The 139,002-nt window shown below is 36.6% G+C and overlaps 3 protein-coding genes across 9 annotated transcripts; 1 reads left to right on the top strand and 2 right to left on the bottom strand.

Moving 5' to 3' along the window:
* Positions 1-3,515: 3,515 nt before the first annotated feature.
* TGIF1 (TGFB induced factor homeobox 1) lies at positions 3,516-15,134 on the bottom strand. The gene is made up of 3 exons (XM_070942364.1): positions 14,823-15,134; positions 6,167-6,393; positions 3,516-4,539 (listed from the first exon to the last, which is right to left on the bottom strand). Exons 1-3 carry the CDS (start codon positions 14,836-14,838, stop codon positions 3,991-3,993), a joined length of 792 nt encoding a protein of 263 aa, XP_070798465.1. The 5' UTR covers positions 14,839-15,134; the 3' UTR covers positions 3,516-3,990.
* An 8,627-nt stretch (positions 15,135-23,761) lies between these two features.
* On the bottom strand, positions 23,762-34,011 carry MYL12B (myosin light chain 12B). 2 transcript variants are annotated; one of them, XM_070940606.1, is made up of 4 exons: positions 33,915-34,011; positions 25,348-25,546; positions 25,026-25,187; positions 23,762-24,264 (listed from the first exon to the last, which is right to left on the bottom strand). In XM_070940606.1, the coding sequence occupies exons 2-4, from the start codon at positions 25,529-25,531 to the stop codon at positions 24,092-24,094; spliced, it is 519 nt and encodes a 172-aa protein (XP_070796707.1). In that variant the 5' UTR covers positions 25,532-25,546; positions 33,915-34,011; the 3' UTR covers positions 23,762-24,091. The 2 variants fall into 2 exon arrangements, with proteins under 2 accessions (XP_070796707.1, XP_070796706.1); XM_070940605.1 differs by lacking the exon at positions 33,915-34,011 and adding an exon at positions 26,087-26,156.
* Positions 34,012-48,278: 14,267 nt separating this feature from the next.
* On the top strand, positions 48,279-128,727 carry MYOM1 (myomesin 1). Of its 6 annotated transcripts, none has more exons than XM_070940601.1 (39): positions 48,279-48,413; positions 49,524-49,597; positions 50,195-50,618; positions 55,981-56,100; positions 66,059-66,272; positions 68,151-68,308; positions 75,841-75,933; positions 82,198-82,286; positions 82,410-82,475; positions 84,091-84,261; positions 85,847-86,008; positions 89,882-90,023; positions 91,274-91,473; positions 93,056-93,112; positions 94,637-94,764; positions 96,423-96,606; positions 97,118-97,292; positions 98,659-98,780; positions 99,594-99,911; positions 103,526-103,722; positions 104,842-104,968; positions 105,353-105,537; positions 106,257-106,371; positions 109,691-109,847; positions 110,609-110,715; positions 111,000-111,044; positions 114,106-114,242; positions 116,082-116,226; positions 118,166-118,225; positions 118,331-118,398; positions 118,807-118,920; positions 119,542-119,629; positions 121,354-121,392; positions 121,479-121,584; positions 122,549-122,712; positions 124,185-124,221; positions 124,897-124,919; positions 125,520-125,575; positions 127,558-128,727. In XM_070940601.1, the coding sequence occupies exons 3-39, from the start codon at positions 50,233-50,235 to the stop codon at positions 127,852-127,854; spliced, it is 5,052 nt and encodes a 1,683-aa protein (XP_070796702.1). In that variant the 5' UTR covers positions 48,279-48,413; positions 49,524-49,597; positions 50,195-50,232; the 3' UTR covers positions 127,855-128,727. The 6 variants fall into 6 exon arrangements, with proteins under 6 accessions (XP_070796702.1, XP_070796701.1, XP_070796699.1 ...); XM_070940600.1 differs by having other exon boundaries at positions 55,978-56,100; positions 94,640-94,764; XM_070940598.1 differs by having other exon boundaries at positions 55,978-56,100.
* Positions 128,728-139,002: the final 10,275 nt, after the last annotated feature.

Genomic DNA, 139,002 nt, shown 5'->3' with positions numbered 1-139,002 from the left:
AATTTAAAATATGCAAGGACATTAGCTTAGAAAGTAAAAATTACAGCAGCTGAGAAATCTGAAAAATTCACAAAACCTTTAGCCTTATTGACAGCAAATCCACCTCAGATTTAAAACAATTTCAGCTAGTTATATCAGAGTTTGATGTAGGCTGCCTGGCATATCATCTTGAGTTCAGCTGCAAGATAAGCCAAACAATTGATTTCACAGTGTACTGAAATCAGGCCCACAAATACTGCTTATACAACAGAAACTTAAAATAGTCTAGGTATTCTTAATACTCTAGATATCATGAAGAATTTTGGTGAAACTTGGAAACTTGTGCTTTTCACTGCAATTGTATGTTTAGAATAAAGGTATTTCTGTCAGAAAAAAATGCATTTGAAATACCTGTAGAGGAATATTTTAGCGGAAAATATTTTTAGTGGGAGATTAGGAGAAAGTAATTTAGTATTGTCCTCTTCCTTCCAGCTATCTAAACTGCTGCCCGTTAAAAGGGGTGCTTAAATTAAAGTGCATGTACCCAAAGATATGACCCTAGCCTACATTGTAATATTGCTTTTAAACTCCATTTGAGTGGGAAATTCTCTTTAAAGAAATTAAATTATATAATTCTGTATAAATTATTCAGAATTTAATTCAATATAGTTGTGGATGATAACTTATTTGTAATTAGATCACAAATTCTTAATTTTCTGGGGAAGAAACAGCTTTTTAAGTACTGTAAATGAAGTTTGGTGATATTCATGTATCACTGAACATCTGTTTATATGCATATTAGCTGGCTATGTGGAGTTATCTACATGCTTCAACATCCGATTGCTACAAAGATGTTAGAATCCTATATTTAAGCTCCTAAATCAGGAATATAAATGCAAGTATGGCATTAGTGTCTATATATGAGAACATGCACAAAAGATTCCGACCATATTCATCCATAGGGGAGGAAAGGAAGCAAGAGATGCCGCAAATATAATGTCTTCATTCAAATGATGTAACATTTACATAGCTGAATCTTTTGTAGACTGCCTACTTACATAACAATTTGCAGCAGTTTATAAGTAACAGCCAATAAAAAAGTAATGAATCTAGATAATATAAGGCAGCCCTAAGACCATTGGTGCCCATGTGCTTTGTATAATAGGAAAATTTTCAAAGCTTCCTTAATAGGATGCATTCTTCACCTCTGCAAGAAGCAAAGATCTCTCCGAGAAGTGTTGTTGCTGAGTGCTCTTTTTCCTTATCTCCTGTAGGCTGAGTACTTTTATCATGTGCTGTCACAGCCTTACGTTATAATCAGAACTTTGCTTTTAACCTAAAGAAAACATAACCAACACCACCAGAGTAACACCACTGAAATTGCTACCCTTGTTTAGCTCATGGACTTCTGGTTATTAGATCAGTTGAAATTTCCAAGCCATCTTAAAGGTAGCCCCAAGACCTGCCTAAACTGTCTTACAGTGGAGTGTGCCAAAGGCATGATTAACTTTTGCCATTGAGTCCCAGTTCAAAAAGGTCTAAAATTAATGCAAAGACCTTCCTGGCCACAGCCTATATCTTATGTTCCAGCAAGTGTCTTGAATCCAGAAGGACATTCAAAATATGGATTTGCTCCGATAGAAGAGGATAACCCTATTAAGAATCAAAATTGGAATTTGGTTCAGGTCAATGAAACATCAACAGAATACCAGTCTTGAAGAGATGTAATTTAAGGTTGATTTGGCTCATCTAGATGCCAGAACGATGCCATAGTTGATGGTATCAAAAGCCACCAAGTCTAAAATGTCAGGAGGGATACATTGCACCCCAATCAAACAAAGGTCATTCATAAGAGCAACTAATGCAATTTCTATCCCATGCCCAGGCCTGAATTCCACCTGCAAGAAGTCAAGAAAATCTCTTTCTTTAGAATTCTTTTTAGATTCCAAATGCCTTTTTCAAAGTTTTCCTTAAAAAGGTAAGATGAGAAGTTAATTAATAGTTGTCCTAAGTGGCTAGGTTGAAAACGGCTTTAGAAGAAGGTATACCATTACTTCCCTCAAGATGACTAGAATTTCCCATTCTCTTAACAAAGCAATGATCACTTCCCGAATCCAACCACAAACATGGATCAATGTTACAAGTGGTTAAATTCATGTCACAAAGGGCCCAATACACATTAATTGAACTTGTTCAATCCAAGATTACACCAGATCTTGCAAGACCTTGCCTTGGACTTCTTGACAGATCCTGTTGAAATGGAACTAAGCTTGGAGAAAATGTGAAAATTTTATCTGTAAAAAAAGTTGTAAATGTGGCTTCATGACACCAACAGCATCTTCACTATTTTTTCCCAAAAGAGAATGGGTATCCTTAAACAGATGCAAGTCTGCAGATATGGTAAGGGCAGAGAAATTGCTGTCCTTTTTGCTATGATATACTCCTAAACACATAGATAACCACATGTGATTGGTTAGGTTCATACTTTTTTTCCACCATCACTTTAGGTGTCTACATTTGTTTAATCTTCTGCAGAACCCAGAACTTCCTAGGTCCTGCAAGAAAGGAGAGAAATTTGGAAAAAAACTCATTCAGCTACCTTACCATTTTCGTATTCCAGAGATTAGTGAGACATACAACAAAGCTGATTGGGGAATTCCTCAAGCAATACCCAGAAGTCCAAATAGACCTTGAGTGGATTATTTCAACATTTCTGCAGAGATTAAACATGATGGCGAGATGCATGAAAACCAGAAAGTACCCTGACCACAGCAAAAGAAAGTTGTCCATTTTCAGATCACATTGCTACATAAAAACTAGATTAACATGTGACCATCTGTGTGTATTTAGGGGTGAAAATCTCATCTCCTACCATCATCATGAAGGTCAAAAAATTCATGTTCCACTTGAGAATTGCTAATATATCTAAAGAATAAAAGTTTTTCTCTGTGTTGAATAATCCTTTGGGGCAGGGTCATTTTAAATTCAGTTTTCAGATAAATAAGGATTTGCTAGAAGACACTTTGGAAAAAAGAATCTTAACAAACCATACTAAAATAACCAGTGATTAATCAATAAGACAGTGCAACCACTTATTTTTGAAAATAAACAAGGAATTTGCATTTAAATGTTTACTTGTTTAAACAGAAATGTCTATAAGCAAGAATACACCATAAACCAGGGGTGTCACACTGGCGGCTTCCAGTCCGGATGAATCACATGCAGGCCACACCTACCCCAGCTCCACGAAGGTGGAAAACTTGGCAAAACGTCACGTGATGACAATGTGATGCGGCTAGTTTGACACCCATGCCATAAAATGTACTAAAGGAAATATATTAAGTTCATATAGATCTAACAGCACGTTTCATTGCCAGAAACTTATAATCAGTAGCAGTACAAATTTAAATCAAACTGTTTAAGAATTTCTTTTTAAAAAATATATAGTGTTAGAAGAACTGAATGTCTCCATGTGACAATGCAAATTTGCTACCTTTTGAAACACTAGTTCCACAAAATACTCAGGGTAAGTCAACTATTAAAGAAAATACTTTATTACATCATGAAAAAGTATAATCATTCAAATCCAAACTTGTATTAAAATCTGAATTTTTATAAGACAGTCTGTTGGTATATTTTGTTCCACATGGGAATGATATGAATACTAATCTTGTTACTAAATATTGCACAGTCTGAAAGAGACAAATAATGAAAACAAAACAAAATCACATGATCTTGGGAACCATCTCACATTATGAAAAAAAAAAAAACTACTAAGAAACTTTAAAAAAGGGGGGGGGGTTGCTTCTACAGTAGCTTTAAGTTTATAATTCTTGGAATGACTGGAATCCTCTGAAGACCATAACAGGGATAGGAAGCTTCATTTCAGCAATCCCTTGTGCAAATAAGATTAATTAGAACAAATAATGCAGTTAAATCCTTGATATTGAAACAATTGCCACATCTTTCTGTTACATCCCTGTTGGGGGAAGAGAAAATATGAAGAACAATTTATGCCATGAGTTTTGCCTGCAATTCCATCTCCGCTGCCTGTTTCAGTGCAACATCCACCAGGAGTTGAAATCCACTGAAGTCCTGATTGAGATCTGGGGGAGTTGGAGGAGGAGTGTTGAAAAGCCCACTTTGTGCATTTGAACTAGGTCCCAACTTATCCTCGTGGAATAGGAGAGAGTTGTCTGTAAAGTTGGTAGGTGAAGCCCACTGAAGGTCATCTGTAGTCTGACCTGTACCAGCGGGCTGATTGAAATGGAAAGGGACATCTTTCAGTGCAGTTACGGTGGTATGACAGATTACTGAGGGACGAGCCAAAAGAGATCCTGGAGAAGGAGCATTACAAGTCTTGTTTGGTCTTGGGCTACCAGAGAGAAAGGAGCTCTCAATCAGGGGAATGCAGTTTTTTGAGCTGGAAAATTCCACTGGGTGGCCATCAATTACTTTGGTCCCTCTTCGTGAGATAGTAAATTGATTTGGGTCCTTCCCATCCTTCCTCAACATGTCAGGCAAAAGCCTGCGTCGTGCATTGATGAACCAGTTGCAGACCTGAGAATACAATGACATTTTCATTCTTACCGTCATTCAATTCCAATTATGTATTGCATGAAAGCAGTTCAGCTAAATGCCTGAATCCCTTCAAGCTAGATTCCTAAACCTGACCCCCCCCCCCCAAAAAAAAAAAAAAAAAAAGGCTGGCAAACAAGTTTTGACACACCCTAAAAAGAGACTTTCCTGGTTTGGCCAGCCCCTCCTCTCAGCAGAAAATCCAGATTGTAATGGGTAAAGCCCTAAATTTGGTTTTAAATCTGAATATATGTAATGAACGAAGAGTAATCTTTGAGTAATGAACAAAGAGTAATCTAAATCATTACAGTTAGGTTAATTAACAACAGGAAAACATTTTCCTCTGAAACAGTAACTCCTCCCTAAAGGAGTTACTGATTTGCGTTGTTCAACTGACTATGTCAACAGGCGAAAGAGGGATTACCTCACCAAGTTTGCCCTTGTTTGAGTATCAAGCCAGTTTCCTGGGCAATAAAAGAAAGTCCAACAGTCCTTTTTTGTTTACTGTACAAGAACTGTTTCTCCTTACAAAGAAAATGTGTGGGATACCTACAAAGAAACAATTACTCTGAGCCAACATGGCAAAACCAGATTTACAATAAAGCCTATGAAATAGGCTGAACTGACACACTCCAAAAACACAAATATATTCATCACCTTCTACAAATGCTGCACACACAATGTATTATTTAAAAAAATAAGTAAGTCAATGGATTGGAAGAAAATTGTGGTAAAAATCCTACAAACAAAAGGAATATTTGAAAATTTTCCTTTTGTGTTTTCATACCCTCCCTCTTCCCTGTTTGGTTTAAGATTAATAAAAAAAGCAATTTTTATAAGCTTTCTATTTTGGAAAAGCTTCATGTGTTTAAATTAATACACTCAGGTTATTTCAAATACTGCTACAAACCTTTTTTCAAATGTAAGAAAATGCAACTACATATATATTCACAAAACAAGTAAAACATATTACACATTCACTTCTTTGATAGAAAGGAGAAAGGAATACTTAATTTACATACTCAGAATTGTAAACTTTTTTCAGAATTTGGAACAGAAACCAATCATTTGCATTCTTAGGTAAATCTGAGTGCTGACAATTAGACATGAATTGATTTCTAAATATGCAGAAAGAAGTATTTCAGTAAGAAAGGCCACTGAGTTTCAAGGGTACTGCATTTAGATTTGGAAAAACTGAAATTCACATTCTTTCCATCACTGTTACTGCATGAGCTTGCCTCTTGTAAATCAGGATTTCTCATCAGGCTGGAAGCTTAAATTGTCCTAATAAAAAGCACAGATGGGCACTGAACATTCATATTTATTTTAGGCACTGAGCAAAAGGTTAGTCCTGGGTAAGCAGGCATCCATCCCATTTAAGCTATGAACTTTGTGGGTCTACAGAAAAACCCAGGCTGAAATAGCATCTTTATCAATCAAATACCAAGACACTTTTTAAGTAAAGTGGAAGCTAATGGTCAATAGAACACTAGATATTAATACTGTGGTACGTCACCTAATGTCTACTAACTTAAAAGCAAAATACATAGTATTCAGCAGGTAAACAAACTTGTCACTATTGCTTTAAGCTTCATTAGGACACACATACCTGTAGTGTGGAAAGGTGCGTCTGTCTCGACAATAGTGCTTTCTCTTGTTCAGAAGGATAAGCATTGTAACGGTGCTCATACAGCCAGTCCCGAAGAATCTGCACTGATTCTTTGGGCAGGTTACCCCGTCTCCTCCTCTTGATTGAGCAGGCAGAAGAAGAGAGATCCAGGGGGACATCCATGCTGTCATCGTCTTCTGTCTCACTGCCTGATATTGCAGCAGCACCTATGATGCACATGAAAAGGTGTGATGCTACTATCTTTCCTAACCCTGCATTTCTCTACTCAAACACCTTATCACCATCCTATGCAATAAAAATGTAATAACATGCACCAATAAGGACTAGGTAGAAAATCCTAGTATCTTTCATTCTGAAAAACTGAGCAACTTGGCTATCTGTCTGCATATATGCAATGATTTGCTTTATTTGGAGAACCACACCATTTATTGGCCAATAATGTGTATATTCATCTGGCCAATTTTCTTCAAAATTAATTCTACCACTTTTTACTAACGTAGAACAGTTGTTCAGAGCTAATTCACTCAGAGCACTAAATTGTGATTTAATTCAGATTTGTTGAGAAATCAAATAGGCTGAACTAACTCAGAAAGCTAAGCAATAAGTAGGGGTTTAAGTTATGATAACTACACCCATCATTCAAAGCCAGAATGAGACACCCAAGATGTGCGATCCCAGCATATTTTTTGAGGCACACAAACCACTCTCATTATTAACGCTGTCTATAAGAATAATAAAAATAAACCCACAGATTGAAAAATTCATATTTTTTTCCTGGAGCATCAGCTGTTTCCCATTCACAATTGACCTTTTTAAATTGCTACCCATCATTATACTGATTTTATATCAACATTCTATCATTAAGTCATCTAAGAATAATAACTTGGTAATTAGAACACTTACTAAAATTAAGCCCAATAATAATTAGATATGACTTCATTCATATCTGCGCTCAGTTAACATTTTGCATGAAGTATCAATATCTTTTATGAATAGAAATATCAACCCTACTTCTACAACTGTACTTGCAAATTAGCATTTAGCACTAATACAGAGAAAAAAATCATGAGAAAATGAAGGTTTTTTTTTCCTCCAGCCTTTCTATAGGTACTACTTATAGGTACTCTATAGGTTCTCATTTAGTAACCACAATTGGGACCAGCAATCAAATCGCTAAGTGAGGCAGTTTCTAAGTGAGAACTTATATGACACAACTGTGCTATTCTTTCTCCCACTCTCCAGTCCTTTGAAATGCTCACCCCCACTGGTGCTGGTATAGCTGGCTTGAAACTGACAAGACAAACTTCTGTTTTTGTTTGCCTCCTAACCCCTTCCCAAGTTTTAGACTGTTCACCCCTGATATAATTAGCAAGAAGGAAAATAATGTTTCCACTGAATCTAATTTACATTTAATAGGGAGGAAGGCATTACAAGAGAGAAAGCAGGCACATAATGGGGAATGCACACAGAAAGCAACGTATTGGCCTTGGCAACCATGGGCACACTGCACAAACAGCCTGGTGTATTCCCCACTGTGTACCTTCTTTCTTTCTTATAACGCTTCCTCTCCAATCTTTCCATTCTGCATTATTGTGGAAGAACCACAGATCAGGCACAGGACAACACATAGTGATTTTAATAAATGACTTCACTGTGAAGTCATAAATGTGGACACAGGTGTAAAGTTATTTTTTCAGCACCATTGTTACTTTGGATGAATGCTGAATGAGTCAGTTGGTAAGCGAGGACTATCTGTAGTTCAATTACTCTGTTCTCTCATCTTTAACAGTGATAACAGGTTTTATTGCAACAAGAATTCAGTATATTTTAGCACTGGATAAAAAGGGGAAATGATTGTTACATCTTATCATAAGAAGTAACCACCACCATGAACAGAGATTTTTATCCTATATATTGAAACACATAAGGAAAATAGTTCAGTCTCTTGACAAAGGCAGCCACGCATCAAGACCTGTTCTTTCCAATAGAATAGCAGAAAAAAACAGCTCCTCTCTCTGAATACTGATCTAATGACGTTGTTTTCTCAAACTAGTAAATACAAGTATTAAAAGGATTTAATTAATTCAACCACCTCTTGTGAGAAGGGCTTAATTGTTCTTCTTTTATGCTGCCTTTTATTCTGTCTTGTTCCAATGTAACATTGAAAATAAATTATGTAATTTATCTCCCAGTATAATTTTGAAAACTACGCAAAGTTGATCAAATTTGTTATAGAGTTGGCAAAAGAAAGATTACATTTTAAAATAGACCACATCGGGCTGAGAGTTGCGGATTAAAATAAATCCAGAAAATGTGTTCCAATGCATCCCTAACGGAAGGAGGAGTTAGGCAATGAATTAGGTTGTTATCACCTCCTTCATTCTAAATCCTTTCCATCCCTCCATTCCAATCACATGACCTAGACTGGAGCTGCAATTAAAAGATTGGATGTTGTTCCAGAAGGCACATTCTGCGCGCTTTCTCTGCTTTGCTTGTTCTAGCAATGGTCCTGTATCTTTTCAGAATGTCTGATGGTGAGGGATAACAATTGTGGCTTTCTCAAGCATAAAATACATTGATGGGAAAACTGCGCTCATTGTTTATGAAGTTGTTCCCAGCAACTTCCAGGGTTATTTATGAACATAAACTCTGGTAACCCAATTTGTTATTATACATTCTAAGACAGGGCTCTCCAACCTTGGCAACTTTAAGACTTGTGGACTTCAACTCCCAGAGTTCCTCAGCAAATCTGGCTGAGGAACTCTGGAAGTTGAAATCCACAAGTCCTAAAGTTGCCAAGGTTGGAGAGCCCTGTTCTAAGAGATACTGTTCAATAAAAGTTGAAACTTTTCAAGGTAAATAAGAAATGCATTTGTATCTACCAGCGTAAACATAACAGATCATGTGCAGGGCTAAGAATGAGATTTCTGGTGTTCAATTGTATCAGGGCTCAAGATCTAATTGTGGTCATGCTGTGTCACTAGTGTGTCAGTAAACCAGGTGAATACAATACAATAGGTCAGTGTTCTCCAAATATAACGATAAAGCTGACTGTCGGACCATTTAGCCTGAAGAGAACAGTTTAACAAGGTGTCCTGTAACAATAATAAACCACCAGTTGAGGATGATGGTGGGGACAAGGTAGAAAGCAAAGTGAAAGGTCTCAGGCACTTATTGTAGATGGGTTTATTTGCATTTCCAGATGTTTATCTAACATATTCAGTAGCAGGCTCTAGTCACGTTTACAAAACTTTCTTAACCATTGTTAATTTAAACCTGGTTTAATCAACTAATCAAAATTTCTGAGGACACACAGTGAACTTAGACACAAAATCTGGGTTCATCCAACATGCTTGTGGTTAAATCAGTCTGTGATCCAATGCACCATGTGACCATAATATCTGAAATCGGAGTTCTCTTTTCATTGTGTTTGATATAATTTATAATACGTTACACATTCATATGGTATCTTTCAATAAAAATCAAAAATTTTGTGACAGAGGTCTTCCCATGAATGGAACAAATTAAAAAATAGGGGGGCACCATTATATCAGGGTTTGAACTACAGGTAGTCCTCCACTTACAACAGTTCATTTAGTGACCATTCAAAGTTACAACAGCACTGAAAAAAATGACTTATGACTGTTTTCCAGTTATGACTGTTGCAGCATCCCCATGATCATGCGATCAAAAATCAGATGCTTGGCAACTGGTTCATATTTATGACCATTGCTATGTTCCAAGGTCATATGATACACTTTTCCCCCAGCCTTCTGACAAGCAAAATCAACAGGGAAGCCAGATTCGCTTTACAACCATGTTACTAGCTAAACAACTGCAGTGATTCACTTAACATGTGGCAAGAAGGATCGTAAAATGGGACAAAACTCACTTAACAAATGTCTCATTTAGCAACAGAAATGTTGGGCTCCATTGTGGTTGTAAATCAAGTATTATCTTGTATACAAGGCCAGATTTTTTTTAAATCAGTGCTCTACCAGCAATGAGTAGCCTAGATTTCAGTCTGATAAGTGTCTTTCTATTTGCTAAAACTTTTGATAGCAGAACATAATCTAAAAAGGTACTTTATGCATTATAGAAGCCATAGAAATGTATCAATAGAATGGAATATTCCTTTTAAGAAGACTTTCATACTGTGATACCAGATAGTTTATAATATCTAGAGTTTATTGTTGTAGTAGTTCTCTCCGGATGCTTTGGAGACCCTCCTTTCCATATAATGGTCTGATTCATGGGCCTTTAGTCATTTGCTCTCTCTCTTAGTGCCCTTCATACACGGATAAAGAACAGGAATTCATTCAGAGATGTCATTAAAAAAAACAAGTCAATAGATCCTAGCATATTACACAAGGTTTACACCTAAATGCTGAGAAAAGCAAGCAAGCCAAACTATTTCAGGTAGCTAGAACAGAAGGTTGCTTTAAAAACTAAAGAAAAACAAACAAATTTGAAACTAAAAAGTATTCAAAGACTAGAAAATGTATTCTGGTCCCTTCAAAACAAAATGTAAATGCTGATCTCCTCCTCACCTGGTAAACATAAAAAAAAGAGAACCAGTAAAGCTCCTGACAGTATAAATAAAAATTAAAGCAAGAACAAACCTGCAGTACTGAGTGCCCTTTGATCTGCTTACTTATTGTGACATGTTCCCTCTGCTAAGAGGTTAATGATACAAAACAGGTTTGGGCTAAACAGGAGACAAATGCTATGCAACTCTTTTGGGGGGGTATAATGAGCAGATTTCAATAAAGGAGCATTAAGCTACTAGGAAAGAGCCCCTGTATTTGTGCAGAAGCTGCAGTTACAGGAAACTACAGGGAGCATTAGATGCAGACTAATCCAGTTGATTTTTTTTTTATTAGAGCAAAGGCCATATTGGTGCTGCCATGGCAGTGTTTACATTGGAGCGTTTGTGCTGATTACTAACAAGGAAAACCAAAGCTACCCTGTAATCAGTCTGTGCTCTGCATTTCCTGTTTTAACAAGGAACAGTTAAAAGGTGGCCTGACTAGGCTGCCTGTCTCAGTGGATCACTACTGCTTTGTTATTCGTTACTCTACAGAATTCTAGCAGGGAGAAATATTTGCACTCTTAATTTGGTGTTTTAACATAGCAGATTACAATTTTCACATGACTTACTTGGTCATAATGTAACCAACGCGCCAATTTCAATTTTAAAAATAGCTTATTTTTAGCTTATTTCATCTGAGGACTGAGAAATATTTAGCTAACAGCAATTTAACATTGTACTACATACTAACATACATATACAAGAGTTTGTGTTATTGAAATAACTTTTATGTTCAGTAGTTCTTTACTCTTCTAAAGACAATAGTTTTAACAATATTATTTGTCTAACAAAACAAACCCAAAACCAGAGTTATAATTTGCGGGTACATTAAAAGGTCACTTTATCCAAAGTTTATGGGCACAATTGATTTTCATCTCCTAGTGCAGGGCTCAATTTGAAAAACTCTTCTAAAGACATGTAGCGTTTGAAAGCTTGTCTTAATACATTTAAACAATGACAAATACCTTTTACATGTAAATTATTTACCTGTTTGCTTCTTTGTGGCCAAAAAGTTAAAATGAAATTATTCCTTAAACTATGACTACATCTGTAAGCCATGCATGATAAGAGTATTAATTCTTTAATTTTTGCATATTAAGGAAATGACAAACCTACTGAAAATTTAACCTTATAAAATAGTGGGAATGCTGTTCTGGGGGTGGGGGGAAGTATTACATAAAGCAGTGGTAGATACCAGCTGCTTTGATAAATTTACAAAATGCCTTATATCAAATAAGTTCGCTTTGCACCATGAGCAACGTACAAAACTGCTATCTCCACAAATCTCTTTGTGTGTGAAACTTTTAACAAGCTGTTTTGCAGGGCAGCTCAGTCATTTTCCAGAAAACACTTGCAGAATTTATAGATACAGGATTTAAATTCTTAATTTGAAAACCTTAAGATTCTACATATGTGGTATTGACTCTTTCAATATGCAAGAAAGACAAAATTACAAAGAAAAATAACAGACTTGAGACTGACACAAAATTAAAGACATGGATGCAGCCCTAAGTTATTAAGCAATAAATATTACTTGAAAAAATAAGAACTTTCCTAGAACTGACTTTCTAATAATTACAAGCATATAATCCTTCCAAGTTCATTTTGGCCAGAAAGAAACAAGTTATAGCACCCTACCTGTGAGCTTTACTGTAGAAAGGATGTATATCTGTAACTCTTTAAAAGTTAGAGATAGTTTAGATATTTGAATAGGAATATAGCTCTTCAAATGTGTAATGTAATGTTTTTCATTACAGAAAGAAATCTCATCAGATTTTAAAATAGAAAGCTTTTATCATAGGCAAAAAAATATACAAAAGTATTGTCCCAAGTTGTAGTGACAAAGGATAAATTTTTGGACATGAAGTAAGAGGAAATAAAATCCCAAAGATACACATAGCAATCATTATGCTAAAGCTTAGTCACATGTAACTCATTGTGTGCTTTCACAAAACAATGGTAATGCCAGATTTGTGTAAGGATACATAGGTATACTGTGCAGTTAATAGATGTTTTAAAAACACTTTCACTGACACGATCAGTGAAATTTGAAGTCTACTCATTTATCCCACCTTTAATATTTTTAATCTTATGCATACTTCTCAGACCACAGAAAGCTACACCACCAATAGAAAAATACATTCAATATAACATTGGCTTGGGTTATAGCACATCTTGGGTTATAGCACAAACAAAATTTCATATTTCCAGATCACATGTCATCAACCATCCAACTTTTCAAAATGTTTTTGTCCTGATCGCCTTTATATTCCATGTACCTGAAAACTTTTCTTCATGCTCAACTCCTCCACTCCTTCCACTTTCTCTCATGCACTTAACGTGTTAAAAAGTTTTATTAAACATTGTCCGGCCTGACAGAACAGGCAGCATGCTTATAGTTGACAAGTTAGGAACTCCAGATTTTAAGCACAAAACATAGCATCTCATATCCCACCCTCCCCCTTCCCCAAAAGCTTGGAACAATGGATCAGCAGGCAGGAAATCAGCTCACCACAACAGTTCACATAAAGCAGAGGTCTTCCAACTTGGCAGCTTTAAGACTGGGGGACTGCAACTCCCAGAATTCTCCAGCCAGCTCTTCTGGAAGTTGCAGTCCCTCAGTCTTAAAGCTGCCATGTTTGAAGACCTCTGACATAAAGAGAGCACAGCAGCAGTTACAAAAACACTATACAAATTAGCCAATGTGGAATTTTTTGCTCAATAATGTAACCAATATTTTTGTACAAAGTTCAAAAACAATTACATTTGTCTTTAACTGCAGAGGAAAGCCATGGTATTGCTGGAGCACATACTGTTACATACACAAGGTTGTACCTCTCACTTATTTTACTGTGTGCCTACATTACCATTTAATGGTTCTAATTAACTTGTTAGCTCCCTTCCCTTTTTATATTTCATAGTTACTTGTCACTCACTACACAAGATCAGCTGCCTGGAAAAAAAACGTTTTAGATACATTTCAAAAGTAAAAAAATAAGTTTCCCAATGACCCACAAAGCCTAACTCCTTGTTAAAACAGGAGTTGCACTGTGGCTTTCCCTTTAACTTCCTAACTCTAAGCCACTGACTTTTCATTGTTTTTCACAGTGTTCATGCAGCTACTTCTGTAACGTAAGCTACAGGTAGCATACACAGGTAAGAAACTCTAACTCAAGGGAGCAAATAATGAATAAACATGAACAAGACATTGACAAAAACAGCAGTGTCGACAAGATATTTCACCAGGTCCTGTTTTTTTTTTTTTAAAGTGGTTTTCAAGTTATCTTGCCTTTCATCTGACAGTAGCCTATAAACTTGCTTTTGCGTCTTCTTAAAAAATAAACGGCGTTTTTTTGTTTTTGTTTTTTACACGTCCAGAGTCTTAAGCGTGGGAGATCCGCTCTCCGGGCTTTCTTTAACCGATTTTTGCAGAGGCTCCACCCCCGTCTCTCTGCCCCCTCCCTCCCCGACAAGCGCAAACAAAGAAACTACTTCAAGCACGCTGTTGCTAGTCTAAAGAATTTGTTTTCAGATGCCGCCTTGCTCTCCATATCGCGTGTTCAGCAGCAGAACCAAACAGCAAAGGCGAAAGAAGCAGGCTTGGAAAGGAAGAGCCGGGGAGAGGAAAAAAAGAGTCGGAAAGAGAGGGGGGGACAAAAAGTTTTGTTTCGGACACAAAACGGGCGGGTTTGACAGGGCGCCAGCAGCTGAAGGGGCGGCAGCCTTCAAACCGACATCGCCGTCCTCATGTTGTTGGTTTTTTTAATGTCTGAACGGGGAACCCCCCCCCTCCTCAACTTCGAGTTAAACGCTATACAAAGAAGCCAAGGGGGGGGAGGCTTTAAAAAAAACGGAGGGGAAGAAGTCCCAATTTCTTCCACAGCCTGTACTCGAGAGTTGCGTACTCCAAGCCCCACACGCACGCACTCTTCCGCCTGACAATTGTTTAGCAAAGCCACGAGGTAGGCAGCGGGGGCTCCTTCCACTTGAAAGCCAGAGAGAAAGAGAGAGAGAGACGCTCGAAGCAGGACAAATTCTACTTACTTTTCTGAGCTTTCATTTCGGTGCCCTTCCCGCCTTCTCGTGGAAGATTCCCCCTCCTTTTATTGCCAGGAAGGGAGAAAGAAACTTTGGAAAAGAAAAGAAAAAAAAAAGAAGGGGAGGGGGAGAAAAGAGCGGAGGAGAAGAGAAGGCGGTTTCCAGCGCGGTCCTTTGCAAAGGCGGCGTCTGAAGCTGCGGGACGGTCGGGGGGCTGCCTGGTGCAGAAAGTAACTTGAGAGTGGCCCTCTCGCCGTTTCTTCCTTCTTTGTTCTTCAACTGGTGCTTGGCACAAGCTGCTGCTGCTGCCGCCTCCGCCACGAGGTGTGCCCTCCCCCACCTCCCGGCCCTGACTAAGCGGGAGAGGAGCCAGAACTGCCCCTCCCCTCCTCACTGGCCGGCTGGGTAACGGCTTTGGGGCGTGGGGGGTGGGGGGAAGGCCGAGTCTGTCAAAATACCGGCGCTAAACAGAACGGAGGGGGGAGAGCAGCTCTCCCCAAGACGCGGCGTAAACACATGGGCAGGCAAGGAAAGCCTCAGCGCTTCGCTTCCGAAGTTCTCCTTTTAAAGGATCTCTTTAATTTAAGAAAAAGTAGGCAAAGAGGAAGTCGCCGGAGGTGGAGGAGGGGGGAGAGAATTTAAATGCTCGAGGCGCCGGGAGCTCTGCCTTGAAACGGTGTAAACGCCGTTTATAAAGTTTGCGTCAACAGACCCGCGCGGCCCGCTTTGGGAATCTCAGACGGAGGCAACTCTCGCTCCCCAAGCCCTTCTTCGGCTTGGTCAGCGTTGGAAGGCCTCGGCCCAGGTCTTTCCGCCACTTCTTGGATTGTTAGTCAGGTTTCCGTCCCAGGAGTCCTCGCAACGAGCCTGGCCCACCAGAGAAAGCCCAAGTTTTCCCCCTGTGCACGTAGCAAGCCAGGTGGCTCAAATCTTGTTCCGCTTCCTCCTCCGAGATCGCTGCAGCTCCTGCTCCGAATACCGCGTTGCTGGCTTGAATAAAGCCCTCAAACCCTTTGCGCGAGTTTACCGGAGGGGGGGCGGGGCGGCGAATCCTATTTAAAAAAAAAAACAAACAAACCCTACCATCATCCCACTCTGGATCTTAACCCAAATCTGCTTTAAAAGCCTCCCCCCCCCCCGGAATCTACATCACCGTGTTTTGGGATAGATGCGATCTGCTAACTTACAAAGAGCCCAGCTACAAGATGAACCGTTGATTTGACTTAACTTGGGACAGGGGGTTGGGTGGGTTTAAGTAACGCGAGAATCAAGAGAGTTGCCTTGAACGGTGCGGTTTCTCCTGTCTGTTCAGACGGCGAGTTGGGAGGGAGGGGGAAAAAAAACACATTACGTCAGTTCCAATTTACACCGAGGAAAATTTGCCGATCCCGCAGTTACACTACTTTCCCGCCACTCCGCTTCTACTAATGAAATGCATTCCATATATTTTACACATGCTCATTTAAGGGTGTGGGATGGGGGAGGGGGGACTCCGGACTCAGTGACTTCTGTTTTTAGTCTCACGGCTTTGATTCATTTCCATGGAATAAACCTGTGGGCAACGTGTTTGTTTTCCTCCGCATTATCCTAGCAGCGTTACTGGGACGGATCCAACTGCGGCTGAATGAGACCCACCGGCCCCTTCCTGCAGATCACCGGAGCTGAAATTTAGGGACTTGTGCGTGGGCTGCTCTCCAACCCTCAGGGACAGAGGCGGCTTCTTTTCCTTCCCGTAAGAAGACGCTTCTCATCTGGGATGGAAAAGCACCCTCTTGCTCAAGCGTTACAGCCCGTCACCTGGTCTGAATTTTAACGAGCACATTCATCATGACTAAACGGGGCTGTCATGCAGTAATTATGGCAAGCGAAAAGCATACGCCGGCGTAATTCGGTCGAACAAGCCAGGTCTTCATAGAAAGGCGCCCTCCCCGCGTCGCCCCACCAGCTCTTCCAGCCACTGAACCACCAGCTGACTGAACTGCAGACAAGCGGGGCCTTCAGAGGCCACGTGGTTGACTTCCGGAAGGGGAGGGGGGAATAGGCGCTCCGGGAAGAGTCGTGTTTACACGCTCGATCTCGGGTCCTCGCTGTACGGTTTAACAGTAACAAGAGTTTGGAAGGGACCTTGGAGGTCATCTAGTCCAGCCCCCTGCTGACGCAGGAGACCTGTACTAGGGATTCGAACTGGCAACCTTTCTGATCGACAAGCTCAGTGTCTTGAGCCACCTAGCCAGGCTTACAAAGGTGAACAACCCAGTTGCCACCAAAGCCTCGTCGTTTTCTTTAAATAACTTAGCAGCGCGTCAGTTCGTGTAGTTAAAGATGCAGTATGGCAAACCGAGGCGGTTAGGAGGATCGCGCTAAAGCGCTAATTTTCTGCAGTTACACTCCTGGGTGATCTATTTCAACAACAACAAAAACTTCTCAAGTTCTTTTGCATGTGATCTGGACCGAAAGACACATCGGGCTCAAGGAATAAACACGCCCCCCCCCTTCAATGTTTCTGAGAGGCTTTTATGGATCTGCCGTGTCATCAATGACGGAATCACTCAGCTGATCCGCAACACTGAACTGAGTTCCGAGGAGGCATACTTATAGTAAGGATGACGATATATACATACATACATACATACATACATACATACATACATACATACATACATACATACATACATATATATATATATATATATATATATATATATATATATATATATATATATATATAGCGCCCCGGCCGCTTTCTGCGTTTCAGAAGAGACCCAAAACTATCGACATCCCTTCTTTCAACGATCGAGGCTTGGGTTTTATTCCCCTGAAATCAGACTGTAACAAGGCTCCAGCCTTTTCTCGCAAGTTGTGCGTCTCTTTTCTCTCTCCGTAAGGCTCTCTTGCGGGGCTGCGGGCTGGAGTTAGGCTTGCGAAAGGGCTGCCAGGTGGCTCGATCCTTACAGCCCAGAATAGGGCTCTCCAACCTTGGCAACTTTAAGACTTGTGGACTTCAACTCCCAGAGCTTTGCTGGCTGAGGAACTCTGGGAGTTGAAGTCCACAAGCCTTAAAGTTGCCAAGGTTGGAGAGCCCTGGTGCAGAAACTCCCGAAGCTTCTCGCCTGCAGCCCGAGCGTCGCTTTCGCCGATGAGCTGCAATTGGTGACCGAAGCTGAGTCAGGGACACCTCATATCCGGGCTGAGCGCACCAAAGCGTCGCCAAGCCATCCTGACAGCCTCGCTCGCAGCCAAATGCGGTGGCTGGCGATGCAAACGAGGCGCCTTTTGGAGGAAACTCCCGGCTCGTCTGACTTTTGCCATCTTCCTCCTTGTTCGGGAAGCAGAGGATCGCCTCTGAGCTACACCGATCCGTTGCCCTAAATGTTGGCATGACGCAGCTTGAGGCCCCGAAGGGAGTGTTGAGTATGGGTACATAGTCCTCGATTTACAACAGTTCACTTAATATTACAATGGCACTGGAAAAAAATGACTTATGACCGTTTTTCACACTTTACGATCATTGCAGCATCCTGGTGGTCACGTGATTTACATTCGGATGCTTGACAACTGACTCACATTGATGAAGGTTGCTGTGTCCTGGGGGGCCATGTGATCATCTTTTGCAACTGCCTGCCTAGCAAAGGCAATGGGGAAACCAGATTCACTTAACAACCGTGTTACTAATTTAACAACTGCAGTGATTCACTTGTGGCAAGAAAAGTTGCAAAATGGGGCAAAACTCAACAAATTTCTCACTCTGTGACATAAATTTGGGGCTCAATTGTGGTCGTAATTCAAGGACTACCTGTACTTCCCTTCGCTCGAGTTTGGCCCCTGTTGGATCCTATGTAGCGTCTCTCTCCCTTGATAATGTTATTGCATAGTAGTATATGCACACACGTTTCGAACTGTACCCTTCTGAAAACACTTCCATTTGGAAGTATGTCTGAAGACAAAAGGGCCAAACATTAGACACCACACAATAGCCAATCCCAAAAGACTGCTGTTGCGTGAACTTGCAGGATCTGCTTTCCTGGAAAGGGCTGAGAGGAGTGGAATCCAGGACTTGTTTGAGCTCATTCTTCCCTCTCAATCCTTTTAATAGATTTTATGCAGAGCATTGCTTAAGTAAATGACAGAGAATCAAAAAACTATATCCAGCACAACAAAACCCAACACCCTAGCAAGTGGAAACAGCCCTTTTAATGAAAAAGGTGCTCTATTTCTGAGATGTTTGCACATTAGTAAAACTCTGAACAGGGTTTATGTTTGTTTAATGGAAAGGCAATCTAGACCAGATATAAGGGCATAAGATGCCAGCCAAAAGTTTAAAAATAAAAGTGATGAGATTCAGGCCAGGTTGAAAGCTATCTATTCTGGAAGCCTCAGGCTGGTTCCATCACTGGATGCTTCCAGACTACGATATTAGTGTATCATTCATGGGATTTTACCAGGAATCCAAACTCAGTAAAGTAATAAATACATAGGATTATACTTTTAGCCTATTCAAAATTAAGTTCCATTGAATTTGACATTACAAATGGAGTCCTGATTCTCTTTCAAGATGACAGAAATCTGAATATATGTTTATTGTGGTATATTATGTAGGAAAATAGCTTAAAATCTAAATACTTCAAGAAACTCAACACTATTTTGGTGTACCTTTTATCCTCACAATGGATGATATGTTCCAGATAATATTCAAAAGTACTAAACTTGACTAAGAGCAGGAAATTCAATGATATTCTTACATAAATATGAAAAAGAATTGTTCCAAGACTTAAACTACAAGTTTAAGACCTAAATCCACAAGTCTAACATATCTAAAGGAGGGGCATTGGCAATGAGATTAAAAAACCAAGGTCAACAATACAATTAAAGCTCCGGACCTTTTTAACATATATCCTAAATTTGGTAGTTTACTTTTACTAATATTTATGATTTATTTTTTATAAATTACATTTATCGGTGTATCCTACAAGTATAAGAGAAGTGATAACACTGGATAATATTTACAGAAATAAATTATTATATTTGATATAATATGTGTAGTTTACTGAGATCATGAACTTTTTTTTTACATGTCTAGCAAAATATTCCTGGATAATAAGGAATCTTTAGACGTTTAGGTGTTATTTTCCCATAGCCCTGAAAGCAATGATATGGAGAAAAAAACATTTTTGTCTGGTGAAACTCAGTACATATTATAGGAAATCCTTCCCAACAAAGCACATATTTAGTCAAAGCTAAGGATAAGCTCCTCATAAAGCTTGAAGGACAGTTAGGATGTCTCATCTCCTAAGACTGAAGGATCCAAATTATTTTTCACAGCTGCGTAGGGAATGTATACATTAATACTGGATGTCATCAATATTCAGGTTAACAAGCTTTTCTTTTCTCTTTTCAAATACAAATAAAGCAGTGCTTTAGTTGATGTGAAAAACTATACAATGAGAAAAGTAATAATACAAGACCTGCTTTGATACTTCGATAATGGTACAGAAAGAACCTTAACCTTCTGACATCACTGTATTTATACAGTGCCACCTGGTGGAATGATTCTGAGTGAATAAACTCTACTTAGACTAACAGCCTTTAATCCAAAGACAGATTGTCATAACTTGTGCTGACAAGCATGCATTTTCTTTTCAAAAATAACTTCTCTTTATTCTGTCAGCCTATTCATATGTAATCCTTCATGCATGCCTACACAACTTGTCTGCCTGCACTGTTGTCAAGGCCTGACTTGCCTAACCAAATAGAATGGAAGCTGTAAGGGAATTACAAAGCAAATATGTGTTTTCTTTTGTCTGCTTGATGATGGCTAATGATTGCAGATTATCAACCTTGTGAAAGTTAGGCTTTGTTTGTGAACGTGCTAGGTTATCACTTACAATGACTGCCAGCTATGTTGAACAATACCTCCCAGAACTCTCACCTGACTGGCTGGGAATTATGGAAGGTATAGCACAATACTTTTGCAAGGAAACAGGCTGTTTAAAGAGTTATATATAACTCTTCCTATAGTTACTGTGTACTAAATTTCCTAAAATTTACTATGAAATTTTAGTTTTAAGGGAAATGAATAGAGCATTTCTGATCTGAGATTTCTGTCATTTGGGTCTTATTTTCACTCTCAAATTATGAGGAATAACTGTATGATATATTAACACATTGCAGACTCAGATTTGATCCATTTTGGAAGAAATAACAAGCAGAAATCTCTGCTTTTCAACAAAATAGCAGTGTTTTCCTGGAACTTCTCCTAAGCAAAGACAATTCACCAATTCAACTGCAGTGAAGCTTATCATTTTGAGGCAGTGTGTTTGTTTCCTGTCTCCCTTGAGTGGCAACAGCCCACTTCAAATTTTTGTGACTGTAAAGCTCCCCAAAGAGATATTTTTCAGCTGCAGTTTCTGTTCCCACTCTTCAAAATTATCTGCTGCATAACAATGAAGCATTAAAAGAGGCTTGTAATTGGAATCAAGTAATATCCATGGCATTAGGAAATAAGATTGGCTATAAAAGCTCCCCTGGGCACATATTTTATACATTTCATGCATTCAAATCTTCTCTTTCATACAGGAACCCAAAATTCTGGAGCTGATAACATTAGAAAGAAAAATGATTACTTTCCTTAATCCACATTGTTTGGATATGCAGAATCATACTGCCTCTGAAGAATTTCTTTAGGTATTATGTCTAACATGGCCCAACTCTAAGAATATCAGCTTCTCATCTGGATGGCCTGAAAGGTGCATTGCAAATTTTAAGAGCTTTGTAAATTTGTTTCATTTGTGCCTTGTGTGCTCAGGGATGCATCTGTCTATTGTTTAATGTCTGTTTTTACATAATGCAACTGTCAAATTAGAATCTTACAAGCAAAAATTTATGATCAAATACGTGTTAATCTTAAGTGTGCCATGATATGTATTGCTGCTCTTAAAACACAATGCAGGGCTTTGTATGAGGAATAACAGTATCATATATTAACACGTTTTAGATTCAGACTTGATCCATTTTGGAAGGAAACCATCTCTATACATGAGGAAGGGAAACAGTAACAATTTCAGAGCAAAAGTATAACTTGAACCTTGTTCTTCATTTCATATCTGGTAATCCTATAACTTCTAACCAAATAACCATGTAGTCGGATCTGATCTGAAGCTGAGCATACCTTATTTATCAAGTTTAAAAATATTGGTGTGAGAAATTCTTGAAATTCAGGAATTAACTGTGCTTCACGCTACTAACTTCTCAATATTTTAAACACTTTTAAGAGATTGACAATCATGTAGAAAAAGCAATAAAGGATCTGCCACCATCACATTACTGGGGGTGGCCAGAGGTAACATGGTTGACAGTATTGCTGTATTCCAATTTGAAGAGAGCACAACTCTGTACGTGATGCTTCCTTCTTATTTTTCTATTCAGTGATGATTCTGGGAGGTTGGCTGGGCTCAAAGAATGACTGGCTAAAAGTCACTAGTTTCCATGCCCAATGATAAACTAAAATTTAGGTCTCTTCATTCCTACCCCAATAGCTTAACTGCTAGTCTAAACACTTTAATTACCATATTTTTCGCACTATAAGACACACTCCCCCCCCAAAAAAAGTGGGTGGAAATGTCTGTGTCTTTATAGAGTGAACGTTGCCGAATCCCTGCCCACCCACCGGCCCCTACTTTTCAGCCTCCACGTGCCCCATTTTCGGCTTGTGGAGGCCAAAAATGGGGCGCTTGGAGGCCGGAAACGGGACACACGGAGGCAGTGATCACTGCAACCTGGAACAGCTGATTAGTGGTATTCCAGGAGAATGATTCAACCACCAATCACTCGCTTGTGCTAAATCGGATTGCGATAATGTGCTGAAACTGACCAGGCTGTTTGCTGTTAGGATGCTAGCCATATGAATACCGATGGATATGGGACGCAGAGGCAGATTTTTTTGGTCATTTTCCTCCCCAAAAGCTAGGTATGTCTTATGGTCCGGAGCATCTTATAGTGCAAAAAATACGGTAATCTTTTTTTTTTTTGAATTTATAGCTACAATATCTCCCAAATTCACACTACTTATTTTCCCAGCAAAAGGGCCCTGTAGTTATTCAAGATATATTTAGGTGGGGCAAGTATGAGGAATGATAACCAGTATATCACATATTTTCAATTGTACTTTCTTTCAATTTGTCAATAAACTTATAGTATTTGAGGTGTTGTGATTTCTAGCCAACTTATAGCCAACACTTAATGCCAAGCCTGATAACTAAAAGGTTGCACGAATATTAGAGTTCCAAGGTAGCACTGAAATGGATACTGGTCCCTAGAAAAAATGAAAATTATTTTTGTATACATTATTCTAGCTAATAGGAACAGCACTCTAAAGCAGGTTATAAAACAGGATAGATAGCAGTGCTTCTCCATTCCTGGCTGGATATCGGCACATACCAAAATTCTTAAAAGCAAAAGCTTAGAGAAACTATTGCTGATACTGGAAATGAGGGGAAAGATCAGTATAACAGAAGCAGTGATAATTAGCTAGGGAAGAAACTAAAGCATTATGCTTTCCTAAACTTCTAGTTCATTTTTTCTGACTCTATTCTCCGGTGACACACTGAGAAAAACTATATTATGTTCATGAATCCAAAATGGTATGATCTATAAATTCTCACCAATGTTAAAAAAAAAAAAAAAAAAAAAGCTTCGTAAGAATAATGAATTTAACAAGGGTAGATAAAAAAACTGGAGATGCCATGATTTTCTAGGCCAATCTACTCAGAAAATATATGTGCAAGATATGTTTACCCTGAAAAAAATTAAAATTATAATAGATACACAGTTGAATCTATATGAAGTAGTGACACGGTGATATTAGTGTTTCATAAGATCATTTTCCTATTCTTTATAGAAATAATGAGGTTTGGCTATCAACTCTTAATAAAATCTTATACTTCGCAATCTAGCATTTGAGGTATTTTATTGATATAGCAATCTTATTTCAAAATGGCATTATTACAAAATGTAAAAATCCAGCTAAACCAGAAAAACACATATTTTTCCTGGGCCTTCAAACTCATTGGTCTCATCCTCCAAATTCACCAAAATTACAATTTCCATTGCTGGCCTTATTAAACTGGTGCAAGATGTGCCAGAATGGCCTTGTATAGATAAATACATCGAGATAGGTAAAAGCTGTAAAGCTAGCTGCATGCAACAGGTTCTACCAGGAAAAATCCCCCTTGAAGATAACCATGAGATCTAAAGAGCAATGCAGAAGCAAGAGTTCTGTTTTAGTCATCTTTGTCTTTTGCTCCATGTTTCAGGATGCGTGTGAACTCAATGTAATTGAAATTGCCCTTTTTATCAATTGGTGCCTCTCTAAACAGCTCATCAACTTCTTCATCTGTAAACCTGTCTCCCATTGTTGTCAACAATTCTCTCAAGTAGTCTTCTTGAATGACACCTAGAAATGTGAAAAGATTTTGAGAGAGAATTTTAATACAAGAAGTTTTAGTATAACATATTATACACAAAAAAAAATCGAAATTAATCAAAAGACTTTATTGAAAGTGCTCTTAAGTGCTTTTAAAATTTTACTGTTTCAGCACTTATTTATACTTTAGGAAATAAGTATGAACAAATAAAATGTTTGTAATTATTTAACAAACAATTACTACTAAATTGTTAGCAATTTTTTCTACTCTAAATAAACTTTGTGGATTCAAAATCACGGTATGAGTAGAAGTATGAAGTCTTATAGAATTTGATTATGTCAGTTATGGCTGTCACCAAATTAAAGTTATGACTAAAATCTTAAATGAAACTATTTTAGTAAATGGCCCCGGTTACTGAAAACAAATAAAGTAAAATGTGAATAATGCTGTGGTATCATTATCAAGCAGCTGAACATGTCAGAGAAGGAAGGATCAGAAATTTCCAAATCTGACTACGAAACCAAATGATTTCTTCCCTAAACAAGAAGAGTTTCTATTTTTAAAATCATCCCTACCAAACCATTCCTTTGCAGAAAATATCCCTAATTTTTGCAGTTTTAAAAATTAAATGTCACAGCTTTGCTTTTTAAACACCTATTTTGCCATGGTGTCGGAACGTGTTTCATTCCTTTGCCTTGAACTTGTAGATCATTTTACACAGAACTAACCAAGATTATATAATCAAACTCAAAAGCTACGAAATTATTTATGATACTTTATAGCTTCTTACCTGTTGCTTCTTCATCAAAACATGCAAAAGCATTCCTGATTACATCTTCCGGATCAGTACCATTTAATTTTTCACCAAACATTGTGAGAAACATAGTGAAGTTTATTGGTCCTGGAGCCTCGTTCATCATGGCATCTAGATATTCATCAGTTGGATTTTTCCCTACAATCAATTAACATTTAAAATTGAGCCACATCAATAGTTGGAGGGTTATATTTCAAGGCGCAGCTCTAAAGTATTAAATAAAAATTCCTTACACTTTAACCGGGGAGGAAGTTAGCAAGAAGAAACATAACTGAAGTAAAATAGAAAAAGTAATTACCAAGTGAAGCAAGCATATCATGCAGATCTTCTTTGTCAATAAAACCATCTCTGTTTTGATCAATCATGTTGAATGCCTCTTTAAATTCTTGAATCTGTGACTGATCAAACATAGCAAATACATTGGATGTAGCACGCTGAGGGCGCTTCTTAGTGGTCTTTGTCTTTGCTCTTTTGCTTGACATGTTGGCTGCTAGACTCTAGGAGGCAAAAAAATCATTGACGTAAGGAACAGTAGAGAAAGGAAGCAACAATCTATCTTCAAGGCTGTTTAGCTTAATCTAACAAATCATCATCACCGCAGTTACAATTTGTTTTAAACATAGAAGTCTTCACTGTAAAGCATGTTAGGAAAAACAAAAATAGTGTGAAGAAAAAGCCAACATGCTGTATTGAAATATTAAAAAATGAAATTTAAATGACATGTTACTCCCTGAGCTTTAGACATTCATACCCTGTAACATTCTTGTTTTATTTACACTTTATGGGTAAAGTAGGAGAGTGTGTGCAATTTAACAGACCCGATAGCTCATAACGGTATAGATTTGGGAATGAAAACAAGTTCATAAATGAAGATCAATCTGTTTTCAGCTACCCACTAAAATATGTTTTGATTCCTTTGCTGTTAAATAAACAGTGCTGAATTTCTAACTGAATTAGAAAATAAGTATTAAAAGCTATTTAAAACTTAAAACACATATCTGGATTTTGTTAATTTATATACTAGAGAAAAACCTTACCATGATTCAAAATAGATTACAGTCCAATGGTTTAGTCAAACTTCAGACAGCAGGAAAAGATGCTACTGCTGGTTATATATTGAAAGGGAAGATCTATAAATAGGTAATCCTGATATCATCTACTGATTAACTTCACAATTTTAAACTTGTGTTCCATCTATTACAACAGTCCCCTGACATATAAGAACACATATTACTGTCTGACTAAAAATAAGTCCATGCACAAGTCACCCAGCAAACATTCATTACTCCATAGATAGAATAGCCAACAAGCATAATGTTTAGAATCTTCCATTCAAGTATCCTCAACTTTCTTTCAATGATGATTTAAATTGAAGTTACTAGAATTAAAAAGATTCATATTTTTAAATAAATAAATGCTTTATTTACGTTGTACGTTTGTGTTTAAAAATAATAATAATTTTAAAAAAAGAGATTCATATTTTTCTACATACAGTTATATAAAATCTCTCCAGGCATAATTGCATACACCTACTGCTCCAATTATCCTGGAAACTATTTTATTTCACTAAAATATTATTTATTCAGCACCATACAGTTACATATGCTGCATACAGGAAAAATTGATAATCTAAGTTTCCTAAATAGCTGAAGAAAAACTGATGTGAAAAAATAATTTAAAAAATTACTGCAATGGATTTTATTACAAGAACTGACATTAGAAATCCGATCACTTGCTAAACTCGTCTCTGGACAATCACCCTACCATCAAATTAAAAAAAAAATTGAGAGTTTAAAAAAATATTTAAAATTATGACGAATAATCAAACTATAGATCGTCATCAGCGTTCCAGAAAAACCCCAACCATTTGTTTAATAACTATTTGAAGTTACAATGGCACTGAAAAAAGTGACTTATGGCCGGTTCTCACATTTAGAACTGTTGCAATATCCCCATTGTCACATGATCAAAATTCAATTGTTTGGCAACTGGCATGTGTTTATGACAGTTACACTATTGCACTGTTCCAGGGCCATGTGATTACCATTTGTGACCTTCCCCAGCTGGCTTCCAACAAGAAAGTCAATGAGGAAAGCCAGAGTTGCTTAACATTCCCGCATGATTCAATTGTGGCAACAAATGAGATAAAATGGGGCAAAACTCAATAACTGCTTTGCTAAGTAACAGACATTTTGGGCTCAATTGTGGTAGCAAGTTGAGGACTAGTTGTATAAAGAACTAAAAATAGTACTCTGGAAAATTATTAAAATTCCTTTTCAACATAAATGTAAACATAAAATCTGGTTATTATAATGAAGGTAAATTTAATCTTAGAAATTTACAACTTCCAAATATCTTATTTTTATTTTTTATGTAAAATTTAAAAATACAAACTAGAACAGAACAAAACTAAACAGAACAAAAATCAATCAAACAAACAAAAAGGTGCATTAAAGAAAAAAGAAGAAAAAAGAAAAAAATCACATATATTGTTCCCCCCGGTTGAATTCTAATAAATATATTTCAACATTAATAGTTTTCCCCCCTTGTGAAATAGGTCTACAATATATAAGCTTCTAGAACTATATTTACCCAAGCAATTTGACCTATCATTTATCTACTATAAAAAAAAAGGTTAATAGGTAAGCCCAACACTAAAAACTAACTTCAAAATCCTGTTAACAATCTATTATTGTATTTAACTCACAAAAAGTCTGCAAAAGCGTCAATTTCAGCCTTATCCATTACAGTCATTGTTTCTGATCCGTCCAGGATCAAATATCCTTGATTGATTCTTGATAATAAAACTTTTCTTTAAATTTATAACTAGGGTATTTCCATATAATTTCATTTCATTCCTCAAGTCATAGATCTCTGTTGTATTTCCACAGCATGCATTTTTTAAAAAGTCCATGAATTTTCTTAAGAAAGTCCAATTCATCTACCATCACTGGATTCATGACCCTTTCAGACTTCTTCACCAAACGTGTAAGTTTCCTACGAAGTTCCTTCTCCCCCAACCCTGGCAGCAACAAATTTAATTTCCAATCCATCAGATTGGCTATATCTGAGTATCCTCTTTAAATTCATTTATAATTGTTGCTTCATTAAATAGCAACAAATAATTGTTGCTATAAAACCTATTATCTAAAAATTTTCAAAGAGACCTTATAGGCTAAAAAGTATTCTTATTTTGAAGACTTTCAAGAAGACTTTTGTTATTTTCGTTTTTAATGTATCTAAGAACATAGGCATTTCCTCTTAAGGACAGTCTGTTCCACCACTGGCTAACCGCAGGAAGGATTGAGATAATTTTTCCTGCCATAGAGAATGAATAAAACAAAGGGAAAAGTTCCTATCTCTTAAAAAAAAGGGACCAGAGAAATATTAAGAAATAAAGTACAATAAAACAGCAAAGTTCTCATAAAAACTGGTAAAATACAAATTCCTTACTGCAAGAGTCTAGAGTACATCAGATTGCATTCACTAGAAAAGAAGAAAACTTCCATGTGGCAAAAGCGAAAGTATTTGTTACTCCAAAAACAAAGTAAAAATACTTTTAAAAATCACGTTTATAATCCAGCAAGGCCTGGGTTCAGCATTCAGCCAGATGTTTAGCATTTAAAATGTAAGTCAGCAATCAAAAGAAAACAATTTCAAAAGGTGATGTTAAAGCAAAGATGCGCTTAAAATCTGAACAAGTGATAGGAAAAGATGGAGCCTCAATTCTCTGGCCATTCTGACCATGAATTGCAACCACTAAGATTTCTCATTACAGGTAAGTAATTGCATTACAGGTAAGTCATCCGAGAGTCATCTGGGGTTGTTCCTAGTTGCTCCCATTAAAATCTGGGCAGCATACTACCAAAAAACCAGTTTTGCCAGCAAAATCATCTGTTTGTCAGCAGGGAAAAAAACTTACAGTCACTCAGGGCACCATTTTCAGAGGATCCTGATCTCTAAATATCTTATAATGATTGAGACCAAATAATTTAATTAAAATTAGAAAGCTGACAGAAGACAAAAGTAAACATTCCTATTTTTTTTATATACACAATCTTAAGGAACATTTTTCTTTTAGGAAATTTAGGAACATTTTGTCTGTACTGCTTAAAGCAACTAAAACTCCAACATAAATATTTTAGAACTAAGAATGTAGTAAAACATCATCTTTATTTTTATTTATTTGTATCCCGTCTTTATTGTTTTATAAATAATTCAAGGCAGCAAATATATGTAACACACCATTCTCCTCCTATTTTCCCCACTTCAACAACTCTGTGTAGTGAGGTGGGCTGAAAAAGAGTGACTGGCCCAAAGTCACTCAGCTGGCTTTCATACCTAAGGTGGGACTCAAACTCCTGCTTTCTAGCGTGATGCCTTATGCACTAGATCAGGGTTGTCAAACTCAAGGAGTGACTCAAGGGGTGTTTAGATCTGGAAACAGCAAAGGACTGGCCTGCGGTGCCTCTGCCAGCAAAAACGGAGCTCAGGGAAGGCCTTTTTCACTGGCAAATGAGCATGCTCAGTCCTCACTGGCCTCTTTTACTGATATCCTTTCTCAATTTTTCCTTTTAAAATTATTTTTGTGTTTCTGAAAACCCCAAGATCCCAATGACAGTACTGATACCTTTCTCTTATGAATGAATAGCATCTTTTCAGCAACCTAGAGTCAAAAGCACTGAAATATGATTTATAAAAATGAGGCTTATAATCAAATGATACTATTTCTACCACATGGTTTTCTGATTTCTCCTCCTTGAAAACAACCAGCATTTTAACCCTATCTTAAGTGAGTTCTTAAAAAAAAACCAAAAGCTTTGGATTCTGGGACTCCCAGAATCTGCTAATACTGCTATATAGTATGTAGATGATGCATTTCAGTTACATTGGCCTTTCAATTAAACAGAAAAAATAGATTAATATTACTCTTATCAAAATCTAATAAAATGTGAACTGCACATGACTGTCAAAGTATAACATACTTTTTAACCTCATTGCCTTTTATTCCAAATTATAATGGACTTGGATTACAATTTGTTCTGTTTGGATCTTTATAAAAAGCATTTCTAAGCGATCATCAGAAAAGCTTCCTTTTTCAAAGTACCGATACAAGAGAGAAGCACTAATGACTTCGGACAAATATTCACAACATTTTATTTCACAAAAGTCCTGTTATACTTTGCATACTTAAAACATAAGAACTTCTGAGTGTAGGTAAATCTACAAACATCAAGTGATTTGCCATTAGATTTCATAGATGAGCATTCTCCTAAAATGTGCTGCACGATAGCACAAAACAAAACCCAATCAATCTGTACAGGTAATCCTCGACTTACGACCACAATTGAGCCGCAAATTTCTGTTGCTAAGTGAAACATTTGTTAAGTGAATTTTGCCCCATTTTATGACTTTTCTTGCAACAATTGTTAATTGAATCACTGCAGTTATTAAGTTAATAATATGGTTATTAAGTGAATCTGGCTTCCCTATTGACTTTGCTTGCAAGGACGCAAAAGGGGATCACATGACCCTGGGACACTGCAACCATCATAAATATGAGTCAGTTGCCAAGCATCTGAATTTTGATCACATGACTATGAGGATGCTGCATCGGTTATAAGTATGAAAAACGGTCATAAGTCACTTTTTTCAGTGTTGTTGTAACTTTGAAAGCTCACTAAATGAACTGTTTTAAGTCAAGGACTGCCTGTATTTCATTTCAAACTTTATTTTCCAGAGTGAGAGGAGCATGAAACTACCTACTGTCTTTCCAGATTGTGTTCACTATACAGAATTTGAGATTAGGGCTCGGAATACAGAAAAAGCCTATTTTGTTAGAAACTATTTTTAAAATTTTTGTTTTTAGAATTGGGTTTGCCATAGCAATCAATACTGTAACTGGAAACCAGCAGAGGGCAAATCGTCTTTAACCTGGCTTCCTTTGGAATGTGCTAAGCAAAATGAGCTAAAAGGGCTGGGAAAATATTTCAAATTCCTCACCACCATCAGCACATTTTTAGAGCCTAAGTTTTTCCAGACTTATTTTTTTTAGTTATTTTCACCCAGAAACAATAAACGTCTTGTGCTAAATTCTATGAATTCTAATACAGATCTGTTTTATAATTATTCTGAGCTTGTTTTCATGAAAATACTACGCATGTACGTTCACCATGAGTAAGAAAGATGTACCTATGCCCAATTTGAATACAAAAACCATATTTTAGGTCTTCATTTTGGAACAAATCAAATTCTCAAGTGTTATTGGTTATTCATTCCTTAAAAGAGTTGATCAGAGAAATGTCTGCCATAAAATAGCTGTGCAGGTAGTCCTCAACTCACAACAGTTTGTCTAGTGACCATTTGAAGTTACGACGACCTTGAAAAAAGTGATTTGACCATTCGTCACACTTATTACGGTTGTAGTACCCCCATGTTCATGTGATCAAAATTCAGACACTTGGCAACTGACTCATACTTACAACAGTTGCAGTGTCCCAAGGTCACGTTTTGCAACCTTCTGATAAGCAGAGTCAATGGGAAAGCCAGATTTCCTTTATAACCACGTTACTAGCTTAACAACTGCAATGATTCATTTAACTGTGACAAGAAATAAACTCAACAACTGTTTCATTTAGCAATAGAAATTTTGGGCTCAATTGTGGACGTTAGTCAAGGAACTACCTGTACGTGGTAGTGTAGTGTACACATGTGAGCTCTGCACACAGAGTAATTTATGTAGCAATTTATAGAATACTTTTTCTTCCACCTAATGCCCACTAAATGTATTGGGATGGCAAATTCCAGTGTTCCCAGCCTGCACAAATAGTAGCCAAACTGGAAGGAGAACCTGGGACTTGTAGTGTTATCTTCAACCCCAACCCCTGAGGCTGGAAGAGGACTATTAGGGGAATTATTTTTTAAATTCCAATTAACAAAATAAAGGCAGTATGCAAACTTCTTTTTTCTACTTTCATTCTTCTTTCAATATCTGTGAAAGATGCAACCAAAAACATCCAGAAAACTTTTATCGCTCAATGAATACAGATAGTTCTCATTTAACGACCACAATACAAGGAATGCAGTAATTGAGTAAAACATTACAATACGCCGCTCAACTTATGTTAGTCTTGCTGGGCTTATTAAGCAAAGTTCTATGACCACAACTTGCAACTTCCTGCAGTTTCCCCACTCACTCTGCTTGTCAGAAGCCAGCTGCCCAGGTTGCAAACAGGATGCTATGAGTATTAAATAAATTCACACTGTGGGTTGCTAAGCATCCCAAACTGTGATCACATGGATGTTCTGACCATCTTAAATCATAAACTTGCTGTTTCAGCACCATTGTAAGTTTGAATGTTAATAAGCAGGACAATCATTCACCAAAGATTACGTGCAACTGAATGTGGATCTCCTCTGGTATTGTAGGTTCTCCCCTGCATTGATGGCTTTTTGAAGTTTTCTGGAATGCAATCCTTTGGTTGGATCCACCTACTACGACCCTGTTTCCCCCAAAATAAGACATCCCCTGATAATAAGCCCAATCAGGCTTTTGAGCGCATGGCAATAAAGCTAAGCGCTTATTTCAGGGTTCAAAACAAATATAAGACGTGGACTTATTTTGGGGGGGAAAACACGGCACCCTACACTATGGATTTCTGTAACTAGAGTTTGAGTAAATGAAACTAAAACGCGCATCCGAATCGGGCCTTTCGGATGCATTTGACGGGTCTACTACCCAAAGCAGAGATGTGGCTTTTCGATAGGAAAAGAAAAATCTGCCCCATCTCATAGCAAGAGGTTTGAGGAAACCACCAACTAACTACACAATGCCGTTTTGTTGGGAAATACGGCCAAGCAGAAGAGCAGCAGCACCGAGTCTGCTCTCTCTCTCTCTCTCTCTCTCTCTCTCTGTGTGTGTGTGTGTGTGTGTCAGTCAAAGCGCTCCAAAAAGTTGTTTGGTTCAGGAAATTATCCCATAAACTTCTATCCTCCAGCCAGATTGACCAGCACCAACCGTTTCCTTACCACAGGGGTCTCCAACCTTGGCAACGTTAAGACTTGTGGACTTCAACTCCCAGAATTCCTCAGCCAGCAAAGCTGGACAAGCAAAGCTGGCTGAGGAATTCTGGGAGTTGAAGTCCACAAGTCTTAACGTTGCCATGGTTGGAGACCCCTGCCTTACAACACCAAATTACAAAAGGCAGAGCCGCCTTTTGTGGGCATTTTAAGACGGTAAAGTGTTCCTTCCCCCCTTTCCTTTGTTTCCAGGCTTCTCGTTTCACCCGATCCAGTTTTACCATCGCTCCCATCCCACTCAACAAGCTCCGGTCTTGCTGCGAATGATGGATGTGGGGGGGGGGGGGCGGCGTCCCAATCCATCCAGCGAAGACCAAGCAGGCTCTTCCAAGCGTTCAGAAACCGCTTCAACTTGCCTTCCCACCCCACCCCATCCCTTCGGCCCAAGGCCAGGTAAAACTAACGGCTCAGCCTCTGCCGGACAAGGCCCGCCAAGACCGGAGATCGGCCGAGGTTCGCAGGGCCAGGAGATCGGCCGTGGCCGGTGACCGTCCAACCCTCTTTTCCTCTTCGTCTCAACGCCCTTTTCCAGCCCCGGGACTCGCCGGCGAGAAAAAGCGACCTCCGAACTCCCGGCTACCGAGATCTGCCCAGCCGTTCAAAAGTAACCGAAGCCGAACTTCACAACCAGCAGCGGGGAAACGGGAGGGGCGGGAAGGCGGGGGGAGGAAGGGAAGGGAAGAGAACCACAGAGGGAACCTGCAGCCCTCCGCATCCACTTATTCCAGCTCCCTCTCGCAAACGAATCTGCCCACCAGCCCAACCGTCCCCTCCGGTTTCTCTCACCTCGATTCTAACGGAAAGAAATTCGGCGCCGATGGATCGCGGCAAAGGACAAACGGCCGTTCGAAGCAAGGAAACCAACAGCCCCGGCACTTCCGGAGAGCGCGACGGCGGGAGAAACTACTGTCGTGCTAGAGGAGGAGGAAGGGGAGCAAAATAGAATGAGACGGTGCAGTCGGTGGAAAAAAAAAACATAGCCTGCTACTGATAAGGCACACAGCAACTACAGGTTATGTTTTCTTCTAAAGTTTAGATACGTGCTGGAGGCCAAAAATCCAATAGGAAAGGAGCTGGCTGGTCCAACACTTCCCTCCGGTTTTTTCACTATTGATTTGGTACAGTCCGATCTGCTCGCCGCATTCCAAGGGACGGGGTGTGGCTAAAATGGGAAGGAGAACTCGGGGGCGCATGCGCGAATGCGCCTGATGACCTTGTAAGGGAATTGAAACTCTTTTCCTGTTCAGCCGTAGTGGGTAGGGTGCTGGTGACGTCAGGAGGTTCGCGCGAGCCAAACTGACGTGTTTCAAGTCGCATTCCGGGGCAGGGAGGGGGAGGGGAGCTTTATCTGAACGGAGCGAGAAGCTCCTCTTGCGGGGCTTTGAGATTTCTCGCTCTTGAGAGATCTTCCTTCGGTCCTAGGAGGTTCCCTCGGCTCTTCTCAGTTATTTTTTTGAGTACGGGACGCTTGATCCAAGGGCTGCCCCATAAAATGACTATAAGCAGGATTTGGCTAGTGACTAGTCTAAAGAAAAGAAGAATTAGGGGTGACATGATAGCATTGGCACTTAGACTTATATACCGCTTTGCAATGCTTTACAGCCCTCTCTAAGCGGTTTACAGAGTCAGCCTATTGTCCCCAACCATCTGGGTCCTCATTTTACCCGCCTCAGAAGGATGGAAGGCTGAGTCAATCTTGAGCCTGGTGAGATCTGAACTGCCAAATGAAGGCAGTCGGCAGAAGTAGCCTGCAGTACTGCACTCTAACCACTGTGGCACCACCCCTCATGATAGCAGTATTCCAGTACTTGAGCAGCTGCCACAAAGAAGAGAGTGCTGCCACAAAGAAGCCCTGGAGGGCCAGACAAGAAACAATGGTTGGAAACTAATCAAAGAGAGAAGCAACCTGGAATTAAGGAGAAACTTCCTAAAAGTGAAGACAATTAATCAGTGGAACAGCTGGCCTTCAGAAATTGTGGGTGCTCCATCACTCCATCACTCCATCCACTGGAGGTTTTTAAGAAGAGACTAGTCAATCACTTGTCTGAAATAGTATAGGTCAGTGTTGGCGAACCTTTTCGGCACTGAGTGTCACCTGATCTTCGGTTTATGGAGCACATGCGCACGCGAAGACCAGTTAGCCGGCTTGCATGTGCACGCCAGAACTCAAAAGAGCAATGGGCGACAGCTGGCGTGCCTGGAGAGATGGCTCTGCATGCCACTTCCAGCATGCGTGCCATAGGTTTGCCATCGTGGATATAGGTTCTCCTGCTTGAGCAGGGGGCTGGACTAGAAGACCTCCAAGGTCCCTTCTAGCTCATTCATTCTATTCTAACTATCTGTGGCTCCTGATATATGAGGAGTTGTTCTTTTAAAACTAAGGTATAAGACCTCCAGGTATATAATAAAAGCATGCTCATCAAACTGTTCTGTTTTTTTGCATCACAAGGTGTTTTTTTTTAGCTGCTATATTTAGGGTCAACTCAAGGTGGTGAATGCATCTAATACTCCCTTTTCCTTCTCCCTTCTCCAGAACAACAACGCTGCAAGGTTGGCAAGGCTGAGAGAGAGTAACTGGCTCAAAGTCACCCATGCACTCATGCATGTCTAAAAGAGGTTTCTACCATAGGTTCCTAGGCCAACCACATAACCTTAACCACTACAGTACACTGACTGTCTTCTATATTTTTGGACATAGAGCTGTTAACACTTTAATGGCTTCTTTCTCCCCCAGCAATTCAGTTACTATTTTATCTGTTCTTGGATATTTCCTATTAAACAGCCTGTCATACCTCAGTTTCTATGGAGTCAGTTCTTCAATATGTTTTCTTTCCAAATGTTTCTGTCATTTTATAGTCCCTTTAGAGTTAAAGTATAATCTTTCCATCTTCCTCTCACCTCATTTCCATTTTAGATCCTTTGCCAACTCTTCTTTAGCTATAAAATGTCCTGATTTTGATAATGATTGTTTTTGCTAATCATTCATTTTCTGGTTATTTTTTATCTTTTCACATTGAGGTTAATATATCATTCATGTATTTTCTATATTAGAAATGTGCATTCACCTGTCAGATAATGCCCTATGGCAGGGGTGTCAAACTCGCATCATCACAGCTGCGTCACATGACATATTGCGACTTTTCCCCCCTTCACTAATCTGTGCATGGGTGTGGCCCGTGTGTAACGCATCCGGCCCGTGGGCCGTGAGTTTGACAGTCCTGCCCTATAGTTTCATCTGTCTTTGCCTATCATGATAGCATTTTCTGGAAATGGCACTATAATTTGCACTATACTGTGCATGTATGTAATATACAACTACATTACATACTATATTTTCAGCCATATAGTCCGTTTATCCTGGTGTCTGTATGACTACGACCAATATCCATAGAAAAGGACTTAATTTTTTTCTATAATGAATTTTGATTGTTTTGTTTGTTTTTAAATTCTATTCTGTGTAGAGAATAATATTGCAAAAAAAACAAAAAACAAAAAACCAACCCTGTCAGGGTAAAAAGGGAAAACATTTGTCATGTGTGGCAGTCTTTATCTGGATTATGACTAAAGTTTATGTATATGCATACATTAAACAAAAGAAACCGGTTGCATATTTAACCTATTGAATAATTCACACTGCATTGCAAATGAGCTGAAAATCTGTATCCATGAAAAGCAAATTTGTATATTTTATCTATTCCTCCAGCAGATGGCAGGGGAATGAAGATGCAAGAAAGTAAAAATGATTTAAATCTCATAATGAGTAAAAAAAAATAAAACTAATTTTGAACAAGAAGTACCAGTAAATCTGATAATTAAAACATTAATGTCTGACTTCATGCCTTTGATGCCCTTATCTTCATCTATATAATTTAATGTACCTACGAGACCGTCTTTTGCCACCAATAGCCTCCCACCAACCAGTTCGTTCTCACAGGGAGGGACTACTCAGGGTACCATCAGTCAAATTATGGTCGACTGGCGACTCCCAGGAGGAGGGCCTTCTCTGTGGGGGCTCCAACCCTTTGGAATGAACTGCCCCTGGAGATACAGAATATCCCTGATCTCCGTGCTTTCCGCCGTGCCCTCAAGACCCTGATGTTCCAACAGGCAGGGCTAAACATACGAACATGTGAATGATTTTTTAAATGTTATCTAATTCTGGGTTTTATTTAATTGACCAAACTAAGTAATAATTTTAATTAGCAATTTTATGATGTTTGTGTGTCTATATTTTTCTTGACTGTACACCGCCTTGAGTCCTACGGGAGAAAGGCGGTATAGAAATTAAATAAATAAATAAATAAATAAATAAATAAATAAATAAATAAATAAATAAATAAATAAATAGTTTCATTTATATCTCCACAATTTTTCCCCTTAGGATTTCATTCTTACACTAGGCTCTGAATTTCCTCTTTCCATTTCTTATTATACTGGCAAGACTGAGCTTGTAGGATGAAAAACATCTCAAACCAAAATAGGAGGAAAGATGTGTTCACTGTCTTGTTTGTAAAAAATGATAAAGGTGGGAAATCAATCAATCAATCTGCCTATATTCTTGGAGAATTCTGTTACCCCCTAGTCAAAGTGTCTGACATCAATATGATCCCCACAATCAATGGCCTGACTTGCCAGTACAAAGGGGGAAAGATGCTGCAAATGGAATAAATTATATAGTGATAATTTCTCAGCCTTTCAACCTTGAAGTTCACTAGCTAAGGAAAACAAGTCTCTCCTTTGGGTGTTGAAACAAAGGAATATTTTATAATTTAAATGCAATTTAATGAAAAATCAGAAAAAGAAAAAAACTTTTTAAACTGAGGCATTCACATGAAAGAAAACAGCAATGAGAAAATAGTGTTAAAATAATAGACATGGTCTTAAAAGAATCTCTCATAAAAGCTATGAGGCCTGTAAACATGGGACAGATCCAAGTTTTGTCTATCTTGCTAATCAAAGCACCCATATTAATTGAATTTCCACAATGACAGTTAACTTTAGATACAATAGTTATTATAAACAAAGATCTTAACCAGACCACATTTTTGCTGGCCACATGACTAAGGAAGTGTCTTCAGACAGTGCTGACTCCTTGTCTAAGAAACCGAGATGAGTATCACCCCTTAGAGGCAAACATGACTAGGCAAGGGGAAACCTTTACCTTTATAACCATTAAGTGGTTTTCCCCTCAACTACTTTTCCTAGCTTAAATATATCGTTATAATATTGTATTCCTTTCCCTTGAAGATCTGCTTCCCATTTCACATGATAAAGGGGAATCTTTTCCTAAGCGTTTCCACCATTTCTCAGTCAAGTTCCTCCACATTCATTTGAGGAATCGTCTCTACCCAGTTAGATCTCCCATTAGTTCTGGCAGGAGAGACATTTCAGGTCCATCCACAAGGGAATGCCATCTGTCATGGACTAGGAAGAGAGCCCTTTTTGTCTTGCCCTTTGGAGCATCATCCTGGGGAGATCAGGGTGGCCTTGACCCTACTAGTCTTTTATAAGGCTTTAAATATGTGACTTTATTCAATTATTCAATGTTGATGCAACAAAGCCCTCCTCTTCCATAGTAGTTATTTTGTAAGAATACTCATAGTCTGCTCTCAAAATTCTAGCACACCAAACTAACCCATCAAATCAGCAGTAACTCTAAATCCAGAGATAGTGTGGCTATTTCAATTGTTTTCTTTGACTATGAAATCATTACCTAATTTGATATGAGCATTTTTCTGAAGTGTATGATTAACATAATTTTACTGTGTAGATAAATTACATGTTGGCAAGCGTATTGACTTAATGATTCCATTGGATAGTCTGTCATCCAAGTACTATGATTTTAAAAGAAAGGCAATAAGAAGCAGTTGACAATCATTTTAGGTAATTTTGGGGAACAAAAGACCATTTTAAAAAATATATTTGAAGTTATTTTGTTTGCTATTTGAAAGAAAATTAGGGGATTTTTAAAAATTAATTTTAAAAATAAGACCAGTTCCCTACTATTTTACATACATTAACCTAGAAGGCAAATTCCTCATGTCTTTACATAAAATTATTTTCAAGTTAAATGTAGATAGGATTCTGCCCTTTGAAAATAAAAAACATACTGGAACATGTAAAACTCTTGTAGTTAATGGCAGCATTAACAAGTACCAGTAATATTCCCCAAATACAATTCTTAGTCAGAGAGAAGGTTGATTGAAAACCACACATGTAAATATTTAACTAATGATGTATCATTTTTTTGTTAATGAATCTCAACAGTCTCCTTCCTGGATCAAAATGTTTGTCTTTACTAAATATAAAAAATATGTATTCAATAGTTTAAAATGCTATATTTTAGAAACGTTCCTACTGCAAGTTAGTACAAATTTTTAAGGCCTTCCCAAATATTTCATACTGAGGTTATTAGTATGTATTCTACCATTACAGAGGAAGTACTAAATATGTAGCTATTTAATTAAATTTCAAGGATGCTTGATTCCAGTTTTAAATATTCATTTGTAGATTACAATAGACATTACAGTATTTATCAAAGAGAAACTTCATTAAACTGAAGTCAGCTATATAAATAGAAACACAAAGAGATGGAAAGTATACCGTATGGAAATAAAGATGACATGAGAGGTTAACTACAAGTAATCCTTGGATTACAATGACATTTGGGACAGGAATTTTCATTGTCACTAAGTGATGTCATAAAAGTGTAATATCACGTGATTGCATCACTTAGTGATAGCAAACTCAGCACTCCTGGTTGCCATCATAATCCCAGGACGGTGTGGATCATTAAGTGAGAACCTCATGTGACTGCAAAGTGGGTAGAGGTGAAATCCCAGGCAACCAGACCAGTAAAACATGTGTACATGTGCACAGGTGCTATGGAGAGGTAAGCAGGAGCTGTGGGGAGCTGCTCTGTAGTATGGGTGCTGCAGCTGGGAGCTACTGAGTATGGTTGGGTGTTTTGGGCAGTGAGTGCTATGGAAAATGGATGGATGCGGTATGGAAAGAATCTTGTCCTTTCCATCTTTTCTATCCATACAGGAAAGGCAAGCAATGATCTCCCAGTGGTTCCTTTTTAGGAATGTTTATTTCTTCATTGGTCCCTGTGCTTTTCTTTGCTTTCTCATCTCTTTCCCATATTAATATTAAGGCAAACTTTTTCTCTTTTTCCCTCAATGTAGCATTGTTGATCTTATGCTACAATAATCAAAGCAATAGCAGAACAAACTGTTCTTTGTTTTCTCAAATTCCTCTGTAGATCCATGGAAACTGATAGTTCAGCTTCCCATAAATAAAGTAGCAATGTTAAAATATAAAGGGGCCTAAAAAAAAAAAAAAATGGAAGCTTTGCAGTTATCGGGGCAGGAGGTGGGAAAGGAAGAAGTTTATGCTTTGCCAAGTGAGCAGAAACTGAAAGAACGCCTACTTGGAGATGTAAGGGTTGAATGAAACATGATCTAGGATTAGGGCAGTTCTTTGATTTAATGAGACAGTGTTGGATCAACCGCAAAATCATGGAGAAAAAAATCATGGAGAAAAAAGCAGGACACACTAGCTAGACCAGCCACTGAACTAAGGCAGTCCTCAACTTACAACAATTTATTTGTGACCACCCAAAGTTGCAACGGCACTGAAAAAAGCAACTTATAACATTTTTTCACACTTATGTCTGTTGCAGCATCCCCACGGTCATGTGACCAAAATTCATGCTTGATAACTGACTCATATTTATGACACTCGCAGTGTCCCGGTGTCATGTGATCCCCTTTTGCGACCTTCTGACAAGCAAAGTTCATGGGAAAGCCAGATTCATTTAACAACCATGTTTCTAACTTGACAACTGCAGTGGTTCACTTAACAAATGTGACAAGAAAGGTCACAGAATAGGGGCAAAACTCACTTAACAAATTTCTCAGCAACCTAAGTTTTGGACTCAGTTGTGGTCATAAATTGAGGACCACCTGTAGTTATCACTGCAGCATAGTGCCCTGACATATTTAATCAGATAGTTAAACTCAGTAATGATGATGATGATCACAATTACAATACTACTTCAATGTATCTGTCTTTCAGAGGATGTGTCAGAGCTGAAATTTGCTTAATTACAAATAAACTGGCCAACCTTTGATTTAAGGCTCCTAATTTGTTGAAGGAAGGACTCATTGGAGAAGAACCTAATGCTGGGAAAGATTGAGGGCAAAAGAAGAAGGGGATGACAGAGAACGAGGTGGCTGGATGGAGTCATTGAAACAGTAGGCGTGAGCTTAAATGAATTCCAGAGGATGGTAGAGGACAGGAAGGCTTGGAGGAACGTTGTGCATGGGGTCATGATGGGTTGGATACGACATCGCAACTAACAACAACAATTTGTTTTTATTCCTAAATAAGCTTGACCCTATGTTCTTAATTTGGAACCTTATCTTAATAGATACTGTGAATCTCAGCTTTCAAACTGAAAAAAAAAAAATTAAAATGCTAGGAAGGGCTTTGTTTTAGCCCTGTTCTGTAAGCCACTGCCTTTGCCCCTGTTGCAATATTTTCAGGATCAGACTCAATAAAGATAATAGAAGTTATAGGTTTAAATATAATTCTCTTTAATCATAATAGGCATTCTATATTCGCTGAATATTCAAGATAGAAGCAAGGAAAATGGGGAGGATGGCTCCTTTTATATACAAGGGGCGGAGCCAGGAATGGGAGTGGTAAAATATGAATACATTAAAGCTCAAGTAATAAGTTAACCCCTGATGTTCCATATATACATTATTTACACATTAGAGAATAAGGCATTTACATCTGACAAATCCCCCTCTAAATGCCGGTTCGTTATACAACACCAGTTACATTCAGATTCAGGACAATATAATACATATAATTTAGAAGTTAAATATTTGTGTTGTTTAGAAGGTAAGGGTTTTGTTAATATGTCAGCTAATTGTTCAGAAGTATCACAATGTATTGCTTTGATGAATCCGTCTTGAGATAGTTGTCTCACGTGCTTAAATTTTATATCAATATGCCTGGACCTTTGTCCAATTGCATCGGATCTAGAAATTTCAATGGCCGCTCTATTATCTTCATGCATAATAAATGGTAAAGTAGGTTTCTTCCAAACATCTGTGATCAAATCATTGAACCATACAAGGTTATTTGCAGCTTTAGACAAGCAAACATATTCTGCTTCTGTGGTAGAGGTGGCTACCAGTTCTTGTTTACCAGTATACCAGTAAACTGGACAATCGTTCAATAGAAAAACATAACCAGAGGTACTCTTTCTGCATGATGTATCACCAGCCCAATCTGCATCAGCATAACAAGTAATTTTTGGTTCTTTGTCATTATTGGGTTCCAATATTAAACAAAAATCTAATGTACTTTTCAGATATCTTAAAATTCTTTTGACAGCTTCCCAATGATACAAGGTTGGTTTGCTAACATATCTTGACAATAAATTGAGAGGTAATGCAATATCTGGCCTAGTCCAATTAGATATATAAAGGAGTGAACCTATAACTGATCTGTAAAATGTGTTGTCTTTAAACTCAGGGGAAGATTCATCATTGTTTCTAAGAAAATCAGTTTGCATAGGTGTGTCACATGTTTTGGCATTATTTAAGTTACATTTGTTTAGGAGTTCAATGATTTTATCTTTTTGAGTAAGTTTGAATCCCCTTTTTGTTTTGTTAATTTGTACACCAAGGTATTTATTCACTCTACCTAGTGATTTCAATGAGAAGTGTTCGTTTAACTTATTTACAAAGATTTCCCTGCTCTCTTTATGCTTTCCAATATATAAAATATCATCCACATAAATTAATACAAATTCAATATGATCATTACTCTTTTTTACAAAGAAACAGTTATCAGCAGTGGTGGCGTTGAAATCCATGGTCTTTAGTACTTTTACCAAACAATCGTACCATCTTTTGCCAGATTGCTTCAATCCGTACAGACTCTTATTTAGTAACCAAATTTCGTTCTTATTAGTGTATTGACTGTGTGGTGCTCTTACATATATTTCCTTATCTAATTTTGCATGTAAGTATGCAGTCTGTATGTCATATTGAAACACGTCTAGATTGAGTGCAGATGCTACTACAAGAGCTGTTTTGACACTCTCTGTTCTCACTGTGGGTGAATATGTGTCAGTATAGTCTTCTGGATATTTTTGTGCATAACCTTGTGCAACTAGTCTGGCCTTGTATAAGGTATTACCTCCTTCTAAATTCTTAATTTTATAAATCCACCTGGTACCTATAATTGTTTTATCCTTAGGTGCGATCGCAGGTGTGAATACATTTAATCCTTGTAAACTTTTCATTTCTTTTTCCATAGCTAGTTCCCATTTTTCTCTTTCTTCACGGGGAAGTTTCAATACTTCCTCATATGTATTAGGTGTTATTTGTTCTCCATCCATATGCATAATATAATCTTTGTATTTATTTGGTATTTGGTTTCTATTATTTCTAATATTTCTTTCAGGTTTGCTATGGTTGTCATGCAAATATCTGGCTTCCTTTTTTGTTAATGTGTCTGTCTTTATTTTATGCTGACTATTTGTCCAAGTTTTGGTTTTGTTCTTACTTTTGTTAATATTTTGATTTTCTGTTGTTCCTTCCTCGCAAGATATATTATCTTTGCTTTTATTAGGAAAAATTTCATTAAGGTGCAACTTAGACCAATTGGCCTGCTCATGAAACACAGCTGTTCTGGATACTATAAATTTGCTATTATTATCGATGAATCTGTACTCTTTGGTTCCAGTTTCGTATCCCATGAATCTTAATCTCCTGGATACGTTTTCTCCCTTTCTCCTCAATTGTTTAGGTATGTGCACGTCTGCAGTAACTCCAAATATGTGCATGTGTGCTAATTTAGGTTTTCTATTGTACATCACCTCATATGGTGTCTTATTCACAATACTGGACCATGTTCTATTTTGAGTGTAATTTGAATAATGTAAGGCTTCTGACCAAAATTGTTTGCCTAAACCAGCATCCTCTAATGTGCATCTAATCATGGTTTGTAGTGTGGAGTTCTTTCTCTCTGCAATCCCATTTTGAAAGGCAGAAAATGGATTGGACGTGAAATGTAGCATCCCTCTATCCTTTAACCATTGGGAGAATTCTTTAGACATGAATTCACATCCCCTATCTGTCATAATTTGTTTTATTCTGATATTATGTTGTGTTTCTATGCGTTTGTAGAATTCCTTAAATTTCTGAAAGGTTTCATCCTTGTGCTTTAATGTGTAAACAAAACCATAGCGACTGTAATCATCCACTATTGTTAGGAAGTAACGTTTTCTATAGGTAATTGATGGAGTTAATGGACCAACTAAGTCCATATGTACCAAATCAAAAATATTGTTAGTTGATCTGTTAGATTTTTTTGGTCTAGGACTGGTTTTTATTTTGGTGGATTTACATACTGAGCATTCTAAATAATTTTCACAATTTTTTATTTTTACACCTTCTGCGTGTTCAGTCATTTTTTGTACTACAGGAAAGCTTGCATGTCCTAACTTCCTATGTAAGATATGAGCACACTCATCATGAATTGGTCTACCTATTTTTGGTTTCTTCTCATTGTGTGTATTTTTGTTATCATGAGTTATTTTACATTCATCATTGTCACTGTTACTGACATTTTCATCATCTGCTTCAATACAATCTTCCATATTTGAATCAATGTTATGTAACCATCTTTCTTTGGTTATCAGATAGGGTAGACCCCCTTTTATCATCACAGTACCTACATTTGTTTTGTTCTTTTCTATAGTTGCTTTCCCCTTTGAGAAAACTATATTGATGTCAGATTCTCTGCTTAGTTTTATAGCACTTAGTATGTTGTGAGGTATTTCTGGGATTAATAATACCCCCTCTATTTTCCCTAAACCAGGCAAGGTCACATTTCCTCTGCCTAATACTTGAACCTTTTCTTGATTAGCTACCTTTATCACAAACTTATCTTCTGTAAATGAAGATAATATACTTTTGTTATTAGTGGTGTGATTTGTTGCACCAGAATCAATAAGCCAATTATTGTTCTCATCTTGTTGTGTTTTGGTGCTGTCTTGTTTATTTAGCCCATTTAGTGACCCAGATTTTCTCTCTTTTGAATTTTCTCTACCCCCTCTACTTTCTCTGTAGTTTGGTGGACTTCTATATTTGTGTCTATCTGTGGAAGATTGTCTGTAATTGTATTTGCTCCTATATTCTGGCCTATGTCTCTCCCTTGGGACTTTGGGACAGTCTCTTCTACTGTGTTCCCTGGATCCACAATTGTGGCATCTGAAGGCTTCATTATATTTATCTTGAAAGACTACTTTCCTAAAAGATTTGTGTTCTGTTTGGTTACTGGAACGATTTTTTCTTGAATTGTCTTCTGCTATCAATTTGTTAGATAGACTTTCTATTGATAAATATCCCAAATTAATGGTATCTAAGTGTGACATAAAGCTATCCCATGATGGATCAAGTGAATTGATAATAACACTTTTCATAGTTTGATCTGAAATCACTTCCCCCCTCAATTGCAGCTCAGCTCTTATTTTGTTTAGATTTATCAAATGTTCACTTATAGAAACCCCTGGTTTCACTCTAGAAGAAAAGAAATCCTTAGACATTCTTGTGGTTGTGGCTACGCTATCGCTGTGAAATAGATTAAACATGCATTGAATTATTTCTGATACAGTTAGGTTTGGTTTGATGCTATGATACATTGCAGGAGACACGCTAGAAATTATTATGAAAAATGCTCTATGATGTAAACAGTCTATTTTTAAAGTCCAAGGTCTTCTTGGAGGACTAGTTATAAAGAATAGTAAATTTTCTTTCATAAAAATAACCTGAAGCTGTTGGTACCACTCTTGTAAATTAATGCCATCAACTCTAAGTTTTGGGAAGTCACTGGGTAAGTTCCCCACATTATTTTGTCCATTACTTACAACCTGAGGCAGTCCGTGGTCTCTCAAGTGCAGGAAATTACAGAACGGCATTGGGATGCTTGTAACGAGTCTGCGCGGTTCTCTGGCCAGTTCAAGTCTTTCGGGGCCGTCTACGTAGTTTTGCACATGCGCGTTGCTCATTTCTTCTTTGGCGCCGTTGTGGAAGGTTCTCTCCATTTCAGCTCTCTCGATCCGCTCCTCTTCAGATGAGTCGGTCTCTGGCTCGGTTTTTGGGGCTTTGGTGATGGCGGCGGTTCTTCTCTTTCTCTTGTGTGTGCTGGCACTCGATTCTGTCTGCGGTGTAGGACGGAATCGGCATGGCTCTCTGGGCTCGGGTGTCGTCGTTTTCGAAGTCAGGATGGGAGCGTGCAGGTCTTGAGTTGTCGGTTTGATTGCTTGCTTCTTCGTTGATGTCTTAGAAATTTTCAATCTTGGCCCAAAAGCAGCAAAAAGTGTTTTCATTGCTGACTCTACTTGAGACTTTGTTAAATCGTCTTCACTTTCTGATTTTGGTTCATCTGAAGAGTTTGAGACTTCTTTTTCACTTTCTTCGTCTGATAGCGTTTTTCGCGCCAGAAATTTTGAACTGAGCGTTTTGATTGGCTCTGCTTCACTCTCTTTTGAAGTTCGTTGAAACCAAGATGGCTGCCGTTCAAAATTTCGCGCGGGGTCACATTTTTTCTTTTTTACAACTATTTTCTCAGTAGTCATTTCACTCACAGTTTTTTGATCTTTGGGTTTTTCTTTAATGATGTTTTTCTCTCTCGCTGCTCCGCTGTTCCTCAGCATCTCCTGGAGGTCCGCGATGAGGCTTTCATCATTCTTTTGGCTTTTTAGTATTTTTAATATTTCTGACCTGAGTTCGTTATTTTCTATCTCGATTTCTTCCTGGTCGTTATTTTCACTCATCAGTTCTTCTTCTTCAGTGGTGTATTCTTCGGATTCTCTCGAAATCGCATTAGTGGATTCGTTGATCATCTCTTGATCAGTTTCTATTTCTTTGCTGTAGGCCCTGGTGTTGGGCCTATCTTTCTTGGACATTTTTAATTACTTATTGAGTCAATTAACCATCCTCTGCTACCATCTTGTTGCAATATTTTCAGGATCAGACTCAATAAAGATAATAGAAGTTATAGGTTTAAATATAATTCTCTTTAATCATAATAGGCATTCTATATTCGCTGAATATTCAAGATAGAAGCAAGGAAAATGGGGAGGATGGCTCCTTTTATATACAAGGGGCGGAGCCAGGAATGGGAGTGGTAAAATATGAATACATTAAAGCTCAAGTAATAAGTTAACCCCTGATGTTCCATATATACATTATTTACACATTAGAGAATAAGGCATTTACATCTGACAGCCCCATCACTGAAGTTACCATTTCTGCCCTACTGCATAATACCAAGCAGTGGTCCTTTTGTTCTCCTTCTTGTGCTGACCAACTTTTCCTCCAACCAACTAATAGTAGAATGCCAAAACCAGGAGGCAGCCAATTCTCCACTTCCATCCCTGCTCTTCTCTGTGCAGGCTTAGCTGTATACAGTAAGGGATGGAGAAAGAAAAAGTGATGGGAAAAGGAAAAAAAAAAAAAAACCAAGATGACTGTTAGAGCTGCTCATCTGTTTGGCTGGCAGGAATTGGGGAAACCAAAGCACATCTTGGTTTCGGCAAGGAAGGGAGGAGGGAACCCACTCTGTCAACTTGAGGAAGCACTGCAAAAACAATGATCACAGTAGCTTCCCTTGTGCACATGTCAAATCGATTTAACTTCAGAGTTAATTGGTTTTGCTCTCTGAGACAACTAGGAACCCCGCAACTTTGTGAAAACACAGTTTCCCAACATTGCATGGGAAAGGCGATGGAGATATTTGTAACCAATTGATTTAGCTTAAATCGAATTCTATTCTCAAGGGATGGTATTAGTGCCACCACATTTCTAAATCAGATTTATTCATTTATTTTTAAAAAGTAGCACAACCATATTTACATCATTTCTAAGCTGTCAGAAAGGATTTAGTTATGATTTGGAGACAGAAAAGTTGTAGCTTAAAGCTGCTGTCATCATATATTTGCAGAAAGATTGTGAGCGTCCTAGCTCTCTCTTTGCTATTGCTATTTTTAACAGCCTTCGCAGCCTTAAAAGGTTGCGAGTGTTGCTTTCACATTCCAGTGACTGCTGGCATTATTTTTGTTCTGGACTTAGGAGTCCATCCTCAACACAGGTCCTGTCTTCCACTTTGCTAGACTGATATTTAATTGGATTTCTCTCTTCCTCTCATTCATCCACATACAAAATTGAAATACTGTAATACTGAACCTGGCTTCTGGTAAGTTTACATAAATATTGCTGAAAAGTATTTGCTTTGTATGTTAAATTGTGGACAAAATGCCACTTTTTCCTTCATTTCTCATTCTTGCATAGATAATTGTTACCTTTGCGCAATTATTATGAGTTCAGCAGTAGCCTGGGAAATTTCTGGTAATTGTGGTAACTGACCAAAGGAATCTTAAAGCTAAATAATAGAAAATCTTAGTATTTTACTAACTTATCTATTAAAATCTTTCAAATATTTTTCATATTTGATGCAATGGCTAAAATAAAAAGATTAGCTGAGCAACAAGTATCCTCTACGCTTGGATTTGTGTGATGAGAACCTATTTCGTGTGTTTTTTTTCAGATTATCGAAGTGCTAATATTCTTTTGCACAGAGATTTCAGTGTACTTTTCAAATGCATTTTACTTTCATCCATTCAAATATAAGATGTTTTATAATATCTTGTTAGGACTGATATTTTCTACCTATGTTCTGGTGAATGTAACTATGTCAACCAGTAGTTGTTTCTTTATTGAAAAAAATCACTCTTTTTTTAAAAAAAAATAATTTTACTAAACTAAAGTTAACAACATAGATAATAAATTCATCTAATACATAAAAGACTGGTGAAAGAGATATCTCACCATTTTCCCTAAAAAATTAAAGACAGTAGGGTAAAGAAACTCCCAAAAATGTATGTTTCACAAACCAGGATTAATGTAAGAAAAGGACCCATATTGCCACCCCAGAAAGAACAGCAGAGCATCTTCATAAGGCCTTCTTCCAACTGGATAGGTTTATAATCAGAGAAGCTGTTCCTTGGATAGTTTCTATTGTTTAAAGAATTAGTTTATCAGTATTTGGGGTTATTGTTGTTTTTTTGCCATATATGCAAAATTAACTTAATGTCTATTAAATTGCACAAAGATATTTTGAAATTCTTTCTCACAAGCCTGTTATATATCGTAAAACTGATGGCAATGTGTAGAGTGAATAGTGTTTTTAAGCAATGGCCCACAAGCAGGAAAGACTGAGAAAAGGAAGGTCAAGAGGTTTAAAAATGTATGGGATGATATTTTATACGTGACTCTTGAACAAAATTATAATTGTGTAACTCTTTAGCTCCAGACGCCAATGAATAAGAAGAGACTATTAGTTTCCATTCTGGATTAATACTCATAAAAGAGAACCAACAGGTACAAAAATAATAAATAAAATCATACTTAGAATGGTGAATATTTTAAAATGTAAACTCTCCCTATATTAGGATTTAGAACAATTACAAATTCCCATCCTCTGCTTCTTTGTTTTGCAAGAGCTATTAACTGAAAAACTTATTTTTATGAGAGCTGCTTTTTTATGTTATGCTTTAATTTGGTAGAATTTAATAGGATTTAACATTACATTAAATGGATATTTGGTTTTATTTTTAACCAATATCCATTCAGTTTTTTTCACAGAAACACATTCAGATTTCAGAATCTGCATTTTAAAAAAATATGCCAGTAGTCATAAATATGATGTAGAAAGTATTTTTCTTATAACTGGAATTCTTAAGACATTATTTGTGCGCATTCTAAGTTTGATTTATATCCCTGTGAATATTTTGTTCCTAAAATTTGATATTGTATAATATTGTTAGTGTTTTTTATGTTATATCTTGGTGGCAGATTTATTTATTTTTTTGATAAATTCATGGAGAAATATTCATTTGATGGTTTTTCTATTTTTACTAAAACATAAAACATATTGTATGAGTTGAGTATAATGACTAACTAGTTATCTTTTTTCAGTTTATCCACAGTGTGAATTGGATTAAGAGAAATCCAAAATGTCTTTACCATTCTATCAGAGGCACCATCAGCATTTCGACCGAGCTTATCGTCACAAAGAACTAGAATCCACACTAAGTCAATATCAGAAAGAAGAAAAGCGCAAATCTGCCATTTATACACATGGCTCTACTGCCTACAGTCACAGAGGTGCATCAGCCTACCGTCAGGAATCAGCTTTTTCTGACCAAAAGTCTACAGAAGCCAGCCAAGAATTAATAGGAGCTCATGCCCACAAATCTGCAGCTCACAGTAAACGATCTTCAGCTTACAGTCTAGGATCTGAGTTGGTCAGTAAGAAAGCTGAAGCATATCATCATGGATCTGAATTGTTGAATAAGAAAGCTGAAGCATATCGTCTTGGATACGACACATACAGTCTCGGGTAGAGTAAAATACAATTTTATGTAGTATGGTAACTTCCCATCCATTTTCATTTCCTGGGTATCAAATTTTGTGATCATAAATATTTTTTTGAGACAACCAGCTTTCTCAGATTACCTTTTTACAAAATGTTTTTGTATATTTGGCTTGTAAACCGATTTATGTGCTAGGTTGTACACTACAACGGATGTCATATTATCAGAATCAGAAACCAATCTGTTGATACCGTGTTTCCCTGAAAATAGGACATGTCCCGAAAATAAGGCCAAGCCTGATTTTTAGGGTGGGCCTAAATATTTGGTGTCCCCCCAAAATAAGCCCCCCTCTCTCTCTCACACACACACACACACACAGGTCCCTCACCCCCCCAACCCTCCCAAGGCAGCCACATCCCTGCAAACTCCTGCAGCCCCTCCCCTTTCACCGCCCGCGGTACCGACCATAGAACTCAAGTGCCTGCTCCTGCACCATGGTGGCAGCCTGCCTGCTCTCGCTCCCACGTCCAGGCACCATGTCTGCACTACCAAGTGCTCACTACAGTAGCCCCAGCGCAAGCATCGCCGCCCTGGGGCTTCCTTCGCAGGGCGGTCACCGGCGGCCAAGCTTAGCCACGGGCAAGGAATAATAAGATCCCCAATAATAAGGCCAAGCCCTTATTTCGGGGTTCAAAAGAAAATAAGACTCTCTTATTTTCGGGGAAACACAGTAGCACTTTAACCAGTTATGTAGTTTGTGGGTTTGACTGAGGAAATGGAAAAACATTACTCAAAATCTTCTTAGCCATTTCCCCCTCATTCAGAGCATTCAGCACAGCTGCTTTTCTGTCTATGGAAAGAAAGGTTATACATCTTCCTCTGGGTGGAAAAGTAATTTAATCAATTATTTGATTATAAATAAAATAGCTGGAGGGGAAATTTTCTACTTAGTGCTTCTGCTATGTTCTAGCTCCTAATCCCACTGCTGTTTTTCTGGAGGAGAAAAGTATTACAGGAATGTTGCATATACTTGTTGTGTAATGCATATTTTGCTTTGAATTCATAAGATTTAACATGATATTTATTCTATAATGCTATAGTCAAAGAATTAAAGATAATTCATCTATTGGTGTTGCCAAATAAACATAAATAAAAAGAACCCATTTAACTTAATTACTGTTTGAATTATAGTGTTTGAATTATATCAGCTGTCAGTGACTACAGTAGTCTTATTCGAAGATAAAGAAAGACAAATTATTTTTTACCATTACTTAAGTTCATACTTTATTCTGATAATTTTGTGTTGGCAGTTGAAATCCAATACAGTAAGGAAATACAGTGCAATTTCTCAGCAGATTCAAAAGAAAATGATGTTTTTTTCTGAAGTGATTAATTTATCAGATGGATTTAGGCTTATGAGCCCAGTATCGACCTGTATAATAGATTATTGGTACTGCTAAACATATTATCACATTCATTATTTTACTGGCTGTATTATTTCAGCTTCAGGAAACAGTTTTAATGGTAGATGTCCAAACATCAACTGGATTATTTAATAGCAAGATTATGTAGTGAGTATCAGGATTCCCTTTCAACCCTGAGCATCTTCAGGGCTGCCAATGAGAAGGATAAGAAGATAAATTCCTTACTTTAAGTCCAACAATTATAGTTCGGTCTTACTGTCTTTTATTTCTAAACTTTTTTACCGTCTTTTAGAACTGTTTCTTTTCTTCTGTAATATAAAAATTAATTTAAAAAGTGTTAGTTTTTGGTTGTTAGTAATTTCTTGATCATATGGCCAAATATTACAATATTTCTGTACTTTGGCCAGAGGGGAAAGCCCAGTTTAGCAGACTGAATGTAACTTGAAGAAGTTCCTTTTGGCACATCTTGAACTATGTCTTAGTCATCAGCTGAGATGTAGAGAAAGAGGCGTGGGGGGAATTTAGACATTTGATTCCTAATTAGTTTGTCCTGAAGGCTTAGAAGCAGTTTACATTCTTCAGCTGCCTCACGGTGAATGTTTTAAATTGCTTGACTTGATAGATTTTATAATGTGGTGAGTAGCTGATGAGTAAAGCAGTGGTTTTTAACATTTAGAGGCCTGTGGCCCCATTTGAAGGCTTATCTTGTAGGAGTAAGTCATCTGTTAGTATTACAAGTGTGCTGCCATTGCTTTCTGGCTTGTCCAAAAGTAGCTGTCATGGAAAAGGGTCCCAAAAGATGATCTCCAAGAAGTTTAGTGCAAGACAGAGGTTGGCGTTAAGCAGTGGTGGGTTTCAACATTTTTTACTACTGGTTTTGTGGGTGTGGCTTGGTGGGCGTGGCATGGCATGGCTGTTAGGAATCTCAATTAAAATATAATACATAATTACATGTAAAAATCCCCTCCCCCAAATCACAGTGGATCCATAATTTTTGAAAAATTATGTTATAAACTAATGAAAAACATAAACATTTGTTATATTGTGATAAATTGAATAGGGCTTAAGGACCTATAAATTTGTCTCCTGTTTTTATTTATTTATTTATTTATTAAATTTGTATACCGCCCTTCTCCTTTCGGACTCAGGGCGGTGAACAGCCAAAATAAAAACATTTGTACACAAAAGTTAAAATAATTATTAAAACTAATTAAATGAAATTTGGCCCATAATTTAAAACATATCAATTAAAATCAATATCAAACGTTAAAACCAACATGGTTTTACTGCTGAAGATAGATAGGGCTACTTATCAGGAAATTTATGAAAATAATAATACCTTATATCTCAATTATTACGGATGAAAAACTGATTGTTTCTCAATTTTCAAAAACAGATTTCAAACACTTATTCATCAGCTAAGGATGTGCAACTAAGATTCTTTAAAATAATATTTCCCCATGGAAGTATGTTTCATTGTTCTCTCATTTCAAGGAGAACTGTTTTATAACCTTTGTATAGCTTTCACAGATGTATTTTTCCAGCCCAAACAAAGTTGTTTCAAGTAAATACCCGATTTTCAGGGATTGACAAGAGTGGTACCATTTTTTTCTTTGTCTGGAAAAAACATTTTTTAAACAGCTTTAAAATAGTTTCACTTTCATGCTTCTCCTCTGGAGAAATGTTGGTTAGACTGCGTACAGTGATGAAGATGTAACATTACATTTAACTAGGGCATCCTTGAAAAATTAGGATTTCTTGGTAAATATATTTCAGTAATTTTCTCAATTTACCTGTGGAAAGCATAATTTCCTTTATAATTAGAACTATAAAAATTATTACAGTGATTGTAATTACCCAACAGAAGCTTGGGTAGAGACAGATTGGAAACTAAAATATAAATATGAACAATATATGGTTTTCACTACAAACAAATGCAAGCTTGAGTCAGTGGTATACTTTAATTTTTTGTCTTCAGAAACAGTGGAAATTAAAGAACATTATAAATAACTTGGTTACATCCAATTTATCAGTATACTGTGCATTTATGATTTTACCTCTGTAGTGCAAAATAATTAATTCATTAAAAAATTAGCTTTGTATTTTTAAGACTCTATACTTGTTTTAGCACTGGCACTAGCACTTAGTGCTTTACAGCCCTCTCTGAGCAGTTACAGAGTCTGCATATTGCCTCCAACAATCTAGGTCCTCATTTTACAGATCTCAGAAGAATGGAAGGCTGAGTCAATCTTTAGCACCTCAGAATTGAACTCCTGGAGTGAGCAGTGAGTTAGCCTGCAGTACTGCATTCTAACTGCCCCACCACAGCTCTGCTTTGAGTATTTCCCATCAGTATTGCAAATTAAACTATGTAGATTATCTGTAGAGTGGGCATTCCATCTGTGATGCTTGACTGAAAGGGAAGTATGGCAATATAATATAAAGAATTGGAATCATGTCCCTAGATACTTTAATATGAATATATTATAAGCATTGCTTATTACAGTGTATACCAAGTATCTATCAAACCATTAATAAACTTTTAAAAAGAGGGCAGAAGATCTATGCTTGGCCCTCATTTCTCCCCTGTAAGTTTTACTCTCTGCCCAAACTGTGCTTTGGTACAGAAATGGCACCTAGAATTTACTCATGCAAATTATTCGTGTTTTATATATTTTTACATATTTTTTTCTTGTAAGAGAAATCTTGTAGTTTTGAGTGTCTCTTAAGAAATAATTCAAGACACATCTATGCTCAGACCTGGCTTTATGCTGAGAAAACACTGGTGCAGGGCACCAAAATTAGGAGGTACAATGCTACCCCTTCTTCTGAATCATTATAAAAATAAAAAAAAATTGTATTGGCAGAAGATGTCCTGGGGCCCATATACCCTGAAGCTGATCCTGTCTACAATATCACTGTTTTATTTTAAGAACAGTATAATCTATGATAGTCTTCACTTCTACTGATCCTAAAATGCTGAGAATAGGTTGCAAGGAATATCATTTAACCATTACCTTCCTCCAAGTCTTCACACAAGTCCTGCACTAGAAACAACACTTCCCTGCCCAACTCCATGGAAAACAAATAGAATAAACTGCTTGCACACTCCCTTTTCTGTTTTACTATATGCCTCCCAAATTAGGTATTTATGTAGTTTGCTTCTCATTTATTAGTATCAGCTTGAGGCAAGAATTCACATTTTATTGCTACAAGAAATGTCTAAGAAGCAGTGTGCTTGTGAATACATCAATAAATTATGTGTCAGAGAAAGGCACAAAAAATAGGTGGCATATAGAAATGTGGGTAAAAAATGAATAACAGTGAATTCAGTAAGTAGAAAGGACAGAACACTCCATACAGTGTTAATATAGTAGTTGCATAAAATCCAGAGGTGAAATCTAAAATTTTTCCCTACCGTTTCTGTGGGCGTGGCTTGGGAAGGCTATTGCAAAATCTCCATTCCCACCCCACTCCAGGGGAAGGATACTGCAAAATTCCCATTCCCTCCCTACTCTGGAGCCAGCCAGAGGTGGTATTTGCCGGTTCTCCGAATTACTCAAAATTTCCGTTACTGGTTCTCCAGAACCTGTCAGAACCTGCTGCATTTCACCCCTGATAAAATCTGAGCTACAAAAGTCCAGACTTGTAAATGACAGCAAAAACAAAGCAAAATTGTAATCTAGTTATCAGGAATTTTGACGCTCATATACTATAAAAGAAATATTAAAAAAAATAAAGAACACTGAATTCCATGAGATATTTCTGAGCTCAAGATTATTTTCATGTTTTATAGCTACCTGGAAAAAACAACCTGGACATAGGACTGAAATATATATTGCTGAATTAAAGACTATCAATACCTTCTGACATCCTACTTCCATTATGTTCAACTTGCATTACAGTAGATAATATTAAGAAAGATGTCTTTAAAAATCTAATAATATGACATTTCTTTCAGAAGTCTGGCAGAAGATCATACTCTTAAATTGAGTCCTAAAGCAAAGAGAGCCAAACAAAGTTTATTGTCAGATGAAAAAGAAAACACCATTATTGAGTATGTTGTCCCTGTGTTCAGTGGAAGGTATGTGTCTTTACTGCTGTTTTGTGAATGGGACAAAAAATGATTGAGATAAAGAGTAATTTTTTTTACAGTTTTATAATGGCTTCAATGCTAATTTTAATCATATAAATACATTCCTAATGAGTCTTTCTATTGCACATAAAAGTGCACAAATGGTGAGGTTGATTAAAAATATATTTTGCCTGACATTAGCCATCAATAGTGCAGTCCTATCTATGTTTCCTCTAAAGTTTTGAGTACTTATCCTTAAAAAATCTGCTTACTCATATGTGGTATTTCAATTATGAATGAATAATTGAAAAGCAAGAGAATCAATAACGGAGAGAAAACAGAAAGATAAACTGAACTAAATACTTAATGCTGTCTTTTAAGGATCTCACTGTTTTGCATTTTCTGTGACATTTTTAATAGAAAAATTGAGTCCTCTGTCATTATAAACATATTAGAACAGGGGTGTCAAATTCAATTTCATTGAGGGCTGCATCAGGGTTGTGTTTGGCCTTGGGGGCTGGGGGGCGTGGCCAGGAGGCATGGGGGTGGTGGGCAGAACTCATGTGGTGGCCAAGTGCTAAGGCAGAACTTCCCTGAGACCCTCCTCACTCTCATTATTATTATTTTTAAAAAAATTTGATTTATATGCCGCTCTTCTCCAGAGACTCATGGCGGCCTACAATGCGTTAAGCAATAGCCTTCATACTTTTGTATATTTATACAAAGTCAGTTTATTGCCCCCACAAACTGGGTCCTCATTTTATCTACCTTAGAAAGGATGGAAGGCTGAGTCAACCTTGAGCCTGGTGAGATTCGAACTTACAGTAATTGCAGACAGCTGGTGTTAATCACAATGCTTTTAGTCTGCTGAACCACCAGGCCCAGCATATAACCTTCCTTCCTTCCTTCCTTCCTTCCTTCCTTCCTTCCTTCCTTCCTTCCTTCCTTTTTCTCTTTTTCTCCTTTTTCCTTCCCTCTTCATTATCCTTTCTTCTTCCTTCCCCTCTTTCCTTATTTTCTTTCCTTGGTCTCTGTTGCAATATTTTCAGGATCAGACTCAATAAAGATAATAGAAGTTATAGGTTTAAATATAATTCTCTTTAATCATAATAGGCATTCTATATTCGCTGAATATTCAAGATAGAAGCAAGGAAAATGGGGAGGATGGCTCCTTTTATATACAAGGGGCGGAGCCAGGAATGGGAGTGGTAAAATATGAATACATTAAAGCTCAAGTAATAAGTTAACCCCTGATGTTCCATATATACATTATTTACACATTAGAGAATAAGGCATTTACATCTGACAAATCCCCCTCTAAATGCCGGTTCGTTATACAACACCAGTTACATTCAGATTCAGGACAATATAATACATATAATTTAGAAGTTAAATATTTGTGTTGTTTAGAAGGTAAGGGTTTTGTTAATATGTCAGCTAATTGTTCAGAAGTATCACAATGTATTGCTTTGATGAATCCGTCTTGAGATAGTTGTCTCACGTGCTTAAATTTTATATCAATATGCCTGGACCTTTGTCCAATTGCATCGGATCTAGAAATTTCAATGGCCGCTTTATTATCTTCATGCATAATAAATGGTAAAGTAGGTTTCTTCCAAACATCTGTGATCAAATCATTGAACCATACAAGGTTATTTGCAGCTTTAGACAAGCAAACATATTCTGCTTCTGTGGTAGAGGTGGCTACCAGTTCTTGTTTACCAGTATACCAGTAAACTGGACAATCGTTCAATAGAAAAACATAACCAGAGGTACTCTTTCTGCATGATGTATCACCAGCCCAATCTGCATCAGCATAACAAGTAATTTTTGGTTCTTTGTCATTATTGGGTTCCAATATTAAACAAAAATCTAATGTACTTTTCAGATATCTTAAAATTCTTTTGACAGCTTCCCAATGATACAAGGTTGGTTTGCTAACATATCTTGACAATAAATTGAGAGGTAATGCAATATCTGGCCTAGTCCAATTAGATATATAAAGGAGTGAACCTATAACTGATCTGTAAAATGTGTTGTCTTTAAACTCAGGGGAAGATTCATCATTGTTTCTAAGAAAATCAGTTTGCATAGGTGTGTCACATGTTTTGGCATTATTTAAGTTACATTTGTTTAGGAGTTCAATGATTTTATCTTTTTGAGTAAGTTTGAATCCCCTTTTTGTTTTGTTAATTTGTACACCAAGGTATTTATTCACTCTACCTAGTGATTTCAATGAGAAGTGTTCGTTTAACTTATTTACAAAGATTTCCCTGCTCTCTTTATGCTTTCCAATATATAAAATATCATCCACATAAATTAATACAAATTCAATATGATCATTACTCTTTTTTACAAAGAAACAGTTATCAGCAGTGGTGGCGTTGAAATCCATGGTCTTTAGTACTTTTACCAAACAATCGTACCATCTTTTGCCAGATTGCTTCAATCCGTACAGACTCTTATTTAGTAACCAAATTTCGTTCTTATTAGTGTATTGACTGTGTGGTGCTCTTACATATATTTCCTTATCTAATTTTGCATGTAAGTATGCAGTCTGTATGTCATATTGAAACACGTCTAGATTGAGTGCAGATGCTACTACTAGAGCTGTTTTGACACTCTCTGTTCTCACTGTGGGTGAATATGTGTCAGTATAGTCTTCTGGATATTTTTGTGCATAACCTTGTGCAACTAGTCTGGCCTTGTATAAGGTATTTCCTCCTTCTAAATTCTTAATTTTATAAATCCACCTGGTACCTATAATTGTTTTATCCTTAGGTGCGATCGCAGGTGTGAATACATTTAATCCTTGTAAACTTTTCATTTCTTTTTCCATAGCTAGTTCCCATTTTTCTCTTTCTTCACGGGGAAGTTTCAATACTTCCTCATATGTATTAGGTGTTATTTGTTCTCCATCCATATGCATAATATAATCTTTGTATTTATTTGGTATTTGGTTTCTATTATTTCTAATATTTCTTTCAGGTTTGCTATGGTTGTCATGCAAATATCTGGCTTCCTTTTTTGTTAATGTGTCTGTCTTTATTTTATGCTGACTATTTGTCCAAGTTTTGGTTTTGTTCTTACTTTTGTTAATATTTTGATTTTCTGTTGTTCCTTCCTCGCAAGATATATTATCTTTGCTTTTATTAGGAAAAATTTCATTAAGGTGCAACTTAGACCAATTGGCCTGCTCATGAAACACAGCTGTTCTGGATACTATAAATTTGTTATTATTATCGATGAATCTGTACCCTTTGGTTCCAGTTTCGTATCCCATGAATCTTAATCTCCTGGATACGTTTTCTCCCTTTCTCCTCAATTGTTTAGGTATGTGCACGTCTGCAGTAACTCCAAATATGTGCATGTGTGCTAATTTAGGTTTTCTATTGTACATCACCTCATATGGTGTCTTATTCACAATACTGGACCATGTTCTATTTTGAGTGTAATTTGAATAATGTAAGGCTTCTGACCAAAATTGTTTGCCTAAACCAGCATCTTCTAATGTGCATCTAATCATGGTTTGTAGTGTGGAGTTCTTTCTCTCTGCAATCCCATTTTGAAAGGCAGAAAATGGATTGGACGTGAAATGTAGCATCCCTCTATCCTTTAACCATTGGGAGAATTCTTTAGACATGAATTCACATCCCCTATCTGTCATAATTTGTTTTATTCTGATATTATGTTGTGTTTCTATGCGTTTGTAGAATTCCTTAAATTTCTGAAAGGTTTCATCCTTGTGCTTTAATGTGTAAACAAAACCATAGCGACTGTAATCATCCACTATTGTTAGGAAGTAACGTTTTCTATAGGTAATTGATGGAGTTAATGGACCAACTAAGTCCATATGTACCAAATCAAAAATATTGTTAGTTGATCTGTTAGATTTTTTTGGTCTAGGACTGGTTTTTAGTTTGGTGGATTTACATACTGAGCATTCTAAATAATTTTCACAATTTTTTATTTTTACACCTTCTGCGTGTTCAGTCATTTTTTGTACTACAGGAAAGCTTGCATGTCCTAACTTCCTATGTAAGATATGAGCACACTCATCATGAATTGGTTTACCTATTTTTGGTTTCTTCTCATTGTGTGTATTTTTGTTATCATGAGTTATTTTACATTCATCATTGTCACTGTTACTGACATTTTCATCATCTGCTTCAATACAATCTTCCATATTTGAATCAATGTTATGTAACCATCTTTCTTTGGTTATCAGATAGGGTAGACCCCCTTTTATCATCACAGTGCCTACATTTGTTTTGTTCTTTTCTATAGTTGCTTTCCCCTTTGAGAAAACTATATTGATGTCAGATTCTCTGCTTAGTTTTATAGCACTTAGTATGTTGTGAGGTATTTCTGGGATTAATAATACCCCCTCTATTTTCCCTAAACCAGGCAAGGTCACATTTCCTCTGCCTAATACTTGAACCTTTTCTTGATTAGCTACCTTTATCACAAACTTATCTTCTGTAAATGAAGATAATATACTTTTGTTATTAGTGGTGTGATTTGTTGCACCAGAATCAATAAGCCAATTATTGTTCTCATCTTGTTGTGTTTTGGTGCTGTCTTGTTTATTTAGCCCATTTAGTGACCCAGATTTTCTCTCTTTTGAATTTTCTCTACCCCCTCTACTTTCTCTGTAGTTTGGTGGGCTTCTATATTTGTGTCTATCTGTGGAAGATTGTCTGTAATTGTATTTGCTCCTATATTCTGGCCTATGTCTCTCCCTTGGGACTTTGGGACAGTCTCTTCTACTGTGTTCCCTGGATCCACAATTGTGGCATCTAAAGACCTCATTATATTTATCTTGAAAGACTACTTTCCTAAAAGATTTGTGTTCTGTTTGGTTACTGGAACGATTTTTTCTTGAATTGTCTTCTGCTATCAATTTGTTAGATAGACTTTCTATTGATAAATATCCCAAATTAATGGTATCTAAGTGTGACATAAAGCTATCCCATGATGGATCAAGTGAATTGATAATAACACTTTTCATAGTTTGATCTGAAATCACTTCCCCCCTCAATTGCAGCTCAGCTCTTATTTTGTTTAGATTTATCAAATGTTCACTTATAGAAACCCCTGGTTTCACTCTAGAAGAAAAGAAATCCTTAGACATTCTTGTGGTTGTGGCTACGCTATCGCTGTGAAATAGATTAAACATGCATTGAATTATTTCTGATACAGTTAGGTTTGGTTTGATGCTATGATACATTGCAGGAGACACGCTAGAAATTATTATGAAAAATGCTCTATGATGTAAACAGTCTATTTTTAAAGTCCAAGGTCTTCTTGGAGGACTAGTTATAAAGAATAGTAAATTTTCTTTCATAAAAATAACCTGAAGCTGTTGGTACCACTCTTGTAAATTAATGCCATCAACTCTAAGTTTTGGGAAGTCACTGGGTAAGTTCCCCACATTATTTTGTCCATTACTTACAACCTGAGGCAGTCCGTGGTCTCTCAAGTGCAGGAAATTACAGAACGGCATTGGGATGCTTGTAACGAGTCTGCGCGGTTCTCTGGCCAGTTCAAGTCTTTCGGGGCCGTCTACGTAGTTTTGCACATGCGCGTTGCTCATTTCTTCTTTGGCGCCGTTGTGGAAGGTTCTCTCCATTTCAGCTCTCTCGATCCGCTCCTCTTCAGATGAGTCGGTCTCTGGCTCGGTTTTTGGGGCTTTGGTGATGGCGGCGGTTCTTCTCTTTCTCTTGTGTGTGCTGGCACTCGATTCTGTCTGCGGTGTAGGACGGAATCGGCATGGCTCTCTGGGCTCGGGTGTCGTCGTTTTCGAAGTCAGGATGGGAGCGTGCAGGTCTTGAGTTGTCGGTTTGATTGCTTGCTTCTTCGTTGATGTCTTAGAAATTTTCAATCTTGGCCCAAAAGCAGCAAAAAGTGTTTTCATTGCTGACTCTACTTGAGACTTTGTTAAATCGTCTTCACTTTCTGATTTTGGTTCATCTGAAGAGTTTGAGACTTCTTTTTCACTTTCTTCGTCTGATAGCGTTTTTCGCGCCAGAAATTTTGAACTGAGCGTTTTGATTGGCTCTGCTTCACTCTCTTTTGAAGTTCGTTGAAACCAAGATGGCTGCCGTTCAAAATTTCGCGCGGGGTCACATCTTTTCTTTTTTACAACTATTTTCTCAGTAGTCATTTCACTCACAGTTTTTTGATCTTTGGGTTTTTCTTTAATGATGTTTTTCTCTCTCGCTGCTCCGCTGTTCCTCAGCATCTCCTGGAGGTCCGCGATGAGGCTTTCATCATTCTTTTGGCTTTTTAGTATTTTTAATATTTCTGACCTGAGTTCGTTATTTTCTATCTCGATTTCTTCCTGGTCGTTATTTTCACTCATCAGTTCTTCTTCTTCAGTGGTGTATTCTTCGGATTCTCTCGAAATCGCATTAGTGGATTCGTTGATCATCTCTTGATCAGTTTCTATTTCTTTGCTGTAGGCCCTGGTGTTGGGCCTATCTTTCTTGGACATTTTTAATTACTTATTGAGTCAATTAACCATCCTCTGCTACCAGCTTGTTGCAATATTTTCAGGATCAGACTCAATAAAGATAATAGAAGTTATAGGTTTAAATATAATTCTCTTTAATCATAATAGGCATTCTATATTCGCTGAATATTCAAGATAGAAGCAAGGAAAATGGGGAGGATGGCTCCTTTTATATACAAGGGGCGGAGCCAGGAATGGGAGTGGTAAAATATGAATACATTAAAGCTCAAGTAATAAGTTAACCCCTGATGTTCCATATATACATTATTTACACATTAGAGAATAAGGCATTTACATCTGACAGTCTCTTCCCATCTTTCTTTCTTTTTCTTTTTCTTTTTCTTTCCCTCTCTCCTTTCCTGTCCCTTCTTGCATGCTCAAATGCAAAAGGGGAAACATTTCTCCTTTTTTTTCTTTTTAGTTTGTTTTGATAGGCCTCCCGCAGCCCTCTGCCAATGAAAACGGAGCTTGGGGGGCTGCATGTGGCCCCCCCTGTACCCTGTTTTTGGCTGCAATGGCCTCCTGCAGCCCTCTGCCAGCGAAAATGGAGCTCAGGAGGCAGTTGTGCCCAAAAACGGGGTGCAAAGGGGGCCGAGCTCCATTTTAATTGGCAGAGGCACCATGGGCCGGTCCTTTGCTGTTTCTAGGCCAGCCCCATGGACCATTGAGCATGGGGTTGGACTCGATGACCTCCAAGGTCCCTTCCAACTCTGTTACTGTTAAATACCCCGCGGCCAAATCCGGCCCGCAGGCCTTGAGTTTGACATCCTTGTATTAGAAGATATATTTGAGTTCTAATGTATTTGAATTTGAATTTAAGACTTTTTACACAGAATATTGATGGGTCTGAAATTTACAGAAGAGGCTATGTTTTCGACAGAAATTGATACTGAAATCTTGAATTCTTTAATAAGCAATATGATCAGATTTTCATTGTTTTATAATGACATTTTCAAGAAAAAGGTTATTCTTAAAATGATGCAGATAGCCAAGAATTCTAATTTAGGTCAGAAAAGAGTAGTCTTCTGTTTATTCAGTTATGTTAAATCAGTATATTCATTATAATACAAGAAAAGCTGTCTTTCACTTTTTCATACATGCCACACACATATACTCTATTCCTGTCTCATTTGTTCTAATTTTTTATTGTATATAATTGAATAAGAATCTATTACAATAGTATCCAAGACTGTTGGAACAAAAAACAATTATTTAATGTTAAGAGCTACCAGAACAACTAACAGGTTTTTCAAAATTATTTAAATTTATTCAGTACATATTGTTGGAAATAGGGAAATAGTTTTTAAAACTTTCAATGTTTGTTTTCTGTATAATGTCAGCATAATTTTTTCAACAATTATCTGACAATGTGATTTCAGTCTGGATATATTTGTTGCTGTTTCTAAAGTATTTTTAAATTTAGATAATTTACTTTAAAACTTAGCATATAAAACAAATAGGAAGAGCCTGTAGTACAGTGGTCTAAAGCACTGTTATTAACATCTGCTGCTTGCAATTACTGCAAGTTCAAATCTCACCAGGCTCAAGATTGACTCAGCCTTCCATCCTTTCAAAGGTAGGTGAAATGAGGACCCAGATTGTGGGGGCAATAAGCTGATTTTGTATAAATATACAAAAGTATGAAGGCTATTGCTTAATGCATTGTAAGCCGCCCTGAGTCTCCGGAGAAGGGCGGCATATAAATTAAAGCAAAAAAATATATATATGGTAATATATAACTTTGTTGTCTTGTCAATTTAGTCTCTGCCAGTCTTTCGTAAAGGGATAAAAGGTTAATTTTATTCAGAATAAGTCTAACCATTCTTTGTGCCAGAAAGTATTGGACTAGTGATACCACTTCCACCTATTAATTATCTGAAATACACAACTCAGATTCATGTTATACTTGTAAACCATATCCAAATTATTAATTAGATCAGTCTGCATCTTTCCATCTATGAGATAATTGTTAGAGACAAGCCATGTAATTAAAAAAAAATCAAATTCCTTTTAGGGAGCTGATAGTTTGTATTGGTTGCTGACCAACTGGTAAAGATAGATTTGGATGTAAAATAATTGGATTCCAAAACTAATTTAGGAATATTCTAATAGAATGCTCTGATGCAAGACCTCCACTTTGGACTGCTGACTTGTACATCCTTGGCTTGCATTTAGTGCCACAAAACATGTTTTAGAAAGTTTTGCATTTTGGACATGATTTAAAAATAATCCTTAGCATAAATTAGTCAAATTTATGAATTCTGATTTCTACTTATTTTCACTGCAATTATTTTCCCACTCTTATGGCTAGATTATTAACATTTCAAAATTAATAATATTTGACATGTATTTTGATTTGTTGGTGTTCTGAAGGAAACTTTTTCCAAACTAATGAGCTTCAGAGATATTTTGGATTTAAGTGTACATAATCCCGAGCTAAGCCAAGAGTTACTGAATGTCATCATCTAAAATATAACTATTATTATGTTAATATTCCAAAGTCATCTGATTAGTCATCTGATTTTATATGTAAATCTGCCATTCTACACTCTGGCTAAAGTTTAAAATCTTTAAGAATTGCATTCAGGATCAGCCTAAACATTTGGCACTTCATCTCAAGAATGCTTTCTGTACCTCTTCTAATTGCTCAATGTTTGAATTAATGTTTAGAATGATATGGATAGCCATTTCATACCTTTTATATTCAGATTTATATTCAGAGTGAGTATATGTGTTAACTATATAGCGATAAATTATGTGGATTTGACCATAATACTCACATGCACATTTCAATGAACTGGCATTTATGTTAAATATATTGATAAAGTATGAAAAGAATACAACATTGGATATACAGATGACTATGTAATTTTGCTTTATAGTCAATAACTGCTTTATAGTCAATAACTGCAGCACTGAAAAGTTAAATAAATAGCCCATTATTGTTGCCTTTTCCAATGCCAGGTGCTAGCTTTCTAAACAACTGTTTGCTGCATTCAAAATGTAGTCTTCATTACGATTTATATTGTGGAAGTATACTACTTTGATACTGAAATATGTGTATACCAGGTGTAATGTTTTTAAAAAGAATTAAGCTAGTTTGATATACAGTAGATTTCCATAACATTGGCATCTTGTAAAAGTATTAGTATCTTTTCATATTTACCTTTATTTTCTTAAGCTAAAGAGACAATAAGATGATAACTAATATTTTTCAAGAAAATCATGAAAAACTGCTTCTCCACCCCACAGCGTATTATGCAGAAAATTGGGCTAAAATTTGTGTCATCTACAATTTTCATTCCTAAATCTTATATCTACAGCACAAATTAGGAAAAACTGATATATTCAGTTTTGATATATTCAGTGGACTATATTTAACTTATTATGTTAAGATTAACATAAAATGGCTTGTTTTCTAATATGCAATGGGTTTTTTTTTAATTATTGCAGAGAAAACTATATTAGTGGAATTACAGATAGAGAAGAAGAAAGAATTAAGGAAAGCGCTGCTTATATTGCCAGAAGGAATCTTTTTGCTACTGGGGAAGGAATCACTGCAACCAAAAAGAAAATTTCCTCTTCTATAGAAGAAGAACACCATGAGAAAAAATCAAGAAAAGTAGCAATACGGGAGACTGCTGAAAAATTGGCTTTAAAGAAAACGGTATTAAATTACTCATTCATTAATGATGTGAGGCTTTGTTGTTATTTACTGCTGTTAAAAATATCAAAATATAGGACATGGTTACAAAGGTAAGCCATTATTAATTATTATGTTTCTGTTTGATTTCAAGTGGGGGAAAAAAAAAACATAATTTCTGAACCATTAAGACTTAAACATTTGGTAGGATTCAATATCTAAATATGAAATGTTATAAAATAGATTTTTCAAGTATTGTTCCTGTATCTCTACAGATAAAAATGATAGAATTATAGGTCTATAAGGATTGGGCAGAGTATGAATCCTATCTGTTCCCTCTGAGAAAAACTCCAGCATCTTTCTTGGCGCCTGTTGAAGGGCAAGAATGTAGAAGGATCAGTTTCCCATCCCCAGTACTCTCTTTGTTTAAATAAAAGGAATTCCCTCCTGTTGAAGCCAATAAATAAATCAATGCCATCTCCAGAACTGTTGTAGACTGTTTTTTTGGCTGGGAATAAGAGTGAGCATACCAAAAGGATTTTGCAACCAGCAGATCTATTGTCCCAACTGGCACGTGCTGTGGCCAATTTCTGACCCTTCTATATTTCACTTCATGTAAGGAAATGCTATGTTGGGAGAAACAAAATTCCAAATTAGATACTAATGTTTCCATAATTTCACATGGAAAAAGTCACATTCTTCTTTTACTTGGCCTCATTGCTTCCTTTAACAGCATGTTTTGCGTGTTGTTCTCATCTTTTTCTTAAGCCAAATTCAAAAATACCTAACCCAAATGCAGAGAGTGAGCAGTGGAGCTATGACTTCAGTCCAGATCATGGCTGAATGGTCATTTCTCTGCTTCTTTCCCTTCCAACCCCTGCAGAGAAAGGGCCTCATTGGCTGATTTGGTGCCACTTCTTCCTTTCAGAGATTGTTTCCTTTTCACTAGTTGCAATTCCATGTGCCTTTTCTTAGGTTTCCCAGTTGTTTGCGTACATGGATGCCTTCTCTTCTCACATTATCTCCTTTTGCCCTAATCCAGACTTTTCTCTCCCCCCCCCATCCTAACTTTGTCACACAAGATGAAAGCAGCAGGAAACAGGTTTCTTTTTCATTCCTACATCTTCCTGCAGATGCACAGAAGCTTTGTAATAAGGAGGAATTGATGATAGCTTAGCTTCAAAAAGCAAAGCAGCAACTACAGAAGCAGCTTTAATATTCTTTGAAAAATAGAAAAGGAAGCTTTGCTTTCCCTAGACTAGGGAGGAAGGAAAGGATAGAAAATGGATCATGAGCTTCCAGAGTTAAGAATGGTTCATTGTAAACTGTAAACATTGCATTTTAAATGGTAAGATTTTTTTAAGGGAGATACCAATCAGGAGAGAACATAGCAACCCAATGGCTGCACAGTATAATGATTAGCCACTGGAGGTTGCCAGGCAGCACAGCCATTGGGAGACAAGTCTTCATCTAGATTAGAAAGAAAATACCAAAGACCATCAATTCTGAAGGTCTTAAAACAATAGAAAACATTCATTTGAATCGAAGCTGGAAAACACGGATATGGGAAACATTTGCAATTTCCTGAGACTGGGAGTGGGATGGGGAAGTGGGAGGAAGAGGATGGGGAGAGGGTACCATCTGCTTCTGCACTGAGGAAGTGATGAGCAGTCGATTCTAGGTCTATCTAGAATCTGGAGAAAGCAATAATGTTTTCATTTATCCTGTGGTCAACTTCTTTAAGAAAAAATTACTTAAATGGCACTTTGAAAATTATTGATAATATTTTATTATATTTATGAGATGTTCGAAAAAAATATTTTATATAGTAGTCTACATCAAAGCTAAGGCTAGTGCATGTCTACAGGATGATTTTTAAGGGTGAAATGTTTGTCCTTACAGTTAACAGAGACACAGGAATTCCACAGAAAGTTAAATGAAGATAGCCTGCTACATGCTCCTGAATTTGTTATCAAACCTCGTTCACACACTGTCTGGGAAAAACAGAATGCCAGGTTGCACTGCACTGTGAGAGGCTGGCCAGAACCTCGTGTTACATGGTATGCTTGTCTGTTTATCAGCATTATAAGTTGATGAAGTAATGCATTTAGAACAGGTTAATTTAAAAAGAATGTTTGCTATAAATACTGTATTGAGAAGTAATCAAATTCAACGCTTAACGTTGTCTAATGAATTTTTGCATACTTAAAGTAATTCACACATTATTATATAAATTAAAATATGTTTCATGTTTTTACTTTAATTCAGTACTTTAATTCATTGTGGGCTACCTTACTCCTGCTATATTATACCTGCTACATAATATCTTATTCCTGCAGAGGGCTTGAGAATAATGGCTATCATTAAGTGTAGCACAAGTGTAACACAACAAGTAACTTTTGCCTCAACACAACAATTAATTCTAAGTGAGAATGTTTCAAACCACACTTGGAATAATATTTGCATAATTGATCAATTCATGTTTCTATATTGTATGTTTCATTGGTTAAAAGCCATTTAATGGTGACTTACAATTTAAATCTAAAACGAATAATAGGATACATATCTACTCATTTCAAGGGAGGAATCTATATCTATTTATTTTGTATGTACATACCGGTATTGGCAATCTCATTGAAAAGAGCCAGAGCTTTCAAGTGAGAAAAAAATTACCAAGTATTAGTGGTTTGAATGAGGAAATTCATGTTTGATATAAATTTATCTGACTGCACTTCTTGAATCAATATGCATACTGAATACATTAACAATTTGATTTTGGCACTACTTGATTTCGTGGCACAATTTGCCAATTAAAAAGCATTTATTTCAGAAAAAGGTGTGTTCCAAATACATTTATATAAAGAAAAGTTTGCAAATCTGACAGTAAAAGGCATTACATTTATATATTTAAAAAGGAATGTGTACAAAAAGGTGATATATTTTTAAAATGAATGCAACTTGATTAAGAAATAGGAAAAAAATCTTTCAAGGTCAGAAAGAGCCTTGATAGTACAAGGGTTTAGTGCACCCTGTTATTAACACAGCTGCCTGCAATTTCTGCTGGTTCGAATCTCTCCAAGGCTCAAGGTTGACTCAGCCTTCCATCCTTTCTAAGGTAGGTGAAATGAGGACCCAGTTTGTGGGGGCAATAAGCTGTATAAAAATATACAAAAGAATGAAGGCTATTGCTTAAAGCGTTGTAAGCCGCCCTGAGTCTCCGGAGAAGGGCGGCATATAAATCAAATTTAAAAAATAAAAATAAAAAAAAATGTGATAATATGATTACTTTGGCATAATGATACCTAACCCAAATAAATATATTGGTCCCATTACTCTTCTGAGTTGTTTTTGACTTGATAGCATGCCTGGAATATAATTTTAGAATGTGAGTGATTTAAAACTGCCTCACTCCAATATTGTTACAGAAGCTACATCCAAGAATTGAATTTACTTTAAATTAAATTAGCAATAAATATATCCATTTAGATGTATTTATGGAATGTGATGCAGTACTTTCCTTTAAATTGTGGTAACACTGAATATTTAAGTTTTGGTCCTATATATCTAGGAATTCAGTGTGATTTGCTATTGAGTGAAACATGCAGAGAATTGCATTTTAAGTACTTAGCTATCAGTGGAAAGAATGAGCATCAGACAGGTGTTTGCTTTGGGATATGAAATGAAACCTGATAACTCTCGCTTATCATTTGTTAAGTAGATGTCATTCACATGCTTGAAACAAACAGCACTTATATACCATGGAGATGTGATAAAAAGTTGTGAATCCTTAGTGTTCTCAGCTGAATAAATGCTTATACTGCATAGTGAATTATGTTACATTCAATCACGTTCTTTTATTAGCTTTACTAGGAAAAATAAGGAAAACCCATATCATTCGGGAGTTCAGCAGTATATTTGAACTGCTAACCCATAAAAAGAATAAATGTGTTGCAGTTCCAAATTAGCAAATGACTTCCCTCTTCTGGAATGAATCATCAGATGCTAAAAGTGTGTGACTTTTATTTCATGTCATAAATAAAATTGTATTCCTTAAAATAAGCTAAAGATGAAGAAGAAACATGTTGAATGCAGTACATGTCAGATGCAGTAGCTTCTAAAGTGCCAGAAAAGAAGGGTCCTGGGTTTCCAGAATTGTTCATGATGTAAAATGATTCAGGGAGAAAGAAATCCAAAATTTAAGTCAGATATTGTGTTGTTGGCTTTAATTTAATATGTAAGTTCATAATTGCAAGTTGCTTCTAGAATTGGTACTTTGAACATTGACAAAAAGTGTCAATTATTACAACTTGGACAATACTGATCCAAATATCTGCTAAATATGACAGAAGATTTGGTCTTTCAGATAATTTACATTTACATCCATATACCTTAGACCTAAAGGAACATGGTGGCTCAGTGGCTAAGATGCGGAGCTTGTCAATAGAAAGGTCAGCAGTTCAGCAGTTCGAATCCCTAGTGCTGTGTAACGGGGTGAGCTCCCACTTGTCCCAGTTTCTGCCAACCTAGCAGTACAAAAGCAGATAAAAAATGCAAGTAGAAAAATAGGGTCCACCTTTGGTGGGAAGGTAACAGCGTTCCGTGCGCCTTTGGCATTTAGTCATACTGACCACATGACCACAAAGATGTCTTCGGACAGCGCTGGCTCTTTGGCTTTGAAATGGAGATGAGCACCGCCCCCTAGAGTCGGGAACAACTAACATATATGTGTGAGGGGAACCTTTACCTTTACCTTAGACCTGAGCAATGATTAGAAATAATGGGAGCTACATCCCCAAAATGTTTGAAGGGCAGTAGAGGGCCTATTTTTCCTGGTATGGGGATGATTTGAAGATCAGGGAAGACCCAGAGTGCTCTGTGAAGGGACTTATTTTTTTAATCATTCACCCCATTTCTGTTCCCCACTCTTGAAATAGCTTTAATGAAATAGAATAATTTACGTTAGAAAAAGAGACAGGAAAAGATTACCTTCCTAATATATTCCCAGTTTCCAGAGATTATCCTGCTGTTGCTGATTTTCAAAACAAGAAACGATATGAACTTGTAACCACTGATTTCTGAACCATATTCTGCTTGACTAATATTGTGGGAATGTGGTAAACCAGCCTTATTTAAAGAGATAAATTGGACAGAAATGGGGAAAGAGTAGGGAAATATGTATACTATTCTCAATTTCTAAAAAAATGCCAAAGATCTCGAATTACTATAATGTGATTTCATGACATTGGTGATTTGAAACTTCTACAATCATAAAAGAATTAACTATAATAGTTGCTTCTTAGAAAACTAATTTAATTTTGAGGTTCTGGGTGCATTTTTGGGGTTTTCATCTTGTGCATCCTATACAAGTATAATTCTTTTCTTTATTAAAATTATGTGCTCTGGTACATATATAGAAACCTGACATAACTCTTGCATTGTTTTTTAACGGATTGATTTTGATTGTTTGATTATGTAAGTCATTTCTGATTTATCCCTAACCTTTCTTTCAAGTCTCCCAATGATGCCCACATAGCCCGCATAGATCTTTCAAGTCTCCCAATGGTGCCCGCATAGCCACCATAACTTTTCTTTTTCTGTATGGCAATATCAGCAAGTAGACAGACGCCCCAAAGGCTTTAACCCAGTAGCACCATAAAGACCATTAATACTGCAGAATCCAATCTGACTTGGTCACTGGGACCAAAAGTTTAATCTTCCGAGCTTTTGGACTCATGCTGGAGTCCAACCCCAGCATGAAACTCGGAAGTTTCATCTTCTGAGTTTTCGGACTCATGCTGGAGCCCAGCGAACTTCTCGCTAGTGGAGTATTTGCTTTGGACTATTCTGTGTCTGGTATTTATATGGTGTCTGGTTGTGTGTGGCAAGAACTAGAAAGGATGGGCTCCAGCACAAGTCCGAAAGCTCAGAAGACTAAACCTCTGGTCCCAGTGACCGACCCAGACTGGATTCTGCAACATTATCCTAGTATATTCACCTTCATCATTAGTACTCTGAAAGATCCTCAGCTCTTCCTCAGTAGCATGTTGAATGCTATCCGACTTTGGGGGGGGGTGTCATCATTTGGCACTTTATTGTCCATCATTCTATATTGTCCATCCAGTGGTTTTCTTAATAAAAATACAGCAAAGTTTACCGTTGCCTTCTTGCATGCAGTACAAATTGATGTCTTTGCCATTGTCTCTAAAGTGATCATCTGCCTCTTCATGTTTCTATATAACTGATTCCCAATATAGGTGCCCGCTTGCTTTAATTGGGCAGCTGGGATGACCTTCATACTTTGGGTGACCCTGCTGGAATGTATAATCTTGGCCTACACTCCTGACATTCTTTGCCTATGTCACCCAGGAACACCCTCCCATTTCATGATAAAGCCACACAGTAGAGCTTGGGTAGTTTTGAATAAAAATATTGATTCTTCTGAAAATTAGTACTCTGTCTTTAAGAACAGCCTGAAGTAAAACATTCTCAAAGTTTCTTATATATGTGAAAGTTGCCAGATCTTGTCTATATAAATGAACAATTCCAGGTCATTTTGTTTATGATCTATGCAGTCTATTCTGGGACATTCCCCTGCTTGTTGACCTCTCCAATCCAGTGGTGGGATTCAGCCAGTTCGCACCACTTCCGGTTCGAACCGGTTGTTAACTTTCTGAGCAGTTTGGCAAACTGGTTGTTGGAAAAAATCATTAGGACAGAGAACCGGTGGTTAAATTACTTGAATCCCACCACTGCTCCAACCCCCACCCCCATATCTCCTTCTTTGGAGAAGGAGATATATTCACATATTTAGAGATGAAAAAACAAGACATATAGCTACACTATATTTATACCACAGTGCAGTATCAGGGTAGTTTTTAATTAGGGCTAAAGTAGTTATTGTATAATCATGCTTTCATAAAAGCATCCTGAAAAGCTATAGGTAGCTGAATATTATATAAATCAGTTTATTAAAAAGATTATTTTTGCATTTCAAACATTTCAAATGTACACATATTAATACACACACACAAATGCATATGTAGAGATAGAAAGAAACAGGGGAGGGACAGAGAGGAGTCATTTTCAAGTCTCTATTTGTTGTGAATATTATCTGACCTCACAGTTCCTGAATCTAGTCCAGCCAGTTACTCTGTTCTCTGTCAGTCACATATATTTGTTTAAATTATTAAGGTAATTGTAATTAAGAATGTAATTAAGAACAGATTAAGAACATCTGTTCTGATATTTGTATGCACTGGGTAAATTTCTGTTAATGTAAAAAAAATCACATGTTCATTCAGTTTAGTATTTTACTATTTAGAATATTCAGAATATTGGACTATTCAGAGTATTCAAAATAACTTTATATCTTTAGTCCAAGTAATTTAGTTCAAGGTCATCTTCAACTTAACTTCCTTTTTATTATTTAATATAAGCAATAATATAGATATACAAGATTAACAAAGTATTATTATATTGCAAAATAATATGCAGTTGAAAAGTGAGGAAATTAAGTTTTGTTGCTGGAAATTGGAGGAAAATGTAGCAGTTTTTTAAAAAATCCGTTAAGCATAGGCTCATTCTTGATTTCAATCACACTTGGCCAATAAAAAATTCTATTCTATTCTATTCTATTTTTTTTCCTGTGCATGTGTACTAATTGTTAATATGTTAAGCTAAATAATCCTTAAGAGTCCACTGCTTTAGTTCAGTTGTTAACTGAGGTAAAATTTGGTTCCATTTAAAGTTAATATAACAAGTGTGTACTGATCTACATTTTCCATGACACAAGCTGTTGAAAGGCAGCACCTTTGAATGTGAAGAGGCATAGAAGAAATATTTTTTTTGTTGTGCCTTTCATTAGATGAGCTAAATATAATAATTTGGAGTCTGATCCAGCTAGATGTCACAGCTGTTTATCAAAAGGAACAATGCTGATCATAGAATAGTACTGCAAATTACATTTTTTGTCATAAACTAAAATTATGGGTTAGAGTATAATCACGTAATAATACTGTACAAGTAAATTGTAAGTTAAAGTTTAAGAATTTGGGTCATAAAAATTAATTATTGATCTAAAATATATTGGTCCATTTTAATGCTAAACTCCATGGAAAAAATGTAATTATTATTATTATATCTAGAGAAAATGTAGTGATGTAATGAATAAAGAAGAAGAATAGATAAAGAGGGATTTTGTTTTCAAAATTAAAAGTCCATTCCAGCCTTGATCCCTCCCAGATCTGAGCCTCAATTCTTCCAAGGTGTAAGGGATTGCCTCCCCTCCAACTCTGTCCAACTCCCTATTCCCTCTCATCTCTTTTGGCCACCTTGAACCTTCCATTGGCCCCAGAACAGTAGTGGGTTTCAAAATCCATCGCTCCAGTTTGTTCATGGGTGCGTGTGCATGCGCAACACTTCTACGCATGCACAGAAGTGTCTGGGCAGGTGGGCGGAGCCTCCCACGGCTGCCCCTACCGGTTCACCCGATCCGGGGCGAACTGGTAGCAACCCACCACTGCCCCAGATGTGGTCTTGGGGCTGCTTGCCATGCTGAGACTTAGGGGCTTCTTGGTGCCAGCCTCATTGGCCCCAGTCGAGTAGCAACCACAGTAGTCCTCTCTACCCTATATCTTGAGACCCCTGCCATCCTGGGCTCCACCACCTCAGCTGACTTCTTGCTCCTAGTGCTGATGAGGTGTGCATGCCCTGGCTGTTCATTAGACAGATTCTGGCTAGCTGAAGCCATCTTTCCCTGGTCTCACAATGAAACTGCTGGGCACAACCTTGGCAAGAATGTGTCATGCTGCCCACAGCTGCCTTACCAAGGGCCAGACTGGGCATGCTTGGTCAGCAGCAGGAGCAATAAGAAAGCAAAGATCAGCTAGGGCAGCAGGGGCCATGGAGTGCAAGGGACCAAAAGGGCATAGATGGGAATGGAGATAGGCAGGTGGAGGAGCTGAAGCACCCCTTGTGTCATACGCGTGGATGAGTTGCCAAGCTCTCAAATTTTGATCACATGACCACTGCACAGCAGTGGTCATAACTTCAAGAACCAGTCATAATGGTCCCTGTACAAATAATACAGAAACACAAACCAAGATCAGATTTTTTGAAAGAGTTTTACAAAAGAGAATGCAGTAAGGTACATAATTGAATACTCGTTAATTAAGACTTTAAAGTTCAGTAGTACTACCAACAAATGCTTCTTATTCCATGCTGATGGAAATATTTGCTGCCATCTTCTGGATATTTTTTTTCCTCAAATGCTTTTCAAAGCTAAAGAAAAACTCAGCAGTCTTACTGAAGTTTGCCATGCCTATTTTATTATTACTACATATTCCTTTCCATAAATATATACAAATGATATGTAATATGAAATCAGATGCGTAAAAGTGTTGCACTTTATGAGTCATTTTTTCTACCCTGCAATATTCCAGTTAGATATTATCAATCGTTTTATATGTGAACAAGTAATTCAATTTAGTCTCATTTTTCAGTTTTTGCTAAATCTATTTTTTATGAAATTTATATTTTTTCATTTCTTCTTCATGTTTGATGTGTTTATCATAAATCCATTTTTATTTCATAGGTATAAAAACAATGTTCCCATCAATATCCATACTCATCCTGGTAAATATGCAATCGAAAGTCGGTATGGGATGCACTCTTTGGAAATTAACAAGTAAGGGATATAGTATATAGTATATAGTTTTTGTAATCTTTTTCTTTTTTCTTTAGAATTATAGTATATGATAAATCCCTATAGTATATGAGTATGTCTTTTGAAGATGATGCTAGTAATATCATACTGGAAGAATCTGTTGAAATAGGAACTAGTGGTTTTTATTTTATTGGGCACCAAAACATCTTATGAAAAGTTATACATATTCTGAAATTGCTTGTAAAAATATAAGACATCCTAAGGCTGATTTGATGTTTTGTATGCCCTTGATCAATTTCTACCAGTGCTGTATTAAGATTATTTATCTAGCATAATTAACATTAATTAATTAATATGTTAGTGTTTATATTGATATATACTTATATAACTTACTGAATTCTAGGCATATAAGAAATTCTAGATAATTTATAATGGTTTAAATTCATAATTAAAATAAAGGTCTCTTTTTTCAAATCTTATCCTTACAAGGAACCTTTAAATCTCTCAATATAATCTGGGTCTTGAACACCATCAAAATATTTTTATATCTTTTCCACCTATGACCATCTGTCATAAATGGCTCCAACTTGATTTAAGTAGAATTCTGCAATTTCTTATTGAACCAAGTACAAAAACTCATGGTTAACGAGCAAGAGGTCCTGTTGAGCTTTCACAAATTTTAATTTCCCATGACTGCAGGGCACACAAGGAAATCTGCTGGCCCTGCTCAAGCTTCATATTTTGGGATGCTGTTGCTAGAAGAACAAAACGTGTATATGTTTATGGGATGTGTAACCCTGGAAAATATGGGAGGAAGAACTGGATGATTGAAAGCTATCTTGGCCTACTGGGACAATAACAATTTATGAAAGCTACCTGTGCTTTGAATCCCCTAAAAAAGATTTTGTGATTATTTTATTATATTGCATGTAATTGTTTTTTTTAAAAACAAAAACAAAAACATGTTAGCATAAGGAGAATGGTGTAGTAATGAGAAACTTGACAACTGGACATATTTATTTTATTTATTTTATTTCCAATTTATATACCGCCCTTCTCCCTGAGGACTCAGGGCGGTGTACAGCCAGAATTAAGAACATGAAATACAAATATTAAAAAACAATTAAAATATATATAAATTTGGCCCCAAAATTAAAAATCACAAACCAATTAAAACATTTAAAATTTCTTCTTAAGCCAGCCCGGCTTGCTGGAAAAAATGGGTTATAGCAAACTATGGCAGACAACCTTAAAACCAGTTTAATGTAACTTTATTTAGAAATTAGATTAAATTATTGCAGGAAAGAATGTATAATAACTCAATCATTTGCTGATTTAACCTTATATAGAATAAAAATTACTAATTAAATTACAAATCATTTAATCTTTTTTATTGACTAAGTATGCCAACAAAGCAGAAAGTTTATAAAATTAACTTTCAAGTCTAATAGTTTGTGGAAAATACAAAATGTATCCAAACAGATTTTGTTGTACTAGTTATGTTCCTTAGAACATTTTACTACCTAGTATGTGTTTTGGTAGCAGGAGTAATAAATTATATAATATAGCATTTTTATTATTCTATATTCTTAAATACCTTTTAGAGTAGGAAATACCTCTTGTTATTAATACAGATTTTACATTTTTGCATGTGTCCAGTTCTCAAATGCTGATATAAACTTATATTATTGTAAAAATAAGTAGTGAAAGCATTTTATGTTTTTGGGGATGAGATTTTCAGAGATTTTGTTGTCTTTTTCTCTATATTTATCTTTCCCGGTGCTCCATAAATAAGAATATATGGAATATCAATTATTTTAATATAGAAAAGATTTAAACTAAAATTTCTGCATTTAGGTAATATAATAAATGAAAATGTGTGCATTACTGATGGAGTAGACAACACAGTGTAGAAAGATAAGTTATATAGCCTATGAATCTAAATCTATTTCCTAAAAGGGGATACATGACATTTCATTTTAGGAAATTAATGTATACTTATAGGGCATTTTACTGTGGAAGTAACCCTTTTCATAATTTTGGGCAGTATGAATTAAGGGCAAAGCAGACCAGGTTAATATAATGCCTTCTTTTCCTTACTCCCCTTCCTTTTATTCTACCTTGTATATTAAGCATAATCAGCTATTTCCTGTTTTCAGCAAACAGTTAACATATTAGGCTTTGATCTGATGCCCCTAGGCTGGTGCTTACTCAGGCTTTAGCCTAGATCTGGCCCTGCTTGTCAATGCAGATATTATCTCCCAGAGAATGGAAGATGATAGGATTTAGCATGGGAATCAACTAACATGTCTTCATTCTCTGTTATGGTAATTTCAAGGGAAGATTGAATGCCTGAACAAGCTATTGTCTGTCAATAGAAAAAAAATGGAAATGGGAAAGCATTTCTTGAAGGATGTGAGTGTCAGAATTAAAGATTGAAAAATAGCTATCAGTGGAAGAAGCTAGAGAGAAAATGATAGTGTTGTTGAAATGGAAATCTAACTAGATTCTAGATATGTATTGGTAGATTGCCCATCCAGCAAGCAGAATCTGTGTAATTTAAGTCGCTGTCCCAAAGCTTGAAAGATTTGTCATTAAATACCAGGTAGTCAATAAGAGAAACATGTAATCCAGGATCTGATTATTTTATCAATGTAACATTGTCTGATCAAGGGAGGTAACATAGGATAATGAATCTAGTTGAATTTGTCCTGTTCAGTAACAGGCCTGACTTTGGTGATATGAAGGTGGGCTGGTGTGGGATCACTGGTTAATGCTCCCTGCCAGTTGCTTCATTTAGCCTACACCAGGTTCTGAGTTATGTTTCTAAAGCTTGTGTTTTCAGAAGAGTACAACAGTAAACTTGCTGTCCTGGTGCTCAACAGTCTTTTCACCTTGTCAAGGTGTTCTTAAATGTAATGTTAGAGTACACCAGCCTTGTTCTTCTAGAAATGTTGATGTCTATACTGAAATCTTGTCAGAAGTAATCATGGCCCTCACGATTACCCTATATAAGGTATTTTATAACTGCAGTTAAACTCAAAACTCATTAGCAAAGTATTTTTGGTGCCCCAAGTAATGTCCGGATATATCACAATGTAGATTTTTAACAGGGTACAACTTTATGAATGAACATCAGGTTTTGATTGATATGTTCCATTAGCTCCTGTACAATGTTATTACAGTATAAGAAATGTGATCAAAAATCATTAAGAAGTAATGTTTCCTTGCTGAGATATTGTTTTAACTGAAGCTATTATTTACAGATTAACTGTTTTCCAGATAATTGTGTTAGCATATGATACATAGTTTCCCTTCTATATCTAAAATTTCAACTAAATATCCACACATAATGCTAGAATGTATTCAAGCAATAAAATAATATTTTGAAAACACATCACCATTATCTGTTAGCAATTTCTATAACAACATTATTAGCAAATGAGTCTGTTAAGTTACATTTCTTTTTGCTGTTATCTTCATGATGGATTCTAATCCTACTCTGAAAGCCATTAGAAAATAATAATTTTCTAATAATTTTAATAATAATAAATGAATAATTTTCTTATTCTATTCTATTCTAATTCTATTCTATTCTATTAACTAGAATATAGTTTTAAGCACTTAATAAATACTAACAGTAAGGCTAAAGATGACTTTCAGACAAAACATGCCTCTGTTTACATTCTTAAAATAAATAGTTCTTTATCAGACCCTGAGCTTTACCTGATTCATATTTTTTTCATTCAAACACTCTTCCGTTAATTTAATTCTATGTACAACTGGAATTCATTGCCCATAACTTTTTTCTTTTGGTGGAAAGATGAAGATTTTACTTTTTAGAAAAACTGTGCAATGCAAACTGCCTATTCTTTTTTTAAAAATGGCCCTAGTGGAATAATCTGTAATACACTGATGTGTACAAAATGAAATTTAACTTCTTCTGTATTATTTCTACAAGTATTAACTTGAACCTAAAGTACTGCAGCTTCTCTCAATTACAGAAATCCAGGAGACCCACACAGAATGATGTGCTACGTAGTAGAAGGGCTAAAAGTCATGGAAGATGGAAAGTAATAAACAATTATGACCACACCCATCATTCATTGTGTGGATGGAAGCAACTTCCACTTGTGTGTGTCAGTCTGTTTTAAGATATTTTTCTGCATGTGATGCCGGATAATATCTTGTATAATATCAGCATTCAGACAAGTTATTTTGGCACATGAAACAAAACATATCACAATTCCTTCACCTAATATCTAGCAATAAAATATATATTAGAAACAAATTAAATGACTAACGGTTTGCTGTCTTTTGATGATGCTTAGAATTTGCTGCTGGGTTATCACTTTATTCAGCAAATGGTTCGGCTGATGTTATCCTGACTAGAATTCAAGCCACTTTGATGATTGATACCTTGGCTCATTGCTTGCCCATAAAGTGTGAGAAAACCACACAGCCTGTCATAAAGATTCACTTCCTACACATCATCTCAAGTGATGTACAAAATATCAGCTGAAGTGAATTAACATTCATCTTCCATGAACTCTAGCTTAGTCCTATGACCATGCTTAGGCTGATATCCTAAATAGAGCTAATCAGATTTAGGGTCTTAATACAATCAAAATGTTATTAAGAATTAAGATTACAGTTTAACTGCATAGGATATAAGATCCTGGTGCTATGTAGCACATTATCCTATTTCTTCATTGGCAAAAGACAATAAATTGTATTGTATAAATTGAGTCAAATTGTTCCATGAAGAAAAAGGAGTCCACAAGAAACTGGTTTTGTGGAGAGATTTGTCCCCAAGAGGAAATATTGAAAACCTGAGGTAAGGTTGAAAGAACAAAACAAAAACCAAACCAAACTCCCAAACCCTTTAACAGTTGCTTCTTTCATTTTTTCCTTTTTGTTGAACCCTTCAATAATGTGTAATATTTCCCTTTTTCCCCGTCTAACCACATTGCATATTCCTATCCCCATCCTGCTCCTCATTCATTCAAACGATTCTATCTGACATCTATCCTTTACTAAACAGAGTTTTGAAAATACTGTGCAAGAATTAAATTCAACAGAGAAATTAAATTATTGTCTAGTGGTAAAACATCATACTGGTAAAATATGGGTGACTTTGGTAGAATAAAAGCTACTTGTTTTCATGCTTTAAGAATCAGAATGCTCTTGAGATGTAGGAAAATGTTCATATATAGTGTAACATTTTATGATTGTTTGCCTCTCAAAGTCACTTGTTTAAAAAGGGTGGCTATAGAGATTCCGTCAATAAATAAACATTAAGTAAAAGTGAATAGTCAAATTAGCTACTGGCATTAACATATTAGATAAATCTTAGAAAATAGTGCAATGAAGGTGAAATGATATTGGAAAATGGGGTAAATGTGAAAACTGGAGATATTGGACAATGGGGTAAAAGAACAACAAGCTCCTTTAATTTATTTTTTAAAAAAATGCCCCTGCTATATCACATCTGCTTTTAAAATCATCATGAAACTTACTCATACTCACCCACTCTGAATCCTACCATGCAATGTAACCTTTTTCTCTTATGCTAACATTTCATCTAGTTGAATGAGCAATTTTGGAGGGCAGGGTACATGATAAATAAATCTGAATAAAATTTGCCTAAGTAAGATAGAGGAAAGGCCTCTTCCACACAGTGACTGGCTTTGCTCTTACCATTCTATGTTGACTCTCACTTTCCTTTCCTTTGGACAGCTGGTAGTCCTGGGTGACCAGTTGGGATGCCTAAATGATAGCTGGCTGGTGCCTTATTCCTTTGTTTTTCTTGTTTCCTATTTGCTTTTCATGGCAAGGAAAACAAGTAAACACACGCACAAAAAAAGGGTGACTTTGTAGGGTCATACTAAAATAAGCCCTCTAGGTTCATAAACTAATGCAGAATAAGTGCCATGCAACCATGGCAGCTTCATTTCAGGAGACAAGAAACCAAAAGGAAGAACAAGACAGTAATTTCCACTAATGGGAAACTGCCCATCCAGCTTTTATGAAGAAAGACTATCTTCTGTCTTCACAGTATTGAAGACAGGAACAGGAGTTGATCAATTAATTTCTGAAGCTGCAAAGCCCATTGGCAAACTCATGTACATGGGGAACATGCCAAAATGATAACTTTCTAAAATCAGCACAGCCATCATGTGTGGAAGGGACCAGAGGATCAATTTTAAAAATTATTGCAAAATATAAGAGCACCATTCTTTTTTATGACATTAACATTATTCCTAAATCTTTCATTCCTCACAGATGTGATTTTGATGACACAGCTCAGTATCGTGCTTCTGCCATGAATGTCAAAGGAGAACTTTCAGCTTATGCTTCTGTAGTAGTAAAAAGTAGGTTTGTTCAAATATTCAACCCTTAGCAATTTTTTTTGTACCACTTGCTAAAATTTTGTCTTGCGGCCTACAGATCAATGACAATAGAAATGTTGTTTTGCTTTTTTTTTTTAACTATAGGATATGTGAAAGGAGAGTTTGATGAAAGTTTTTTCCATGCTGGAACTGTCACACTGCCCCTAAGCTGTAAGTTGTTGATAAACTTCATAATGAGTCATTCAGAAATGTATTAGTATAATTTTTAATGTTCCGTATAGTGTTTTGAGAAGATTATTTAAAGAAATATACTCATTTTGGAAGTATTAATATTTTATAATGATTTATCTTATACTGCAACATCAGATGCAGTTGAAGGCAGAGAATATTGCTTAGTTCTGCCTATTGCCTTTGATAATATATGTGATAGAATTTTATTTTAAGATTCTAAGCACTTTATCTCATTTAGATAAGTATCATATATATTAACATATAAGAAAGTATCTGGTGAAAAGCCACATCATCTTGATACTATGCAATTCTAGTGTTTAGTTTTTTTCTATCATCCATGGTCTATAATTAGATCATTATTTTAGGAGATCACAGCATCACCAAGTTTGAGATATCCCCCTCCCCATTTAAAGGATTAGACTTCTAAAAGTTGGAGGCTGCAAATTCCAGTTGACCACTAGATGTTAGTAAAGATGTACAAAACTCTCTAATATCCATACAGTATTCTTTGCTGCCCAGATCTGGCAGTCCTGCTGAATTCACTGCTTTATCTTGTTTTCATTAGTCCATGACTTTAAATGCCCTTTATAAGAAAAAATTTGTTATTTGGTGAACAAAATATAGATTGACACAAGGGGTGAAATCCAGCAGATTCTGACAGGTTCTGGAGAACTGGTAGCATAAATTTTGAGCAGTTCGGAGAACCGGCAAATGCCACCTCTGGCTGGCCCCAGGAGTGGGGAGGGAATGGGGATTTTGCAGAATCCTTCCCCTGCCATGCCCACCAAGCCACACCACACCCACCAAGCCACGCCCACAGAACCGGTAGTAAAAAAAATTGATTTCACCATTGTTCTAGAGTATATTTGTTAATGTGGAAATTAGAGTTCCCCATTTAGCTTAATAGAAAGAAAAAATTCATAATAGAAAGCATAATGGAAAGAAAAATGCCCAAGGCAGAAAGTAACAAATGCAGCCTTTTGAAGTCATAGAACCTATTTTGCCAGTATTGCTTTCAAAAAGATTATCTGGTTCCCTAAAGTTATTGTTCAGGTGATTTCAGAATAAAGACAACAACAGAAGCAACAGTATAATCTCTCACTGGTTAATGTTCTAACCAGAGGGCCATTGTTTGAATTTGTCATAACTATTCTTAAACTAATAATATGCAGCTTGAATGAACTGAGTGCCAAACCCATTTTTAGCATAGTTATATAACTCAGATTTGTAATATCCAGCCTACAGAAAACAATATCCACTTTTATGTTAAATCATGATCAAAAACTAAAAAAAAATCAACTTAATTTATAGAACAATGAAATATCACTTAAGCATCACTTAAATAATACAATGGAAAGAAAGGTGAATTTGAGGCATATCTTTTTAACTGGGAACTTTGATCTTATAGTAGAGAAAACTGACCAACTTTGACTTCTATTATATACTTCCCAGATTGGTATGCATCTTTTTAAAATTGCTTCCACTGTTGGGAATCTGAAAAGTTATCTTTTCAGAAGAAGATAAGATGGCTTAGAAATCAACTTTAAATAACCCAGCTTTAACAAAGGAATAAGCATAGTTTTTCTTCTTACAGTTGGCCTTGGTGTTAGTCCTTATGGCTATGCTTCCAGGTTTGAAATACATTTTGTGGATGCATTTGATGTTTCTTTTGGAAGAGAAGGTGAGACAATGAGTCTGGGCTGCACAGTTGTCATCCATCCTGATATTAAGCGTTTTCACCCAGAAATCCAGTGGTACAGGAATGGTAAGCATGCACTAAAAGATAAACTTCTTCTTTGTTTCAGTTAGATGATGTCTGTCTAGGATATTTCTATACAATTGAAGTTGTAGGAGGAAAAGTGGATCATGCAATAGAAAGCAAGCTGTGCAAGAGGTAGTCCTTAGGTTATGATGCCAATTGGGATTGGGATTGCTGTCGCTAAGTGATGCAGTTGTGACCACACCCCTTAGCAATACCAATCCTGGCAGCTCCTTTTGCCTTCATAGCTCCAGAACCTGTAGGTTGTTAAGTGAGATGAGGCAGGAGTCCCGCATAAGGAGCATGGGGGTACCATGGAGGGAAGGCCTGGGATGGCTGGGACAGGCCACATGTGAGTCAGAGGAGGCCGTGAGAGGGCTGGTGCAGGCAGCATGCAGCAGGGTAGGTGTGCTGCAGGTAGGAGAAAAAACTGGAGCAAAAACTATTGACATTCTCTACTGGCTTCCTCATTGACTTTTTTTATGGGAAACTGGCAGAGAAGGTTACAAATGGCAATCATGTGACCATAACTTCCTGCAACATCAAAATCACGAACCATGCATCTGAGCACCCAGATTGTAATCACATGACTACAGGGGTATTGTGATGGCCAGAATTTCAAGGACCGGTTGTCCATTTATTTATTTTTCAGCACCTCTGTAATTTTGAATGGTCACTGAACAAATGGACATAAACTTAAAGCTACCTATACTAATGTTACTTTTATTCCCAGACTGTGGCTGAATTACATACTACAATAAGCCAGGATATTTAACTATTATTTGCTTATAAGCTATCATTGCACAATAAACTGTAAAACTGTTGATTATTCAGATTAAGACATATTTTTCTTCATTAAAGACTGTAATAAATAATTTGCACTGTATAATATCTTGTTAACTAGTTAGTGAAAGCCTCTTCTGTCTTCTTGTTGTAACTGAGGACTGGCCATATTGTTAGACAGAGTGGGAGAGTAGCGTCTCAATTGGCAAATACTTAAAATACAGAATGGTTAGCGTTATATACACCTTAAAATTTCTCCTGACTCTTTGAGCTTCACTGTGTTCATGGGTGCACTTGAAGATATTTTTCTGACTTGAAATAATTTTAACAGCTAATCCATTTTAATAAGTTGAGTGAAACTGGAAATAGCTTTTTTTTTGCCTTGAGGATGAAAACATTTTGGGATGGTCCTGAAATCAATATGAATACTTGGGAGTGAGACTAATTTCCTAAGGCCAACGCACAATTATTAAACCAGTTGACACTCATATATGATGATGATGTGCATTTTTAATATCACATGTGAGGAAATGGTAGATTATTTTCATTCTCCTAAGCAAACACATTGTTGATTGAACTTTTCCATATACAGTATGTAAGGTTGGAAAGAAAAAAGTTTTGAAAAAGGTCACTTCGATGAATTAAACTCAGTCAAATGTATCATTGTGAAAGGACTATAAGATATTTCCTTAGTAAAGGAAGTTTATTTAAACATGAACAATTCCATTTGTGAGTGGTATCCATTTGTGAGTGGTATATGTTCAGGGTATATATATATTTATTTATTTAATATATATTTAATTTTTAGGAGTTTTGATTTCTCCATCAAAATGGGTTCAGATGCATTGGAGTGGAGAAAGAGCCTCATTGACCTTGACTCATGCTAATAAAGAAGATGAAGGCCTTTATACCATTCGTGTGATAATGGGAGACTATTATGAGGAGTACAGTGCTTATGTTTTTGTTCGAGGTAAGACATATCATAGTAATTATAAAGTAAAGACAGTGATGAAGGTGGCACCAATGACAGTAAGATTTCAGTGTTATACTCTCTTCTCTAATATAGACACATTTTATATGATTATTATTACCATTAATTATAATTATACTTTTAATTATCATTAAGTATCATTTAATATAGGAATTTCCTTCCTTACAATAAATACTTGCGCCAATTAAAATGTTGCCAGAAGATCTTCTTAAAGATATATTATGCCAAAGGTGGACAACCTGATTCTTGCGTCCCTTGTAAATATAGTCCTCGATCCCAAATTTCTGAAGGGAACCAAATTGTTTTCCTTTGCCGTGTGTCATATCCAGTTTAATCCTGTACATCATTCTTTTAGGCTTTATTGCAGCCAAAATTCAGCCAATGTGATATAGAATTTAAGGTGTTAGATTACGATTGTAAAGTCCCATATTCATGTTCCTCCTCAGTTACAGAAGCCTAATTTATGTGACTCATTGAACCCTCCCTATCTCATTGACAGAGACAAAATTGAATAGTATCAAATGCTTGCAGTCCACATTTTCCTTCTAGAGGAAAGACAGAATACATTTCTAACTAATAAATAAATATAAATAAAATAATTAGAATCCTCAATAGAGAATAAAAAATGAAGGAATTTATATAGGTAAAGGTAAAAGTTTTCCTCGGACATATGTGCTAGTGGTTCCCGACTCTAGGGGGCGGTACTCATCTCTGTTTCAAAGCCGAAGAGCTAGCGATGTCCGAAGACATCTCCGTGGTCATGTGGCTGGCATGACTAAATGCCAAAGGTGCATGGAACGCTGTTACCTTCCCACCAAAGGTGGTCCCTATTTTTCTACTTGTGTTTTTTATGTGCTTTTGAACTGCTAGGTTGGCAGAAGCTGGGACAAGTATCAGGAGCTCACCTCATTATGCAGCACTAGGGATTCGAACTACTGGACTGCCAACCTTTTGATCGACAAACTCAGCATCTTACCTACTGAGCCACCGGATCCCTGAAATTTATATATTTAATCTATAATACCTAAACAGCAGGGGTGAAATGCTCCTGGTTCGGACCAGATCGCCCGATCCGGTAGCAATGGAGGCAGGTGGTTCGGAGAACCAGAAGCAAAAATCTCTGCCCCCCCATGTCCAGCTGAGCCACGCGATCATCAGAGGCTTTTTAAAAAATATTTTTAACAGTATTTTTTCTACAATCTCTTTGGCAGAAAAAAATGTTTTTAAAAGAAAAAAAAAGCCTTTGTCAATCAGGCAACTCAGCTGGGATCGTCAGAGGCTTTTAAAAGAAAAAAAGCCTCTGCTGATCAGGCAACTCAGCTGGGATTGTCAGAGGCTTTTAAAACCATTTTTTTACAACCTCTTTGCCGAAGAGGTGATAGAAAAAATGGTTTTAAAAGTAAAAAAAAAAAAAGTTGGCCACGCCCACCCAGTCACATTACCTCCCCACCAAGCCACACCCACAGAACCGGTAGTAACAAATTTTAGATTTCACCACTGCTAAATAGGCATTATTAACAAGTCCCTCCATTACTTTAAAATATCTAATTACACACACACACACACACACACACACATACACATAAGGTTAAAGAAGAAAGAGAATGAGTAGTATTATTAAGACTAAAACAGAATAGGGAAAGCATGCAAAGAATGCATTTAGAATTATTTACAGCCCTTTAATAATAGTTCCAGTCTGCCTCACAAGGAGGAATCAGAGAGGAGGCGAAGAACCGAGGAGGTGGCACATTCCTAACCACTGCACAACTGTCTATCAATTGGGCTGACTTGGGGATTTATTTATTATTTTTTTTGCCAACATTCATCTTGATCCAGCTCATTTTCAAATTCAGTCTTTATTAGTAAATGGTCACATTTTTTTAGTTTTATTCCAATTTTCTATTGGGTAGGAAAGCCACCCAGGATCACCTTGTAAGGGAGATGGGCGGCATACAAATTTAATCAATTAAATAAACCAAGAATCAAAAATAGGTTAGGATGGAGCAGATGTTTCAGACTTTTACCATACCTGTTTGATCTCTGAACTAAAGCAGAGATTGTGCATGAGAGTGAAAGTCTATTGCATATGCTGAAAGGAAGAAATGTAACTGATTTATTTTCCCAAATTCTGCCCCTACTCAAAACAAGTACTGTACCTTGGGAGCATCCTGACACCATCCCAAAATGCAAAAATTAGAAATATCAAAAAATATAATAACAAATATTCACATCTGATGTAAGGAGACCAAAAAGGGAAATCTCTTTTCCTTTCAATCTTACACATACACAAATTCAAATCAAAAAATGACTTCATGATTTAGAAAGGCCCTATTTGTTTGAACCTGGTAAAAGAATAGCTATGTGTGTAGTTGCAACCTGATCTTCGTAGGCTGTAGTGTTTTCCCAACATTGATTCATTCAAACAAATAAGCCCTGTCACCTTTTTTGTGTTATCACACAAACACATGCTTGAGACCTATGGTTTCTAAACTAATAACCACACTATGCTCAGAATCAGAATTTTTATGGAATGCATTCTTATGAAAGCCAATCACAGACTTGTAATTCTATAAGCATCACTTTATCTAGTTCTAAATTTTTATACATACATAGTTTTGTACTTCGTTAACTATAGATATTCATGTTGTTCTTTTCAATCAGGTTGTTTTTAGATTTAAATGCATACAGATGATGCATTTCACTAGGGAATTCATACTTTTAACAAGTTCTGGAATTTCTGTTGCACAAGTGTTAGATGATCACATTTCACTAGTCCATGCAGTGCCTCAATATCATAGTGACAGCTGTTGAAAGCAGCTGAAGAGAGTAATGCCAACTCTGATACTCTTCAAATTCTTGACTCTCTGATCAAGCCCAGAATGGCGCCAGGTCATCAGGTCCTGGGAAATAACACTCCTCTTGTTGAACATGATCAAAATATATATATATCATCACAAATATAGAACATTCCCAAGAGATAGTTATTTGTAATTTCACAAATAACGTGAGCCAGTAGAAGAGTTAAAATTCCAACAATATCTGATTGGCAACAGACATGGAGAAATGGAATTCTATTCCATGCAGCAATGAAAAACTAACAGTATGTGTGTATGTATTTGTGCATGTGTGTGTGTGTGTGTGTGTGTGTGTGTGTGTGTGTGTGTGTGTGTGTGACAAAAGACTAACCAATTTAAGCAAGAATGATTCCCATACATACAATACATCATGTATTGTACTGCCTGCAAATATAATCACAGTCTGTCTTCTAAGGAGGCTTAAAGTTCTATAGTACAGCAAATTAGCAGACATACATAAAGGAGGGAACTTAAAAACTACCAGTAAATATATCTTTTTCTTCTTTTTCTTTCTTTTTAATTTTTTGGGGTACTTTAACTTTTGTAAAATATAATCTACTTATCTGTTTTTCTTCATTTTATTAGCATGTTTTTGTGCGTTGTGTATGACTTCGCTATTAAACAATCAGCTTAAGACCAAAACCTACATTGTATAACAAACATTTTGATCTAAATGGCAAAGGTTTCTTCTTTCTAATCTTATAATAAAGTTTGTATGAAAGTCAAATAATTATGCTTGCAATTTTGATATTCTAAATTTTAATAATAGGTGTTACCAGTCAGCAATCTATTGTATTTGCATGGATATTGTGTGATTGGTTGGATGCACTGAGGGAGGAAACGTGTAATCAAAAATAGCTTCTTATTATTCTTAATGAGATTGTGTTTTTATTATGACATAAATTATAGATAAATTAGTGAAAAATTAAAACTGTACTAATAAGGTAAAAGAACTTTTTTTGCTAATATTCTTAAATGCATATCTCCTTCCATTTAGATGCTGATGCTGATATAGCAGGAGTTCCTGGTTCTCCCTTAGATGTGAAGTGTTTGGATGCTAACAAAGATTATGTTATCATCTCTTGGAAACAACCAGCTGTTGATGGTGGACATTCTATTTTAGGATATTTCATTGATAAGTTAGTATTTATGATAGACCAGGATAAGTAATCTCTTTGACATTATGACTGTAAGGAAAATGTGGATTAAGAAGTTTCAGTTATCTGATTCTTACAATATTGGATTTGTTATTTTCTCAAATTAACACATATTCCAGAATATGATTTACTACACTGGTAATACATGTAATCATAATGATACATGTATACATTTAAGTATTTTAATATCTTTTTTCTCTCTGTTTCACTGATTATATTGTGGAATTTCACTATTTCAACTAATACTACATCAGTTGATACCCCAGTAACTCTAACCTTCAAACTTTGTTGTATTGTGTCCACATAAAATGATAAATGAATTTACGTGACACCTCTTACCTATGAACAAAACTAATAACTTAATTGAGATTAAAGCAAAAAAAAATAAATTCATCATATAGTTTCAATACAGTAATTAAATTTTAATCTATGTATCATGAGAATTTTCAAACTTTGTAATGTCACAGCTGCCCTTTGTAGGTTTGCGAAGACAAAATAGAAACAAAATCTGGAGTTAGTTTTGACAATGCTTTCGCTTCGTCTCATCAAATTTTAAAAACAGTTGTGACCATCCTCAGGGGTCCTAGATTGCAATTTGAGAAACCCTATTTTAAGCTATAAACTTTCACACATTGAACATAATGTCTGAAACAAAGCATTGTTTTTATGTACATAAAATTAAACATGCTGAGAAGAAGCTGTGGTGATATACAAGGATCAGGTCAAGTCCTTCATATTTAGATTGAGCATGAAAAGAAGCCCAAGTAATATGAGCAGACTAAGCTCATCTAAATAACTCTGATTAAAAGTGCATGAGGATTCAGTAGAATCCTGTAACTAATATCATTATGGTCAATAAGTCTTAGTATATTAAAATAAGAAAGACTTTGCTCATTCAGATCTTTACAATCCAACATCCTAGATGGCATAGATGTTTATAGGCCTGTAGAATGCGCAGAAGGATGTATAAGGACTGTATCTTTTCCAATGTATTCAATTTACAAAGATGTTCAAAATGTATTTATTTCATTTTACTTTATGAAGGGACAATAAATCTACACTCAGTGGCTATAAAAATAATTTCTGAATTCCTACGCCTTTAGGCAGTTTTTGAGGAAGAGGAAGCAGACAGGTGCATTAAAGCAAACATAAGCAAATATTGGAAAGAATTGAGATGTATTTATTATTTCCATGTCATTTTGCCTTTCTTGCTTTTTTTTTCCCACCTCCAGATGTGAAGTTGGTACCACTCACTGGTCCCAATGCAATGAAACACCAGTGAAGTTTGCTCGCTTCCCTGTCACAGGATTAATTGAAGGGCGCTCATATATATTCCGTGTTCGTGCTGTGAATAATGTTGGTATCAGCATTCCATCCCGCATCTCAGAACCTGTGGCAGCATTAGATCCTGCTGATAGAGCCAGACTTAAAAGTAAGAGACTTTCTAATGTATGTCAACAAGATGTTTACAATTTTAATTTTTAGAAGATATGAATGAAGACTAAGAGCATTCCCCTAGAGGAAACAATAGTAAACAAAAACTTCACTATTCAAAATAAGATTTGCTGAACAAAACCCCTTTCTAACCAAGAGTCGTGGTGGCGCAGTGGTTAGAATGCAGCAAGTTGGCAGTTCGACTCTCACTGGCTCAAGGTTGACTCAGCCTTCCATCCTCCCAAGGTCGGTAAAATGAGGACCCAGATTGTTGGGGGCAGTATGCTGACTCTATTAAACTGCTTAGACAAGGCTATAAAGCACTGTGAAGCGGTATATAAGTCTAAGTGCTATGGCTATTGCTATAACATTTCTTTCAACCATGTTTATATATCATTATCTGAAATATTCAGTACAGGAACCAGAACCATAATCTTATCCATAAAGAAATGCTGTGATATAGTTTTCTCTTAAGAATTATCTTCCCTTTAGTCCTTTGTCCCTCTTTTCTTACTTTTTTCATCCAACCTGGAAAGGAGCTCACCAAAGTAGAGGTGTTCTGTGAGGTTGATGCTCCCCTGATGAAACAGAAACAAACATAACAAGAAAATAGTCACCAGTCAAAGATTTGTACCCTCCAGCAGTGAAAGCAAAGGTACAGAGTCCCAGTTGGATGGGAGGACTTGATCCCACAACAAGCCATTTGGATTCCAGTCAGCCTTCCAAAGACTCCCTGCCTTATGATATGAAATGTTCATAAAGCAGTTATGGTTCTATTTACTGATGCATGACACTTCTTTCTGCTGGATCACCTTGGACCATCTTTAATCTGTCTCAGCATGCTGTCATTAAGATGGCTCTTTCGTGAGGAAACAGGAAGCAGGTCTATTCAGAACCAGTGCAAAGCTGCTGTGTGAATGAGAACTTTGAGAATGTTTTCTAACTTGATGCTTACCAGGTGCATTGGTCTGTAGATCCCTAGCACCTCATGACCAGAGGTGGTTGTGTTAGTTCTAGTGCAGGACATGTGGACACCACAAGGTTAGAAAAGCCTGTGAATGCTCATTTTTATGTAATTATTATGATAATTTTTTTTTGCCTATATGTATAATTTGTTACTGTTTTTATGGTTTTAAAATTTGGATCGAGATGAGTGGCTATAGAAATTGAATAAGATAAATGAATAAAATAAAATAAATTTGCACAGAAACATTGTATTAAAACCTGAGGCATCTGAATTTTTTCTATGGGAAGGAAGTTGGCCCAAATAAGTGAAGTTAATGGGAGCTGTAGTCCAATACATTTGGAAAAGCCCAGTTTTGGAAAGCATGATGTAACTAATGGAAAGAGATAAGTCATGTCTCTACTCCAACTACTATATGCAACTAAGATATGTATGTATAGCAGTTATGAACTGAGTCAGGGAAGTAAGTAGAGATCTGACTTTATTACCTTAATGGTTTCTGTTTTCCAGACTGAAATATTAATGTTAAGGTTATTTGGTTACAACAAGGGAAGTTAAATAACTGGGCAAGTAAGGGGTAATGCTTAATTCAACTAATCATTGTCAATATGTTTAGGTCATCCTTCTGCCCCTTGGACCGGACAGATTATAGTTACTGAAGAGGAACCTTCAGGTAACACATTTTTTTTTGTATAGAAATTAATATTTTATTTGGAGATTATATCTGTATTGAAGCCTAAACATCATTTTGTCTTGGCTTCTCACATTAAACTTTATATATGTATTGTAGTTTAATCAGGAAATATGACTATGCTGTTTAAAATAATTGTGAGAAAATATGTGCAAAACCTTACTCAGAACAGTCTAAAATGTTTAAATCATTCTTCAAAATATTCTATTTCTCTTGTTGGTCAATCTGACTGTTCCAAAGATGGTTTGTGATATTGTGGACTTGTTCTGAGAGCTGGACTACATCTGGACTGCCACAAATCATTTCTGGTTCAAAGGATTATCATTCAGAAAGTCATCAGACCACTCCTGGAATGATCAAATTGGCTTGGTTTAAAAGATAAAAGCAATGTTCCAAAGTTCTCAGAAATGTTCTATTTCTAGAATAGCAAGTTTTACACATACCGTTATTAATTTTAGGTTTTAAAAAATATTTTTCCCAGCCATGTAAGTAGATTTGCTGTGTTGGATAGAAAATTTATTTACTTTTATTTTCTTTGAGAAAATTCATTTCTGAAACTGAACTTTTCTAGTCTCAGGTTGATTGCCTACATAAAGGCATTCAATTGTTCTGCAGGCTCATTTGCTTTCTATTGTTCAGTGGTAATGTAAGCCACTCAAAGCATTTTGAAGTTGACATAACTGCAGAAAACAGGCATAAATCATCATGAGCCAATCTGTGTTCTCTCCATCTCACCAATAGAAGAGTATAAATATTGCAAGTCTGACAGACATCAATAGAAGTTTCTAGAGAAAAAAAATGTCCGGTGTAGAAAATAGAAAAATAATTACTAGTTTTCAGTTGTAACCCTGTGTCTTCAGTTCATGCTATGTTCATTTATTTGGCAATAATAACTATGATTTGAGCTGCTGGTCTGAAGGAAACAGTCATTTCAGTATCAAAACATGGATTTAATTTCTCAAATTCTCATTGAAATCTATAATACTATATATGATGTTATAGATTTGCAGCCAAGAACTTTCCCCCTAGGTTGGTTATGGTTGTAAATTGTAGCATAGAACATATCTTTACCTATAAGGTGAGAAAGAGTAATTACAGATGCTAGACAATAGGATGAGGTTTTATGTTGCTTACATGAACACAGAAATCAGTAGGGTTTTACAAGGATTACAAAACTGTTTAGAATACTAGGATTAAGATCAAGTTTGGTTGTGTATGAAATCTGCTAAAGATCTCTGAGCACTAGTGCAGAGTGCAAGTGTGAGGCAAAATCCCTGAAAGCGGGAAATGGTTTACTTCAAGATCTAAGAAATTCCAGTACCATGATAGTAAAGTGGGAGTGTTGCAATTTGAGCTGCATCATAGTTGAGCCAGTTCTTAGATGCTCAAGAATACAGCACCAGTGCTAGATCAATGCAGATGCAGCATACAGAGGGGCTCTTAGTGGAGGAAAAAGTGAATAAACTTCTTCTGCTGATTCTTCTTTTTTTCTTTTTCTTCTTCAAGCAGAAGGTATTGTTCCTGGACCTCCATTAGACCTCCGTGTTACAGAGGCAACTAAGAACTACATAGTACTTAGCTGGAAACCTCCACATGAACGAGGCCATGAAGGTGTCATGTACTTTGTTGAAAAGGTAAAAACAAGATGACCGTGCACTATTTTTTCATTGATTTTTTTGCCAAGCTATTAGTTTGATACCTTTTCATTTCAAACTATTTAATTTAACATCAAAGACACACACTACAGAGTGTCTCAACAGTATTAATACTTTAAAAACTTAAAATTGTTTTAAGACTTTGGAGCTATTCTTGCTATGCCTGTCTTTCTCTTGTGTTTAATGTAGTGTTTACAATAAATGTAGAAAAAAGCTATGAATATATATGAAATAATTGAATAAGTAACACTGATAAATAAGGAGGGAGAGAAAAGTTGTCTTTTCTTTGGTTTCATTTAATGAAAATTGAATGGATGGATGGATGGACAAGAAAAAGTGATACTTGGGGAACTAACTAGTTCTGTAATAGTTGAAGTACTGATTGGATTGAATATTGAGAATGTTGAAAGAAAGAAAATTTACAAATATATATTTTTATAATTGCTTTTAATTGTGGTCCTCAGTACTTTTAAAGCTATTCCTAAGATTTCAATATCTTTTCTTGCTCTGATTATCGGTAATTTGTCTTGATTTTACATTCTGACAGCAGTTCTTTCCCAATCCTCCAATCACCATTGTGAAAGAACCTCTTAGGTCCACAAGAATATTGATATAGCAGGCAAAACAGAAGCTTGATGAAAGGGAGAAAACCAGGATAATGTGATCCAATGTGATCAACTCTAGTACAAGAACAAGAAGGGCATTTTGCGGGTTGGGGGGGTGGTTTATTCATCAAAGGGCATAATTTGAAATATAAAAGAAATTTCAAAGAGAGCAGAGTCACAGTAAGTTTGAGTCACAATACAAAGTCTCAAAATAATTTAATACTGTGGATATCATTTTGCCTCTATCTAAAATGCTCAGAGAAATCTGATTTAATGAAATCAAGGAAGAATTTTAAAAATTAAAGTGTCATAGCAATGGATCATAGCATAATAAAAGTTGAACTTTTTTTAGGTCCTTCAGATTACAGCATCCTAGAACATTTGGTCAATTAATCAAACTAAACAGGAAATAAATATAGATTGTCTACATTCTGAGTGGTACCCAAGATCTTGTGTGTGATATGAGCATTGTTGAATACTTTAAAAACAATGATCTCATCCTATTAGATCTGTGGAAAATGCTAAAGCCCTGCACATTCAGATTTTACTTTAGATTGTGACAGAAATGCTCAACTAAAAATGCATAGTAGAATTAGGCTGTTATTGGTTATGCTGCAGAAGAGGGAGTCAAACTATTCCTCAGAGCACCTGAGGGTAGAACAAGAAGCAATGGATGGAAACTAATCAAGGAGAGAGGCAATTTAGAACTAAAGAGAAATTTCCTGACAGTTAGAACAATTAATAAGTGGAACAACTTGCCTGCAGAAGTTCTGAATGCTCCAACACTGGAAATTTTTAAGAAGATGTTGGATAACCATTTGTCTGAAGTGGTGTAGGGTTTCGTGCCTAAGCAGGGGGTTGGACTAGAAGACGTCCAAGGCCCCTTCCAACTCTGTTATTCTATTCTATTCTAATAATGGAACTTCATTAAGCATTATTTAAAGGGGGGACTTGTTTGCTCACATTAGAGAAAAGTCTATGATTTTTGGTTGAAGACACTGGTCTTTTCCAATTCTGAAATTTTTATTCTAGTGTGTTGCAGGAACAGAAAATTGGCAAAGAGTGAATACTGAGATCCCAGTAAAGTCTCCTCGCTTCGCACTTTTTGACTTAGCTGAAGGGAAATCCTACCAATTCCGTGTTCGCTGTTGTAATTCAGCTGGAATTGGTGAGCCCTCTGAGGCCACTGAAGCCACTGTGGTTGGTGACAAACTTGGTAAGTATACAATGAAGGACACTCCAATATAATATTGATTATTGGCTTACCTATTACTACTCCAGTGCTATTTGAGAGACTGTTCAGTTCTCAGGGTTTCTGCCTATCTTATAAGAGCTGGTACTCTGGGTCCCCTTCATTAAACATTGTAATCTTTCAAGATCAGGAAGCATGTTTTCTCTGTCATGGTGTCTTCCCTCATGGAATAAGATCATCTGGCTCCTATGGCTCCTACCCTAATGCTGTTGTAGGAGACCTTGAAAAACTGGTTGTTCCTCTGGGCCTTGGTGTAGGGTGGATATGGTCCATCTGTTGAAAGGGTATTCTTTTAAATAATACCAGCTGTCCATATGGATGTTATTTATGTATATATATTTTTCATACATTATATTTTGTATGTTGTTTGCTTTAAATAGTATGCCATTGGAGTTCTAAATTTGAATGAATGAATGAATGAATGCTGCAGTTAAAGTAGGAATCCTACCCTCTAATAGTTTATCTTTTCCTCTAGATATTCCTAGCCCACCAAGCAACATTATACCCACCCGAAATACAGATACATCAGTAGTTGTCGCTTGGACAGAATCTGAAGATGCAAAGGAATTGGTAGGATACTACATAGAAGCAAGTAAAGTAGGGTCTGGTGATTGGGTGCCATGCAACAATAACCCTGTGAAAGGCACAAGGTAATAAAATTGTACAATTAAGTATCATTTGCGAAATAATATTTGAAAAGGGGCAAAAAAGGAAAAATATTGCATGAATGTTCAATAACTGGATTCCTCCTGAAAAGTGGCATGAATGAAATATTTGATTGAGTTGTAATTTTGTAAAATTATGTGACTTTTGGTTTGCCAAATTCTTTTTCTTGGCACCGATGTATTGGATATCCTAATTTCTTATTCCCTGCATTCTATTAGTCTGTATATCTCAGCACAAATCATTTAAATAAGCTAAACAACCACATATAAATTCTGATTATATATTCAAGAACTTCTATTAAATCTTGTATAAACCCTAATATTCTGCAATTCATATGAAGCATCAAACATGCCAATTCCAAGACCTGCAAGAGAGCACTTTTTCTCAATATCACATCAATGATTTGTACCATTATGTCAACCATAACAAACCATGAATGATAAAACAACATATGTTATCACAACCAAAAGAACATATATATTGTCTGTAAAGTACTATATCAGTGATGGTGAACCTTTTAGACACTGAGTGCCCAAACTGCGTGTGTGCGCATGCCCAAACTGGAAGGTGCAGACATGTGCATGCGCATACATGTGCACACATGCACAGCAGAGACCCAAAGATCAGTTGGCTGGCAAGAGGCAGGGCATCCCAACACGGGCAGTGTGGCAAGAGGTAAGATCTTTTTCTTTCATGAGCTTCTGTTTTGTCGTTTGCAGGGAAACAAAAGGTCACAAAAGAAACGCCACGGAGATCTGACCTGGGGCGACGGCACGCGTGCCAGCAGAGAGGGCTCTGCATGCCACCTCTGGCACGCGTGCTATAGGTTCACCATCATGGTCTATATCATAAGTAGAGGCCCATTTCAGAGTAAATTACTTTAAGAGCATTGTGCTTAAGTTCACGTAAACAAGTAAAATGATTCAACTTATTGACCAGTTTGGCATTTTGTGATAAGATACAGCTGTTGTGAACTTTTAAAGGATTACTATTCAGGCATTTCTATATATGTATAGCCTGTTATATGAGAGGCATGAGCAAGGATTTGTTCATTGCCCCTCCATAAATTTAAGCCTTCATGCAGAATCAAAATCCTTCATTGCAGTCCCACTATCCCCTGTCCCCTCGATGAAGAAAGAGACAAGGAAGATAAGAAAATAATTATTAAGTAATTTTGCAATGGACCTTGCCATTTTTATATTCTTTGTAATCCTACTGTACTTCATTACTTAAGAAACATGTGCTTTATTTCATATAAGAAATCGTTTGTGTAAAGAGTGAAATACTGTATAGTTTCACAGTGTTTTAATTAGTTTAATTTCATTTCATTTATACATTGATTTACTTAAGATTCACTTGTCATGGACTTACTACTGGAGATCGCTACATTTTCCGTGTCAGAGCTGTTAATGCAGCTGGATTAAGTGGATATTCAAAGGACTCAGAAGCCATTGAAGTCAAGGCAGCTATTGGTAAGCAATGCACTGTTCCTATAGGAAAAACACAAATCGACATTATAATTATATCTAGATTAACTTCAATATTCCACACCAAATATGCATTGGTAATGTTTAATATTTCACTTCCATCGTTTCATAGTCATCCAAGCAATAAGCACTTGTAGACTGTTCATCTTCACCATCTCAGACATCTTTGGGTGTGTTCCTTGTAACTCTGTATAAACAGTACGTTCACCCTCTTATTATTTGGCAATCATCTGGCAAACTGATCTCATAATGAAGTACTTGTCTAATTTCTAACATGTTATAGCTTGGGAAATTAAGTTGATTAATTCATTTGCCTAATTTACTTCCTTATTAACTCCTCATATAGTCATGATCTGATTTTTTTTAAAAATCTTGCATGTTGCTTAACAAATTAAAATAATTAATTTACTTATTTAATTAATTAATTAAAAATAATTAAAATACCAATAATCATATATTGTTTGACTCCATTTTAAACATCAATTCAATGATTCATCATTCTGAGGTTGCTTAAATAGATCATATAACTATGGTATTCCCTCATTCCAAAGACAATAGAACTTTTTTTGAAGATATGGAAGGTCTTTGGGTGGACCATTCATAGCAATATTAACTGCATGACTACATGTTTTAGATTTAAATTCATATAATCCCACCATATCACATGTTGTCTGTAGCTAATGCTTTGATGTTTCTTCGTTGTCTTGCTTTGTCTCCGTTTCTTCATTTTGTTCAATAACGGAGAATTGGGAATGAATTCTAATTTCAAATGTCTTTATTATTTTCTGGCAATTATAGGGGGAGGATTGCTTCATGGTGTATGTCCTGGACTAAGTGATAAAGCTGATGGACTAACAGGCCGCACTGTCAACTGGGAAGGCATGCATGAGTCCTCCCAGCCTATCTTTGACACAGATGCTTTGTTAAATTCCAATGCTAAACCCAATAGGCAAACAATGCCCAGTAGTTCTGGTAAGCAGAGGAGTCCATCAGTCAGTAAAGGGAGTGACCCAGTTCCTACTCCTTCATCACAAAAGGCAACTACCAAGCACCCACGTAAGTCTGTTCCTGGAGATCGTTCTACATTGGAGAAAATTCAAAAGAAAAACGATATAGGTGAGCTTTGGTCATGTGCAGTGATTTCACCTTGTTAGCTCCTTCATTTCAAACAGTTATAGTCTGTGATCATCCAAGTTGCAAGTAGACATCTTTGCCAATGCGACATTTTGATCATCTCCATCTAATAAATGCTCAGCTTCCATCAAAGCTCATTACATTTACAATATAGAAGTCACTAAGTCTATGGCACATTTATATGTTGCGTCTAACATCAAGCTTGCATGTTGCATTTATTTGCTAATTTGGTTGAATTACTGTTTACTATGTTATTATTATTAAGAGATAGAAATATATATTGCATCTAAAATATTGTGATAACCAGTGATGGGATTCAATTTTTTTTACTACCAGTTCTGTGGGCATGGCTTGGTGGGCGTGGCAGGGGAAGGATACTGTAAAATCTCTATTCCCACCCCACTCCACGGAAGGATATTGTAAAATCTCCATTTCCTTTGCACTCCAGGGGAAGGTTACTGCAAAATTCCCATTTCCTCCCGATCAACTGGGACTCGGGAGGCAGAGAATAGATGGGGGTGGGGCCAGTCAAAGGTGGTATTTACCAGTTCTCTGAACTACTCAAACTTTCCGCTACCAGTTGTCCAGAACTGGTCAGAACCTGCTAAATACCACCTCTGATGGTAACATTTGGTGCCCATTAAACATTCAGTTCCTATGGCCTTATTTTGTAGTAGTATCAAATTTCCAAGATTTTTTTAAATTTCTTCCAATTCTTCACAACAGAAAATAAAATAAAATTGTACATACAATTATTAATATAATATCAGTCATGTTCCGAGTTAGAAATATACAGGGCACTGATAACTTCATCGCTGAAAAGCAAGGTAAACATTCTTTGAAGAAATATTGACTACATTGCATATTTGCATATTTCAAATCATCAGGACATTGCCCAAAACATTTGTAAAAGAATATCTAAGGAGAAGAAAACTCCAATGATAACTATCTTTCATATTCAGAAAACAATAAATCCAAAATGTTTAAATTTGGATATACTAAAGATAGTCACCATCTAGCACAATAATCGGGAATACATTATTAAAGAGATTGACAAAATATTTTGCACACCACATGTTTGAAGGTTGCTGCTATTAAGAGGTCTAACGATCATAATATTTTACCAATGGCCATGGTGACTGGAACTATCTTGGTATAATTGTATACATGGAACATACCACAAGTACATCTAATCTAAATTATTTATCAGTTTACTATTTATAAAAGAGAATACAAGCCACAAAATAATGCACAATATATAAATAAAAAACAAGGGAAAGTTGCCCAACAACGCAACTATTTAGCCAATGAGTAAGTGTACGAGTGAGGAGAAACAAATTATATTCATTTAAGTAATTCTATGGAAGTGATTTATGAACATTTAGTATTTTTTTTCTCTAGCTGGTTCAGTTTCTAATTCCAAAATAATTGAAAATGTTCATATGCTTTACATGAGATGACTCAGACTATTTATTTGATGTTACCTTTTTTTAATGAAAAGATAATCTCAAAACCAGTGTTCTTGATTAGATTTGTATTTATTTAAAAACATTCCTGTTCTTATTTTGCCAGGTTTTGTGCAGCTTCCAGTACTATAGCTAGAAACCATACTTAAAACCTAAATATAAATGATGTATATTAAAAAGTCTTTAGAAAGTTAGTAGAAACTAATGGACTTTGCCTTGTTTTGTTAATGTCACAGAGAAGCAGAGAGGGTTGACTAAAGAAGAAATTATCTCTGTGTTAATCTGGCATGTGCTGAGAAATCTTTGCTCTAGGTGGCACTGTATTTTTTATTTTTTTTAAAAAAATCCTCTTTTCCCCTGATGTTATCCTAAGCAAGTCTCTTTCATAGATCTTACTGTGAAATCATGTGAGTCTTCGGGTAATTCTTTTTTCTAGTTAAAAAATACACATTTTTGCAAAAAGATTCAGCAACTCAAAAACAGGATTCTGAGTAAACTACATCCGAATTTTGATAGTCTATGTGGCATTTTCATGCATTTTCAAGATCAGGAAGGCATTGCAGGAAAGAGATGGAACATTAGATGTTAATGGAGGTGGATAGAGATTTATTTTTTCTCTCCTTGCTGTCCTCAAAAATATAGCTCCAAATATTTTCATTTGTATGTGAGTTGGATTGCTGTGACTTGTGATGGGCGCCTACTGTGTCCAAGGTAGGTGGTAATTCAGATGCGATAATAGAGCATTATGAATACTAAAAGTTAAGAATGGGAAAAAGAGGAAAAGAAAACAAAACATCTGTGAAACAATAAGCTTGAATTCAGCAAAAGAGTATTTGTATACACACACACGCATACACATTATATACACATACACACATATACCTACATACTACAGCTATGTCTCTTTTTAAAAATGTCATTGTTGTGAACTAGAGCTAAAGTCATTTTGTGCTACAACATTCACTCCATAATATATTACTTTTTAAATAACTCATTTTAATATTTTTACTTACAGAATATGGAGTTTAGAGGAACCTATATTTCTTATCCAGAAGTGTTTTTCAATTAGCTACATGATTTTTGTTTGAAGAAAGGAAACTCCAGGATAAACTATAACCATTATATATATATATATGTATGTATGTATGTATGTATGTATGTATGTATGTATGTATGTATATGTATATGTATATATGTATATATACATATATACATATATACATACATACATATATATATATATATATATATATATATATGTCTTTGGTTATTCGGGTCTTCTCCCACGTAAAATTGGAAGTGTCTTGGCGACATTTCGATGAAGTCTCATTCGTCATCTTCAGACTGGTGTTCTCGGCTTCGTGCTTCCTAGAATGCTTCCTGGAAGCACGAAGCCGAGAACACCAGCCTGAAGATGACGAATGAGACTTCGTCGAAACGTCGCCAAGACACTTCCAATTTTACGTGGGAGAAGACCCGAATAACCAAAGACCTACATACAAACACCCACAAAAACCTGAGAATATATATATATATATATATATATATATATATATATATATATATATATATATATATATCTTTTTTCTTTTTTCATAGGCTTTTATGTGCATATTCTTTCTAGCCAGGTTTTACCTATGTAAACTTAGTTGTTCTTCAGCCCTAGGTTCTGTGAAATCTCATTCACAAGTTCTTGGGCCCTTTTTCTGCTGACAAACTGCAACTCTGTGTTGCTTCCTGGGAGACCCAGATAGCTATTTCTACCTCTTAAGGCGTCATCAGTGGGCCACACCCACTTCCCAATTATCCTCCCTGTAAAAGGCATAATTGGGAAGTGGGTGTGGCCCACTGATGACGCCTTAAGAGGTAGAAATAGCTATCTGGGTCTCCCAGGAAGCAACACAGAGTTGCAGTTTGTCAGCAGAAAAAGGGCCCAAGAACTTGTGAATGAGATTTCACAGAACCTAGGGCTGAAGAACAACTAAGTTTACATAGGTAAAACCTGGCTAGAAAGAATATGCATATATATATATATATATATACACATTGTATATAAAATAAGCTATACAAAAGTTTGATTGAATAACTGAATATTTCTATCCTAATAATAAATTATTCATCATAAAACAGCACCTCCATCTCCACCATATGACATCACGGTGCTTGAAAGTGTTCGTGAGTCAATGGTTCTTGGATGGAAACAGCCAAAAGTTATTGGTGGAGCTGAGATCACCGGCTACTATGTGAATTACCGGGAAGTAATTGGTGGAGTACCTGGAGAATGGAAGGAAGCAAACATTAAAGCCATTAGTGAAAGGGCATACAGGGTAAGAGAGTTTTATGTTTCTAGACTTGTGACTGCTACTTAATTTGGGGTATTCCACAGTGCCACCAGCCCCAACTTAAAATTTTTCTTTTATTAAAATCAGGTTGATTTATGTTAGAATCCAAACTTATAACTGGGTTGTTTTTATCTTGTGAGTACTGTTTTAATTATATCCATAATATATGTATTCATTAACCAATGGTCCCTTGAAAGGTTTTTTATTATCAAAGATATCTATTCTTAGTCTTGATTTTTTTCCTCCAGATTTAAAGGACCATTTTGATCACTATTGGCTTATCATCTTGGTTAATAAGGTCTTTGCTTATTAATCATGATTTTCAAATAAAGTGCTAATGTAATCTACTAATTTTTCCACTTCTTGCCATGACGTTGTTCTTACAATTATTCTGTTATAAGATGTGTAATTTTCAAAATGCAGTCCTGGTTTGGACTAAGGTAGGTAGGTAAGTAGGTAGGTAGGTAGGTAGGTAGGTAGAAATAGCACTTAGACTTATATACTGCTTTACAGCCCTCTGTAAGTAGTTTACCGAGTCAGCATATTGCCCCCCCCCAACAATCTGGGTCTCATTTTACCCACCTCAGAAGGATGGAAGGCTGAGTCAACTTTCAGCCTAGTGAGATTTGAACTGCCAAATTGCAGGCAGCCAGCAGTCAGCAGAAGTAGCCTGCAGTAGTGCACTCTATCCACTGCACCACCGTGGCTCATGATAGATAGATAGATAGATAGATAGATAGATAGGCAGGCAGGCAGGCAGGCAGGCAGGCAGGCAGGCAGAGACAGACAGACAGACAGACAGACACATTGAGTAATAAAGTTAAACAACATTGAGATTTCCAGTAAGTTCCAAGAGTAATATAATATTTGATATCTGCATCGGTGCTATATAATTTCATAGAAACATACAGTATATGCACACATACAAACATTAATTTGAAAAATGAACATAGGATCTTAAGCATTATTATTTTTCTGTCAGTCATTCAAAGTATTAATGTTTCAGCAATATTTATTTTTAAAACAATAAAAACTGGGAATATTTTGTTCATTCCATTATAGGACAATGTATTAACATGTTGTATTGTTCCAATTATGTGGCAGATAAATGATTTGAAGGAGAACATGATATACCAGTTTCAAGTGGCTGCAGCTAACATAGCTGGGCTTGGCGTACCTTCTCCTGCTACCCAATCCTTTAAATGTGAAGAATGGACCATTGCTGTTCCAGGTTAGAATCAGGAGTGGAGCTACACAGGAAGGAAAGGAGGGAGGGAGGGAAGGACTGCTGCTTATATTAGTAAATTATTTGCTAGCCACTTTGTGAATTGATTAGAGAAATTTGACTCTAGAAGTTGGGTGGGTAAACCCTGGCTCTAATCACTTTTGCATTAACTCCAAATCCTCAAAGCTTGCTAATAAAATTAATACTTCTTTTTCCTTCCCTTTCTGATAGGCTTCATGTGTCTATTTTCAATGACCCCTTTTTCCAGAAATCTTCTAAGCACACAGCTAAAATCAACTTAGTTACATTTTTTCTAGATGATAACTGTTTTAACTGTACACTGATAATTACTGTCGTTTTCTCTGTATTGTTGTTTTTCCTAACTTTCAGGACCACCCCATGATTTGTCATGTAATGAAGTTAGGAAAGACTCCATAGTTTTATTATGGAAACCACCAATTTATGTTGGCCGAACTCCTGTAATTGGTTTTTATGTTGATGTGAAACCAACAAAAGAATCAGATGATTGTTGGAAGAGTGTGAATGCAAAACCTATTACAAACAAATTCTTAAAGGTATACTGATGTAGATTAAAAAATCTATACTTCTGTACATACTTATGCTAATATTTTATTTTGTATTCCTTTGTGTTTTAAATTTATTTGGCCTTTCCTTAAAAATTACACTTGGACTTGAAAAAAATGTGATCTACTACATCAAAATCAGAATTATTATTCAAGAAATGGGCAAATTAGGTATCATGGCAATGATCGTTGAACAAATAAATACTTAGGACCATGAGTTTTCTACTCATCTTGTTTTTCTCTTCATTTTTGTTTACTATATCAAGAAAAAAAGAATAACTAACTACAGTAGTAACTAATAATATAAAAAGCAAATATATTCATGACAACTTTACAGTGGTTGCCACTGTGATCTTTTCTTGGATCAGCATTGTATATATTTTGTTACTGGTTATATTAATGTTTGATTTTAAAATAAACGCTGTATATATTTAGTGCTTGTGGTATTTAGTTCTATATTTCATGAACAGTTTTTCCCAGTGATGCCTGGTTTAATTGTATATTCCTATTCCAGCCCAGTGGAGAATAAACCTATAAGTAGGAAAAGCATGAATTTTGATTAGGTTTGTAGAAATTGTCTGATACCCTAAGTAAACCCTATTACTATTTTTGCTTATTGACTCAAGTGACTTTAATTAATTCTGTATCATTTCCAAATAATGCGTAATAAACATTTTCATAGATGATTTCTCTACATTAATGTCTTCTAGATAAGCGGCCTCAAAGAAGGCACCAGTTATGTATTCCGTGTACGAGCAGCAAATAAAGCTGGAGTTGGGAAACCATCAGATCCTACTGACCCTGTAACAGCAGAAACTCGACCAGGTTTGTTGATTTTGCTTGATAAAAATAAGAGTTTAAATATATATTAGAGTGATTGACAACATACAATGGTACTAATTTAATTTAACTAATTATTAAAACTAACATGTTTCATATAAGTAGACTGCAACTACTATTTCCTTTCCTCTTTTAGATGAAGGCCTCATATTTGTACTTCCTGGAATATCTGATGTATAAGCAAGAAAGCTTCAGAGAAATTGTAGAGTAATATAAAGGCCACCTATAGAAAGACCATATAAATAGGTTTCTTTTTATATATCTTTTCAAGCAAAACAAAAGCAAAGATGATACAGAAGAAACATAGATTATTTACCAGCTTTTCATAACATTGCCAATATTATGAAAACATAACCCAGGAATCTCTCTTTCGGAAACTGCTCCTTGAAGCATGACCTTTTTTAATTGACAGATGAAAATTTTGTCAATGTGCAGATTTTCTAAGTGCCATCCAACATTTTTTGGTATAACATCCAGTGTGCTGAAAACCACTAGGTTCCTCCCTGGTTTATGCCATAATCCGTCCCTTTTGATTTTCAGATCTTCACACTTTGTGATCTCCAATTCTTTGTCTTCTAGTATTGCTACATCAGTTATCTACAACTTCCTCTTTTCAATCAGTTTAACTCTGGTGGCTTACGAGCCAAAACTTTATCAGTTTGTATTCGGAAATCCCATAATATTTTAATCAGTTCGTTATTTACTACTTTTATATATATCGTGTTTCCCCGAAAATAAGACCCTGTCTTATATTTTTTGAACCCCGAAATAAATGCTTGGCCTTATTTTCGGGGAGGTTTTATTATTTTGGGGCGCGTGGAGCAAGATGGGGCTCCTCTTGCCCTCTTACCTGATTTCTGAGTTCTGTGACTGTGGCTTGGTGGGCGTGGTGTGGTTCAGTGGGCGTGATTTGGTGGGCGTGGCAGGGGAAGGATACTGCAAAATCTCCATTCCCTCCCCACTCCTGGGGGAAGGATATTGCAAAATCTCCATTCCCACCCCACTCTGGGGCCAGCCAGAAGTGGTATTTGCTGGTTCTCCAAACTACTCAAAATTTCTGCTACTGGTTCTCCGAACTGCTCAAAATTTCACTACCGGATTTCCACTACTCTCCAGAACTTGTCAGAACCTGCTGGATTTCACCCCTGATGTATACCTAGGTTTTCTTCTTCTTCTTCTTCGGTCCAAACTGTCCAGTTCTGCTTGTGTCCAATTAATAATTCCAGCAGTTATTATATCACAGATAGGGCCCATATATTGATGGCTTCAATGATGTTTCTACCATTCATTTCATTTTCATTTTTTTTCATTTTATTAAATTTGTATACCGCCCTACTCCCGAAGGACTCAGGGCGGTGAACAGCCATAAAATAAAACATATAGATACAAAATTTAAAATAGAGATAAAACTAATTAAATAAATTTGGCTGAACCATTTTAAAACCCCAATAAATTAAAACCAAATTTAAAATTTCCATTTAAAAAGAGGAAAAATTTAGGTCAGGCCAGCTTGATGAAATAGGAACGTCTTAAGCGCGCGACGGAAGGTACGCAGATCCGGAATCCTCCATATCTCCGGGGGGAGCTCATTCCAGATCGTAGGTGCCCCCACAGAGAAGGCTCTCCCCCTGGGGGCCGCCAGTCAACATTGTTTGGCCGACGGCACCCGGAGGAGCCCCTCTCTATGGGAGTGTACTGGTCGGTGGGAGGCTATTGGTGGCAGCAGGCGGTCCCGTAAATAGCCAGGTCCTAAGCCATGGAGCGCTCTGAAAGTGATGACCAAAACCTTGAAGCGCACTCGGAAGACCACCGGGAGCCAGTGCAGCTCGCGCAGGAGAGGCGTTACATGGGAGCGCCACGTCGCTCCCATCACCACCCGCGCGGCCGCACTCTGCACCAGTTGGAGCCTCCGAGTGCTCCTCAAGGGGAGCCCCATGTAGAGAGTGTTGCAATAGTCCAAACGGGAGGTGACGAGGGCATGATGTTTCCACCATTCATTTTTGTCCTTAGCAGTTTTGTCATTCATTGTGTGTATTCTTTACTAATTGCATTTTTTAACTTTTCAATGTTTGATGTTATTGAACTGTCAGTTATTGAAATGCCCATTTTTATTTTATTTTTATTTATTTATGTATATCCTGCATTATTGTTGTTGTTAACAACTCAGGGTAGTGAACACAGACAATGCTCTTTCCTCCTCCTGTTTTCCCCACAACAACAGACTTGTGAAGTGAGTTGGACTGAGGCAGAATGACTGGCCAAAGGTTACCCAGCCAGCTTTCATGCCTAAGAACTCACACCCTCCTGGCTTCTAGCATGGTGCCTTAACCTCTAGGCAAACTGGCTGTCAAATATACTGGTATATACTCATAAATACAAAATACTTACAGGCTTCATTCCGGTGGTTCAAAATGGTTTGACCATTTGCCATTTCAATTCCATTACTATTCATGATTTTACTTTGATTTACTGCTATAGTAGCATATTTCTCTAGGCCAAATTCCATTACTATATATGTGCTAAAAATTCTTATGGTAGTTGTCCATGATTAGATTTCAATTTTTGATTTTCCATAAAGCTTTGGAACATTCATATAAAGGATATGTGGAGATTTTATTAGCATATTAGCATATTTTGCTGTTTGATAGCAAGATTTGTTTTCTTCAAAATCACTGAAAGTGGGATCACAGCAATGGCAAATAATAAGGGTGATGATGAATTGCCATGAAAGATGCCACTCCTAATGTTAACAAGTCCATATTTTTCATACCAACCACCAATTCTGTCTTGATTATTTTTTTTTATAAACACTTTATTATTTTTATTGACAACAGTTGTTTCCAAACATTTGATGATCCAACTATGTTGTATTGAATCAAGTGCCTTTTTGTAATCAATTCCATATCACATGTAAATTGGTTTTTTTAGCTTTTGCAATGCTGCAAAACCATTTTATCAATTAGAAATTGATTTTTGTGCCTTTACTTGTCCTTTTATTTCCTTTCTGTTTTATTGAAGGATGCTACAATCTTCTAAGTAACATTGGTTGTTTTCTGTTATTATATCACCGGATAATTTAAAGTATTAAGTTATGCATGGATAGTCTACAGATGGGAACTTAATCATTCAATTTCTTTCTTTCTTTCTTTCTTTCTTTCTTTCTTTCTTTCTTTCTTTCTTTCTTTCTTTCTTTCTTTCTTCCTTCCTTCCTTCCTTCCTTCCTTCCTTCCTTCCTTCCTTCCTTCCTTCCTTCCTTTCCTGCCTGGCTGCCTTTCCTGCCTGCCTGTTTTATTTCTCATTTCAGGTACAAAAGAAATTGTGGCTGAAGTTGATGACAATGGAGTAATTTCACTGAATTTTGACTGTGATCAGGGGACACCAGATTCTGAATTTATTTGGTCCAAGAATTATGAACCAATTGATGATGATTCTCGATTAGCCATTGACACCAAAGGTGGAAAGTAAGAATTACTATAAAGGTTTATTTTATACTTGTATGTTATGTGTCATTTTATTTGTAAATTTAATTCATGCAAGGGATTTTAACTGTCATACCAAGAAAGTTTCCTCTCACCTCCTTTTCGCTCCATTATAAGCCCCCAACCTTCAGGAGAATTGAGATGTGTGCTGAGAAAAAAAGAAATAAATCTGCTAGCTTTGCACATTCTGATTCAAAATATGAGATATAATTCAGTAGACTGGTAGAATGATTGTTCTAAATCTGTATTTCGTTCGAAGGATTCCTCTCAGATGAAAATCTAATGAATTCTGCCCATACTATGGTATTTGTTTTTCTCTTTGTGGCTTATACTAGATGGATCAGTGAGAAAAGACATCCACAGATCTGCCAGATAGAATCTTCTTATGCTTGCTATCTCTGGTTATCAGTGTGTGTTTTTAACATTACTTACATAAGGCTAGCTTTCAATTATTTGCTCTGTCCATTTGAAAAATAGACTGTAATGGCTGAGTTAGCAGTCCCTCAGCACATGCCTATTAAACACAGCAATATTCCCCAGCCTGGTGCTTTCCAAGTATTTTGGGTTTTAACTCTTCTAATTGTCAAAATGGGCCATGCTGGTGGAGAATTTGTGATTTGAAACCCAACATAACAACAGAGCACTGAGTTAGGAAAGGTAAACTATAGTAAATGTAAGTGGAGTTTCTTTTATATTTTTTGAAATCCCAATCTCTTTTTTCAACAATTTTTTTTGTCTTAAAGGTCAAAAGCAATATTTAAAGATCTCAATGAAGAAGATTTAGGTATATATTCCTGTGCTGTAACTGAAACAGACGGTGTCTCATCAAGCTATACAATAGATGAGGAAGGTGAGAACCAAAATGCTTTGTTGAAGTCTCAATTTTGTTTTACACCCAGTATGTGGGTGTGGGTGTCTGTGTCTGTCTGTGTTCGTCCGTCTGTCTGTCTGTCTGTCTGTCTGTCTGTCTGTCTGTCTGTCTATCTATCTATCTATCTATCTATCTATCTATCTATCTATCACCTATCTCTGTATATATATATATATATATATATATATATATATATATATATATATATATATATGCACCAAAATATATGGCTTTTCTTACCCCTATACTATATTGCTTTGCAGAAATGAAGCGTCTGCTTGCACTCAGTCATGACCACAAGTTTCCTGGTAAGTAAAGAAAAATAACGATAAACTCTCTACAGCATTTGTATTTCTGAAATATTTTAGCAAAATAATGTCAGTCTCCCTTGCACTGGTTACAGTAAGAAAGTGAAGTTCTTGGTGCTCTTCCTAATCTAGTCTACAGACCCAGTATACCTGGAAGGTCTCCTGGATACTTCCAAGTATTCAACAAGTCTAACCCTGCTTAGTTTTCCAAGATCAATCAAGGTCAGCTAGATGGTGCCGCTTGCTGTGACTATCTTAGAAACTGGCATTTGTAGATGGCAGTTTATAAAATAATGAAATGAAAACCACTCCTGAGAGAAAAAGCGGAGGTCCTGTTGCTGACAGATTCTTATGTTGTGAATGCCTGATACCACAGATAGCAAAGCCTTTTCTGTACCCTGGAGACTGGTACTTTGATTACTCAGAATGCCTTCAGATTATTTTTGATTTTAGCAAATATATTTAGATATTCCAAAGAGCATTAAGAGTCAACCTTCCTTGTCTTATGATTTTAAAACAATGTTTAATAGATTTTTAATTTGCATCTTGCTTATTTTATGCTTCATGGTAGAACAGGTTGCCAAACTTTCAGTAGTTTTAAGTCTTTTCCATTCTAATTCTGGATTTTAGGCTTTCTTTCTGTTCTATTTTAGCCTAAAATATTCAGAGCTAATTATATATAAGAGCTTAAAATTGCCACAGTTCTGACAGTAAAAGACAAGTAAAATAACAAAGAGTCTTTTTTATAGCATGGGCTGATGTAAGTACTAGCACATGTGGCTTTACAGTTGATTGGATTTAGAAGCCACATGAGATGATAGGATTGAATCATATTTCTTCTTTCACAAGTAGATTTCAGAACAGATGAAAAGTACCTTGTTTTCTTGCAATGATTTTTTCAGGATCTCCCATTTTTCCCATGGGTCTTATGCAAAGGAAAGAACATGTTGGGTTACCATTTGCCATTGTAGTTTATGCTCCTGCTCTAAAGGATCACAAGGAACAGAAAACTAAAATTAAGTAATGATCTGTCCTACTTCCTCAGTACCTTGGATTCTTTTGCAACAGAGCTATTGCAGCAGATTCCTTGATCTGTGCTGCAGTTTCCAAGGAGATATGATGGCCAGACAGAATCTAAATTTGGGGACTGTTTATGCTGTTCTACTTCTGCAAAACACCCCTCTTCTTATATCCTGCTGGGGATGTGAAATAATATTACAGATTAAAGTTTATACAACTTACATTGCTGTGCCATAATGTAGTTGACTATAAGGTAAATAGATTTCATTATGTGTTAGACTAAATGTATTTCAAAATTAACTTAAACTTATCTGGGATGAAATGTTTCTTCTGGTAGGTCCGGTCTATCAGGGAAACCTAGTCTACTCAAATATGGGATGGAGCATACTGCTTCCGCTTTCACCTTTCAGCCCCAATCCAGAAGCCTTCACAGGCAGTCGCTTTTGCAACAAACTATTTTTGTGCTGAATCTATATTTTACCGGCAAAGAAATAAAGGGAGACTAGTATAGATCTATTTCAAGTTATTATCTGGGATGTTTGAAAAAGTGAGCAAGGAGGATTTATTTTTGAGAATAGGTTATCAACAACTATAAGACTTTCTTTAGCCAGAACAGAGGAACAGAATTATTCAAATGGTGAATTGGGAAGAGCCACAGATCATTGCTCCTGCACCAATTCCATCCTCAGTCCCCCAATGCAAACCTCATATTACATTTTCTACCAGAGAAAAGTAGTCACGATGCTTCCATGTACTTTCTCAGGATTATTTTTGCCTATCAGTATTGCTTTAGAAAAAAGGTCCCTCCTCAAAATAACGTATTACAAGCGTGATAGTCCTTTAGTACCTACATAACTCCTAGTTTATGAAGAACATGGAATGTCATTTCAGCCCTGCTTAAAAGGAGTAGATACAGAGGAACAATGATCAGTAGAGTGTAAGAGAAGGAAATAGCAGCTGTGAATGCAGTATCTAATGCTGAAGACATTATCACTTGTATAGATCAACAATAGTTGTTGATATTGACATTTATAACATGGGCCTTCAGAGAGAGGTGAACAATAGGAGAGAAATGGTAAAATGTGCACAATCCTGTTGTGATTTAAGCAGAACTTTTGTTGTGACATTCCCACACATGTTTCATCATCTCTGTTAGTCTCTGCATATTTTACCAAAGAGATAATTTGCACAGGAAAGTTCTGCAATAGCAAATTCGGCAACATTATTATCATTGTGAACAGAAAGAGGAAAAATGTATCTGAAAGAGCTGTTTGATTTTGCTCTGCTTGCAACAAATAAGAGTAGAAGCAACAAAATCATGACTGAAGGGCAGTGTCCTGTTCTTCTATATATAAATTATAGGTTTGCAGGTCTAACTGGGAATCTTACAAGCAATATATGAATCTTACAAACAATATATAGATAACTTCACATATATCTCATATTTGTGAAATATACATATAAAGTATACTGTTTGCATGATGTTTGCATGATGTATCTAGATATAGGGAAAACATACAAAGGCATACACATATTTCTAAGAGACTTATTACCATACAATCTTGTTAATTTATTAACCTGTAATTTTTACAGGATTGCAAAAATGATTCTGACACTAATAGCAAAAGCAAATCTCACATATCTAATAAATTAGAATATACAAAATTTAGGGAAGAAATATCTGTTAGTTTTGCAAGATGTGTTATTGCCATCTTTTACTTATAAAACAAGTACATGGATTCCAAATAGTATACTTGTTTACTTGCTTATTTGAATTACATTATATTGTATGTTAGAATCAAGCATCATTATTTCAAGAACTATCTGCAGATAAATCATAGCAGATGAAGAAATTCTCTCTCTCAAACAGAATGGATTTTTTAGTGTAATTAAATCATTGCATCAAATAAGATATACAGAAAAAAAGCATCCATTTTCAGATAGCCATTCAATAGAAAATTGTCCATGCATATATTGGGAAACAAAGCATGTTTATTAACACAATGAAAATTCTTTTTGATGTTATTTTTCTTTATTGCAGTTGTTCCTCTTAAGACTGAATTGGCAGTTGAAATTTTGGAGAAGGGACAGGTGCGATTCTGGCTGCAAGCTGAGAAATTGTCTAGTAATGCCAAAGTCAACTTTGTATTTAATGATAAGGAAATTTTCAATGGAGAGGTAAGCTAATGATTGCTCCTATCAGAAAATGATTGCTTGCTATTACTGAATTTTAAAATTAAAAATTCAAACATACAGGTAGTCCTTAACTTACAACACTTCATTTAGTAACCTTTCAAAGTTACAATGGCACTGAAAAATGTGATTTATGACCATTTTTCACAGTTACCATTTTTGCAACATCCCCATGATCATGTGATCAAAATTCAGACCCTTGGAAACTGGAAACATATTTATGACCATTGCTGTGTCCCAAGGTCATATGATCTCTTTTTGCAACCTTCTCACAAGCAAAGTCAATGTGGAAGTCAGATTCACTTAACAACCGGGTTACTAACTTATCAACTGCAATGATTCACTTAACAACTGTGGCACGAAAGGCCGTAAAATGGGGCAAAACTCACTTAGCAAATGTTTCACTTAACAGCAGAAATTTTGGGCTTCATTGTGGTCGTAAGTTGAAGACTACCTATATTGTTGAATATTGTATATTTTATTGTAGTGTATATTTTATTCTACCCTATATTTTTATACTTGTGATGCATAATAGACTGGGTACAATATTAGAAGAATTGGATATAATTAAACTGTTATGGCCTTAAATATCATAAATAAAATCAAAACCACAAATATATGAAAATATATCAGTTTGGATTTTACTGTGACATTGTGATGTTTGTCTTTCACACTTTTTCCACCACTCACAATATCATGGATCCTCTGTTGATACATTTATAAATCTAATTTGTTTGATACATTAATCCATTTACTCTGATACTGTGTTTGAATCAGAGATAGCTGATTTCCTATTCTATCCTCCAAACCCAGAGCCAAGTACAAAGTGGAGTTGTTTCCAAAACAATTGGAAACTGCTATGCTAATTTCTTTTTCATCCCCTGCAATCACAGAGGACAAATTCTTTGTTGATCCAGGAGGTTTAGAGGAAGATAGCCTTACTCTAACTCAGGGGTGTCAAACTTGATTTCATTGGGGGCCGCATCAGGGTTGTGTTTGATCTTGGAGGGCTGGGATGGCCGAGGCTGGGCATGGCCATGGTGGGCATGGCCATGGTGGGCATTTAACACAGGTTCAAGATGCATTTTTTTCTCTTGTCTTTCTTTTCAAAGTTCTTTATTATAACCACTTCCTATCTCTTCTACCAGATATTACTGGCAAACATTTATTACTTATTCTTCATACACCACTAAACTTTTTATTTCTAAATTTATATCCCATTGTTTAATAGTAAATTGCTTTTCCAGGCAGAAAAGCTATTTATACTATTGTATTTTTATTATTCAACTGGTTTTGTTTTTAATTTTTGTGCTGATGGGTAGCACTGCAAGAGTAGTTAAGAGAAATGGTTAGGAGAGGGGGACTTTGAAAATGAGGGTAACAAGGATCATGCACTGTGGTTCATATAACCATGAATATCTGAAGGAGTAACACAAATGCTGCCTTCCCACTGGATCAAATTCAGAATCTCCTCCGGCTCCTCCTTCTGCATTTTAAATAGATAATTTTCTTTTGTTTTCAATGTCCTTTATGCTTATTTAGCATAACTTTTATTTGTAGGGAGAGTTACTTTCAGGTTGGCATGATAGTTGGTCACTTAGTGCTATGCATACTTTTGTTTATTTGCCAACTTGTTTTTGCTGAGTTTCATTCAGGAGAAATTTACATATGTGCCCAAAGCCAAGTGAGTGTGGTTATGAAATGGAGCAATTACATTACATTTTAACATCTTGGAAATTGCTATCAAACTGTTTGAAGTCTTAGAAAAGATTACATTTCCAGACTGGAAAATGAAAGTTCTCTTTGTAATATTTGTTATTAAAGAAATACAAGATGAAGATTGATCATAACTCTGGTATGATTGAAATGTTTATGGATAAACTTGATGTTATGGATGAAGGTACGTATACCTTTCAACTTCAGGACGGAAAAGCAACCAATCAATCCAGTTTGGTGTTAATTGGTGATGGTAAGTTCTTCTAATTTATTTATTTTTTTAAAAAAGACTATACTCTTTATTAGTGGAAAATACTGAAAAACTTGAAAAACTTGAAATAATGTTGATGTCTTAGCTTTTCAGATCCTTATTTAGTTAATTCATTCTGTGTTTAATGAGACGAATAAATAAGAAAAATAATTGTCCCAAAGCTGCTTTTTCAAGAGGCAACTGGACTTTCTGGTGTTTTTTTCTTTGAAGACATTTCGCTTCTGATATAAGAAGCTTCTTCAGAGCTGAAGAAGCTTCTTCGATGAGAAACGAAATGTCTTTAAAAAAAAAACAAAACCCCAAAACACCAGAAAGTCCAGTTGCCTCTTGAAAAAGCACTTTTGGGACAACCATGACCTGAATGACTGAGAATCTCCATAAAGAAAAATAATTATTGAAGGAATGTGTACAGTCTACAAGATTTAATTTGTATTCTGAGTGATTCAGAAAACAGTCTGCTTTATCTCAAAGTGATTTAGAGCCACCTTCATCCAAAGTCTTTTATTCTTTATTTTATTCAAGATCTGAATCTTCGTTCAAAAATACAACTCTCCCACTAACTTGCAGTTAAGATCAAGAAACAGCAACATTTTTATATTTGTTTTTTTATATATATAGTTACATTCAATTTACAGGAATATTAACTCCTTTTTAGCCAATTCAACTTCCAGAAATTGATCAATAAAAAGAACTTATTTCTTTTGTTTTCTGAGAAATAGTGCATTTAGGAAAAGGCTTATGCAATTGATGTATTGCAGAAGCGGAAAGAATCCACCAGCAAATATTTCTCAACCAATCATATAACTTCTCAAATCTCAGAAATCTTTTTCTTCTTTTGTTCCTAAAGTTATAAAAAATTATGGGAACTTTAAATCTTAGAACAGGCTCATTTTATATTATTTAATATTCTTCCCAAAAAGAACTGTGTTTGATAGGCCTGCTAAAATTCATTCATTGTAATAGTTATCACAAATTTCCACCATCAGTATCATCATTTCAATGTCCCATCAAATGTGTGAATAGTAGTAAAGTTTTATAAGGACTCTATAACTGGATTCAGTCTATTTTGGAAGAGTTCAACTTCTTTTCATAAATCTATGAAGTCCATCTAAATTTTTAGCTGAATTCAAAAAACAACACATATATGTTAATAATGATCCTAATCTATGTAATGATGATCATTTACTAATAAATACTTATAGAAAGTAATTCTATAAATGCTGAAAAATATATTTATAGGTTAGGATCAAAAGATATTTATGTTTAGTTCCTCATTTTCGGTTGGATCTGTTCAAACAGCAGCTTCCTATGTTACAAAACAAGTTATCAACAGGAAATTTAAGAAGAGACAAAACATAATTGTCTAGTGTTTTCAAGAGGAGGAAGCATTTCAGTTGCACATTAAAAGTTTTTAAATCATTTCCATCAGAATCTGGATTGTGTGCTGTATTAAAAACAATATTTTGAAGATAAGCTTAAAAAAAAAGATTCAAGGTATACAGATATTCTTCACTTAGCAACCACAAATGAGGGCCAGCAACTCAGTTATTAAGTCACTAAATGAAATTGCAATTGTGCTTATGATACTTCAATTTTCCTTTGCTTTATACACCTTTGAAGTCATAAATGTGAGAATTGATCTTAAAGGTACCTTTTTTATCCCTCTTATTAAATGAAGGCTTGCTAAAAGATGACTATCTCTATTTTAATTTCTTCTGATGAATATGAAGAAGCCTAATTAGCTATACAGTGTAACTTAATGGAACATTATCTTTTCATTTGATATAAATGCAGTAGTCTTTCATAAGCTATATACTTCTCTGTACTTATCTATACATTTGTGAAAGTTTTTGCTTTGACTGTATACAATTAAATAGTTCAATTGTTTTGATGTGGGTGTATTTATTCTTTTAATTGCTAGTGTTCCAGAAATTACAGAAAGAAGCAGATTTTCAAAGGCAAGAATGGTTCAGGAAGCAAGGTAACATATTACATAATACAAAATGGAGAAAAATATTTTAAACTTAATTCAGTTGCCTGGATTTATATTTTTGAAGGTATTTATTTTACACATTATTTCAAACAGGTCCACATTTTGTTGAATATCTTGGATGGCAAGTTACCCCTGAATGTAATGTATTATTGAAATGCAAGGTAAAGAACGGCAAAGATTTTGGCTTTGTTACTGTTTTGAGGGGAAAGTATTCTTAATGATAAAATACATTTCAACTATTCTACTGTCTTGAATTGCTTATTTTAAGATCAAATGGTAAGTAATAATCACAGATTCAGTCTTCACTAACATTATTTATACATTGTGTTGTTCCAGATCTGAAATGGCCTCAAAGTTTGAGCACTGTATCTCTTTACTTCATTATAAAAACATTATTATTTGAGCCGTGATCTTTCCCTTTACAAAAAAATAGAAGATGCTTTCTTGGGGAAAACAAATGAAGCAAACTTGAATGTTTCTTCTTTATCCAATGCATAGTTTACTAAGAGATTCTTTCCTACACAGATCGTTGGAGTTTGTTATCAATACAAGTAATACTTTCTTTCTAGGTTGCTAACATTAAAAAAGAAACACACGTTATTTGGTACAAAGATGACAGAGAGATAATGGTTGATGAAAAGCATGATTTTCAGGATGGTGTATGTACTCTGCTGATAACAGAGGTGAGTGAACTCTCTGGATAGCTGCTTTACAGGTGACAACATTTCTAAACTTGCAGAAGTTTTAGATAATCGATGATCTTTCTTTCTTTACTTTAGCCTTCTCCTCTTTACGTAAAGGCCATGTTTTTCAGATGCAGGTGGCTAATACAAGCTTGGTTAAGACAATCCAATGTCTGAAACAGAGAACAAATAAGATGGTGGAAAGAAAGTATCACAAGATATGTTTGTTACGATCATATGAATAGTTGTGTGTTTTAACACATTCTCATTTCCCTCCGGAAAAATATGGAAAGCTCTTTTGAGAAGTTGTTTATGTGATTTTTTTAATAGATGTGATATGTCATTAACTTCTATAGCTTTTCAACAATTTATAATAAATATGATACAAATAAAAGCTAGAAGATTAATTTCTGTTTTCCATTTCAGGCCCTTACAGTATATATAATGTCCCTTTTACAGAGAACATAACTTTTTTTAATTTAAGCTTCAGTGTTCCTTTTAAACTTGTTAGCTCTTTCCCTTTTGTTTTTACCTCTCAATCTCAAGATTCACGTTGTAGAAATTACTTGCAAGAAATACAGAATGTTTTTAATATTTTGATGAATGTTATTTTCTTCACAGTTTTCTAAGAAGGATGCTGGTATATACGAAGTGATACTGAAAGATGAAAGAGGAAAGGACAAAAGTACATTGAAACTTGTGGATACAGGTAAGAGTGCTCTGAAAAATAATATTTAGGCTAATCCTGCAAAGGTACATTTGGATATAAATTCTCACTGATTTATTCCCTGCTTAGTGGGAAAATTTCTGAATAGAGATCACTACTGTATTCTATTTCAATCTAGATAAATGCAGCAGTTCTGAGTGATAGAATAAGAAGGATAGGTTATCTCTGTTCTAAAGTCCTGATGCCTCATGATAGCTAGAGTTAAATGTGAGATTAGCAGGTACCTATTAAAAGAGAGTTTGTCTTTCATATCTAAACCCATCAGCCACTGAACAGACTGTGAGCACTAGAATTGCTTTGTGTATGGATTAATGACCACTTAATATTAAAAAATGTTATTGTCTAAGCAAAATACTTTGTGTTTTGAATTCTGTTAAAACAGTAGGAAAATAATGCTGATGCCCACAGTGGTGTCAAGAAACAGTCTAGATAACCTGTGTTTTGATGAGGATATTCAGATTTAAATCTATGATTGCAATGGGTAGTGCTAACAATATCAACCCAGTTTAGAACATTAGAGGATCTTCAGTCATAGCCCTAAAACCAGGGGTGGAATGCTCCCGGTTTGGATCGGATCGCCTGATCCGGTAGCGATGGTGGCGGGAGGTTTGGAAAACCGGTAGCAAAAATCCCTGTGTCCACCCCCCCACCATGCCCAGCTGAGCCGCATGATCATCAGAGGCTTTTTTTTTTTACTTTTAAAAGCATTTTTTCTACAACCTCTTCCGACGAAAAAATGCTTTTAAAAGTAAAAAAAAAAAAGGCTCTGATGATCGCGCGGCTCAGCTGGGATCGTCAGAGGTTTTTCAAAGCATTTTTTTCTGCAACCTCTTGGCCGAAGAGGTGGTTAAAAAAATGCTTTGAAAAGTCTCTGACGATCCCAGCTGAGTTGCCGGCAGAGGCTTTTCAAAGCATTAGAAAAAATGCTTTGAAAACCAAGCCACGTCCACAGAACCGGTAATAACACATTTTACATTTCACCCCTGCCTAAAATTTCATAATCATGTCACAATACTATTTTCCAAAGCAGCTATTTCCAAAATTGAATGAGATTTCAATTTAACCTAACATTCAGTATATAATAATGTTTTCAAGCTTGGCAACTTTAAGATGTGTGGACTTCAGCTCCCAGATTTCTGGGATATGGGCCTCAGTTGAAAAGTGTCCTGAAATTCCAATTGGTGTAAAATGAAATAGCTAAATTGCTGGAAGCTTCAGGATATAAAGTTCATGTAACACCTTAATTGCACATTCTGCATTGGCTACCAATCTTGCACAATTCAAGGTGTTCACCTTGACCTTTAAAGCCATTAGCAGACAGAGGCCTTGCTCTCTATATGTACATTCATGGCCTTTCTCACTATAAATCCATCCAGTTATTTATAGCAGCAGCAGCAGCAATTATAATTCTGATGTTGATTTATTTTATATCCTGCTTTTAAAATCATCCTTGATTATTGAAGACACAGAAATGGGAAGGGAGAAAAAAATAAAATGTTTAAAAAAGATTTGATGTCAAATAAAAAAATAGAGTGATTTAAATGCCATTAAAGCAAGTCTGGATTCAATCAAACACATGTTTCAAAAACAAATTTAAATTTCCTATCTTCTCCATCTCAGTCAATGGACGTCAGGGCAATATTCAGTCACAACCAGGAATATATGATCTGAGAGCACTGAGTATTTCTCTGGATTTGTTTCCACAGCTTTTACAGACTTGATAACTGAAGTATGCAGAAAGATTGGTGAGTATTAATTCATCCTAATGACTGACTCATTTGTACACTGTATGAATGGCTGTAAATCTTTAAAAACATGTGTTGTTTTTCAGCTTTATCTGCAACTGCTCTGAAAATTCAGAGCACAGCAGAGGGCATCAGATTATACTCCTTTGTTAACTACTACTTGGAAGATCTGAGAGTGAGTTGGTCACACAAGTAAGTGAAGAAATCTTGCCAGTGTTGCTTAACCTCATTCAACAAGAATAATTTTATACATGTTGAAATGTAGGACATATTTAGACTGATTCATATTCAGGTTCTAAAAATGGGAGACAGAAAACTTAAAGTTTGGGAAAGGTATAAAAGTGCTGTGGACCTTCTTCTCCCAAAGACAACCAATTGTTGATAAGGGCTACACTCCTGAAATACCTCAATTCTTGGGGAAGTTTAGCAAATCTATTTCATATATGCATATACATTTAACATATTTTTAAGCTTTAACAATATCCTTCATTCTTCAAATTTGGAACTGGAAGCATGGAGGACTAACTCTTATTCTATGCATTGCAGTTCTAATGACTATTTTGCCTCCACAATAACTGTCCTGGAAAAAAAGTTGCAAATTCTCTGTGTGATATCAATGAGGGAAGAGAAACTTTCTCTTTAAGAGAAACTTTCATGGAAAAACATTTTTAAAAATTCTTTACATGATCTACAATTTCTTTAAGATGTATCAATATCACCACAATGATCTAAAAATACACTTTTAATTATCATTTTTTATTTTAATGTTCATGGTACTGCAGTATAGTAGAAGCTGTAGTTCAAGTATACTTGAAAAAACTCTTCTGGAACAAGATGAAGTGAAAGAAAGTATATCTAGAATAGAAATCTCCAATTGTCACATACTGTAATTGTAAATCATCTATTCAGAGTCCCAATACATGCAAAATTATTATCTATATTATCTATGTGATAAAACTTGTAATCAATTATATACATTAGTTTTAGGGGTCCTTGATGGTCTTTGAGCTTGACTGTTTTCATGCAGACCCCTCATTTCGACCCTGAGCTACAAATTTTCTTCTTTATTGGTACATTTGTTTCAATTATATAAATGCATATCAGTTATTATTTGTATTATTTATATATAAAGTCTATATTGCATTTTTATTTTTAGTGAAGTCAAAATTAAGTACACAGACAGAGTTAAGACCGGTGTTACAGGAAACCAAATCTGGTTGCAAATTAATGAACCAACAGCAAATGATAAGGGCAAATATGTATTGGAGCTGTTTGATGGTAAAACTACACACACAAAAATGGTGGATCTTTCTGGACAAGGTAATTAATTAAATTTTAATTAGTGATATGAAATAACTAAGTTTTAATTAGGGATATACAGTGTATACCATTCCAGGAATACAGTGTTCAATGAGATTCCAGCTTCTTCCTTTTTATTGCAAACCACAGTGATCTGGTCATTGTGGGAATGGTCTGAAGACATTCTGAACAAAATCATCTGCAACAGGAAGTTATTCTGGTATTCCAGATGTATACTATGTTCAAAACACCAAAAAAGTGTCCCTACTTCAGGGGATTTCCTCTCAGAGGCTTTTACTACTAAATCAACATAATTCAAGAAAAAAAGTTCACCTGAACATTCTGTTACTGAAATGATTTTATGTAGCTGCTAGTGCCATTCACAAATTAGTGCAGAAACCGAGAAACCTAAGAGTCTTAGTGATAGCTTCTCTTGCTCTTCCAGTTTTATGATTTAATAATAACTTTCAGTTACTTAGAAAGATTTGACAAGGTGTCCGGGGTCGTTATAAGTTAAATTTTGAACTGTAAGATGACCTCAAATGACAATTCCAGGTTTATGAAGAATTGCTGAATTTGTGGTTGACAGTTTGCATCTTACATTTAAATTTGATGTCTTAGTTTACTATTTTTAATGTTATGTTAAACATCAGTATACAAACATATTAAATCAACTAATTAAAATATGTGCAGATTTACTGTTTTAGATTCATCCTATTTAACATAATTGAAACAGAGTTACTGATGGCAGTCTTATCTTAGAATACTACTAATAATAGTATTATTAATAATAATAGAATAATAATGTCATTAGTTTGTATTTAACAAATAGATTAAGGACACTTCCTTAGATGTTTCTCACAAGACTTTATCTCACAAATTCCTTTAAGTAATTATGCATATTCATTGTACTGAATACAGTATGTGAATGAAACAGAGAAGAGATTATGCCTCACATATTGATTTATTTTCATGATTTGATCATCTCTGTGTGAAACATATGAACATATCTTGCAGATCGAACTTCTACATATGGTATTCATTCAGAAATAAGTCTTAGTGACTTGTGTGCATTGGAATTCAGTTTGTAATCCATAAACTTAATGTCACCTTGTGTTTAAACAGTATCTAGTGTAGCATTTATTTCTTCTTGTTAAAATAAAAACACATTCTGATAATTTATTCATGTACTTGCACACTGCTTGATTTTTAGCAGTCTCTAGTGCCAAACATCTATTATTACCTTAAAAAAATCCTATCAACATTAGAGGGTACCACTGTCCTAAAACTCTTTAGAATAGGGTACAGTATATGATATAGTTTTCCATATATAATTCATAAAACAATATAGGAACATAATATAATTTGTATCGCTTGTATAGCATGACTTTCCCAATGTTCCAACTTATTACACAAAAAGCTAAATAAAGTAATAGCATAAATTGACTTTATAAAGGATACTATCAATATAACCTTTTTCTTCTTTTATTAAGCATTTGATGACGCCCTTGCTGAATTCCAAAGATTAAAGTAAGTATATAGTTTAAGTAAAATAAATTCTTCTGCTTTAATTAGGCCTACCATATCTGGACTGCAAACCTTTGACAATGTATAGAGTTTTTCACAACTCTGTTTTCATCCAGGAATAATCCAAATGACTGCAATCCAGACCTGGTAACCCTAAACCTCCTTACTCTCTAGCTTAACTATCAATTTGTGAAACTTTGTTCTAATGGTAGGTCACTTTCAGTATTTTTGAAATTTAAACACTACCTGCTTTAATTGAAGTACAATAGATTAGTTCAAAACATAATGGGAATTTATCTCTTCTCCTTTTTCCAAATAGTAGTTCAGCTACTATTTGCTACTAAATAGTTAGTTGTAAGGAAATCTATATTCAGACCAAATGGAAGATGACTTTCCCTCCAGCAATCCAGCATATGACAAAAAAAATCTATCTTTATCTAGTTATTAGCATTATATATTCAAAAGATGAAAATCTAGTGCTTTGGTAACTAAAAATAGTTTCATAATTATTTTGAAGGCTGATGCTGAAATATCGTAGAAAAAAATAATTAATAAAGTGAGTTATTATACAGAATGATTTTCTTCAGCTCATAGTATAGCTTTTGCTCATAGTATAGCTTTTCTAGCACTGTGTCTTACTATAAAACTGAGTTTTCTTTCTGCCTTTCTCCATTACAGAACAGCTGCCATTGCAGAAAAAAGTAAGTAAATTCTCTTTTATTTGGTGCCTGTTTTGTCGATAGGATGGAATGCTTCCTATTTATTTCCAGTGGTAGGGTTTTTCATAACAGTTGCTTCATAGAGATCTTTTTTTGTGAAATTTATTATTTTAATCAGTCTACTCAAACATTTACCGGAACAAATATATAAGTTGACTCATAAAGAGGCAGGGAGTAGAAAGATAATGCAAACAAGCTTAAAGTAATCTAATGGTCTTAGTGCAATATTGTTTAATCAACTTCAACAACCCCAATTTCCCCCCCCCCCATTAACAATTTGGAATGTGATTTGCACTTGTTGTTAACCTTGAGTGTCTATTACAGACCTGACCATTTTATGAGATAAACAACATGTGACTCATAACAGCAATTTTATCACAGTTACTATGTTTAGCCAGAATAGGGCAGAAATGCTAAGAGCCACTATCTGATTGTAGGAAGCACTGGCAGCTTGCAGAAAAATAAGACAGTATTGTTCTATCTGCCAGATAGAACACTTATTACAGGAAAAATAAAATCATAGATGCAGATTAACTTACAAGAAATGGTACATTTTTATTTTTGTTTATTTATTTTTTGCAGATCGTGCTCGAGTACTTGGAGGTCTCCCAGATGTTGTCACTATTCAGGAAGGCAAGGTATAAAAAAGTAGCTGAAATATTTAAAAGAAGCAATTCTACAGCTTTCTTAATTCTCAGAGAAGAGCAAGTTCCCAATTTTCCAAAAGCCCTGACTTTGATAAAGAAATAGATTTCCTATTCATCTTTTATATGAGAACATAATTTCAGCTTGTTAGGCAGCCAGCTTCATGTATTTAGGGCACTTCTTCTTAAAGAGAATGTGAAAGAGTGAAGAGGGAGGGACACAAAATTCAGATCGTAACCCATGAGAAAGGATTATGGCCTGGTTTTTGCTGCTATTCTCATTGATTTTCAGAAATCTTTGCTGTATTGAATTTTAGTTCAATATAAATGAATTATTTTCCATCGATGTTTCATAAAAAAAGTATGTGCTGGTACAAGATACCACACAAAATCTCAGGTACTGTAGTCCTTGTTTAGTGATTAAAATTGGTTCCAGTTATCAAGCAAGTTACATGTGAGACAGAGAAACTGCAAAGATCACTGATTGCTGTTCAGATAAAATTCCATTCTACAGTGTCCTGTATCTGACTCTTTTTCCTCCCCCACTCCCTTATTTTGGTTCCCTTGCAGGGCAGAAAGATTGCCTAAAACTTCCTGAGCTGTTTTTCTCTGCAGCACAGAGCTTCACTAAAAAGTGCTAAGCACAAGTTAATAAGATCAGTTCTATGAGCTTAATTAGCTACTTAGAACACTACCAAGGTCTGGTATTTGCTGCCTGAAATTGACCAGATTTTCATTAGTTTCTCACTGAAGGCTTTTGTTGTCATAAATGCCTTCATTGGTTGCAAAGTTATTTTTTCATCACGATCGTAATTCCAAATGGTCACTGTCTGAGGCAGTCAATAAAGGACTACTTATAATCTGAACATTTTCCCCCTCAGTCAGCCAGTAATATATAACTTCATAAATACTTTTAAAATATTGTTCATTATCTGCATTTTCACTAATGAATGGGGTTCAAGATATAGGTCTTGAATTTAAAAAAAAAAATTAAAAACAGTCATGGATTATTAGATTGAGATTAAGAATCATGATATGTAATCCGTCTAGCTTTTCACCTTTTTTCTTTTTTGTATTAATAAATTCTTGCATAAAGGAGTGGGTGTAAATAAAACTTCTCAATTAAAATGCCTTTAAATGTTGAACTCCTGTGGAGTTTAAAATCATAATGCCCATGTCTGTTGAGATTTTTTTCTTCCCATTAATAGAAGTGTCAATCTAGTATACACTATTAAACCTACAATTACCTAAAAAAAGATCAGAAACTGGAACAGAATGGGGGGGCAATTTATTTTTTGTTGTCCAGTTTAGTCATTGTGTTATTCGCATTTCAGAAGAGTTTAGAATGCTTCTAATATTATTTAGATTTTAAACATCAGATATGTGAGAATCTAGATAATACTATATTAGTTAATATAGCAGTCTTTAACTTTTGGATTCTGACCTGGCTCAAAATCATTTTCAATAATGTATTTTGAAAATTAGTTACCTAAGCCACAATTTATTTGTCACAGGCAGATTTTCTCATAAAACCTTCTAGGATTACTGTGGTTTGGAAAAAATATATAATTTCAAATTAACAGTAAACCTATCAAGTATACAATTATTATCACAATCTAGAAAAAGTTGTTTTACATAGTTTAAACATATTATTTAAATTGAAAACCTGTTTTGCAATCATTTTGTTACCAGCACTGTAACTTTCTTTGAGCATAAACAAGGCTGGTTGTCTATTAACAGACTAATTATCCAAGCACTTCCAGTGTTTACATTTATGATAAAACAAGTATATAGTTTCTGATTATCTCAAGGAAGAGAAAATAGTCGAACACAAAAAAGTTTCTAGTACAGCAGTAATAGTGGAAAGGAAGAGGAGGAGGAAGGAGGTAGAGATAATAATAGAAGTATAGTAATGATAGCATTTGTTCAGTTCTTAATATTTATTTATATTTGCATCCTTTGTATGTTTCCTGCAGGCACTTAATCTTACATGTAGTGTCTGGGGAAATCCTGTCCCTGAGATTACATGGCTCAAGAATGAAAAACTCCTGAAAGCCGATGACAATATCATCTTGAAATATGAATCAGGAAAACAAGCCTGCTTCACTATTAAAGCTGTCAGTACGATTGATTCGGGCAGATATAGCCTTGTAGTAAAAAACCAGTATGGTACAGAGACAAGTGATTTCACTGTCAGTGTGTTCATACCTGAGGAAGGGGTTGAAATCCCACAGCCAGAATATGGTAAAGGGGATAAGAAAAAGAAAGCATGAAGCATAACTTAAGGGACACGTTTCTCCCTCCCTTAATAATGTTTGTGTAAATTACAGGTAGTACTTGACTTACAATCACAACTGGGACCAGAATTTCTGTTGCTAAGCGATATGGTCATTAAGTGAGTCATCACATGACCAGACCCAATTTTACAACCATTTTTACCATGGTCATTAACTGAATGACAAGATCAGGTGAGCCATGTGTTTTTTTAAACAAATCTGGTTTCCCCAATTGACACTGCTTGTTGAAAGCTGGCTGGGAAGGTCGCAAATTACAATCATGTGACTGCGAGACACTACAACGCAAACTGTTGATTATGTGGGTGACGTGAGAGTCACAACTTTTAGGACAGTTGTAAGTCACTTTTTCTGAGGCCATTATAACTTCAAGCCGTAGTTAAACAAATAGTTGTAAGTTGAGAACTACCTGTGTTTCTCCATTAATTTCATTTCAGATATTAAAATTTGAACTATATTAGACAAAAGTAGTTGTACATCTCTTCCACCATCTTCCCATTCTGACATTCAAAAGCTTCTTATTTTTTTTCCTCTTACCAGTCCATAATGAGGCAAAATCATCAGTTAGTGCATGTGACAAATAGTTTGGCTATTCTCCAATGTCCAGGTGTTTATGAGTAAAAAGTATACTATGTATAAATCCACAAGGAAATGAAAGAATAAGTATGGTTTATGGTAGTGATATTCTAGTAATTCAGAATCTAGAAATTGTTATACTGGTAATATCTGAATTTACTATAGCACAGTAGTAGAAAATGAATATTAATTATATTAATACTGTTGTTAGCGGAAACTTCAGTTCTGGATATTCCTTGTTATTCACAAATAAATACAGGAAACATATTTCTTTCACCATGTGAGTGTCAGCTTGTCTTTATTATTTGTTCACCTCCTGATACTTTACTATTCTTTTCATTTAAGATCAGTGTTCTTCTAAGTTTATTTTATTTATTTTATTTTATTAAGATCAGTTTATTTTGCTTGTGATAATCTTTTTTTCCAGTCTTCACTACAGCAATTATAAAGGAAATTCTGATATTTTATTTTTCTACTAACTTCTAGCTCTTTGATCTCCACTATAAATCTATTTAAACATTCCAATGACTTTAAATTTGTTAATATTTTTAAGTGGAGCAGAAAGCTTTTGGGTATTCTTGTCAAGGGACAAAAAAGCAACAATTTTTCATTCTTTACTGAGGGGAAAAAAGTAAATTTAACTGATTAACCACTTCTCTGAGCAGAATGGATGTATTTTCATTGCCAGTGGTTGCAAAGATGAAGTGATTTTCTCTTCTCTGGAAATAAAAGTAACATTATCAGATTCTGTTGCAAAAACTTGGATCATCATTAGAATATAGCAAAAAACAACAACTATTTGCTATATTGTAGCAATCATTTGACCAGAAAATATCTTTTTTTATATGTGTATTGATAATTCTCACTTACCAACCATAACTGGGACTGGGAACTCCTTCACTAAGTTATACAGCACAATGGGGCTGAGCCAGTGGTGAAATACAATTTTTTTTACTACCGGTTCTGTGGGCGTGGTGTGGCTTGGTGGGTGTGGCAGGAGAAGGATACTGCAAAATCTCCATTCCCATCCCACTCTGGGGCCAGCCAGAAGTGGTATTTGCCAGTTCTCTGAACTACTCAAAATTTCTGCTACCGGTTCTCCAGAACCTGTCAGAACCTGCTGGATTTCACCCCTGGGCTGTGCTGAGTTAAGCAGTTCTGGCAGTTTCAGTTACTATTGTTAGGCAAATGCTGTATGATTTGAATCCAACCTCCTGTGGGCTTCCCCACTGATTTTGTCAGAAGCCAGCAGTAAAAATCACAAATTGTCCACAGACACTGAAATGTTGTAATTGTGAGCCAGTTGCCAAACGTCTGACTTGCAATCATGTGACTGTGGGACCCTGTGATAGCCATAACTATGAGGACCCATTGAAAATTCCCCTCGTTCAGTACTGTCCTAATTTCAAATGGTTGCTTAATGAGTGAATGTTACACATATACTGTATATGAGTGTGGGTGTTGAGTAAGGCTTTGTAGGCATGTAAATTTATTATGTACATATCTGTATGTGTGAATTGTGGAGAATATTCTCTCTCTCATTCTGAATGCAAACACGAAGATATATCTCTGAACTGAATGAATAGAACCCCTGAATTATTATACATCTTTCTCAGTGAGATGGGTGGCAAACAAATTTAACAAATTAATAAATAAAGTGGACCTTATGATCTGAATTCCATTATTATTTGCTTAACAAAAGCGCAAGGACCAACATAATAATTAAGTATCTTCCTGTTAAATCCAAACTACTAGAGTTTTATTATTTATTTACTTATTTTTGTATTTTGTTCTAACTGGAGCACTTTATCAGCATAATAAGTGTTAGCTAAATCATTTCAATGATTTTTTTTTTGTTAGCGCAAAATTTAAAGAATGTAATATTTGCAGTTCACCACCTGAAGTGCATATTTAAAAAGCCAAACGTTTTGATTCCTTTTGAATTATTTGCATACCTATCCTGGTCTTCCTTCACTTAGTCCCCTCCATAGGATGCAGACTGCTACAGTCAACAACACAAGTTGTCCTTGATTGGAGTTGGAAGGAATATTTAGTCTAGACTGGGAATTGAACAAACATCCCAGAAAAAAGTAAAAATAAAGTAAAAAAGTAAAAACACCACTGCCACCCCAACTCTGATACTGTTTCTAAAACAACCCTATATGGATGTATCCATGAATATATTGGACTTTAATTTCAACTCAATAGAGAAGTTAAGTCAGAAGTATTTATTGGAAGCTGTTAAGTGGAAGACCCCCCCCTTGGAGTCGGAGTTTAGGAGTTGGGGGGGGCAACGAACCAACGAGAACTAATTAAGACCGGGAGACTTGCAACCATGGTTGGGGCGAAAAGGACCTGGTGTGACTTTTTCCCAGGCCTCGGGTGGCCTCAAACTGTGGTTGTGCAGGGGTTGGGGACTTGAGACAACTGCCCCACTTCCGCCCCACTTTTCTCTCCTCCAGCGCTCCCTTTTAAGACTGGGCCCACTCGGACCAACTTTAGCCTGTGGGACTCACTTTCGCTATGTTTTCACTACCAGCTGAACCCCCTGACTGTGGAGAGGGCTATGGAAAATGGAGGTCGGTTCATGGCTGCATCCCCTCGGCTAAGGGGGCTGGACACCAGTTGGCCACCGTGAGAGGGTGGCTTGGTGTTGGGGCCTCCTGAGGACTGAATCGGGATGTGTTCACACATAAGCACTTTACCAGCGGTGGGGACCCGACCATCGGACCAACCGCCGTGAGAGGGCGGTTTTTGGACCTGATCCCTGGACACTGTTAGAATGTACTGGCTCTAATGCTGCCATCTCACCACAAATGGGGGCGGACCAGCTGACCTAATCACCGTGAGAGGGTGGTTGGATCGATTCTCCCCCTTGGATTGTGGTCGTTGTGGATTGTGACTGTGTCCTCTGTTGTGAGGGGACAGTGGACTTGGTCCTGTGAATTATGTGTGAGATTCCCCATTTCTCTGTCTTCTCCCCTGTCCTTTTTAAGGACCCTCAGGATATGGTCATGTCTATTCACTATGACCAAACTGTACTCAGCAGCGGAGCTTCTTGGTCTGCGAGGCTCCCCCCTCTCGCAGGCTTGGCCCTCCACTCTATCGAGGGCCTACCTCAATGATGGGCTTTGGAACCCCGAGAGGTGGCATGTCGCAAAGAGGGGGTTGCGGGTTTTTTTAAAATTGTCTATGTTTAATCTTTTAAGGGGTTTGGGGAGGGGGGGAGGGGGTATTGGAATTAGGGTCGTGGGTTTGGGGGATAACCCACCAAGGGGAGGGTCGGGCCCGGCCACGACGCGCGGCGGGGCAGGTGGGGGACCTGGGGGCAATGGAGGGGGTCGAGCTTGTTCAGACTGTGTTTTTACCATCAGTACTGTGAGTGGGAGGGGTAGATATGGCGGGAGCAGGGGGCCATATCATGTTAAGGGAGCACGCACCCGCTGTCTCCAAGCAGTAGGGTGCTCCGGCCCCCAAGGCTCCACCCGTTCGCCAGGTTGCACAGATCCTCACGGCCCGGGCCTTCGTCTGATGTTGTGCAATGCCAGGTCCGTAGTAAATAAAGCCCCCCTCATCTGTGATCTTGTTCAGGAGGGGGGAGCAGACCTGGCGGGTATTATAGAGACCTGGTTGGGCCCGGAGGGAGGGGTCCCTCTGGTAGAAATGTGCCTACCAGGCTTCCACGCATTCCATCAGCCGAGGTCACAGGGGAGGGGCGGGGGAGTAGCAGTTATTATTAGAGAAGGCCTTAGGCCGAGGGAAACCACTGTACCTCAGACAGCTGGTTGTGAGTCCCTCCTTGTGAAGTGGGGCCATGGGGTTCAGATGGGCTTGCTGATCACGTACCTGGCTCCCTGCCACGTGGCAGCAACCCTGCCTGAGCTACTCAACGTTATCGCTGCGGTGGCGGTTGATACCCCCAGACTTATGGTCAGGGGGGATTTCAACCTGCCGTCCGTGGGTGAGACGTCTGAGGTGGCTCGGGAGTTCATGGCTCCCATGACGGCCATGGACCTGACCCAGCTAATTCATGACCCTACGCACATAGGGGGAAACACACTGGACTTGGTTTTTGTCTCTGGACAGTGGTTGAGTGATCTTGAGATAGGGGATATAGTCATCGAGCCCTTGTCATGGTCGGATCACTCTCTCCTTCACCTTGACCTTCGAACCGCGGCACCCCGCTGCAGGGAGGCGGAACCTATAAGATGGTACCGCCCCAGGCGCCTGATGGAACCCGATAGGTTCCAGACGGAGCTTGGGCCAATTCCTGAGGTTCTGGCTGACACCTCGACTGGAGACCTAGTAGCCGCCTGGGATAGGGTGGCCGCTGGGGCTCTGGATCGAGTCATGCCTTTGCGGCCTCTGACCCGGCGCAGATCTCGCCTGGCTCCTTGGTTTACCGAGGAGCTGAGGGAGATGAAGCGCCAGAAAGGACGCCTAGAGAGTAGTTGGAGAGCTAGTCTTTCTGAATCGGACCGGACACTGGTAAGATCCCATATTAAGACTTACCTAGTGGCGATAAAAGCAGCAAAATGTACGCATTTTGCTGCTCTTATTGCATCATCATATAATCGCCCGGCCGCCCTGTTTAGGGTGACCCACTCCCTGCTCCACCTGGAAGCGCGGGAGGACCCCTTGGAGGGAAGAGCCGAGGATTTTGTTCAGTATCTGTATGACAAAATCACTCAGATTCGGGAAGGTCTGGACTCTGACTGGGTAGATCCAGCGAGAGTGACGGAGGCAGGTCTTGAGACTGTTATCTGGGATGAGTTTGATCCTGTGACCCCAGATGACGTGGACAGGATTCTGGGTAGATTGAACGTGACCACATGTTTGTTGGACCCATGTCCCTCCTGGTTAGTGCTGGCTTCCCGGCAGGTGACGCGAGGCTGGCTCCAGGGGATTATAAATGCTTCATTGGGTGAGGGTGTCTTCCCTGCTGCCCTTAAGGAGGCGGTGGTGAGGCCCCTCCTCAAGAAGCCTTCCCTGGACCCGGCAATATTGGCTAATTATCGTCCAGTCTCCAACCTTCGTTTTGTGGTGAAGGTTGTTGAGAGTGTGATTGCGGGACAGCTTCCCCAGTACCTGGATGAAGCGTCGTATCTGGATCCATTCCAGTCGGGTTTCAGGCCTGAGTACAGCACGGAAACGGCATTGGTCGCGTTGGTTGATGATCTCTGGAGGGCTCGGGACAGGGGTTGCTCCTCTGTCCTGGTCCTGTTAGATCTCTCAGCAGCTTTTGATACCATCGACCATGGTATCATGCTGCACCGGTTGGAAGAGTTGGGGGTGGGAGGCACCATACTAAGGTGGTTCTCCTCCTTTCTCTCTGACTGGTCGCAGTCTGTGTTGACAGGAGGGCAGAGGTTGACCCCGAGGCCCCTCATATGTGGGGTGCCGCAGGGATCGGTCCTCTCGCCCCTTTTGTTCAACATTTATGTAAAGCTGCTGGGCGAGATCATCTGTGGTTTTGGGGTGAAGTACCATCAGTACACGGATGACACCCAGCTGTACATCTCCACCCCGGACCACCCCAACGATGCCCTTGAAGTGATGTCCCAGTGCCTGGAGGCCGTACGGATCTGGATGGGGAGGAACAGGCTCAGGCTCAACCCATCCAAGACCGAGTGGCTGTGGTTTCCGACGTCCCAATATAGTCAGCTAGTGCCATCGCTGACTATTGGGGGCGAATCATTGGCCCCCACGGATAGGGCTCGCAACTTGGGTGTCCTCCTGGATTCACGGCTGTCTTTAGAAGAGCATGTGACGGCCGTGACCGGGAGGATTTTTCATCAGGTTCGCCTGATCCGCCAGTTGCGTCCCTATCTAGATCGGGACTCCCTACACACAGTCACTCATGCCCTCGTTACCTCTCGTCTGGACTACTGCAATGCTCTCTACATGGGGCTCCCCTTGAGGTGCACTCGGAGGCTCCAACTGGCGCAGAGTGCGGCCGCGTGGGTGGTGATGGGAGCGACATGGAGTTCCCATGTAACGCCTCTCCTGCGCGAGCTGCACTGGCTCCCGGTGGTCTTCCGAGTGCGCTTCAAGGTTCTGGTTATCACCTTTAAAGCGCTCCATGGCTTAGGACCTGGTTATTTACGGGACCGCCTGCTACCACCAATAGCCTCCCACCGGCCAGTACGCTCCCATAGAGAGGGGCTCCTCTGGGTGCCATCGGCCAAACAATGTCGGCTGTCGGCCCCTAGGGGGAGAGCCTTCTCTGTGGGGGCACCTACGATTTGGAATGAGCTCCCCCCGGAGATACGTAGGATCTACCTTCCGCCGCGCGCTTAAGACTTTTCTATTTTATCAAGCTGGCCTGGCCTAAATCTTCCCCTTTTTTAAATGTGGAAATTTTAAATTTTAAATTTGTCTTATTTATAGGGTCATGGGTAAGGCGTTTTAAATTGGGGAGCCATTTTGGATTTAATTCTGTTTTAAACATATTTTAATGTTTATATTGTATGTTTTTTAATTTTGGCTGTTCACCGCCCCGAGTCCTTCGGGAGAGAGGGCGGTATAAAAATCTAATAAATAAATAAATAAATAAATAAAATAAATAGGTTTGACAAATTTCTGAAAATTGTTTGTTTCAAGTTAATTAGACAAAATTCTCTTCAATTAGCACTTGGCATCCAGGAAATACTTTATTATCACATGAACATTACATTTAATTTGTTTTTATCCCCTTTATTATTTTTATAAATAACTCAAGGTGGCGAACATACCTAATGCTTCTTCCTCCTCTGGCTTTCAAGCCTAAGGCAGCACTAGTTATGTGGTGTCATAACTAGTGGTTATGAGACCAGTTTCTAACCTGGTGTCATAACCACTAGACTAACAACAGATAACAACTATAATTCAACAATAAACCACTTAAACTAAAGTTGCATGACAGAGTCTTTAACTTCTTACTGCAAAAGGGCAGTAACACCATCACTTGGTTCACCTTGAATTTGATATCATTAGTGTACTGTAGCTACCTCAATCCATTGTGATGGATGATTTCATCCAGCAGCTTCATGTAGATATTAAAAAGGAGTGGAGAGAATATCGAGCCCTGTCATGTGCCAAAAAATAGTGGCTAATGGCTAGACTTTTCTCTCCCTATTAACATTGATTGAGACTGGCCATGGAGAAAGGAGCCAAGCCAGCGAAAAACCATGCTGCCCACTCCTAGCCTCCATAGCTTGTCCAAAGGATACCATGGTTAATGGTAATGAAGACTGCTAAGAGGTCAAGGAGAGTGAGAATGGTTGCACTATCTCCATGCCGCTCTTGCCAGAGATCATCAACAAGAGCAACCAATGCCTCTATGACCTCTTTCAGATGAACTTATGAAAGGCAAGCTTTATGAATGGCTGTGTGCAGGGGGAAGGAAAGCCCAGAACTGGTAGTCAAAGCACCCAGGAAATAATATCTTTAATTTCTGCAGAATATCTAGTTTCAACAGCAGCACATTCCTTGCCAGCCAAGCCACAGCTGAACTTGAGCTGGAAATAAATGGGCTCAGTGATAGTATTAGACTGTAGGGCTAACCACCAAAACCAGGTGTGGAAGTGGTTACGATACGATGCGAATTCTCATATACTGCCTATGCTTGTTCTTTAAAAAGGATGCTGTATGTAAAATAACAAACAGCAAGAAATTAGAGGTTTTGAGGCAAAATATATGCATCTGCATGTACAAGTTGTTTGCACAAACAGTATTAAAAAGTTAGCAGATTTCACCAGTGCAGAATACTGTTTCAAGCATTATGGCTATTGCTTTTTATTGAATGTCAAGGATATAATACTAAAAAAAATACTAACACAGGTCTTGTGTACCACAGTGTATTTTCATTTTTTAAAAAAAGTGTCTTGAAATAAAGTGCACATCTAATCCTCATTCTTTTGATTCTCCTAAAGCAGAAGGTACATGTATTAAAATTTCACGAGTTAAAACTAAAATCCTGGGAAATGGCATAAATCGTAGCTTTAAATATCCAGCTTTGGCATATACGTGGTTTTAATCTGCATTTGGTGTTCAGCCATTGAAGAGAGACTCTTTCAAAAGAGTTTTCTAAATGTATGAGAGCTACAAATTTATGCAATAATATGTGAAGTGCTTTACTGGCATCATACCCAGATTCATAAAAAAGGCACTATGGCAGCAGTTCAGTCAATCAGTCTCAGAACTGGTATCTTTTTGTGCCTGTCTTATGTCAATAAACAATGACTGCATCTAAGAGGCTAAATGCTTTATTCATAATGCATACTTATATTTACTGCAGTATTTGTAATTGGGGTATCTGGAATGACAGGAATCAGAGACCAAAGTATTCCCTACCATTCTTTTTCATTTTCAAAACTTTACAATCACAAGGACACAAGCAAGAGATATCTTACTTTGGGAAATCCCTGTTGTTTTAAACTACTATACTATGTTTTCTGGCCACAAACATGATTATTATCTGATGAATACTGCTTTGGAAACTGTCTCAAAATGGCTCAAGCAAACAGTTTTCCTTAAATCACCCCTTTTTTTCAAAAGATCAATAATATGAACAGCCTGTTGATAAATATTTCTGTGAGGAAAAAATATTTCATGATTTAAAATGTTTTGAATCCATTTGAAATGAATGCGTAATTTACAACTTACATTACTGTTCACAAGGAATCTACAAAGAGTTGGTCACTGCTACTATACCTACACACCAATCACTGAACTATATCCAACTTGCTCCTTTCACTTTCCTAATCATGAGTCATGTTGCTCTTCAGAGTAGCAATTCTTATTTTGTCTCCTTAAAATCTGTTTGGCCATCTGTAAAAGCAGCTAATAGATTTAAAATATCTCTGAAAAATGTATTGCATTTGTCCATCACTTCAGGATATTGAGATTTTTTTCACATCAGATGAAGTCACTATAACTTGTATTATATGTAGTCTAGAGAAGAAGATGGTGTCTATAATTCTATGAGATCATTAAACAATTAATATATGGAATATACATTCTGCTAGAACATCTCACTTAACCTAAAGAAGAAAGCCCAAGTGATGAAATCTCCAGCTCAACCTCTTACCAGCTTTATGTTTTCTATAAGAGGGTGTGATGGCTCAATGGTTAAAGACACTGAGCTTGTCAGCTGGAAAGCTGATAGCCCAGATTTTGAGACCTGAGCATCATATAACCCAACTCCTGCCCACCTAGCAGTTTGAAAGTATGCAAATATGAGTAGATAAATAGGTAACACTTTGGTGGGAAAATAACAGTGTTCCATATGTCTAGGCCCTAGGGCTATAGTCATGCTGGCCACATGACCATGGAAATGTATTTGGACAACACTGGCTCCCTCGGCAATTAAACGAAGATGAGTGCCCCCTAGAGTCAGACACAACTGGACAGGAGAAATCTTTATCTTTAGGTTTTTTAGGGAAATAAATGTATTTCACTAGAAATAAATAAATCTCCAGCATATTGTTTTGATTTGCACTTCTCTCAAGATGAATCAAAGGCATATGTGGTCCTAGGGATGTTTAGCTTCTTTCAACCCAATTCAGTTTCTGATTACTTTCTGAATGTACAAGCAGAATAGAAACTAAATTCCATTTAAATAATGCCCCCCTCTGTCCTGATGTTAGTGTGGGTGTAACAATGCAAACATTATTAATTGCATTACATTACTTGATCTGTTTTAGTGCTATGAGGCCAGCTTGTACATCAAGATGTTGCAAGCTGTGTATGCGAAATTATGTTTTATCTTTCTATATACACAGATGGATATTGTTTTATGGCAAGATATATAATGCATCTCTAGTTAAGATTCGTAATAAGTATTTTGTCTTGATTGCTGTACCAACTTGATAATATCATTACGAAGATAGTGTGAGAACCCCCCCCCCCCCCCGAGAATGAAATATTTTGGGGAATATTAAAAGAGGTAGAATATTATATTTCCCCAAAGGAGAAATGGAAAACATGTTCTTAGAGGCAGAAAGCAGCCACCAGTCTTTCTTAATAGCCTACAGCAGATGCTCATTAAGAAATCCTGGGCCAAGCCTATTCACAAACAATACACCTCCACTTCCAGCACTGGGATTAAAATTTACATCCTTCCCCCACCCAGATTCTAAGGACAGGACCTGACTTTTTAGGACATAAAAGGATTAACCCACCACCATTGGAATAGCAAAAGATATCAGGCTCACTACATTGCACAATCCCTGCAGCATTTCAGAAACTGTACAAAAACCCTTGCACTAATCAAGCCAATTGGTCAGCTGTCCCAGAACTGCACACTGTGGTTCTGTTCATCAATAAACTTTCTTTCCAATCAGCCTCCATTTTATTTCCAGCGCCTTTCTCCCAGCCTGGAACTGAACCAGATGGATTTTTCTTCCTCCAATTGTTAGGCAGAACAATTTAGTTGCACTACACCATGGTGTTAAATAACACAAGAGAGAATCTTCCTTTAGCTTATTTGTAAAGCAAGGTTCTCCTCCCTACTGTTTAAATAGACTGAATACATAGCAATTAAACACAGTTTTAGATCACTGCATGACA

This window comes from Pituophis catenifer, unplaced genomic scaffold (genome assembly GCF_029215685.1).
Source record: "Pituophis catenifer annectens isolate HBS135680 unplaced genomic scaffold, rPitCat1.0.hap2 SCAF_3, whole genome shotgun sequence".
NCBI lineage: Eukaryota > Metazoa > Chordata > Lepidosauria > Squamata > Colubridae > Pituophis > Pituophis catenifer.
The sequence above is the reverse complement of the archived record's forward strand: the minus strand, read 5'-3'. Positions and strand labels throughout refer to the sequence as shown.

Excerpts from the sequence above, each read along its gene's own strand:
- TGIF1 (XM_070942364.1), bottom strand. Across the intron at positions 4,540-6,166 it reads CGCACCTTTCCACACTACAG|GTCTGCAACTGGTTCATCAA; the intron begins GTATGTGTGTCC and ends TTGTATTCTCAG.
- MYL12B (XM_070940605.1), bottom strand. Across the intron at positions 25,188-25,347 it reads TGATATGCTTGCTTCACTTG|GGAAAAATCCAACTGATGAA; the intron begins GTAATTACTTTT and ends AATTGATTGTAG. Across the intron at positions 24,265-25,025 it reads TTTTGATGAAGAAGCAACAG|GTGTCATTCAAGAAGACTAC; the intron begins GTAAGAAGCTAT and ends TCACATTTCTAG.
- MYOM1 (XM_070940599.1), top strand. The coding sequence starts at position 50,233 with ATGTCTTTACCATTCTATCAGAGGCACCATCAGCATTTCGACCGAGCT. Across the intron at positions 124,222-124,896 it reads GCTGAATTCCAAAGATTAAA|AACAGCTGCCATTGCAGAAA; the intron begins GTAAGTATATAG and ends TCTCCATTACAG. Across the intron at positions 124,920-125,519 it reads AGCTGCCATTGCAGAAAAAA|ATCGTGCTCGAGTACTTGGA; the intron begins GTAAGTAAATTC and ends TATTTTTTGCAG.